Source organism: Harpia harpyja, chromosome 4 (assembly GCF_026419915.1).
Source record: "Harpia harpyja isolate bHarHar1 chromosome 4, bHarHar1 primary haplotype, whole genome shotgun sequence".
In the NCBI taxonomy this organism is placed as follows: domain Eukaryota; kingdom Metazoa; phylum Chordata; class Aves; order Accipitriformes; family Accipitridae; genus Harpia; species Harpia harpyja.
Genome location: NC_068943.1, coordinates 65,751,511 through 65,895,689, shown reverse-complemented (window position 1 = coordinate 65,895,689; position 144,179 = coordinate 65,751,511). Strand labels below are relative to the sequence as shown.

The 144,179-nt window shown below is 39.4% G+C and overlaps 3 protein-coding genes and 1 long non-coding RNA gene across 20 annotated transcripts; 2 read left to right on the top strand and 2 right to left on the bottom strand.

The window, feature by feature from the left end:
- Window positions 1-19,107: 19,107 nt before the first annotated feature.
- Window positions 19,108-23,501, bottom strand: ABRACL (ABRA C-terminal like). 2 transcript variants are annotated; one of them, XM_052784529.1, is made up of 3 exons: window positions 23,377-23,501; window positions 20,820-20,886; window positions 19,108-19,664 (listed from the first exon to the last, which is right to left on the bottom strand). In XM_052784529.1, the coding sequence occupies exons 2-3, from the start codon at window positions 20,878-20,880 to the stop codon at window positions 19,480-19,482; spliced, it is 246 nt and encodes an 81-aa protein (XP_052640489.1). In that variant the 5' UTR covers window positions 20,881-20,886; window positions 23,377-23,501; the 3' UTR covers window positions 19,108-19,479. The 2 variants fall into 2 exon arrangements, with proteins under 2 accessions (XP_052640489.1, XP_052640490.1); XM_052784530.1 differs by lacking the exon at window positions 23,377-23,501 and adding an exon at window positions 23,075-23,320.
- A 26,342-nt stretch (window positions 23,502-49,843) lies between these two features.
- Window positions 49,844-119,464, top strand: REPS1 (RALBP1 associated Eps domain containing 1). 14 transcript variants are annotated; one of them, XM_052784522.1, is made up of 20 exons: window positions 49,844-50,311; window positions 66,881-67,004; window positions 71,336-71,532; window positions 80,902-81,055; window positions 87,070-87,197; window positions 87,682-87,844; window positions 88,153-88,216; window positions 89,086-89,240; window positions 94,327-94,466; window positions 99,106-99,186; window positions 102,287-102,374; window positions 103,281-103,382; window positions 107,459-107,531; window positions 109,826-109,944; window positions 110,702-110,766; window positions 111,813-111,998; window positions 113,443-113,538; window positions 114,069-114,174; window positions 114,847-114,952; window positions 116,052-119,464. In XM_052784522.1, the coding sequence occupies exons 1-19, from the start codon at window positions 50,159-50,161 to the stop codon at window positions 114,924-114,926; spliced, it is 2,274 nt and encodes a 757-aa protein (XP_052640482.1). In that variant the 5' UTR covers window positions 49,844-50,158; the 3' UTR covers window positions 114,927-114,952; window positions 116,052-119,464. The 14 variants fall into 14 exon arrangements, with proteins under 14 accessions (XP_052640482.1, XP_052640471.1, XP_052640478.1 ...); XM_052784511.1 differs by having other exon boundaries at window positions 49,845-50,311; window positions 107,462-107,531; window positions 114,069-114,217; XM_052784515.1 differs by having other exon boundaries at window positions 49,846-50,311; window positions 94,345-94,466; window positions 107,462-107,531; window positions 114,069-114,217.
- Window positions 119,465-131,608: 12,144 nt separating this feature from the next.
- Window positions 131,609-134,477, top strand: LOC128140554 (uncharacterized). The gene is made up of 2 exons (XR_008234774.1): window positions 131,609-131,682; window positions 133,419-134,477. It is a non-coding gene; the product is annotated as an uncharacterized LOC128140554 (long non-coding RNA).
- On the bottom strand, window positions 133,834-141,637 carry CCDC28A (coiled-coil domain containing 28A). Of its 3 annotated transcripts, none has more exons than XM_052784526.1 (6): window positions 141,522-141,637; window positions 140,356-140,550; window positions 137,465-137,628; window positions 136,316-136,470; window positions 135,661-135,683; window positions 133,834-134,612 (listed from the first exon to the last, which is right to left on the bottom strand). In XM_052784526.1, exons 2-6 carry the CDS (start codon window positions 140,511-140,513, stop codon window positions 134,558-134,560), a joined length of 555 nt encoding a protein of 184 aa, XP_052640486.1. In that variant the 5' UTR covers window positions 140,514-140,550; window positions 141,522-141,637; the 3' UTR covers window positions 133,834-134,557. The 3 variants fall into 3 exon arrangements, with proteins under 3 accessions (XP_052640486.1, XP_052640487.1, XP_052640488.1); XM_052784527.1 differs by having other exon boundaries at window positions 141,455-141,540; XM_052784528.1 differs by lacking the exon at window positions 141,522-141,637 and adding an exon at window positions 141,373-141,450.
- Between the last annotated feature and the right edge of the window lie 2,542 nt (window positions 141,638-144,179).

Below are 144,179 nucleotides of genomic sequence, written 5' to 3'. Positions count from 1 at the left end.
ATATTATCAGTCAAAATTCCCCACCGAAGAATGTACTTCTGCCTTTAAGATTTCTGCTTGCTTCCCTCCAGCTGGGAGGAGGAATTTGCCAGTACTTTGACCTTTCTCTCTCTGCTAATCTAACTTGAGTCAGTAGATGCCAAAGGTAGCCTAGTTATTTCACATTTTTCCAGTTTTATCTGCTGATAGTCTGTCATTCTTTGTGTAGACTCAGGTGTCTGCAGAATAGTACATTCTGTTCTTCTACAGGCCAACAAAACGAGACAAATGGGATGCCGTAAATACAGTAATAAAACCCCGGAATAAATGAAACTTTGAGAGAGGTCACTCAGAAATATCTTCAATTCCAATAGACCTTGTATTAGTGACTCAAAATCATGTACATAGACAATTAAACCGGTAGTTCATGCTGAGATACAGAGATGGGGACTGCTGGCTATTTTTTATGAATATTGACTTTCCTTCCAGGAGATCTGCCTTCTCTTCCCAGCCATTCCACATGTTTACAGTGTGATGTTGAGCACATCATCCTCTCTCTTTAGTTTAAAATTTCCCATTCATCAGAATAAGGACCATGATATGGCCGTCCTTTGTAAAATGCCTTGAAATCCATGGGTGAAGTCAAGCCTTACACTGAAAAATCACCAGCTGTATGCATTTACAGAGCAACTTCTAAGACCCTCAGAATGCTATCCTGAAATTATACAAAAATGCATGCATTAATTCAGGAGTATTCTAGTTAAAGTTGTCTGAAAAGGCTGTATTCCTGGTTCATGGACAATTAGCCCATTATTAATCAGAAATGATTAATATTTCCTGCAAATGGGAAGTTCCAAGGGAAAAAAAAAAGATAATCAGAAATACCAAGGAAGGGTGGCTTCCAAAAGAAATTACATTCCCGAGTGAATCCTGCATTATAGACAATGGGTGCCTCAGATGGGGGGTAAGGAGGAAAAGAAAATTAGTCTTGCAGGATGCCTGAAGAGAACCAGACACACCTTGTGTATTTAAATTCCTGTTCCTCTTCTTTTTGTGTTTTAACCTTAATGCTTAGCCAAAATCCAAGGTTCTGTAGTCATTTTCTGTTAGAAAGAGAAATTAACGATGAGAGAGGTGGGTGTCTTTGACACAGCTCCACTCGTTTACAAATAACGTACAAAATCTTGCTTCCTTGAACAAGGCAGAAACCAGCAAGCTGGAGACAGTTTCTCAGAAGGGGGTCTGACGTGGCCAGCCACCAGTGCTCAGCCCAGCAAGACCCCAGGAGATTTTCCCAACACCATCTTCCCCGTGCTTATTCATGCCATAACTTACACTTGGCTTCACCTCCTCCCTCTCGGGTACACAGGTCCTCCGGGGCAGCTTGCGTGAAGGCACTGTCCAGGCAGCGAGTGTTGCACCATGAAGTCTCTCTCAAAGCCCCTGCTGCTGGGCACAGCATCGAATTAACAGAGTCCGTCTCAGAAAATTTTGGAGAAAAGTTGAATAAAAGCTCTCAGGGCAATCTGAAAGCTCAAAAAGGAGAAGATAAGAGAACTCCCAATGTACTTTCTTCACCACCAAAAAATACCATTAATGTGAGGGCATTTATTACTCTGGGCCTGGCTGATGCTGTAAATGTCTGAGATGATAGATTGGTGATTTTCAGGAGCAGACTCCATTACGTAACAATTCAGTACACTTCTGCCACAAGAAATAGTCATGATGACATGGGCAGGATGGGGATGGGTAAAGGTGATAAATAACACAAAGGTGGTACACAGATGCCAACAGCATCTCTGCTTGGCACAGCCATCACTGCCAGACTCAACCTCCTTGCTATTCCTTGTCACAGGCTGAAAGGTCTGTCTTGCTGTAAGAAGTAGAAGTCTTTTCAACTCCCAAAGGAAAAGTGGATTGTGTTATCACAGACTCTCACAGCAGTAAATGTGTATCAACTCAGTGCAAACGATAATAATGAAATTGTAGTGTATATGTAATCTCCAGCAGCAAAAATACTGCTACCAGTCAGGAAGGAGGAACTAGAAAAAAAATTGAGAGGTCTTTTTCATTATCTAATTTGTAATCGTTCCTTGATTTCTCCAAGTGAGGCTGTGGGCTCTGGGATAGATCATTAAGGCTCCTTCCCTCTTTTCTGTAGTATAGACCTCTGCACTATAGAAAAGAGAAGCTGGCATTGGAACCTGCAGGGATACCATGAGCTCTAGCAATTCTAGTGAATCTATGGAGATTTTATGGATGATAGCCCCAGGCACATGATCAAAAGAGCTGAGTTTTTTTACTAAGTTCCCTCATCTCTAATGAGCAAGAGTACTTCTGTCAGGTATTGAGTTTAGATTTAGATTGCAGTGTTGTTCACCACTCTGTTACAAAAGTCAAATAGATTTAATGTCCAGACATGTAAATACTCTGCAGTGAAACAGGGTTAAAAATGAAGTTACAGAATGAAGTTACAGAATGAAGACCAGTTAATGGGAGCGTACGCATGAATGGCCTGTAGGGTTTCCTCATTAACTGCTGTGCTGATTTATATTGTTGTCATTGCAATCTTTTTGTATAATGTTTCATTATATTTAAAGAATATTGTTACAATTAGATTGAAATTTGTCTTCATGGGAGGCATTGCCCTCACTGAAGGACAAGTATGATATTCCTGGGCAACCTGTAATGCAATTTGCCACCTACAGCTGCCAGGTCATGTCCACCAGGTCTTCATCACCATGCACGGATCTTCATCACCATGCATAGGACCAGCCCAGAATCTGGGGAATGGATAACAAGGTGATTTCAAAACACCTACATCTACACTAAGCCTTCAGGTAAAATACAACCAACCACCTTTGTGGGGGACTGAAGAAGGAAAAATCCAGGCACCTCCTTCCCTGGTTCAGGAAGGGTTGAAAGCAGCTGCTTCTTCTGGGGTTCATGCTCACACCGCTGAGAGCAGCCCGAAGACCACCTGCCCAGGGGGACGCATGCATGCACTGCAAGTAATCGCACTCTGTACATCAGACTGTAAAAACAAAGACCAACTAATCATCATTTCACCTTGTCAAGTAAGTAAATACTACTACCCTCATCTTACAGGAAAATTGAGTCATCAAGCTATCACAGAAAGAGCTGGGGCCTGTGCCAGGACCAGGAAACAGGTATCCAAACTCTCCAGTTTGCTTTCACCCTGCTTCTCTCAGGCAACAAAACTGATTTCCTGCAGAGTCAGACTCGAGCTGGCTCCTCTGGAACAGGGGAAGGCAGCCGCCAACCTGTCCTGATGTCCCATGGACCATCATGGGCAGCAGGACCCTGCTCTTTGCCAGGATGATGTTGCCCTTCCTAACTTTTGGCTTCTCATAACTTGTTCTTTGTTTGTTGAGAGGAATTGGAGTCTCAAGAAGCCCCATGCAGTAGTTCTAGGGGCTTCTGGTTGCTTCTATAGTAGCAAAATAGCAGACACAAAAAATAACAGTGACAAGCTTTGAAAACCAGCTAATGTTTAATTTCCATTCAATTTTCAACATTTTTTATGTGTGCATACAAACATAGGTGCAGATTAAAAGCTTCTCATTAAAACATAAAACCCATAGCCTGGGTTTTCCGTAAACTCTGAGGCATCACGGTAGATGCTTCACAGGTCCCATAGCTTACTCTTTTCTTTACAAAGGCAGACCAATACAAACTTCTTGCTCCTGTTGTTATAACTCCTGTTGTTGTAACTAAGTTATAACAATAACTATAGTCTAATCCTATAGACTCACACCTTGTAGGCCCATGAGGCTGCCTGTCTTGAAATAAGCATGCAGGTATTGTTCAGCTTGCAGCCCTCTCCTCTCACAACAGAACAAAGAAAGAAGATATAATAAATAAATAAAAAAAACCCCAACATAAAACTTAGCAGAGAAAACAAAATGCTTGGCCAAACCTAGCTCTCTCGGGGAGTTGACAGTTGATTTACCCTACTAAGCCACCAGTAATTCTCTGTGCTACAAAAGAACTATGTGGTTCAGCTTGTTCACTCTCGACGTTGGTGCTGAAATCCCCTAGCCACATACTCAGGAATGGATCCTTTTATCAAAAAGCTTTGCTCTTTGCACCACAAGTGTTCTATGTAGCTGATATTGCCCTTCCATTATACCCTTGAATGGGATTGACTGTAGTGATGTGGCAGCAATGTGCTGACAGCAGAATTTAGCCCCAGTTTGATGGGATAAGGCAAACATACAGATTTTGGCACGCACTTACATTCAGGAGGGCTAATATCAAGGAGTAGGTCTCTGTGGACATTACTAGCTCAGTGGCAAAACCCTGCTGATCCAAATTCAAGAGACCAGTCTCAAGGAGGACATTGTATTAGGATGCTGGGAGAAAAGGAAAGAATTGTTCAAAGGCTGAAGTCGCTGGCCCAGCAGCAGCAATTAGAGCTCACCATAGTTCTGAGGTTACATATACCAGCGGGGACTCCAGCTGTATGGGTAAACAAAAGTGCAGTAGAGCAAAAGGAGTATGAGGAAGAGACAAGGATTTGAACCTGGCTGGAGGAGTCCATCTCCAGACAGACGCAGCCTGAGTAAAGGTGGTGTTTATGTGCGCAAGGGTAGAGGGGACAGATTTTTTGCTTGCAGCTGGTTAGGGAAGGCAATAAGCTCTGCCCTTTTCTTTCCAGAAAGTAAAAGGATAGCCTGTTCTGCACTTTAAAAAAAAGGAAAACAGGAGAATTTCCACACTGGACTGTTCTTACTCCACCTGTGCAAATACCTTTGTATCCACTGGCAACAAATCTGGAAGGTCCATCTGCTTCCAACCAACACACCAAGACTCCCTGATCCAACCTCACATGCTCTTACTCTATGTCCCCTCATTTTACCAGATCATAGAAAGGGAAGAGGAGGGAGAAATCCAGCGGATTTACTCTAATCCCTGAATGCAGCTTTGGATCTGCTTTATACAGTCTCAGAGCCACCCCCTTGTCTATATAAACAATACCCCGTGCTGAACAGGCAATTCTGTACAGCCCGTGGAGAAGAAAAAGGAGAGAAGAAAGAGTAGTGAGAAACAGAGACAGTATATAGTTTAGGGAAGCATAATATAATAGTGGCAGAGTTTGCATTTTATGCCAAAAAATTCCCACCAGTTTTTTTGGCTTTTTTACTAGAACTTGCTGAAGTTAAGAGACAGAGAGTAATTTTACAGACTCTGACATGTTCAGCCAAATGATAGAGCAAAAAGCTTGGGAAATACCTTTCACATTCAAATGTACAAAATAATACATCTTGTGGTTTGTATCAGCCTGGCTTTCTACATGCCTAGGATTTAAATGTAAATCTTTGCCAAACATAAGGAGTTTATAAGGATGTTAATCACATAGCCCTTTTTACAGTGTGCAAAGTGATTTGAAATCATTGGGGAGCATTTATACCTTACGGGGAGTGTTCCAGGTTAGAAGACTGCAGTTTGCAGCACTGCTAAGACATATAAATCACTTCAGCTATAGTGGGATGTGATGATTTGAAACCATTGGGTTTGTAAATGGAAAAAAACATGATCTTGAAATATTCAAACTGCTTTGAATATGCTGAGTCCAATCCTACAGCCCTGATTGAGACATCTTCAACAAACATCAAAGTACAAGCTGCAAGATCAAATACTTTCTGCTGGAAAACTTACAGTAAAACTTACCCTTTCTAGCCCTGCATATATTTAGAAACACTGGGCCTAATTGTACAGCAGTTTGCACTTGGTGCAGTCACCTGCTGTAGTGCAAACTGAGCACAAACACCTCTTCTGATCTAGTAATAACTGTACATCGTTTTGCTGTCGTTGTGAGGTGCAAAGCTATGGTGAATGCATGCTTTGTTCTGCAAGGAGAAAGAAGTTGGAGAGACAATTTCCTTGCTTCCACGAGATTGCCAGGCTATAATAGGCATTATAGTGGGGGGGTCTGGTACAGGCCACCCAACCAGGAAGACCGAGCAGATGAGACCCTCTATAGACAGATAGGAGCCTCTATAGACAGATAGGAGCAGCCTCACGTTCACAAGCCCTGGTCCTCATGGGGGACTTCAACCACCCCAATATCTGTTGGAGGGACAACATGGCAGGGCATAAGCAATCCAGGAAGTTCCAGGAATGCATTGTTGATAACTTCCTTCTCCAAGTGATAGAGGAGCCAACGAGGAGAGGGGCTATGCTGGACCTTGTTCTCACCAACATGGAAGAGCTGGTAGGGAATGTGAAGCTCAAGGGCAGCCTTGGCTGCAGTGACCATGAAATGGTGGAGTTCAAGATCCTTAAGGCAGCGAGGAGCGCACACAGCAAGCTCGCTACCCTGGACTTCAGGAGAACAGACTTTCGCCTCTTCAGGGATCTGCTTGGTAGAGTACCATGGGATACAGCCCTGGAGGGAAGATGGGCCCAAAAAAGCTGGTTAATATTCAAGGATCACCTCCTCCAAGCTCAGGAGCCTTGCATCTCAACAGAGGAAGTCAGGCAAAAACACCAGAAGGCCTGCGTGGATGAACAAGGAGCTCCTGGACAAACTCAAACACAAAAAGGAAGCCTACAGAAGGTGGAGGCAAGGACAGGTAGCCTGGGAGGAATACACAGAAATTGTCTGAGCAGCCAGGGATCAGGTTAGGAAAGCTAAAGCCCTGATAGAATTAAATCTGATCAGGGCCGTCAAGGGCAACAAGAAAAGCTTCTACCTGTATGTCGATGATAAAAGGAAGACTAGGCAAAATGTGGGCCCTCTCCAGAAGGAAATGGGAGACCTGGTTACCTGGGATGTGGAGAAGGCTGAGGTACTCAATGACTTTTTTGCATCAGTCTTCACCAGCAAGTGCTCCAGCCACACCACCCAGGTCACAAAAGGCAAAGGCAGGGGCTGGGAGAATGAAGAACCACCCACTGTAGGAGAAGATCAGGTTTGAGACCATCTAAGGAACCTGAAGGTGCACAAGTCCATGGGACCTGGTGAGATGCATCCGTTGGTCCTGAGGGAACTGGCAGATGAAGTGGCTAAGCCACTATGCATCATATTTGAGATGTCGTGGCAGTCCAGGGAAGTGCCCACTGACTGGAAAAGGGGAAACATAACCCCCATTTTTAAAAAGGGAAAAAAGGAAGACCTGGGGAACTACAGGCCAGTCAGTGTCACCTCTGTGCCTGGCAAGATCATAGAGCGGATCCTCCTGGAAATGATACTAAGGCATATGGAAAATAAGGAGGTGACTGGTGACAGCCAACATGGCTTCACTAAGGACAAATTGTGCCTGACAAATTTGGTGGCCTTCTGTGACGGGGTTACATTATTGGTGGATAAGGGAAGAGCAACGGACATCATCTACCTGGACTTGTACAAAGCATTTGATCCTGTCCAGCATGACATCCTTGTCTCTAAATTGGAGAGACATGGATTTGATGGATGGACCACTGGGTGGATAAGGAATTGGCTGGATGGTCACACTCAAAGAGTTGCCGTAAACAGCTCGATGACCAAGTAGAGATCAGTGATGAGTGGCATTCCTCAGGGGTTGGTATTGGGACTGGTGCTGTTTAACATCTTTGTCGGTGACATGGACAGTGGGGCTGAGCGCACCCTCAGCAAGTTTGCTGACAACACCAAGCTGTGTGGTGTGGTCAACACGCTGGAGGGATGGCATGACATCCAGAGGGACCTTGACAGGCTTGGGAGGTGGGCCCGTGCAAACCCCATGAAGTTCAACAAGGCCAAGTGTAAGGTCCTGCACATGGGTCAGGGCAATCCCAAGCACAAATACAGGCTGGGCGATGAGTGGGTTGAGAGCAGCAGGAGAAGGACTTGGGGGTGTTGGTTGACGAGAAGCTCAACGTGACCCCCACAACGTGCGCTCACAGCCCAGAAAGCCAACCGTATCCTAGGCCGCATCAAGAGAAGCGTGACCAGCAGGTTGAGGGAGGTGATTCTGCCCCTCTACTCTGCTCTCGTGAGACCCCACCTGGAGTACTGCGTTCAGCTCTGAGGCCCCCAACATAAGAAGGACATGGACCTGTTGGATGGAGTCCAGAGGAGGGCCACAAAGACGTTCAGAGGGCTGGAACACCTCTCCTATGAAGACAGGCTGAGAGAGTTGGGGTCGTTCAGCCTGGAGAAGAGAAGGCTCCGGGGAGACCTTGCAGCAGCCTTCCAGTACCTAAAGGGGGCCTACAAGAAAGCTGGAGAGGGACTTTTTACAAGGGCATGTAGTGATGGGACAAGGGATAATGGCTTTAAACTGAAAGAGGGTAGGTTTAGATTAGATGTAAGGAAGAAATTCTTCACTATGAGGGTGATGAGGCACTGGAACAGGTTGCCCCGAGAGGCTGTGGATGCCCCATCCCTGGGAGTGTTCAAGGCCAGGTTGGATGGGACTTTGAGCAATCTGGTCTAGTGGAAGGTGGCCCTGCCCATGGCAGGGGGCTTGGAACTAGATGATATTTAAGGCCCCTTCCAACCGACACCATTCTATGATTCTATAATAAGCAGAAAAAGATAGAAAGATGAAGAACACCCACAAAATTGTAGCAGTTACATAAAATGGAAGTAGAAAAAGAATGGAAGTGCAGCAGCTTCATTGCTACAAGCAACATCAGCCAGAGAGTAGGAAAACATTATCCTCTCTACCATCTTGCCCTCTAACCTTGGTCACAGGCAGTCTTGAGGACTGGAGGGAAAACAGAGCTTGAATCCATTTTATGTATTATTTATGCTGGACCTGCACTGCCTGAGACCTAGTACTGTGCTAATAGGAAATGTTAAGAAAGGAAAGCTCTAAAAAAGATTTAGGAACAAACAGCTGCCAATTGGTGATGCTCAATAAGATGTATTTAGTGACACTGGATCAGATGGGATGTGTTTAAATATTACACTTGCTTCTAAAAGCTATTGTGTATCCACAGAGAAAAGAATAAAACACATTTCTAAGTTTACCCAATTTCTAAGCATACCAAAATCGTTCTTCTGAAGAAGAAGTTTCCCTGCCTTTTGCCATGACTTAGTTCAGCAGTAAGGGTGACATGAGAGAGCAAACCGGACTTGTATGTGCAGGTTGTGAGGAGTTACATATTTAGCTTGATTAATATTTGCTATTGCAAAAGATACCTGACCTTTTTTGGAGGAACTCAGTTGCTACCTCTGTCTCATAGCAAGCCTTTGCAAGTCTGGAGGGGAGTGGTGACAAGTGCTGCGCCTGCCTTCCATGGAGCTCCATTCAAGCTTGGACGACAAACAGCGTTTTTCAGGTTGCTGCGGTCCTTCTGCCATCTGCATTTGCACCGCCAAGAACCTGCCAAAATAGAGCACGAGCCCTTCCAAAGGGGGAGGACAGAGTGTGCTACCAGGAACAACTTATACATGGATCCAGAGTGAGACCCTGCTTACCCATCTTCCTCACAGAGGACTTGTATGTATAAATTCTTATCGATGTGGAGATAATGCTTATCAATATGTATATATGCTTGTACATACAGCACTTAAATAATATGCTCTAGACTGAGGTTAAACACTCCAGAATTATAAATGACACCTTCCATGCAGCCTTAATTTGGTTCCTCGTGTATATGCAATGGAAGATAACCTTTAATTAAATGTTGTTCTTTTTTTTTTTTTTTTTCCCACAGGGATCTTGTCATATGGTGAGAACAGTGATAAGATTGGGAATTAGTGAGGCCCTTGCTTCATTTGCTCCACCATGCAGGAAATGAAACTTCTGCAAAGAGCAAAGGCAGGAGACTGCAGGAGAGAGCATGTCTTTTGGAATAAAGCAAGTGAATATTACAAAATAAAACTCAGTCATGTCCCTGCCGCTGCTACAGACTTCCTCCCTGACCATAATCACAGTTCTCTCATCTGCTTCACGGACAGTGAATCGACAATTTAGACACGGCAGGGCGGAAAAGAAGTTTGTGGGTCGATATAATGTGGGCCGACGTTAGAGTGCCTGGCAGCTTTGAAAATCAGAAAACACCGAGTCTTTGTAAGAATAGGAAGGCACAGAAACAGGACATGACACCCAGTAGGATTAGGTACCTATTAATATCCTAACTCTATGTGATGTGATATGATACAGTTCTTACATAACAGAAAATTTGCATTTGGCAAAATTCCCCTTGGGACAGTTTCTAAGCTCCATTCCAACATGTGAATCACCCAAGTTTCCTGAAAGACCAGTTACTCTACTTGAAAACAACAACAGAAAGTACTTCCCCAATTTTTCTTCCCGTTACCACCAGTATGTTAAATGACTTCATTTCGGAGGTGAGCCAAGGAGTAGCTTAGCAGCTTGTTAGAAGGAATAAACTGAAGATTTGAAAGCATCCACATAGTGATCCTGACCAGGAAACCGCTGCGCATCGAGGAGTCCATCATCCACATCACAGCGAACCTGAGCAATCCCAGGTCTGTGCTGTGCTGTGCCGTGCCGCACATCCAGCGTGGCCTTCAGCCTGTGTTGTGCTGCCCACATCCCTTGGCCATGGGACAAACTTGGCCACCTCGTTATAAGAGAGGAGCCTGCGGGCAGCTCCCACTTGGTACCAGTGATTATGCCACCCGCCTGGCCTTGCCTTTACCTGCAAGCACAGCAAGAAGTTCTCCTGCAAACATCCTTTACGAATAGAGTTGTTTTCTTGTAAGGAAATTATTTAGCGGCTCTAAGGACCGAAAAGGAGGAACGTGTCCTCAGAGGGATCTGCCATGGGAAAATCCATCTGGGCACTCTCTGACGCTATGCAAATGCAGGGTGCCCAGCATCGGACGGGACATGAGAATTACTCGCTATCTGTGTTCCTCTCTTACTTCTATCCTATTAAAAGAGCTATTTTACTAATCTGTTTGGTTTTGGGCCTTTCTTACTGAGATCCAGAAAGAGCCCTGTACCATCTTTCTCTCTCTCTCCATCTCTCTCTCACCTCACCACCATCCCTGGTGCAAAACAATGTCTTATATGGATATTTTTAAAACTTTTTGCTGTATTTGTGGGAAACAAACTCTGACAAGAAAAAATTATTTGGAGAGCTACTAAATGTAAGTTTAGATGATACTATCATTTGCACCATTACATCAGTAAAGCAGATGTTCCACTCAGGACTAGGTCAGTGGTGCATAACATGCATGGACAAATTCAAAGAAACCATACTTACTCTGGAGAGTTTCCACCAAAAAACCCTGGTGCTCTGGGAAAAGCCACAGGGATGGGCTCTGTGACCAGATGCCTTTACAAGAGTTTTTCCTAGGATTTTTTTTCTAGGATGGGCTAAAAGACATCTCAAAAGGTTATTTTGTCTACCCGTTATGCAAAGATGGAGATATTTTGCAGTGTAACAGGTAGGGTTATGCTGCTTGGGCTTTAGGGGATGGAAGAGAGCAAGGAGGGATATAATTCTGTTTAATTTACATGTTTAACCTATATATATAAACTAAAACAAAAAAAGACAGACCTGTAAAATGGACTGCTGTCGTTAGAGACACAAACTCACATTTTCTCCGAGGGCAAAGATACTCAGCCTTTTTGGATAGTCACCCAAAGAGCCACATCTCAGAGGGGCTGGAGGTGGAGGCAGCATGCCCACCCCTCATAGCACGGACCACCGAGTGAGGAGGAGCTGTGTGGGTGTTTCCCAGGCAGAGACAGCAGAGTCCCCGGCGTGGAGCCCCATCTCACAAGCAAGGGCAGGACTGGGCTGAGCACCCAGCAGGACCTCAGGCTTACTCAGGAGTTTCAGCCTGGGCTTCTTCCCCAGGATTGCTGCCTTCCCGCAGCTGGGGGACCAGGTTCGCCCAGCAGCCTTCACACCTGTACTACTCCAGTGAACCTTTAAACCTGAAACACATCTCATGCCAGGTGTATTTTTTTAAACAGTAACGCTAATGGGTTAAAATGATAATATAAACCTCTCTCGTGAGACAAATGTATCTAGAATATGATTGTACGTCCAAGCTGTGGCCTTGGTACCATCTAGTCAATGGCATGGTATCACTAACTACTGCAGTCATGAAGCCACAAGATCATGACGTTATGTCTGAATAGCTCACAAACTACCTGTGCTGGGGACGGGAACGTGCATAAATAGTGAGTGCAGTGATGAGACGTGTGATTTTCACACCGATTGCCCCCTTGCTTCTATAGCCACAGCCATATACATGGCTTGACTGTATGTGAACTGCCCCATTGAGTCCTAAACATTTGCAAAAATAAAAGTCCTATGAAATGCAGAAACATTCTTAGAAATTTGATGCAAAAAAATGTATTTGTCTTGTGGCCTCACCTTAACCATAGAATACCCTCAGATTTTAAACTTAATAAAAACCTTGCCCTTGTACTGCAGACAGTGGCTTGGAAATACGACCCATTCACAGCCAGAAAAAAAGGCAGGCAAAGAAAAAGCACCTCAAGCATTTTTTACAAAAGAACTTTCCAAAACCTCATCTTTACATCAGCCTCTCGATATTTTTGCAGCCTGACTCATAAAATGCTGAGTGTGTGTGGGAGAGGTAGAGTGGGAGTGAAGGGATGGCGCTGCCATTTTAAAAAAGATTATAAATAGATAAAATGCCAACTGTCTGCATTTTACCCTCAAGACATCATTAACTGGCCAAGATTATTGCCATCATCTATAACTAATAATGCAAAGATGATTAGTTTTGTTTCTTAAATTTGAAGAAGAGTGTCATAAGACTTGACAGCAATACATGCAGCTTGCAAGGTACAGCTCAAGTCAGGATTTTTCTAGACAGTTTCAGTGAAGTTTCTTTTTTTGTTTAAAATGGAGATTATCAACATAGCAATTTAAAAGATGTGCTTGCATGATCACTAGCAGTCTGGATTGCAATAAAACAAAAATTTGCAGTATCATTTACTTTGCACTATTTATACCACTTACTTCCTCTTGCTTCTGCTGAAGGGAATTGGTTTCGTTTTCCCTTCTGCAGAAGCCCAGGGCGCATTTCAGCCCTGGCTGTCACCCACCACCATCCTGCCAGCGCTCGGGCTGTGGAAGGTTTGACTTTTACATCCAAATGCAAAGCTTGCTGTCTTTGGCTGTTTTAAAGATGTAAGGGAAGCATGTTGGGCACAGGCCTAAACTTAGTGATGACAGCGGGACCGTGGTATTGCAATTTTTTTTAACCGTTCATTTTCTGGGCCGCATGTTGTTTATACTTTTAAGATGAGATGTGTTCAGTAATGTCAACAAAGCTGACAGGACCCTTACTAGGGTGCACGTCTATGAATGGGAGCTCCCCAAGCATGATTGGGAGCTCTTTTTCTCACTGTGCAAGGTATTTGAGAGGGAAACAAGCTAAGGTGCACTACAAACTTATGGGTCCCTTCCAACTTGAGATATTCTATGATTCTACAAACTGCCAAATGTGTTTATAGAGAAGAAAACAATTCTGAGAAGTCCCTCTATGGCAGTTCCCCGCCATCGGGCCAGCTGGCTGGGCTTGCTTGAATGTAATACAACACAAACGTAAGCACGCAAAGTAGCATTGTTTCCCACAACACAGAGTAAGACACAGGTTAGGGAATCCCACTCTCGGCTCTGAGCAAACCGTTTAGCCTCAGTGTTGCTAACACAGAAGCGCAGACCAACTTCCCAAGGAGCCCGAGGCACAGTGTTTTACACAGCGGTTTCTCTTCACCTGCTGACATGTTTTTCAGCACACCATGTGCCATGCAGGGGGTAAGCATGCAGGGCCTTAGCAGCAACCTGTGCCCACCTGCTGCCGGTGCTCCCAACCCCTTCGAGCCGGAACCGTTCGCCAAGATAATGAAAGGTCTCTTAGTGGACCCTTAAGAAGAAAATTACAAGACACTTCTGTACAGGGCTGAGGACTACTCAGTGTCCATGCTTCTCAGCACAGGTCCTGGGGGAGTTTAGGCATGAGTGTGTACTGATCCCCCGTGGACATAAGTCTGAGACATGCAATTTGGTGTTCAGTGCTGGCAATGACAAGCTGGCAATGCCTCTGGGTATATGGAGGCTCACGTGATTTTAAGTTCCCAGCAAAGTTTTCCAGTCAAACCTTAGGTGCCTGGACTCGGAACTACCGGAGTACCTTGCAAATATCACATACTCGAATTTAAGTAAGTACTCCAATGCCCCTGAAGGTACCTATAATGCAATTACTTCCATGTTTGGATCTTGACTTCTGTGTCAGCTGCTACATAGTGCTGAACTGCTGAATGGTGGCGAGTGTCTTCAACTGCTGTTGCCTTTATGCCTTTTTTTTTTCCTAAGAAAACTGAAAGCAGATTTCCAAGAAAATCATAGTGTGCTCCAAAATACAACTTTATAAAGGAAGCTTTTTAGAACATTAGCTGCAGAGACAGACCAAGGCTTCTTGACTAATAAAGACCTGGCAATAATATGTCTTCTATCACCAAAGCTTCACAAAAGACCTAATTCTGCAAGATACAAACTCTCAATTATTCTAATGTGATCTTCTGTGGCGTTTAGCAGACTTAGCAAAGACCAGAAAATGCACCTTACTATATTCCCATTCAAACATAATTGTCATTTACTGAGCGTTTCCCCACTGGGAAAAAATAGTCAGGTTTTGAGTACATGTTGTACCAATACATATGCATAATATGCATATATAAAGACATGGTACCTACTATTGTCCTTTCTGGAGAACAGCTTTAAGCATGGCACGGTGGCCGCAAGACTGTTAGTGTCACTCAGCTTGTAGTGGTTGTACAGGAATAAGCTCCAAAAAGGAGCAAGGTAACGGACATAATGCTGCTATATTTGTGAAAATGCTGTACTGGAAAATGCTCGGGTCTGACTCTAAGCATTTCTCTGAAAAGAGGTTTGATCTGGATCTGATCTGACAAGAGTCTAGAGCATGTTTGTGTATCACACTACTCCCTCCCCAGGTTACCAGCCTGGTATTTAACCTCCCCAAGTCGCTCAGGAGCTCTGGCGGAGATAAGCATAATCTGCGATGACATCTAGGCTACACCACGAGATAATGCATCTTCTATTCAAAATACCTGCCAGGAGACTCACTTCGGCTGCTTAAATATGCATCTACAGTGCATTTGTAGCTAAAGCTGTACTCAGAGTAGCAGAACTAAACTGAACTGCCACCCTCAGGAAAACTTTATTAGAACAACTTCACATTAAGCAGTTTACGTAACTAGATCTTAAATACACTGGCTTTCTAGAAACACTGTCAAGCACTTACACTTACCTAACCCATTCAGTCTTTTTTTTAAAAAAAGGAGTACCTGGAGATATTGACCATAAAGATTCCTTGAAATCATTGGACCGGAGCAACTCTTCAACCTGCTATTGATTTTCTTTGAGAATGCCATTTCAGATCAAAACACTGAAGATACCTTACCATGAAAATCAAATCCTTCAGAGACTGAAGTTGGTATGGGTGCTGGACCTTTGAGCATAGGCAGACCATTGTTTTTTAGCATCACCTGTAACATTAACAGTCTTGACTTGGATCCTGTCTGCATGTATTGGGGAGCACTAAGCAGTTCTTTTGTCCACGTCATTTTCTCTGGTACGTAATAAATGCACCAAAAGGGACAGTTTGGGTCTTTTTCATAAGTTTAATGGACAGTTTCCAAAGTACAAATTGACAGGTCTGTAGGGAAGCAAAAAGAAACCCAGAGTATTTTGGCATAAATCATCATCTTTTGGGTTGCAAAACAAAGTATGTCACACAGACTTTTGTCCTGAAAGGTATTCAGGCTTAAATATGTCACTGGGTCACCAAACTCATATTCTTCAACCTAGCCAGATCACCTGTTCCAAATCGCTGTCAAAGCACTGAAACATATTGCTTGGTCTAAGGGTTCGTTTCCCTTCAAATTGCTTCATTCATATTTAGTTCTACCCTTCATGGCTGGCTTTGGAATCAATCGCTTACAAATCAGAAAAAAAGATCCATTACAGACCAAACATCCCATATTTGCTTGAGAAGGACATGAACAAGAACATGAATTGTGCAAAATTATTGACTTCACCAGCTTCCAAAAGAAATGTACATTGGGCTTTTTTTCCTTTTGTAAGTCCCCGAAACCACAATTCCCATCATACAATTACCAGACAGAGGATTTTCAGGCAATACCGAACATGAGTTGTGCTGCAGGGTGTAGACCAAACCTTTAGGACTGTACTTTTATACTAAGTGGAGGTGATACAAAGATATTAATGGTGAGTGTTTTGATATGGAACCATAAGGCCAGTCCTGTGGCATTCATTGGTTCACACTGCGTCATCTTAGCAAAGGCTCTGCAACTACTTAAACATGCTTAATAGTCACTTTGTGCTGCTGGAGTAGAAGAGAATCTCAGCCTATTTATGAAACATCCAACTATTTTTAAATAAAACTGCTAAGTATCAGTGGCAATATAATCAGTTTTCAGCATGTAAGAACTTCCTGCTCTTACTCTTGTTCTTTCCTTCAAGTGTTTTTTGTGACAAAGAAACTAAGTAAAGAAAACCAACTTTACACAGATATGAAAGGCAAAAGCGACACTGCTGTCACTGACAGAAATCCCTTGAAGTGGAAAGAACACCTCCAGCAAAGCTTTGGAAGGGAGATGAGAAGCGAGCAAAACACAACATGCAGTTTCAAAATTCATTCCAACATAAGAGAGGCATGTAAAAGATAATATTGCATACATTTCAACCCTTCCTTTGCTCAAGTTTCCAGCAAAAACCTATGCTCACAAGAGAAACAGCTGTGAAGTTTAAGATGTTACCACCCCTCACCAGAGGTTACGCAAACCTGCACCTCAGCACCTTCACCGCTTAGTCAAAACCACTTTGAAAAGCACATTTATCTCAGTCACTGGATTTTGCATGGAAACAGCTGAAGTGAGGTGAGGTGAGTGCGTACACTCCACTCCATCAGTTACTCTAACAATCCCTGCTGAAGACATAGTGTTAACATCTTAAATTGTACCAGCTAGATTTGCCCTGGAGCTCACCTAACCTCTCTTCAAGGTTCTACCATGCTCTCGGATCTTATGCAGATGGAGACTGAATTTGCTAAGCTACTCTTTCACTAATTTCCCAGCGTTATCACAGGCAGGTAACAGCCCTGCTGACAATTCTTTTCTGCTGTTGTCAAAGATCTCTGTACCTTCCTACTTCCCAGCAGTCGGGAGAATGACTTGATATTTTGGAATCACTGGTGCTCCTGGCTGACCTACAAACTTCCTTCAGACCCATCGCTGGCAAGGTCGTGAACCCATCACAGGGGACTGCTGATTGTCCTACTGTTTACAAGAACAGGTAATGCCTTCCCCATAGTTAGCTCTTCTATTATTGTGTCAAGTGCTCCAGGAACTACATCTTGTGTCCACGCCATTTGCTGCAGTAATTATTTCCTTAACAGAGGTGTGGTCCCACATATGTGAAGCAATGTTAGTATTTGATTTTCTCTGAAAAAAAGTATTTAGAAATAAAGTCAACAGTGCTTGTATATAACCTGAAGTGAAGAAAGCCTACACGATTCTGGGGCCAGTAGACACATTAAGCATTTCACTGAGGGCAAGCTCTTGGATATACATCCTTGTTCCTATTGTTCCTGTTCTGCTTTCAGAAACAGAGGGAAAACGAATCTCAACTCCCCTGGGCAGTCACATTCTCCTCTGGTTGTTACAAATTTGTTTTAGTGCCAAGTTCCTCTGTCTCTTTCTACACTGTGTTCCCAGAAGCCCTGAATACATTTATTAGCATTGTTAAGAGAATAAGTCCAAAACAAGACAGACATAAAGGTCTCTTCACAGTCCCATCTCAGCTCTAACTCAGCACTGAGCCTTAAATTTACCAGGGTTTTTTGGGTTTTTTTACTAAATTTTCAAGACTGAGGCCCCTTCAGTGCTTAAAACTGTCGTGAACATGCACAGAGAACTATATCCTGGCTGGGGCAGGCTGGTGCTCTCCCATACCAAAACCAGCATCTCAGACAATCACAAAGCACTTGGTATCTGTCAGCATACTCAGGCTATCCTGAGAACCCAGACAATGCCTCAGGCTTTCGACAAAATAGAGAGGGAAAAAAACCTGTGGTTATTGGTTAATGCAGAGCTGTCTAGTCTCACCCTTAAGGCAGAAGGCTTGGCCTTGGTCCTTCTTTCCACCTGTGGGGTGCAGGGGGTGCAGGCACTTGTCAGCTCAGGTCTGGAAGCAGAATAGCTGCATTGGAGTAACAGGGCACTGGAGCCAGTAAGCTGCGCTGAGCTCCTGCTCTGCTTCTCCGCTCCAGCTGGCTTGGACCCAGACAGCTCAAGTTTCTTTGCATATCACTTCCCTGCTCTCCAGATTCTGGGGCCAGCACAGGCAGAGGCAGCCCAGATCTGTTTGCACACAGGATTTAAGTTGTTCTCCTGTTGTGCGAAGCAGAGCAAACAAAGATGAAAGGGGCAGCAGCTGGAATTACACAGCTTTGTAGAGATTCCATAACCATGTGTGCATTTCCTGTATCTGGAAATAAGGAGACACTTTTCAAGCTTTTTGCACTTGTAAAAAGCTGCTAAGTAAAGGGAAATTCACCCATCCTGCAACTTTAAGAGCTGCAGCTGCAGAGTGGAAGCACAGAGCAGTAAGCAGTTCGCTTACCCACTGCTGCTTTCCTCATACGGCAACTCCTTCTCCCTACTGGAAGGAGCATTTTTACCTGCTAAGAAGAATTAGAGTAAGCTAGAACACAATCAAAAGGGCTTTTTTTTCCTCCCCTCCCACTTTCTGCCTGGAGTGATACAGAGAAAGTATGATTTCTGTGAGGAAAATAATCACAACCTGAAGCTGCTGTACCATCTTCTGGTTAACACTGCCTGAAAGCATTCAGGGATGTCCTCACCCACTTCCTTCAAAAGTCTAGATGACAAAAAAATGAAAGCACATTACACTACCAGAGATGAATGAGGTACATCCATCATTCATGGCTTTTTGTGCACAATCTGGTCACTCCGAAGGAAGGTCATTCTTCAATTGAATCATGCTGCAAAATTATTTGTCTCACTGTCATGCTTTCTGTACAGTTACTTAACTATGTTCCTTACAGGAATTCAGTTTGCTTTCATTTCAGATTGCAAATAAAAACAGAAACAGCAGCACTAAGAATTACATAAATTTAAGTATGTGCTTTTATTTTATACTTTTATGGCACATTTTGATTTGTAAACATTAAATTACCAGTCCCCTTCTTCATATGTTGAAAATAACCACCAGACATTCAAGAGCATTACCTGAGATTTAAAAAAAAAAAAAAAAAAAGAAAGAGAGAGAGAGATCTGGCATCTTTTACCTTACTCACATACAGTACCATTTTAGGAAGAATTACAAAAGGGAATGTTTTCCAAAAAGGACAGTTTCATTTTGACTATAAAGATATAGAAAATACATCAAACCACCTTAGAATGATCAGTCTTATTCAGAGGATGTTCCAAGTCACTGTCTCAAATAATTCCATTAATGCATAGCTGAAACACTGCATCAGTCCTGCAGAAGCATGATATCAACGTTGTCATGAACACCTTGTAGAAGTAGCTCCCCTTGATAAGTGACAATCTTCCGTCGTTTTGCAGCCTTAAGAGTTCCCACTAGGGCTTCAAAGAGGTTGGCACACTTCTCATCAGCAAAGAGCACACCAAATTTCACGCTCACTTGTCCATCAGCATCTAAATCAAAGATACAACATGAAAACACATGTAGATTTTCTTTCAGTTAGGAGATTACTGGGGAAACAAAGTGACACGCAGTCAGAACGTTGAAAGTAAACCCCATGGTGATTCCCAATTTATTGGGGGACATATTATGAATGCTGACAATAAATAGTAGGCAGAACACCTGCCTGGTACGAATTTCCCTTTTTTCCAGAGACTCATATCAAGGACCACATATCTGATATGTTTATTTTTACTGATGACTTTCTGAAACCTATGACCAGCACGGGCTATTGAACCTCTTCAAAGCACAAGGAGGAAATTAGTTTTAAATAATTAAAATGTTAAAATATTTTTTTCAAATAATTTCTTTTCACTTATTAATATTTAAGGTTCACATTGAAAAAGCTGCAACATAAATTCATTTCTCACACAAAGCAAGAATTTTAAAATATATGTTAAGGTTAGCTAGCTTATTCCTAAAAGGCAGATGCAGTCATACAAAACTCAACAAATACATATCCGTTTAGGTTTTGAAAAACAAATGGAACTGAATGAAATTGCATCAGAACTGAAGTATATGAGCAGGCAGCACATCCACAGATTGCACAAATATTTGTAACGAAAGAGGAGTTTTAACAATTAAAAACAATCTTAAGAGAAAAGGCTACCTTCTAAGCAAGTTTGGGACTACACCTACAACTCCTGGATTAGTTTTAGGCATACAGATCAATTCCTTCCAAATAATACTATGATGAACAGAATTGAAGTGTATGAATTCTTAAGTTCAGAAGTTACCTAGGAAGGAGGTGGAAGGAAAAGGTGCAACTTTCTTCTTTGATGGCTGTAGCAAGTATTGGAAGTCTAAAGAAAAGGGTTATTTTGCAGTTGATTTTAGTGGGAGCAGGATTTCAGGCCTACAACCTCTGTGCTGCACAGGCTTAAAGCTTTAACCTCATAACAGAACTACTTTAAAGGATGGGACACAGGGAGTACTATACAGTCCAACATTAAGTATATATGCAAATTTTCAGGTTACCTGAGCTTGCTTAATTATATGTGCCAAGTTCATAGGTTGATATAACATGACTACATCTGTATGACATGCATGTCATACATGTATGTATAACATGACTACATTTGTATGGTCAGAGGTATTACAATACTTACTTTTGGTTCCCAACCGCCGAATCTCCTCAACTAAGAGGCTAATTTCATGTTCCACATTCATTGTGATCTAAAAAGTAAAATAAATTTTGACAAAGTTATCGGGAGGCCTGTAAATCCTTTGCGCCATCTTGGCCTGTTCTCAGTTCATCAGGAATGTCACAGCACTTTGTAAATCCCAGTAGCCTGGAGACACACAGCTCCAAGATAATCTGCAATTTCAGTCTTGAACGGATAAAGAGCCACCACACCTCCACTTTTGAGAGGAAGTGAACAGAAACTACAACCTCGGTACATTCTAAACACAAATATAAGGAGCTAATCTCAAAACATGAAAAAAGTGGGAAGGTCAGGGCCAGGGGCTGGGGGCCAGGGGAGTTTTTTGTTTCAAAGAATGAGCCTAGGCTGCCACAGAATCAGAGCATCCTGGTACCGTGACAGGTCTTCAGGGGCTTTGCACTTTATATCAATGCCCTCAATAAAAATGGAACATCTTCCTTCAAATTCCTCTCTGGGATATGCAGTAGATTTGTTTTTTTAAACCACACCACAGCTTTCCACTTGTCCTGGCAAGATACCGCAGACATCCAGCTGGTTACAGGAGGTCTACGCACACAGAGCCTGACAGGACAGCAGCTACTGCACGCCTGCTACTGAGCGTGGGATTGAACCAGAGACAAACTATGCAAGTGTCCTAAGAAGGCCAACATTTATTTCCATTCATAGTGATCCCAAGGAACTACAACACTGCCAAACATATCCCTTGCACCTCTTTGCTGTGAAACATGGCAATTTTCACCAATGCACACCAATGTCTTGTAACGGTTTAGCCATACGCAACTGAGTAGATGGCAACACTACAGTCACAGAAAACACTATTTGGCTACAAAGCGTCTATGGTTAATTACTGCAGGCACTTCCGAAAGGTGTTTTGGGACCTATGCTCTGCAAAGCAGCATCAACACAATTAAACCTTAAGACACAGAACTCCTTAAGCAAAAACTGGCATCACAAGGCAAGCACAAGAAACTGGGCCCCACAGACAAAGCAAAGCATCAAATGCAGCTTCCACAGGTGCTAACAATGCAGTCTAGAACAAAAGCCATAGACAGAGCTTCTGGAGCTGAGCACTGTCCGAAAGGGGCTCAGTGAGCTCTGAGACCCTCTCTGTTGTGCAAGAAACCAGGATTTCTGCACAGATCCGGTAAGTAAGCAGAGTTAAAAAATCGACATCTGGATGCATCACAAACTCTTCCTAGGAGAAAAGCTTCCCCTCCTTTCTTTTTTTTATTAAGTTAAAATAGGTGAGAGTGACATAGTTCCACCTCCTGACCCCTCATGATTTATCCAAGAGACAAAAAACCTTTGTAACAGAGTCTGATTTTCAGATCCCAAATTCACTTGCAAAAATCTGTCTTTTCAACATGCAAAACTGAGCAAGCGTAGTATCAGCACAGTTTTCAGGCAAAGCCCCATCCAAACCACAGTTTCATCCCTAACGCGTGGTAACAACAAACACTCAAGTGGATATTAACAGACTAACGCGTAACATTGCAACCGGATGCGCTGCGGTGGTAGCACCACTGCAAAGCTGCCTTAAAAGGGCATGGCAGCAGGGCTGCACAATTTTAATTGCCTTAGATAAACTCTGCAAACTTTCAGATTTTGTTTAACTGAGCACTAAATATATTGTTACCAGTCACCGAGGAAAATATGACCCATCTACCAAAAAGCTTACACTATCACCATTAATTCGTCAAACTGCCAGTTTTAATATTGGTCATTACAATGGCATAATTAGCTTCTTTTAACTTTAAAGACTTTTTTACTTTAACTTTTAACTCTTTAAATTCACGTTAATTTAAAATTATTTTCCCTCATACACGTACACTGCCAGTTTAAATAGAGACATTTAGAATTAAAAGAAGTACATTTTTATGCAACACTTTTGAAACCAGAGAACCGCGGCTGTGTAAGGAGTAAGGAAGAAAGGATTCTAGGTATTTTAAGCAGACTTAAATATTTACTTTATATTGTCATATACTCGGCACACCAACTGTCAAAAGTGCACGCCAACTATTAAACTCTTAGTACTTCTGAAGCCGATACACCGCGGAACGCCAGCATGATTTTTCAGTACGTAGTACGAAAACTAAACTTCTCTTTATTTGCTGGACATTCCCCCGACCGTCATTTAGCACAAATACGTCTTTGTAATCAACCGCACCGACCTCTCCCGTTGCAGATGCTGCAAATACCTGAGAAGATGGCTCCTCGGCGGGCCCGCGTTTGGAGGCAGCGCGCCGTCCCCTCCCCACCGAGGACACCCCCCGACCCGCGGCTCCCCGGGCTCCCACGGCACGGCACGGCACGGCACGGCCGGGGCTCCCGCCGCCGCCTGCGCAGGGCGCACCGGGAAACGGGCCCCGCCCGGGCGAGGGGCAGCCGTAGCCGCCCGCCGCTGCCGGCGGCTGCCCGGGCAGCGCCTCTCTCCCCCCGGCGCGGAGGGAAGGACGGAAGGACGGAAGGACGCCTCCCGCTCCCTGCCGCCGCCACTTACCTGCTGCCGTCGCCGGTCGCGCCGCAAGGCAGCGCGGGGGCGGCGGGCCAAGGGGCGGAAGGCGGGGACAGGGCGAGGGGCGGGCGGCGATTACCCGGTTACTCCGCCGGGACCTCGCCTCGCCCCGCCCGGCCGCCGCGGGGGGGCCGAGCCCCGCCCGACGCCGAGATCCCCGCCGCGCCGGTGCGACTCCCTCGGCCGTTTTGGGTTGAGCCGTTGCTCGCGGTAGCGGGGGTCGCGCTGCCCTGCCGGGGTCCCTCTCCCCGTGACGTGCGAGGGCTGCCGGGCGGCAGCGTCAGCCGGCACCCCGCCTCTGGCGCCGGGCCCGGCTCTCCCTCGGCGCCTCGCAGGAGGCGAGCGAGCAGGCCAAGCGCTGGCCCTGCCTTGCCAGTTGAAGGGCTCTGTCGTTCGGTAAAAGGCCTTCCAAGGCCAGCCCTTCAGTAACTCCCTCTCTTCCAGTAGGTCTGCTCTCAGCGTAATACATGGTGTTGCTGTGATAATAGATAAGCGTTTGTTAATCAAATCTTGCTTATGTTAGTAGAAAAACCAGGTGTCGGCCTTAAAACAGGAAGGAGGGAGTCTTGCATTAGCTACAGATAACTGGTAATGTAAACAATGTTGTGCAAGCCTTGTGTTTATACAAAAGGTAATAAAACATGTATGTGTCAAGTGAGGGGCCCAGGGTGGTCACAGGAGGAAGACTTGGGGCCTGTAAAAGGTAATAAAACACGCATGTGTCAAGTGAGTGGCACAGGGCAGTCGCAGGAGGAAGACTTGGGAGCCTTCATCCCAGCAATCACCAGGAGGCAGAAAAAGACCCCCCTAGCAACAGATCGGCGCAGATGCGGAGTACACCAAGGAAGCCAGAAGGCAGAAAAAGACCCCCCTAGCAACAGATCGGCGCAGACGCGGAGTACACTAAGGAAGATACGTATACCGAAAATGACACATATACCGGAAATAGAGGACTATAAGAACTGTGGCTACGGGAAGGGGAGTTGCGAGCCGTTGGTGGAGCAGTGGCTCCCCGGCCGCCCAGCGCTGTTTTGCCTATTTACCGCTTGCTTAATAAATTACTTCTAATTATTCACCACAGTCGGCTCCTGGACCTTTGTCCAAACTTATAACAATTTTGGTGCCGTGACTCGGATCCAGGCAACTGCGACTCGGGACTCGCACGCTGGGGAGGCGCCCCATCTCCGGATGGCCCCAGAGTGAGAATCTCCCGTGTCGAGACCTGGATGCCTGAACCCCTCCAAATTCGGTAAATAGGCAAAAGAAACTGCAGAACCCCATAATTTTTGTGCACGAAGACCAAGTGAAGACTCTGGAGTGAGTAAGTATTTTCGTATTTTGCGGTAATCCACTTGGTTGGGGTTGGGTATCCCGGAGTGTAACGGCTGAGAGGTCTCGGGGAGACCAAGTGAGTGCGGACCCTCCAGTAGTGCAGTTCTCGTAGCCCGCGAGGGAGCGAGTCACGACCGAGGGGAGCGGTGTGTGTGTGTGTGAGTAGACACTCCGGAAGATGGGACAGAGGAAGAGCAAGCCCTCTAATCCCATGGGTGGCAGCCAGAAGAAACTGCCGGATATTCCCCCGGATAGTCCGCTGGGGTTAATGCTTGAATATTGGAATGATTCCCCACAAAGGCAAAATAAAAGTAAGGAGAAAATGGTATACTATTGTATAGAAGTTTGGGGAGGGAAATCCCTTAAGGATCCCCATATAATATGGCCAGTCTTTGGGTCTTCTGAGGATTGGGTATGTCAGCAACTGAACTTATGGGTAAATGATAAAGGACCCCCTAACCCTGAGGAAAGAAGATATGCCGCTTTATGGGTACCGCAAGGGGATGAGAGGGTATCTGTACTTGTCTTAAAGGAAAAGAAGCGAGGGAGGTCATGCCCTGAAAATGATGCTTACGGGTGGCCCCCTCCTTATGCTCCTCAGCCGCCTGATTCACCCCCCAACCCTCCCGCTGCCGAGGGTCAGGATGACCCAGGGGATTCCGATTCGGACATGGGGAGCGGAAATTCTTCCCATACCCCTCAGACTCCTCAGGCCCCTTCCACAAGGATCACAAGGAGTAAAGCTAGGGAAGAAAAGTTATTTCCCCTCCGAGAAGTCCTTGTCCCTGGGGGTGGGGGTCAGGCTGGAATACCGGGAGCCGGCTACGTTTCAGTCCCACTAAACACCGGAGATGTCCGGGAATTTAAGAAAGAGATGGGAAATCTGTTAGAAGATCCCCTCGGAGTAGCTGAAAGATTAGACCAATTTTTGGGGCCCAACATTTATACCTGGGATGAAATACAGGCAATTTTAGGAATATTATTCACATTAGAAGAGCGGGACATGATTCGGAGAGCTGGGATGAGAATATAGGACCAGCAACATCAGGCGGGCCCGGCAGAAGACCAAAAGTGGCCTAATCAAAGACCCAATTGGGATAATCAGAATCCTGAGCACCGAGCTAATATGGCTGATCTCCGTGCAATTATTATTCAAGGAATTAAAGAATCGATCCCTAAAGGTCAGAATATCAATAAAGCCTTTAGTGAACAACAAAAGAAGGATGAGACTCCTACTGATTGGCTAGAGCGATTAAGAAGGAGTCTCCAGTTATATTCAGGAGTGGACCCTGCAACTCCTGTGGGTCAAGCATTATTAAAGACCCAGTTTGTGGCAAAATCTTGGATGGATATTAGAAAGAAATTAGAAAAGATGGAAGATTGGCAAGAGAGGGGATTAGATGAGCTGCTCTGAGAAGCTCAGAAGGTTTATGTAAGAAGGGAGGAAGAAGCACAAAAGAGACAAACAAGGATTTTGGTAGCAGCAGTGAGGGAAGGGCAAAAGGGAGCTTTTGCAGCCATGAGAAGCCAGGGGGGAGGTCCAAGAGATAGATCTAAAAGGACCCCTGTGCAACTATCTGAAAGAAAGACCGTGAAAGACACAAGGGACGTGGAATGTTTCTATTGTAAAAAGAGAGGACACATGAAGCGAGATTGTAGAAGGAGGATAGAGGATGAAAAGATGTTTAATGAGGATTAGCGGGGTCAGGGGCTCTATGTGCTGAGGACCCCAAAAGAAACAGAGCCCTTGATAACTTTAAAAGTGGGACCTCAGCAACAAGAAGTGGAGTTCCTAGTGGATTCCAGAGCTGAAAGATCTACGGTACAAACTTTACCTAGAGGATGTAAAATATCTCCCGAAAGAGTTAATGTGATAGGAACAAAAGGTGAACCCTTCAAGGTTCCCGTCATACAAGATGTAATGATTGAATAAAAATGCAAATATGGGGTTGGATCATTTTTGTTAGTTCCCAAAGCAGAATATAATCTATTGGGGAGGGATATGATTGTGGAATTGGGAATTAACCTAGAAGTAAAAGATAAAGAAATAAAAATAAGATTGTGCCCCCTTACTGTGACCGATGAAGAAAAGATTAACCCCGAAGTCTGGTACACTCCAGAGACGGTGGAAAAATTAGATATTGAACCCTTCGAGGTCACTATTCGGAACCCTGAAGTACCTGTGAGAATAAAACAGTACCCATTGTCGCAAGAAGGGAAAAGGGGACTTAAATCTGAAATAGAGAGATTAATCAGTAAAGGATTACTAGAACCTTGTATGTCTCCTTTTAATACCCCAATTCTCCCTGTAAAGAAGCCTGATGGGAGCTACAGGTTGGTCCACAACTTACGGGAGATAAATAAAAGAACAGTCACCAGATTTCCCCGTGGTAGCAAACCCCCACACCCTGCTTAGTCAACTGAATTCTGAAAATCAATGGTACAGTGTAATAGACCTTAAGGAGGCCTTTTGGGCCTGTCCTCTTAAGGAGGAATGATTTAAAAATCACCCTGAGAAAAGGACACGAATGAACCAGAACGTAACTGCTGTATGGGTAAACAATATAAGTGAGGCTGTGGGTCGGTCTGGACTACACATGCACTGATGATATAGTTATTACTTGTATAAACCCTGACTGTAACCGTTACCCTTTTGTATGCTATGCTTGCAAAGTGTGTCGGGAACAGTGGTGGACCCATTGCCATAAAGGGGAGCCCCCGAGAGAGGTGTATAGAGAGTGCTGGGAAAGGAGAGGAATTTAACTGAATTGGCCTTACAAGTAAAAGTCTCAACAGGACAACTAAAAGAGTGATCCAGAGAGTGGTGGGAAATCTTTAGCTTAAGTATAAATCCCGAAAAATATTGTTACTATCACAATGAACCCATTCCTTATATAGTTGAAATTACTCAAGTGTGTTGCCGTGAAGCCTTAAAGGGAATACGTGCGACTCACCAGGAGTTAAAAAAAAAAAAAAAAAAAAAAAAAAAATCGGTACAAGAACCCCTGAAGAATACCCCTGCTGCCGAGAAGATGGCACACCCCGTTGCTCGAAGCAACTGAGTAGACGGGCGAGGCAGAGGAGTAAAAAGGTGGGGAAGAGAAACCGAGAGCCCAAAGAATGGGATGGTACAAGAGCATTGGATGAATTGCCTCGAAGTTAACCCAGACTCTCAGGCTAAAAGCTTAACATCCCCTGGTGATTACAGTCGTTATTCCGACCCAAATAGCAACAACACGGCATACACTTCACCACAGATATCAAATCCATTGAATACAATTGGCCAAAAGCATACTCCACAATCCCGACGCATTTTGGTATTTTTATTGCTGCTATTGTATCTGGGAAATTCTCAAGGGGAACACAAATATGCACATCAACCCTATAAATGGACTCTAAGCGGGTGGGAGGACCAACAAAATATCCAAATCATAACTACGCCAGGAGCCCCAAGTTTTACTCCCACTCTCTGTCAATTAGTCCCCAGAAAACCATGCCACCCCAGCCTGGGATTTTATTTTTTTCCCAATTCAAACCCTGGGAAAGGATACTGTAACTATCCGAATGAATATTACTGTGCTTATTGGGGATGTGAAACTGTCGCCTCAGATTGGCAACCAGGGGGAGGCAAGGATCCTCATATAACAGTAGGTTGGGGGCCCCCTGGATGCACGCCACCTCAACGCGACTCTGCTGGTGCGACAATCGGCTATTGGCTTGGGAGTTGTGAATACATATATATAAATGTATCCAACCCTTCAGATCCTGGGTGGATAGTAGGTAGAACCTGGGGAATGCAATATTGGGAACCAGGAACTGATAAAGGGGGTCTGATCTTGATCAGGAAAGAAGTTTTACCAAATGATCCCATAGGAGTCGGCCCCAACTCAGTACTTGCAGGAGAAAAGGAGACAAAAGAATTAAAGGAATTAAAGGATAATGCTGCCACAGGGGTAATTAATGTCGCCTCTATTCCGGAGAATGAGCCGCAAGAGAAAATTGAAGATAATTCATTGTGGAAGCTTGTTCAAGCAAGCTACCAAGTGCTCAATGCCACTAGTCCAAACCTAACTGAACATTGCTGGCTCTGCTATGGCATCAAACCCCCGTTTTATGAAGCCATGGGAGTGACCTTTAAATTTAAAAGAATCAATGGTTCAAACCCTGCCCAATGCCTATGGGGAAAAGAAATGGGACAAAAGCAGGGAATAACTTTATCCCAAGTCTCCGGAAAGGGTAGATGCCTGGGAAAAATCCCATTAGAAAAAGATCACTTATGTGGAGTAAAAACCTCACTAAAAGGGAAACCTCCAGCAGACTGGCTGATACCCGCAAGAAATACTAAATGGATTTGTTCTAAAACTGGAATTACCCCTTGTTTATCTCTAAAAGTGTTTAATGAAAGAGATGAGTACTGCATACAAGTGATAATCGTCCCCAAGATAATTTACCATCCAGAGAGCTTTGTATACGATTACCACACTGTACGGGAACATCACTTACAAAAAAGAGAGCCTTTTACGGCGTTAACTATAGGCCTGTTAATGGCTGCAGGGGCAGCTGGAGCAGGAACTGGTATTGCCTCACTGATCCAACAAGATCAGAAATTCCGAGCCTTGAGGGTAGCTGTAGACGAAGACTTAGTAAAGATTGAAAAATCTATTAGTGCTCTAGAGTCCTCATTAAGGTCATTATCTGAAGTGGACCTACAAAATAGACGAGGACTAGACCTAATGTTTTTACAACAAGGGGGGTTGTGTGCTGCTCTTCGAGAAGAATGTTGTGTGTATGCAGATCACACAGGGGTGGTTCGCGACACCATGACTAAACTCCGGGAGGGATTAGAAAAAAAAGAAAAAAAAAAAGAAAGAGAAATGCAGCAAAGTTGGTACGAATCGTGGTTTAATCACTCCCCTTGGCTCACCACCTTATTATCAACGATAGCTGGGCCACTCATTTTGTTAGTTTTAGGACTTACTTTTGGACCATGCATTTTTAATAGATTAATCACCATAGTTAAGGGGAGGTTGGAAGCAGCACAGTTGATGCTAATTAGAAGTCAATATGAACAACTTAGAGAGGGCGAATTGGAAATCGAAGAAGCCCCTATCTTAGAAAGAGCAAAAGAAGCAGTGAGACGATTTGATGAACAAAATGGGAAAAAGAAAGAGGGGGGATTGTGATAATAGATAAGCGTTTGTTAATCAAATCTTGCTTATGTTAGTAGAAAAACCAGATGTCGGCCTTAAAACAGGAAGGAGGGAGTCTTGCATTAGCTACAGATAACTGGTAATGTAAACAATGTTGTGCAAGCCTTGTGTTTATACAAAAGGTAATAAAACATGTATGTGTCAAGTGAGGGGCCCAGGGTGGTCACAGGAGGAAGACTTGGGGCCTGTAAAAGGTAATAAAACACGCATGTGTCAAGTGAGTGGCACAGGGCAGTCGCAGGAGGAAGACTTGGGGGCCTTCATCCCAGCAATCACCAGGAGGCAGAAAAAGACCCCCCTAGCAACAGATCGGCGCAGATGCGGAGTACACCAAGGAAGCCAGAAGGCAGAAAAAGACCCCCCTAGCAACAGATCGGCGCAGACGCGGAGTACACTAAGGAAGATACGTATACCGAAAATGACACATATACCGGAAATAGAGGACTATAAGAACTGTGGCTACGGGAAGGGGAGTTGCGAGCCGTTGGTGGAGCAGTGGCTCCCCGGCCGCCCAGCGCTGTTTTGCCTATTTACCGCTTGCTTAATAAATTACTTCTAATTATTCACCACAGTCGGCTCCTGGACCTTTGTCCAAACTTATAACATTGCTGTGGTCACTTTCTGTCACCGTACCGTGCCTCGTACTCTCCATCTCCATTGGCCTCCCCGGTGACATTATGCTATATTTCTTATGCCCCCCACATTTGTTTTCTCCTGGAAAACACAGTTCTCTTTCTAGTGAAAGGGAATGAGCTAGGTCAACACAGTTTACCTTCAGTAAAGTCATGTTGTGGTTTATCTAATTTCTCATTCAGCACCACGTCCTTGCACTGTACGCTGCGGAGGGAAGGCAATTTAATTTCTTCCATCTTGTACCTTGGTATTCGCTACTGCTCTTGTCTCTCTTGCTTCCTCTTCACTTCACAGAAATGTTTACATCTTCTCTCAAGGACACAGGCACTAAACCCAAGAGCTGCATTTAACTCCTACAAAGCAATGAGGCTGCCGCCAACCCACTAGTCAGAGGCAAGGCTCACACCAAACGTCTCCGGAAAATTCTCACCGGCACAGCTCAAGGCGTTGCTGTTCCCGGCTGTCTCTCCCACCTCCTTCTCAGGTGTGACTGCCCCTAAAGCAGTTGGTATGCAAAGCTATTTCCATCCCTTGCAATTCACGTTTTCATCCATTAGCTTCTGAGGGTGAGGCTAAGATACTTTCTCAGACTGTGAGCTGTGCCAGTTAGGTCTGGTCCCTTATTACATTCTCCCATCCCTGGTGTAAGGATGAATAAATAGCTAACGGCACCTTAAACCACTACAGCAAGCTCTGCTAGGGCTCATTTGGCAGAACCTGCAGCTAGATAAATCGATTTGCGCAGTGGAAATGATGCCAAGAAGATCACATTTTTATCACTCCAGGGACATAGAACTGGAGTCCAAGCCATTTCCTTTTCTGAGGGGCTTTTTTGATGTTAGTGTTTTTATTAAAAGGTTAACTTTTCCTTAGAATAATCACTATTTATTAGTAACAGAATCTTTGCTTAGTCAAAAAAACCCCATGCTGCTTTCTGCTCAAGGAGCTATCTATTCAGCAGGTGATAGCATATCAAAACATTTTCCCAAACACATTAGCTGTATTTAACATCAGTAAGGGGTACTCTTTTCAAAAAACAAACCCTGATAGGTAGGAAAACAAGTTAAAATTGAAAGGGCTACCTTCCTAAGTTGACAAGGAAATTAATGACATTGAAATCTGTCTGAATTCAATCGAAAGACAGTGGAGAATTCTCAGAAAAGTGCAGTATCTGAAGAGCATTGATGGTCTGTGCATGTGATGGCATATGTGCTTATATTAAGGCATACTGCTTTCCTAAGATCTTTGTTTTGTTGGCCAACACAATGCTAAATACTACAGTAAAAAGGATAGACTTTTAAGGAAAATCTGAGATAAACCTTTTAAAAGAGAATCTAATTAGTATGTTAGCAAATGTGGCAAATATTCCAATTATTTAGCAGTATAGAATGAAAATGTTTATTTTCTGGTTTTATTGTTAAGAACATGCTTGCAGTTGTATCACACACGTACTCTAGATTTCTTAATCATTGGAACACCATTACTTTTGCACAAATAATGTAGGCCTTTGCTCTGCATAATGTGATTGTTATTATGGATAATTTATGTTTGATTGAGTAATAGTTCGGGAATTTTCAGACCAAAGGTATTATTATGATGATGAAATCTATGTTAGAAATTCTTTTCTAAGTCTGTTTTGAATCATAACCCCTAATTTATAAGCAGCAGATCAACTATACATCTGAGAAAGATGAACAAAAATCTGTAATTCCTTATCTTATTTTCTTTTAACCCTTTTTTTGAGGAAGTACCTTTTTTTTTTTTTTCTGTCTTTTGAAAAGAAAGTGTCATGCACCCAAGTATTGGTCCCCAGGAACACATCAGAAGGTTATCAAAATACAGTACGCTTTCATTTCTCTTTCTTTCATGGCCCTTCCTTGTCACGCAATGTTAAAATAATTCTAGGTAAATCAGTACTCAAACCCATCTGTTACCATGACAATTAAGGGAAGTGATGCTGTCAAAGTATGAAAATGAGCTGGGCACCATCAGGACTAAGTGACTGATTATGTCCTTACAGGGGCAGCAGCAGAGAGCAGGAAATGTGAAAATTATGGAGATGGTGATTTTTGGTCATTCTGCTTCCAAAAAATGATACTTTAAAAAAAAAAAAAGAAGCGCAAAATAGTCCTTTACAAGCACAGAGGACAGACATGGAAATATTGCTCATGCATATTTCCTATCACTGGTTAAGGTCATCATTAGACTCACAATTCAGATTCTCCTTTCTGCATTTACTAAGAGTGCTCACCAAAAGTCATGAGATTCTGCCTTAAAACAGACTATTCTAATTTGACCTTCCTTGCCATCTCCCTGTACTGTTACTGTCCCCACAGATGCACAGTTTTACATCGAGGCAGCCAAAGAGGAATTATGCAACACAAGAATTAAAAAAACATATCTTGAGAACACCACAGTAGACGTACTGGATCTGATCAAGCAATCAGTTTAACCCAACATTTTGCATTCAGCAGTGACCAAAAGCAGGCGTTTGGAAAACAGTATAATCAACGAAAACTATGGGTTGATCCCCTGGTTTCTCTCCTGGCTTCTGGCACATATTGGAGCAAGTAATTATTCCATCTTCTCTTTCTCCATCACGTGCATGCCTGTAGCTCTCCCATTGCTCATCTTATTTTCAAGCTGAAGAGCCCTAGTTTTATTTAATCTCATGTAGAATGAATGCCTTTTCATGTTGCTGATCCTTCTTGTCATTCTTTACAATTTTTCAAATAATTCCACATTCTTTTGGGGGGATTGAATTAGTAGAACTGTCAGCATTATTCAACACATGGGTATAGTATATACAATGACATAATGATGTTTTCTGTTTTGTTCTCACTCCTAATAATTCCCAACATTTTACTTCCCTTTCTGAAAAGTGCTGAGCACTATCCACACTGCTTTCAAAAACTATTTCCAAAGTGGTAGTAATTAATTGTTCTGTTACAGTTAATTAGGATTATATCCCCCCCAGTATATTACTTGGTATTTTTCAGTACTATTGGCTGTCTTACTGTGTGATTTGAAATAGGATCACACAAACTTTGTCCCCTCTTTTCCTGTGTCGTCAATGACAGCTTTGAATAACACAGGTCCAAACAGAGATGGTACTAAGAGCACACTAGTAACCTCTCTCCCTCATGGAAGCTGACCATCAGCTCTACCTCTTTGTCTCCTCCTCCCTTTCAGCTCTTTATTGATTCTGAATGGAGCTTGTCTTCCTACCCCATGAAAAATTAGTTTTGTAAAAGTATTTAATGTTTACAGTAAACATGTTGTAAACATATCTGTTGTAACAGGTTTCTCCAGAGACAGGTGTGTAGCAGCACAGGCCAAGCCTGAAAAATGTAGGAGAAAGTTACAAGGTCATTTGCTAGGTAATGGCCATTTTTCTCTGTTTTCCAGCTTATGTTAACTAAATATTCTCACTTTACTAGTATTTCTTGACAACCCATGCTGTTCTTGTTTTGTACAATACCGTTCTCTTGAATTTTTGTTGCATTATATGTGCTTGTGAATAGGCAGATATATGCACCACATGTGCATACACAGTTTTCTGTTGAGATCCTCCCCAGCTAAAGACCATTAGAACTGCTAGAAGAGATCATCTTGTCCATCTTCTTACACAGTCTGGGTCTTACGTTGTTCTTTGAACACATTTTTGTTTGATTTGTTGATTTAGTAGAGACATGAGTTCCTGCCGCATGTGCCTGTGTCCCATCCCTTTGCTTTAACACCAGCAACTTCTAACTGTGCGAAGTGCCAGAGATTCTCCTTACTGTCTCCAAACCTGGACAGAAACTACAGTGCTGTGATTCAACCAGGAGTGTGCGTATGTGTCTTGTCTTAGCCCAGTCCCATCATGTATCTGTGCTGTTGGCCTGCCATGGGTCACTTCTCAACACGGGTGTGCCATATTATGCAACTCACTGTAGGGTTATGACTCAACACGAAGTTGTAAAGCCACTTCAGCCCAGGCTAAAACAGGTCTTTAAAAATATGTCTTCGCATGATTTAAAGAATTCAAGTGGTAGAGGATCTACTACATTCCTTATTCCTGTGGACTTTGTGACACCGCAGAAAAAGTAAGATATCTTTTCCTAGAACAAGACAGTGTCCTTGGCTGCAATGAGAAATTAAAAACCACAGCAAGTCAATGCTGTTATAGGAATCTGAGGGGAGTAAGCAATATGCAGAGAGTATGGTTGTTAGAGATAGTCAGAAGAACAACTATATTGTTTGAGACAAGCCAATCAACCAGGAAAATAGCACTCTATTCTTTTACGAACTCCATAATCAAAGCATCTCCATCATTTTTGGTCCAATCATTAGTCTTACGTGGCCGCTCTCTCTGTGTTAAGTCAGCAGTTGTTTCAAGGGAGAAAATTATTTTACCAAAATGAAAAGCATAGTGATGCTCTGGAAAACTTTCCAAGAATTTTCCTGTAAAGCCTTGTTTTAAAATATTAATTGTATGGTTTCTTAGCTTTACTTTTCCTATAATGACCAAAAAAGCCCAAACAAAAACCAAAACAGAACAACAAAACCCCCTACTTTCTCTTTTTTCTCTTTCAGTGAGTTGAAAAAGTAACCTAGCAAAACATAAGCAGTTCTTTTAATGTAAAAGCAAGCATGACGGACCAGCCTCAGAACAAGAGAGACTATAAATACAAACACAGTGACTGCTGACAGTCTTGGCACTGGAACGAGCACTTCCATTGAGGTAAATGGAATGATTCACTTGATGCTGTTACTCACCTGTGTCTGTCCAGGAGAGGGGACTTATTTCAGAAATGGCCTCGGGGCATTACACCCTTCTTGTTATCTACTAGGTGCCTCAAACAATGTAATGCTCCCTCTTCCTAAATCAAGCATGTAAATCTTAACTACAGTTGAACAGAGAAGAGGAGTACTTAAAATCTTGATGTAAATCACTGAAATTACTTGCTCTACCCCTAACCTAAGAGTAAACCTCTGTAGGGAATGACAGAAAGATGCTGTATCAGTACAGGCTAAAAGACTGGGCCCGTAATGTCAGTTATATAGCACACACTGTAAAAACAATTATGAGATGACCCTAATCGCATGTCTGAGAGTAGTCACTTGAAAACTGTAAGACTGAACTCAAAACCTCCCTAAATATGCACAGTCAGAATTAATAGGTGGTTTATTTTGAGCTTTGGTGATGCTTTTCTGCACAAGAGGATGTGAAGTAAAGACGATGTGCAGTAATGTCTTGAGGGAGCAGAGTATCAAAAAGTGTTTGGAGACAGTTTACAAAGAGAAAAATAAATACATAAATAGCTGATTGTATTTAATGTGTTTTATGGTGTTCTTTGCTATAACAGCTGAATATTTGAGAGAGAGGAACATGAAGACTAATTTATTTCTCAGATTCCTGGTATCAAAACATCTCTTGTAGCAAGGAAACAGCAGTACATCTCCGGATCTCCAGACAGCATAGTAACAGCTGAATCATCCAGTCCCTCTGTCCTCTTGTTTGGTATGCATCATGAAAAAAAAATACCTCCCCTTTTCCCTTTCCCTCTACACATATACATACACATACTGACATTCTGGGGACTTTTCCAGAAAACGAAAAATACTGGCTTTGCATAAAGATGTCAAAAAATGGTAGCAGAGATGACAGTTACATTAATATAGAATTACTATTCACATCCACATCAAATACAGCTCTAGGTGTAATATCTTTATTTATTAGTTTCATATACATTTCATTCCTAAAGCTCAGGCATTTATAATGACTCATGACAGAAGTACATCAAATCTTTTCCTGAAGGAAATCTTATTGAACTGTGGATTGACATTTGTCAGAATGCATTTACTTAACATATGAAATCTTGTCATGGCAAAAGTCATTACATGAAATTTTTTTTTAGTGAAATGTCAAGACCTCCTGCTGGCCATGCAAGCATGGTTCACAGAAGTTTATAGTTGGCTAAAGACACATAAGAAAACTTTATCACTGAATTAATGACAGTTAATAAACATTTAATGCAAAAATCCTGTTTATAAGCATTTTTAGGGGTAAATCTGTAATTTTGCTATTCTACATTCCAGGTTCTTAGCTCAAAACCTGTGCTTAAGGTGTACATTGGATCATTTGAATCTGATAATCTTTGCAATTACACTGAATTTATACTATATTTTGAAGTCAAGTACAGGAGCACTTTATTAGTTCCTGCATATGGGGAAGTGTATTTTTAGGGTCAAATTTATATATCAACTGCCTTTTAAGAATTCTTTTCTGGTTTCAAGATACAGTGCCAGCTCTGAAATCCAAATGAGGTTCAAATTCATAGCTGATCAAACTTTATAATTTCACTGGCACTGCAGCCACAAGTCTTTTGATCCTAAATAATTTGATTTCATGCTGTTTGAAACTGCAAAACAGAACAACAATCAGACCCCCAATGCAGCTTCCCATAGAGCACTGTTAATGGTCTCACCTATTGACCTAACAGCCTAGGAGGAATTTCTGTCACAGTGTAGTAGGTCAAACTGTATGCTGATTTCAAATAGTAGACAAACATTTACCAGGGAAGTACTACGAGAACATCAAATTAATTTATGCTTTTAAACATACCACATGGCTTGATTACAAATGATGTGCCAGTTCTCCTTTATCTAACACTGAAGTTTTGTGAACTTTCATGAATTTTACATCTGCAAAGATAATTGTAATTGTGAATCCCAAACTTCTGGGATAAGTCTTACCCTTTTTTATTTTTCCTCAAGGAAATTTTTTCCAAGCATCTCTGATGTGTTGGAGAAACTTAGATTTAAAAACATAGTTAAGCAAATTAAGTATAACCATCTTCTTGTTCGGTTCTAGTTATCCTATGTAATTGTGTTACATGTAAATAAACAATATTTGCTTCTCAAGGCATTGTGACATAATATTTTGAAGCAAATATTTGTTCTCTGTCACACAAATAGCACAAATGAATCTCACTTCCATTATGTTTACTGAAGGAAGCACAAAAGGTGTCTTGCACACAGACAAGTGTTCTCTTTGTGAACTGTTACAGAAACTTCCCAATGCACTTCCTCTGAATCCAAGTCTTCCTTACGTAAATTTAGACGAGCTTCAACTTCCTTCCACTATTAGGAACCAGCATATTACTCCATTTTAAAAAGTTCATCTCCATTTTGAATTTAATGGAAGCTTATAAAATAATATTACATGACATGAAAGTATGCTTCTGATGGTCCGCAAATTTGGCAGAAACAATGGGTGGGGTGGGGCTTATGATTCCAGAATTTATATATGTATTTCTGCTCTAAATAATTGTAATTACAGTGCTAACAGGAAACAGAAATGGGAGGGGTAGTTTTATTTTTTCTTTAGACAATCAGTTGCATCATAGACTAAGCAAAGTAAGTCAGTGTAGGATGAGGAACTTCCCAGCTACATAAACAAGGTATGCATGTCCATCAGAGGGAAAGGGTACATGTGGGCACAGGTACAGTATTAGGGATAAGTACATTCAGGAGAGGTGGTGTCTTAAAATGGAAATAAAAAACAGAACAGGGACTTATTCTCAGTTATTTTACAGAGTCACATAGCTGGAGCTGTAAGAGGACAGTTGACAGAAGTCCTCTGGGTGGAGGAAAACTGGAGAGACAGTCTCTAAAACAGAGGCAACTGATCATTAGGTCAATCAGTGGATCAGGTCTGTCTAGTACTACGGAGGCATGCAAAGCCAAAGACTCCAGCCAGCCAACTTTCCCTCTTTCCTCCTATTGAATTACTTCACTTGCGAGTGGAAGCAAAGGAGAAAAGAGATCTGATGGGAAAATGTAGTGAGCGACTAACCTCTTGGTTTTTCTAACTGGGCGGGTTCTGGCCTTTCATGCTCTAATCCTTTAGAAGACTTCCCTTGACCTCAGCTGGCATTTTCTTAGTGCACCTCTCAGAAAAAAGACTGACCATGATGCACACTGTTTAAAATGGCTGGTGTTGCACTAGGATGTACATCAGCCATGGAAAACTGTTTATCTGCAGATGCTAGCAATGTAGGACTGCTGTGAACTGCATAGAGAACAATTAACAATCTCCCTGAAAAGTCAGCAGGCATTTAAGAAATCATTAGGTAAATGCAGTGGCTAAGATTTTGGGTAGGAGTAGAAAGATCCCTAATTTTCAGTCAGGCTTTTAAATTGTATTACCTGTGCATATATCTTACATCAGTATTCATCTCACCAGACTTTAGCTACCTGAAAGTTAGGTGTCTATTTTAAGTTACTTCACTAACTCTCTCCATGTATATATAGTTATGTCTCTGTAGTAAAGAAGAGAGATAAATACCTTGCCTTCAAAAAACCACCACTGTAGAGAGAGCTTCAGTAAGTAGGTCAGAGATCAAACTTTTAGATGGCTAAAGACACATTGAACAAATAATAGTTCTTTGGTCACAGCTGTAGGCTGAGAGACATATAAACTAAAGTACCAAGGCTGTACTGTTGACCCCATTCTATCAATTAACCAAAGATTCTCTAAGCAAACACACAAATTATCCTTGGTATTAAAAGCTTCTCACAATAGCAAATAGTCATCAATAAAGACTTGGTACGTCGGTTAAGTGGTTACTACAGATCAGAATGTTTCCATCACAGAGGCAAACAGAAGGTGGAAAGACTAGTATCTCACACCAGAAGAAATGCAGGCATTTTTTCGTTCACTTACTTTCTAAGGAATACACATCCTTTATTTCATTACTGGGAAATAGAGTTTGTATGTGTTCCCAAGCTAAAAACTGACTGCAAGGCTATTTTTCTCACAGGTCAGATGTGAGGAAACAGAGCCATTTCACTTCCTTCAAAATCTCTATATAAAGAGAAGAGGAAAATCGGACCAGACCTATTGTTCTTACAGTTTCCTGCCTCCTTTTTCACTATGCCTTATTCAAAAAAGCAAGGGTCTGCCACTTTGAGTGCATCATCTCTATTTAGTGTATTTGGATATCTAACAATATATAAATGGCTCTTGTAGTACGCAGACAATATCAGAAAAGCCTTTATTGATAAAAAGGTTGTACATCAAAGATAGCTGCTGCCTCGGTTTTTCCTTCATATAAAATACAGTAGCTCTTAATTCAAAGTGTTCTCTCTCTTCCAAGATAGTAAGATCAAATTATACAAATAAATAACCTGCCCACAAAATCTCACTAAACTATTTTTGGGTTTCTTTTTGTCAGCTGTTTTTCCTAAGTCTTCAGTCATTTGAATGGCTGGAGTATGATGATCAAATATAAACAGGAGAAAGGTTTGAGTTATGAAGTACATTTGGCCCAATCTTGGCTACCCTAGTCCCAGGCTTTTTGCCAGGGTTGCAACAGTTCTCATTGGAATGAAGTGGGAAGTGGTACAAGAAGTTTCTTCTCTCACTCGGTGATGAGCTGTAACTGGAGACCTGGGGAAGCAAGCATGAGCCCACTGTACACTCCCAGCAAGCCCTGCTTTGCTGTCCGGTGCCATTTCTTCTATCCATATGAGATCCTTCGCAAAGGAATTGCAGGGATCGTGCCTGAGGCTTGTCCTCTCTGTCTCTCAGCCATTTGTAAATACCTATAAAAACAAGCACTACCCAGGCATCTCCCAAAGCTGGCCATGAAGAAACCTACTAGTACGTCTCTTTCTGGGTCGGAAGAGGAAGATGAGATAGATAGCCTGCTACTTCCTAGCACCTGTTCAAGCTAGGATATCTAAGCTGCCACCTTAGCCAGGTAACAGCAGCGCTTGGATTCCTGCAAAGAATCAGCATTGCCTTTTATCATAACTGTCGTTTGATCTGTTGGGGAGTACAGAAGAGATACCAATTCGGGACACAACCTTTCAATCAGAGGGGCGACTATACATTCTAATCCCCTTGTAATGAAATTATCTTCTCTATAAAAGAGCCAAACTATTCTTAGCCTGAAAGAAAAGGCACATGGGAAGAGTAATGATGCAAAGAGCTGCTTTTCTTCACCTTTTATTTCACCCTCCAGTAAAAGAGAGATATGCGCCTCACGCCCTCAGAGTATTCTCTCTCCTGTCACAGACGCAAATCCTGGCAAAGGACTTTGGTGGGAAGAACACACAAGGGCACACACAAGTCAACAGTTAACATGAAAAAATGTGTGGATAGCAGAAGATGCAACTGTCTCTCTGTATTTATGCACTTATATTCATTCCATCCTGACAGTTTCTAATACACTCATTTTATGATTAATTTAAAGAACTGTAAGATCTGAACCTTTTTCTAGAAGGAACAGGGAGAAATAAAGTACTTGGCAATGATTCCACTTAAATTCAGAGCTGTAGCAGTATGTAGGCTTAGCCCCAATTCTACCAAATATAGTGCCTCTGAAATGACTGGAACAGAACATGATGTTTCAAAAATAAAGAAATGTGATTTCTTTAGAACATTTGAATGTGTGCTAATTAAGTATATTTCCACTCTGCTCGAATAATAGGTTTAGTTCAAATAACATTTATTGATTTTACATTACAGGACTGTCATTAGCATTTGCTAACTGAGTCAAGTTTAGCAGGAAGTTATGATGGTAAGAGCTTTGCTTCAGGAATTATTTATACACTAACAGGAAAACTACATCTTTCTTCTCTGACATCTTGAGTCTCTTAATGCGAATAGAAGATGTTTCAGTTCTGTGTATGTTGTACATATCTTACTGTCAAACTCAAAAAATGGGGTTTCTGTGAGTAGGAATGGTAGTGCAATGAAAATGCTACCATATTTCAAAATCAATTTCTGCTCCCAAGTACACAAGTGTAAATGCAAAGTTATACCCCTCAATGTGATGGAATTATTCTAGCTTTTACAACAATATATGTAAGTTGGGGACATGGAGGTGAGGTCAATGGCCCAAAAGTAAGTGGGGGTTTGGCTGTGGGGGTCAGGGCCAGCTGCGAGCCAGCTGCCGGAGGGGCAGCCACAGCCAGGGCCGACCTCGTCCCATGGGAGCTGCCTTCATCTGCGGCTCTGCCACGGGGCCTGGCCAGCGCTGTGGCCCCACCGCATCGCAGCCCTGTCCCTGGCCACGGGCTGCTGGTCCAGACCTCCCGGCCCTGCCTGGTGCCCTGGCTGGGGGTGGCGGGATGGGACTTTTGTCGGCAAAGATAGCCACTGCCTGTCTTGTCATTACGCTTGGCTCCTGGCTTCCCTTGCTAATCTCTGACAGTCAATGTGGATAAAGAGATGTATTTAGAAATAGATCTTCAAAATTAGTCAAGATGTTTGGAAGAAAAAAAAAAGGAAAAGATAAGACAGGGGACAGAAAAAAATAACATAAAAATTAGAAAGTGTGAAGAAATGAGAGTCTGTGAAACATTAAAGCAAAGCTAGAGAGAGAGAGTCCTTTAATTATTAGACTCCTTCCTACAGCCACCACAGATGGAGCATACAGCATTCTTAATATCCCTCCTATACCTGACTCAAACATCAGAGAAATTTCGTAACAGTGTTGTTTTTAACAAAAGAAGCAGATTTGAAAGCACGCTGGGGTGTTTTTGATCTAGAGGACTTTAAGAAAAAGAAATAAACTAGATTGCTATCTTAAACAAGTATAAGACACAGAGGGAGTTTTACATTTTACTTATCTTAACATATCAAGAGCAGCCCACATCACCATGGAGAAAAAGGAAGGGATTAAAATCCTTGGGAAACTGATCTTAATGGCAAGTCCAGGATAAGAGGGGGATCGGGCCCCATCAGCATGGGTTTACGAAAGGCAGGTCCTGCTTGACCAACCTGATCTCCTTCTATGACCAGGTGACCCGCCTAGTGGATGAGGGAAAGGCTGTGGGTGTTACCTACCTCGACTTCAGCAAGGCCTTTGACACTGTCTCTCGTGGCATACTCCTTGAGAAGCTGGTGTCTCGTGGCCTGGATAAGTGCACTCTTCACTGGGTGAAAAACTGGCTGGATGGCCGAGCCCAGAGGGTAGTGGTGAATGGGGTGAAATCCAGTTGGCGGCGGGTCACAAGTGGTGTTCCCCAGGGCTCGGTGTTGGGGCCGGTTCTGTTTAATATCTTTATTGATGATTTGGATGAGGGGATCGAGTGCACCCTCAGCAAGTTTGCAGACGACACCAAGTTGGGAGGCAGGGTCGATCTGCTTGAGGGTAGGAAGGCTCTACAGAGGGATCTGGACAGGCTGGATCGATGGGCTGAGGCCAACTGTATGAGGTTCAACAAGGCCAAGTGCCGGGTCCTGCACTTCGGTCACAACAACCCCATGCAGCGCTACAGGCTTGGGGAAGAGTGGCTGGAAAGCTGCCTGGCAGAGAAAGACCTGGGGGTGCTGGTTGACAGCTGGCTGAATATGAGCCAGCAGTGTGCCCAGGTGGCCAAGAAGGCCAATGGCATCCTGGCTTGTATCAGGAACAGTGTGGCCAGCAGGAACAGGGAGGTGGTTGTTCCCCTGTACTCGGCACTGGTGAGGCCGCACCTCGAGTACTGTGTTCAGTTTTGGGCCCCTCACTAGAGGAAAGACATTGAGGTGCTGGAGCGTGTCCAGAGAGGGGCAACCAAGTTGGTGAGGGGCCTTGAGCACAAGTCTTATGAGGAGCGGCTGAGGGAGCTGGGGCTGTTCAGTCTAGAAAAGAGGAGGCTGAGGGGAGACCTTATCGCTCTCTACAACTACCTGAAAGGGGGTTGTAGTGAGGTGGGTGCTGGTCTCTTCTGTCAGGTGGTTGGAGATAGGACAAGAGGAAATGGCCTCAAGTTGAGGCAAGGGAGATTTAGGTTAGATATCAGGAAAAATTTTTTTACTGAGAGGGTTGTCAAACATTGGAATGGGCTGCCCAGGGAAGTGGTTGAGTCACCATCCCTGGAGATATTCAAAAAGCGAGTGGACAGGGTACTCCAGGGCATGGTTTAGGGGGCATGGTTAATGGTTGGACTTGATGATCTTGAAGGTCTTTTCCAACCAAAATGATTCTATGATTCTATGAAAACAGCTAAAAGAACAGGCTGAGTCAAATTCTGACCAATAGGCACAATCACACCATGAAATAACAAACTGGTGAATGCAGAATATAGAAGATACCAAAGCACAAGGAAAAGGTGAGTTGGAGTACGAATCCTAAGACTACCAATATTGTGGAGGGTTGTATTGCTAGTGTGAGGAAGAAATATGTAGAAAGAAAGGTTAAAGGGGGGAATTAAAATCCTTGAGTAACTGATTATAACTGAGAATTGTTAAGGAAAAAATAGTAAGATGGAAACTAAAATACAAGTGAAACGGAAAAGGAAAGATACAATTACACATACAGCTAAAAGCAAAGAGTAGGAAAAGGAAGGAGGGGTGAGTATGTGTGTAATATGGGAAACAGAGAAGTGAAATTTTGCTTTCAGGACTTCTTCCCACCTCATAACCAATTTCTGACAAATTCAGTAATGTGCCAGAAGTTTCCTGAAGTAGCCATTAACCCTCCCAGATGGAAATCATTATTCAGTGGAATAATGATCCATTAGGAAGGGATAACATCCTCTTCCATCAGCAAGTTACAGTGCACTTCCACATTCAGGGAGCAAGAGGAAAGAGTAAAAACTACAAGCACAATGAGAACTGCTCAAGAATCCAGGGAGACAGGAGCTAAGTAAATAAAGGTAGTGAAGGAGGTATAAGACTGTTTTCAGACTAGCTGGGGCTTCAGTAATGTAAATTTTAGGGCTTCAAAACAGAAAGATATTGAGGGACTACAAAGATAACCCAAATCATTAAGAAAAAGTAATTTGAATATAACCTTATCATACTTCAAGGAAGTTGTTATCAATCTATAAATAATTTTATGAAGAATTATGTATTTTAGTGCCAAAAAGTACATGGAAATGTTAAACTATTTTACTCCTCCTGACTCTACAAAATTATAGAGAATATATTTGTAAAAGAGGATGTAGACACTGTCATGAATAATCTGTAAATAAATAATGGCAGCAAGACCAGATGGATTTGCAGTTAAATGTTGAAAGGCTCTAAAAGGAGTTTTAATTTCTATAAGAAGAGACTTATTTGTTAGTATCATGCAAGCAGGAGACATCCTCTCCTTTTGGAAGAAACTAGGATAGTTTTAAACTCTAAAGAGTAGTGGGATTTGACCAACTTTTGAGGTGCTGAGGTGAATATGAAAAGTCACTCTCCCTTCAATTCATTCTATAAAGGAATTCCTCTCTGGAACCTACCAAACACAGAGCTATGCTGGAGTGAGGGTAGGTGCCTCCCACCTTTTGAGATGAGGAGATGAAATCTCCTGTAGAAATCTGCCAAAATCACAAAGGAGTAAAGGTTTCTCTTTTCCAGTATCTTCCACTTTGATTTTTTTAATCAAAAAAGTTTTCCTTTAGAGGCTTTCATTTGACTGCTTACTCCTTTCAATCAATTGATGTATTTGGATGAAAGAGAAAAGGGGGCAGTTTTTGAAATATGTGCAACTTTTACAAGGACCATGATAGATACATACAAATTAAAGGAGAGACTGGGGAAAACTGAGCAGGCACAATGGTGAATGATATGGAAAAGGTATTATTCATTCTCCACTGAGGAAATTTACACAGAGAAATATTATTAAATACTCCACAGATAGTAGATGTCTCCAGCTAGGTTCCCATACATATTTCAGTGGTGACACAACACGCTAGGGAGGCTGCTGAGAAAGAAGTTATTCTTTTCCCTTACAGGATGTGCCTGCACAGAGGTGCAGGAGGGACCAGAATGACCACATTGTGGTGAGTAACAACATCGTTTTAGATCCACCGTTTGCCTGCTGAATGCTCCTTGCAAAGGCGCTCTCCTTGTACAGAAAGAAAAAACAATACCCCCCCCCCCCCCCCCCGTTGTTACTGCTTGGTACATGTCTCTGTGTGGAAAGGATTTTTTCATCCACCATGGAAAATCTCATAGCCTTAAATGTGGGACGCCCTTCTGATGGAGAAACAATCCCAGCAGTACTGGTAGAACAGAGGGTAGGTTCTTTGAAATATGGATGCCATTTTGTAGAACGTAAAATCAGCAGCAGGTGAAACCTGACCATATGACAAAACTGGTGTTTTATGAAATTGGAAGAATGTAAACATCAAGGTTGGAAAGAGGTTGTAAACTGTAACACACAGAACATACATGCAGAAATTTACAAAAGTATCGGTACAAGCATCTGTAAAGTGGCTATATTTGCATTAAAAGGTTGCTTCTATACAAAGGAGATAAGGATGCTTTTAGAAAAGCAGAACAGCGACTTCTTTCATTTGTAAGTGTTAACACCATTCTAAACATATTCTTCTCTCGGGGAATAAAGTACCCTACCTCCAAAAGTATCTTCTTTTTTGAAAAGATCAGGCAGTAACAATAAAACAGCTCTGAAGTCTGAGACAGAAGGTTTTTTTAAACATCTCCCATTCGTTTCTAGCCTTACTCTACTTGTCTTTCCACTAAAGAATCAGGATAGAACCAGTTCCTGTAACTCCTCATGAGCTGCAAGTAAATGAGTATATTGACAGAGATTGTAAAACCTGCTCCACAGCATTATCTATGCAGAAGAATTTAGAAAGGCAATGACAAATAACCTCAGGGCCATTTTTCTAAACTTGGGGAACAAGGCGCAAGATGGAAAGTGGACCCAAATACATACTTAATAAGGTTGAAAGTTATTTGAAGGTGTTTTAATACAAAAAATAAAAATCCAAGCATATAGCTTACTTTAGTACAAATAAGGTAGTACGTAAGACCCACTAACTGTAGTAAGAACTCCAGAGATCCAGAGGCCCATCAAAAGCAGGTAGACCCTAGACATGGCACTCCCACTACACTTGCTGAAGAATAGACCCTGCATATGTGTATGAGTTATGTTTATTTTTAGAAATGAGTCTCAGCATGTTTAAAAACTAGTTTTTAGAAACCAATAGTAATTTCACAGCTGATAAAAGATACTGAAACCTGAGCAGTGTTTTAACTGGCATGTCCCTTAAATGAATAAAACATTATTTTTCTTTTTTTTTTTAGTAGCAATAGACATACATATTTCTGGTCACATATCAAGTTGTAAAAGTATTTGTTTTCTAAAAAAAGTAATGTTTTATTGATGTATAATTTGTCTCTGATTCTAAGAGTTGTTATGGGCAGCAAAACAACCTCGCACTTCCTTCCATCTGGGTCATTAGACTTGGCCTTACTATGACAATGATGATTTTCTCTGACTTTGATCTCGTAATAGGATAACTGCTTTGATATCAGTATGTCATCTAAGAGTTGCTTCACAGAAAATAAAATACAGTAAAATTAGGCACCATGTGGAGAATAGCTTAACTCTTAGCTATTCAGAGCTCTAAATTCTAAGATACATTAAGAAGAGAGAATAAAAGGTACAATACCCCAAAATCCAAGAAAAGTTCTTCTTCTTGCTCTGTTTAAATCATAATTCAAGGCAGATAAATCAAGTTTTTCATGTACCAAAGGCCAAATCTACCATATAAAAAATGTATCACTAATGATACATTTTGGTGGGTATTTTGCCATAAATCTTCTTCTTTGCGTATCTAATATGAGCTCTGGGAAATGCCATGATACAGATCTTTCCAAACCAAAAGAAATAAAAAAAGAAATATGGTTTCATTGTTTGGGTCAGTTGCACTGAAAAGTGCAAATACGGAGAAGTTAATTTATCTTACAAACATGCAGGAATACTGTTTTCCTCAGTTCATCCTGTAGCAAACAGCATATTCTCCAGCCAAATAAAACAAATCCTCATTGAGAATCCGCTGAAAAGGGTTTTTTTTTTTTTCTTTATCTCAGTGGATGCTAAGTTTGGCCTGATGGGAATAGGTAATATTCTGAACAGCAGATCCCTCCTTGGCCCAGAGGTTTGCAAGGAGCCTGTTGGAGGGGAAGGGAGATCCTGTAGCCAAACACAGAAACATTGTACTGGAACTCTCTGAGGCAAAGGTGCTTCCCCCACATGTAGATCTCGGGAATTAGAAATGAATTTGCTACACATCATGTCATTCCTATTCTTTCTGCTCAGTCTTTCAACTAGCACAAAGCAAGAAGGTAAGTTTATGGTACAGGAGTTGGAAATGAGACTCAACGACCTGTTTTCCAAAATAGCTACCTAAACCACTTCAGAGTGGTGCTATACACAGTGAAAAGCCCAGCATATTCCCCCAAAGCATACAACTCTTCAGTAAGCAATGACGTGAGATTTTCATATGACACATCACAGTTTTAGTGAAATATACAGTTATTAAACTTACTTCAGAATTGTTTGGCATTTGGACATGTGGGAATAGTCCCTTCTAGGGAACCTCTTCCCTGTATTATTTTTCGTGTTTTGCACAAACTGTTGCAGCCAAGTGATCCCCATTAATTTCAAAAGAGTGCACCCACTGCAAAAATGCAAATAATAAAATAGCAACTCAAATAAAATAATAAGATGTTCAGATTACTTTTAGACATAAAACCACTTTGACAATAAAAGTATTTTGGGGTCCTTACACTAATTTATGAAGAACATTATAGTTACAGGTATATACATATATTAATCTTTCAAACTTCAGTGCCCCAACTAGCATACCATCACTGAACCTGGAAGAAGCAAAGGCACGTGAACCCAATCATCTGCTAGTAAGTGATTTAAAATCCTCTTCTACAAATGGCTCTGTATAACTAATAGAATTGCAGTATGCAATTTATCTGTGGAGGAAAGGTTACATTTGTTTTACTTGAAGAGATACTGGTGTGACAATAGCTCCAATTAAGTGACCTATGATGCTAAGTTGGCCTTATCTAAGTCTGTAAAATCATAACTAGACATAATATTAAAAAGTTAATTATTTCTTCAGTATAGCCCATTTTGAGGAATTTTAACTAACTTAGAAATGTGATCAATCTGTGTGGTTTCATCATTACTATCATTTGGGGTTGAAACACTTGATAATGGTACATTTCTGGGAAGCTCCTTTTGTCTATTATTTTAACTTTAAGCTAACGTAACAGTGGTTTCCAGAAACTTTAGTTAGCAGCAAAAGGATATACTGTGTATTTCAGATGGCAAGGAAAATGAATCTCTGCTTTAAGTTCAGAACATAACTTAAGAGGCAGAAAGGATGAGGTGCTTAAGGGAAGTAGAGCAGTTGGCAACAGCAATCTGGAAAGAGAAAAACTGGAAGAGTTGTGAATGAAGGTGAAGTGGAAAAAGGGGAGAAGAATAGTTAAAAACGAGAGGATGCCTCTAAGTATGAGGTACTGGACTGCCACCTTAGCGGGATTTAACTCACATCAGGTAGTCAAAAGGGTCTAGTGGGAAGAGACCATGGCATTCTGCATAGGCCCTTTACTCTGTCAGGGCTGACAGACTCCCTCCAGAAACCAAAGTAGCCTGGAGGGAACTAACTTTGTTAGCGTGCTGCAGCGAGAGCACAGAGTCACCCAGAGAAACGCACAAAATCCAAGAAAACACAGCCAAGGCATGTGCAGAGCGAGAGCTCTGGTTGCAGAGGTTAAGTGAGCTCTCGTCTATTCTTCCTCGGCAGATGGATGTACGGAGTTATTATCCAGGCCACTTCTCCTCGTGTGTTACGTGGTGTTGGTGCACGAGGTGCCGATGGTGGAGAGAGACAGCATACTGAGGAAAGTAATCATTTACAGCAGGATGGGTAACTCCTCACCAGTCACCGGGAGGATCGCCTGTACTCGGGATGGCTCTGGGTGCCCGAGCCCCTCGGGAGGCAGGCTCGGGAAGCCGCGCAACTCCGCCTCAGCCCCTCAGGCTGCTGCTGCTGAGGCCGGTGGCTTGCTCTCGCCTGCTTCCCACGCTGCTCCGCAAGAGGCGAGCGTTGTGGAGCTTGCCAGCAAGGCCGGTGACCCGCAGAGCCCCGCGGGACCGGGAGGGCTGGGCGGGCAGCGCTGCCGCGCACCCCCACCGCGGTCACCGGGCAGCGGTCACCGGGCAGCTGCCCCGCGGGCCGCCCCGCCCCGCCACACCCATAGGGGGCGCTGCCGCGCACGGCCGGGCCGCACCGCACCGCACATCCGGGCCCAGGGGCGGCCCCCCGCTCCTTCTCCCGGGGGGGCGCCGCCGATGGCGTCGGCACGGCGACGCGGGGGAAGGGGCGGGCCCCCAGGCGGCGGAGGAACGCCGTTGGCCCTTGTCGCTGCTGCCCCCGCCCCCCCGGGCCTGGCGCTTCCGCCGCCGCTCGCGCGGTGGGGCCGGCGGCGCTGCGGCCGGTGGGCGCTCTGACCCCGCCTCCCTTTCCGGGGCGCGCGCTGGCTGGGCGGTCGGCGCAGGCGCGGGGGAAGGCGCGCAGGCGCGCCGCCGTGTGGGCGGGCGGTGGGGGGAAGGTGTGAGCTCAGCCGCTCGCGCGCGGCGGTTGGCTGAGGCGCGCGGCGGCCGGCGGCGTCCCCCACCCCCCCCCCCACCCCCCCCCCCGCGACGGGCCGGGCGGCGACGGGCAGCCCCGCGCGCGCTCCGCCGACCCCCCCCCGCCCCCCTCCCGCCCCTCCGCCGGCCGGGCCGCCGCCGTTGGATGCGGGGCGGCGGCAGGAGCAGCGCCGCGCGGAGCCGGGGTGTAAGATGGAGGGCCTGACGCTGAGCGAGGCGGAGCAGCGCTACTACTGCGACCTCTTCTCCTACTGCGACACCGAGAGCACCAAGAAGGTGGCGTCCAACGGGCGGGTCCTGGAGCTCTTCCGCGCCGCGCAGCTGCCCAACGACGTGGTCATGCAGGTAGCTGTGGCGGGCCCCCCCGGGGGGGGGGGGGGGGCGACGGGCTCGGGCACCGCCCCGCCGTGACCGCCCGCGGGGAGAGCAGCCCCGTCCGGCGCAGCCGCCCCGCCCCTCCCCTCCGCCGCGCTCGGCTCGGCCCTCGCGTCCCCCTCGTGCCCGCCCGGCCGCCCTTTGGCGGGGGTCGTCCCGCCGGCGGCGGTGGCGGGCCAGGGCGGGGAGGCCGGGGCGGCAGCCGCCGGGAGACTCGGGAGCTGTTGTCCGGGCCAGCAGCCGGCCACCTGAGCCCGGGCAGGAGGGGGAAGGCTGAGCCTCTCCGGCGGAGAGGGAGGGGCGGGGGGCGCAGCGAGTTGCTGCGCCGAGCGTGCCTGCAGCAGGCCCCCGCTTAGGTACTCGTGGGGCCTCCGACTACGAGGCGGGGAAGGGGCTGTTGATCGTCTCTGCTGGCGACGTCCAGCAACTGGTAGGAGAGTGCCTGGTTTGCTTTGTGTCGGCAGAGGCCGTCCAAAGCGTGAGAACCCCAAAGCGTTTGGGGGATGCGGGGGAGATTCATCCCACGGTCAGCTGATGAAGAGCGACACAGAGGGAAAGCTGGGTTTGTATCGTCGGGCGCTGCTGACGCTGATCCACTTCACCTAAGGCATGCAGTCTTTTTTGGACATCGGTTCCCGGCAGGTATTACCTTACCTGTAGTCATCAAGACATTTCTAACAATGAAAAACGCAGCGCTAAGAATGACACGGGCCCCTACTTGCAATATGTATTTGCCCGGTTTTAGCACTTGCTTCCTTGGCCAGGTTACATCTCAAAAGGTGTAGCAGCATTGCAGAGCTACCGACATTAAAAAGGGAAGGTCTGCTCTGATGTGCCCTGTGTAATTATTTGAGGAAAGTATTCCCAGCGAACCATTCTTATGAACAGCTGTTTGTAATAATTTGCTGCTTCTGCAGTTCCCTCTGTCATTGTTCAGTGCTTTAAAGTTTATGTAGTGTTTGGAGCTGCTGTGGGTAGAACTGTATCTAAAAAGCCATGCTGCTTTTTGTGCAGTTTCATCCTCAGCCTAGTGAGATAAGCAGACCTTTTAACAAAACATTAAAGCTACTGCAGCTGGAAATACAGTACACAATTTTCAGTGTTCTGCAATTTAGTACCAGATTTCAGGAGAATACTTAGGCTTAACTAGGGTTACTGTTGATGTGTTCTGGGCTCCTAAGAGCAATGTGGTTAGTTAAAATGAGTTTAAGATGCAAAAATGTGGAAGAGGGCTGAATAAGAAATGCTTCTTACTGGTAAAACTAGTAATCCCTTATTTGATGACTTGTTAGACTGGACTTAATAGTAAGAGAGTCTGCATGCTCAGTATTGTGAGTGAGGTTTCTCAAGGGCCACCTGCTGCTGCTTTTTGTGTGTGGCCAACCAATTTCAGAAAAATCATCCAGGAAAGTGAATGTTTACATGTTTGTTGTATTTAAAATCTATTTTCTGTAAAACTTGTCTGGACCACTGTATAGATAAAGTAGGCTTGTGCTAGAGATTTTGTTTCATGCAGGGATTTAGTGCAAGAACCTGGAAAGGCTTGGAAGTACTTGGCATTTGGAATACACATGGTCACAGGTTATATCCTTGTCTGTTGCAGAGGAGGTCGGATGTTTTCTTGCAAAGTAGGTTGCGTCTGAAGAAGAGAAACTACTCGGGCATCATGCCATGGGTTCTACGTAAATTAACTCAAGAAGTAGACCTGTCTTATCACTGTAGTGATCTCAAGGAAAACCTTGCAGTTAAAATGGCAAACAAGTATTAGATTGCCTGAGGAATGAGACTGTAAATAATAGAAAGAAAGTCAAAATGGCCGTAGCAGTTTGACCTGTTACGAATGTCTTGTGCAATCACTGTTGGTCACCTGTAAAGTACCTTGTACTTGTGAGGGACAGAATCTAGTTGTCTAGTTATTTTGTGTTTTTCTTGAAGTATGGCTGTAACTCAAATTAACACAGGCATGAATACATGGTATGGGAGTTCTTCGAAGGGAAATTACATTTGATGCTTTGGAAGCTGTGACTATGTTACTAAAACCTCAAGGTGATATAGCTTAAGGAATAGGGAAACCCTGTGAAAGAGATGGAATTTTCTTTTGACCACATGGTACTGTGTTCTTACCTGCTCATCTGAAGCACCTGATGCTTGTGGGGAAAGGAACTTGATTCAGTTACCCAATCCTTACGTAATCCTGCAATGCAAGTGTAGTACTAGTCACGTGAATGCTAAGTACCTTCATAGGTGTGCAAAACATAGTACAAAATCACCGCTCTTCAAACTCACGGGGACCAAGTAGTCCTGAGGAATTACCTGAAAGTTTTTCCTCTTCAGTAGTGGAGGTCTGCAGATACCTTTGAATAATTCAGAATTGATTCTGTTGGAAACGAAAATGTCTGACAGTTGCATTTTTAGACCCATAACTTGTTTTGCTTGCAAATCTGTTGTTTAAAGGCTGGATACACATGCAAGCTTTCCTGCAAAGAGTTATGTTTGAGATACGTCTTGCAGCAGGAAAAGTTAACGCCTGTGGCCAATTGTTCCTAATCATTCTCATTTCTGCCTCTAAGGTACACTGTCAGCTGCCTATTAAATGGGAATAAATGAGCATATAGAAGACTCAAATAGTTATGGTTGTTGTATACAAATCACATGCTCACAAAGCAACAAAACCCTGGAAAAGAAAAGCTGTATGTCCAGTTAGTACATGTCTGCAAAAGGACAGCCCTATTACCAGAACGAAAATACCACACCTAAGGTGTTACAACTTTAACTGCACATGTGAGAACACCAGCCTTTATTAACCCATATTTCTGCCTTTTTGTGCACATCCTTGAAATCAGCATTAAGGTAGAAGATTTGCATAAAACAGTGAATAAAAGTGTGTGTGTGTTAGGATAACAAGTCCAGCTACTTCCCAACAGTTACATGAGTCTTTAAATTGCTCTCAGGGTGTGGTTTCACGTTGCAGCTAAAGCAATCTAAGGGTGAGTTGCCACTGAAGGAGGTGGTTCAGTCTTCCCCCAGCCATGTGCTCCTGCTGCTGCTTCTCCTTGCAAAGATGCTAGTGCCTGTCGGATGCTGTTGTATGCTGGCATCAGGGACTATGCAGGCAGAAAGTTAATCACAATTTTTTGTTGATTTTAACTCTGTATCAGCCAATGGGTTGAATGAATGTCAGTGCTGGTACAAGGAAGGAGGCAGGAAAACCATTTGCTGATGGAGGGGAAGAGGAGAACTTTCATTTTTCTAGAGCGGTTGGGTTTTTCAGTTGTGACCTAGCATGGGTTTCATGGTATCTTAAACCACTAGGAGCTGGAGCTACTCGATGCTGGCACTGACATTCATTTGAACAGATAGTGAGCTGGTTCAGGGACCTTGTTCAGCCAAAAGTTAGGGGTTTTTTGACAAGTTATTTTTCACTTGACTCAGCTGCCTGAGCTCATGGCTCAGTTGCATTTGTATCGGTGATTGTATTAGCAAGTAGTATGACACAACACAAGTGCTGCTGAGGAGCTGCCATCCACCCTGTATACATATTTCAGAAGCTTGCCTTTGATAAAGTTCTGGCCTGGTCCCGTAGACTGAGTGTTAGCTGGGATTCATTAGGTGAACTCCTAGAGTGTATCTTCTAGGTTAGCTTCATACAAAAGAAATCTAGTTGTCTATTCTGGAGCTGCTGCACAGTATGAACCAGAGCAGTGAGGGTGATCAGGAAATTGGCTTCAAAAGTACATTTCACATCTGACCTAAAATGCTAATATAGGTATGCTATTAAAGTCAGTTCTTGGTGCCTCTGGTGTTGGAGTTGCTTGTAAAAGCTGCAGTCATGCAAAAAATGTATTGTGAAGTTCATTACTTGTGCATGGGATTCCATATAATAGCTGTCCCATTTGTTCAATTCATAGAGTTCTTATTTAGGTGATTTAATCACAGAATGTTTTACAAACTTGCGCTCTTCTCTTTGATTATGAATTGTAGAAACTTCACAAGACGAAGCAAATCAATTGTGCATATGATACTCATCTGAAATTAATGAGTCAAGGCATCTTGCTTTAAAATACAATATTACTATGAAACAACAAATATGCCAGTATTTGCATGTACTTTCTCTAAAACGAATGAATTGTCATCTTCAGTGTTGGCGTTGTATGGCAATGTTACCTGACTGCTAATTTGGTGTTAGAAAGTCTTTGAAATGACAGATGAATCATACAATTACACCCAGTTTCTTCAATTACAATATGATTGCATTAGCCTGTTAAAAACCTAGTGTAAAGCGTATTTTTGGCTCTCATTAGCCAATTTCAAGCTTTTTTTTTTTTTTCATTTCTAAGGAGTCTTTACAGACAGATTAGTTTTGATTGTTCTTGTCATTGATGAAAAAAATTACTGTCTCTGGTTGTCTACCTCAACTCTATGTCAGAGTTTGTTGCCTTCACATCAGAAGTTGTAAGAAAGTGCATACCTGTGATGCAGCTGCTTCATTGCAAAGTCCAGACTCTTAGGGTAAAGCCTCATTCATCAGCTACAATTTCGGCACTGTGCAGAAAAACAGCTAAGGTGCAGGCATATGCTGCCGTCTGTTGTTCTTGGGGTGATAGCTTTTGGCAAACACAGGGAACAGAGGACACGGAATGGTAGCCTCCTCAGATGCGAGAGGTCATCTGCTAGCATGTAGTGCCATTATAACTGGAATTATAAGCCATAGGCAAAACATGGGAAAACAAAATTGCAGATTCTTGGTTTAAAATGTAGGCCACTTTGTTGGAGAATGGATGTAAAGAGAAAGGGATCCAAGAAGAATAAAAACTTGTTCACAGTGATTATATTGTTTCAGTTGGTGTTTCAGTGAATTTTCCTGCACGAAGACTACCTGTTTATGAAATCAGTAGAGTTTACTAAATGCTAACTGCAAATGGAAGCTGAGTCAGGGCATGCTTAGGGTTACCTGTGTGGTCGAGACATGCAGAAGACTCAACCCTGTTCTGGTTAATTTTCTGGATTTATTATCTCTTCAGAGCTGGTGGGGTAAGAAGTTAGAACTCCTTATATGCAGCAAATCCCATGCCTTCCTTTCAGCAATTTGGATTTGGAGTAGATTTAAAAATACACAGAACTTTCAGATCTTTTTAAAAAAAGAAAAGTATGCTGTGTAAAAAGCTTTCCTCTCCTAATACTGACCTTTACCTAATCTGCAAACAAGCCCAAATTCTAAAAAGAAATCACTTAATTGAATCCAACCCCTACATTTTGGGTTTATATTTTTTATTTTAAAGCTTACAGCTTTTCTATGTGACATTTTAAAATAAAATTAGTTTAGATTTCTTCTGAGGCAATATACACAACCGGTCATTATTAAGGCATTTTTCCAGTGCAGAAACATATAACTGTAGCATTTTTCTTACTTATAATATTTTGTTAGTCTGAGCACCATAAAGTTGACGAGTCTGTAGCCTTTTATGATTATAATCATACGCAATTTATATATAAAATTTATATATAATATTTAAAGGATGTTTGTACATACATTATGCTGTATCTCAGTTCTCATTTAAGGAATGACTTGTTAGAAATTTGTTGTAAATACAGTGCCTGGATCCGCAGTTTAGAATATCCAGTTTGTGAATTATGGAGGTTTTTTCCCCTCAAATGTTAATGTAATAGAGTATTTTCCTTTCCTCTCAGCTGAGCAGTAGGTTAGTTTTGTTCCTCTGTAATGATGAGATGTATAAGCAGTCTACTTTCTGTTAGTGCCAGAAATGGCTCTTAGTCTGCTCTAACCTGTGAATTGTGCTTTGAGTTTTCTGCAGTATTCTGGTAAAAATGTTTACTTTAATGATGTTACCTTCACAGAGGCTATAGTGAGCTGCAAATTGTTTACAGTTTTTTAGTTTGAGTAGTCTCATATCTCAGCAGAATTTAGTCAGAGAATAATCATTGGTTTCGAAGTGAAAGACAGGAAGTTAATAGCAAAACTTTAGGAGTATAGATTAAGTCTATTAGACTTACATTTGTTTTCAGCTGATTTCTCAGTGTAATTGTTTTTGAGCCTTTGAAATTGACTGGCATTCATACCGTATAGTCACTTATATAGTAAATAATTCCTTCATAATTCTGAATGCCAGCACAGCACTCAGCTAATTTCAAGTATCACAGCTCAGCTTTGTTTGAAAACAGTATATTTTTTTCTTTTTAAATATGCTGTCGGATAACAGCAGGGATGATTAGTACCCATTCTGGCATGGCTGGATAGAATTCTAAAATCTATTCAGAAATATCAGGGCCTTTGGCAAACACAGCTGTCTTAGAATCAAGTTAGCTGTACAAAATTATGGATTGTAAACTTGATCTCTTTCCTGTAAAGGTGATTCTTTTGTATTAGAAGTTTTGAGCACTTCACCCACTGTCTGTGAAAAATGGCAAGCGTGTCTTCATCTCAGTCTGATCTTCAATAAATATTACTGCAGATACTGTGAAATTATAGGACTTTGCTGGCAGTCTCTATGACTTTTAAATTATATTTGCTAACTTTCAAAATATTAGTCCTTACAGACAAGATTCACACCTATTGGGTCATAAATATTTGCCGTTTAGATCAGCCCTTCTCATAGAATTCCTAGACTTCAAATTGGAGTTCTGCTCTGTGCTTAAATGAGTTTGAAGTTAGAAGTGAGTGCAGGAGCAATATGTTGACTATCAAATTTTTCTCACTGGAGTTCCAGTAATGATTAGTGGAAGAATGTATTTCCCACTTATTCTTTTTCCTTTAGCATTTCTTTAGACCATAGCGCTATTATTAAGCCAGTGGTGTCATTCTTTCTGAACTAACTTACTGAGTTGGTGATAATGTTTGTGACTTGCTTGTTTTTCCAATTGGGTTTGGTGTCTAAAGAGTTAAATCATCCCCTGCACTTCTTATACAAAAAAATACATTATGACTTAGGCGTGCCTGTCTGTGTATAGGAACTGTGTTTTGATAGGTTAAAGGACTTGGAAAAGATGACAGTCTGACCTGAATTTCTGAAATGATTGACTTCTGACATCTAAAATGCTCCTGAAGTATGGTAACAGCGATGAGTAGGCTCAGTTTCAAACATATTTTTCAACTTCAGTAATCTCAGAAAAGGGTGACCAGGACTGAGCTGTGTAAAATTTAGCATTAGGTGCTGACTTATTCCTGCTTCAGACTATTAGTTGCGAATTTTGTAGAAAAGTCTGTTCTTACCGCAATAGTGCGTATGACTTCGTTTTTTCTGAATTAAAATGTCTTAAATCATTTAAGACCTAGTGTTAGCAGCTCTGTTCTGAGTCTCAAATGTAGCTCTGTGAAGCTGCAGTTTTTAGAACTTTAAACTGAGGTGTGTTTAAACTTTGATAGACACATTGTTAAGACTTGTTAAAACAGATGAAAATGGGAAAGCAGCATAAAGTAATGGGCACAGTAGCTTCAGGTAAACTTGTATGGAAGTGCTCGGGAATAACAAGACCAGATCTGAGCAGTCCTATTTGGCCAGGCCGCAGCACAACCACTAAATCTCGGATCAGAGAATGCCTTAATCTTCATTTTACATTAGCAAAAAGCCAGAAGCTTGTGTTCATTCTTTGAGGCTTTTGTGTCTTACGTTTGTTCTGGCATAGTGATGAAAGGTGATGTGTGGAGAAAATATTGAAATCAAAAAAGTAAGAAAATGAGTGTTAACAAGGAACATCAATCACTGGCATGCTTCCATTACAAAGGAGGTCTGAAAGGAATCAAAATGTCTATATAAATGCTGCTCTCTTCAGCATTTAGCACTTAAGTAGAAATTTTGCAGGAAAAATACTCAACTTAGTGCTGCATGGCAGGAGCATCCACAATTAGAACATCCATGTGACCTCCCTCGCACTATTTGTTATTGGAGTAATAATTTGAAATACTAAATATATTATTGCTGTAAGATACTTCTCCAATGCCTGCTGAAGCTAGATGCTGTCTTGGTGCTTGTGTGTATACTTCGGCTGCTACTGTTTGTTCCAGAAGAGACAATCACTTGAAAGTTATAGAATCATCCTGGAGTCTCAAATTGTCACAGACTGACTCAGGCATTGAGAGTTCATGCTAAAGTGTGTTTTTTCATCTCCTATTGCTTGAACTCTTCATGGCACCATCAGGAAAAAGGAGACACCCTTGTTTTGAGGGCAGTTCTTGGCAGCCTGGTATGTGAATATGTCTTTCCCTTCTAAGGAGGGTTTCTTTGGGCAAGGCGAAGAAGTTGGAGTTGCAAGTGCTCTTAATGCAACATTCTGTTCAGTTGCTCCATCTCTACCTTTTCTGCCCCTCTTAAATGCAAAGCACGCAACTTTCTTGAGGCTGCAGCCTTACAAGAACTTTAGAGTCAAATGAACAAACTATTGCTATCAGCCACATATTCCCATGTGCCTTGTAGCTGCTGAGGTGTTTGTTGGTTGTACAGTAGACAGATTCAGTTTAATAAAAGAGTAGCACAGTAACTTTTTGCTGGCTTACTGAGCAGAGTAATCATACTGTGTGATCAGATAGATGAGCAACAAACAGTTAGTGCTCAGGAATGGGGAACTGTGCAGCTGAGAGCAGAGGCGGGAGGAGCTATTTAGGTTAAGTACTAATGTGAAATTGCATAGGAAGAAGAGACAGGTATGTGGAATATCTCCTTTTAAAAGAACCTCTCTTTGTGCATCAAGAATTAGAAATGGTTCTTGTAGGTCCCCAGGCTGTCTTTTGCTGCTTCATATTTTTTTTTATTTCCAGTTCTTCTTGCTGCTTTATTACCATTACTGCTTGTAAGGTACCTTTCTCATGAGCACCTTCTCTGCCAGAACAGCAGTAGAGAGAATCTTAATGCAAGCAAAGAGCAACTCTGCCTTGAGGTCTTCCAGCTATGACTTTTTACTTGAGAGGCTAGTAGTTGCTTTCTAAGTGAGTCTTGATCTGGCTGTTTGGATTTTCCTTTGTTGGTGCTATTGAATGTGTCAGAAAGGAATGTGGTTCTTTATGCTGTCCTTTTTTTGAGAGTATTTGGCAATAATTTGTTTGAGTTATAGTCAAGTAGGGCAGTCTATGGCTCTAGATTTTTGGAGAAGTGGCTGCTTTAAATCAGTATCTTGAACTTTTTGTAGTTGCTGTGCAGCTGCCTCATCTTTGTGGATTGACTCATGGTGGTTACCATGTACTACCAAATCAAGAAGGGAACTACTGACCTCTAGAGAGCTGTGGAGCTCTGCATGAGAGCTGTGGAGCTCTGCATAAGAGCCTCTGCAGGTAAGATTCATGTGCATGGCTTGTAACAGCTTTTGCAGGAGCTGTTAGCAAGACCACAGACTTTGGTTGAAAAATCAAAGCTACTGCATTAGGAAGTGTCTTTGATAAGTGAGGCTAATCCACCATAAACATATGTGCTAGCAGGAACAACAGGAGATGCTGCAGACTGCTTTTGGAATAGGTCGAAGTCAGGAATGACCTAAAATACAACTGGTTCAAAAAGTACTACAGTAGGTGAAAATTCTATGGGTGGGGGTTTTTTTTGTGTGTGTGGTGTTCAATATATTCGCTTGTTAAGATACATATTTATTATGTGCATCTGTCATAAATATGAGTTTGAAATTTTCCGTGCTTTTTGTTTGTTGCTTTTCTATTAACAGAGTGAAAGCATGACTCCAAATTTGCCAATCCCTGCCAACTCAGGGAATGGACACTTGTAAAACATCCCAAAGTACAGGGGCAGAATGATTCCTCTGAGGCTTAAAATACTGGGTCATTTTTTTGAACAGCTAATTCTTTATTTCTGATGTGATTAATTCTGAAATTTCACTTGATTGAAACATATGTATGTTTGGACCTGAAATGACCTGTGGAATGGGAAAGTTTAATTCTAAGTATCTATAGAGAATTAATTGTCAGAGCTGATGAGTAGCTTTTTCTTCCTGTTGGTATTCTAGCAGTCTGCTTCCACTGTGGATACGTGTGGTGTGAAAATCAAGGGCGGAGAAGTATTAGGAGAGGCTCAGACAGTAGGAGACTCTAAGTAGTTCATTGCCAGAGAGCGTGTGTCATCTTGGAAGTCCTCCAATACTATTGGTTTTATTTCTTTAAAGGCCTGTGTTCTCAAGCCAGGTTTGTGGCATTGACTGAGATCCATCTTCATGGAACAGTCAGTAAGACTTAAAAGGAAGACCTTACTAGTTCTTATGCAACAAAGTACAACAATGTCCCAAATATACCCTGTGCCTGGGAATTCTTAGTATCAACTAATTAACTATTATTTACTACTATGCTTCTTAAGTACCTAATAAGATAAATGTATGTATTAGAGGTAAGGTTATACTTGCTGTTCAGCACATACACATTTCCTACTTCACGCTTATTGAATTAAATATAGCAGTTCTTGATATCCTTCATAAATGCATTTTGCAAATGATCTTCAGATAGGCGTAAGACTGTTTAAATGTTTATCGTGTACTGCTATTAATGCTGAAACATAGAATTCAGAGCAATACTTGGACTGTTTCTTTTAGTGGCATTTTTTTGTCCTGTCTCCAATTTTTTTTTTCTTATGTGCCACCATGTGCCAAGGTTTGTGGAGCCTAGCAGAGAACTGGGTCAGAGACTTGACTTGGTTAAAAATAACTCATCAAAAGAAGGATCTTTGTCAGTTCTCCTGTCTTGTTCCTGCTACGCAGTGCTGTCAACAACTGTTGCATCTGAGAAGCTACATGTCAAGTGAGATTTTTCTGAAGAAAAGTTAAAAATTCTAGATGAATAACTAATCAGTATTGCTTTGTCCAGTTGATGATAGGTGAAAGACTGTAGTTAGAAAACTGTGTCAGGCTGTGGTCTGCAATTAGTGAGACAGATTGAGATAAATGAAGTGACAGGAATTGATGCATTGAACAGTGGTTGCAGAATAACAAGATTACAGTGTAATGAGTTGTGAGGAAAGAAAGTTATTCAACCTGGGAAAAAGGCACGAAGGAGTTTTTCATAGGTTTTTGGTATGTAGTGACGATCAGGTTTTTTTTCTGCTACAATAGCAATGATTAGGAAATATTTTTTCTCAGCTTCCCTTATACGTCCCCAGATTACACTGCACTGTAGAGATATGGTTAATTTTTGTTGTAGCTGAGGTGAGTGGATTACATGACTTCAGAAGAGCACCTTTGTAGGACAGCATATTCTAGTACACAATTTGAGGCTGTATTGCAATAAACTTTTAATTTGGAAAACATCCTGTCGTATCTGTTTAATGCTTAAGTTTGCAAAGGGCTTTAGAATTCTTATCAGTGAATTGCTGCATATGAGATACAGAAATAACATTTTTGACATGATAACTTTTTTAATTTTAGACTGTGAAACAAAATCAGTCTGTATTCAGTTATGTTTTCATTAAATAACCTAAAACTGAATACAGGTTATTCTTTTTAAAATTTTAGCTTTTTTAAATCTGAGGTAAACCATTAGGTTTTTTTTTTAATGCATTGCTTGCTTTTCATTAAAAGGTTATTGTCAATATGCACAGTAAAACTCAAAAATCGTGTACTAAATACTGAAGCACAAGTATATTCATATGTTCTGTTTTAACTCAAGCTTGTATCATATATTGTAAAATGAATGTGAAAACTTGTTTTGCACCTCTGGTGCATGGTTCATATTATATTGTTCATGGTGATTGTTTCATTTAAACATAAGAGAAGGCTTTTGTACTGTAAGGGTGATCAAACACTGAAAGAGGTTGCTCAGAGAGGTTGTAGTCTCCCTCCTTGGATATATTCAAAATCCAACTGGACATGGTCCTAAGTAACCTGCTGTAGCTGAACCTGCTTTGAGCAGCGGGAGTGGAGTGGGTGATCTCCAGAGGACCTTTCCTAGCTCAATTATACTGTGATTCTACATAGGGTTTCTTTGTGTTTATTAATTAAAAAAAAAAAAAGTCTTACACCAACAATGCAAACATGAAAATTCCTGCCAAGTCACAGTAGGACTACTAGAATACCTCAAATTAAGAATGTGTTAATAAAATCAGGACCAAAATGTATATTCTGAATCGCAGTTCTTCTTTCTTGCTTTGTATCAATATGTGATTTTTTTTTTTTTTTTTTTAGTGGGTAGGTCTGTGTTTATGTCCTAGTTTGGATGAGGTGATACAAAAGGTCCTCCTTTGAGCTTGTTCACTCCTCCCTCCCATTAGCATATACCATGTGTGTTGTAGGTTCCAGCCTTTGAAAGGTGCCTTAAAGTCTTGCCTCTTACCACCCTCTGGTATGGAACAGTAGGTACTTTAGTAAGTCTCTCCAAGTAGATGAAAATATTTTTATCTTTACTATGTAGGTGGCATGCATGTTGCTTCATTTATTGTTTTACCATTGAAGTCATCCCTGTTTAAACACTGTTGTACTTTTGTGTGAATAATGTTTACAGATAATGGGCTTGATTTGCCTTGCAGAAGAACCTGGGGGCAGGTGGACTGTGATATTCTGGAAGACTCTCCCAGAGAGGTTTTCTGAGTTCTGGAAAGTGTGTTTCATTTGATACAGATGTGATTTGTTCCACTTCACCTGGAATTTTTAAAGGTTCTCAAGTCTTAGTTTTTTTGGTTCACAAACATTTCCAAGTTCAAGGACCTCTTATTCGAAACCTTGAAGAGTTCTAGAAGGTGTGTGCTTGAAACGGTGCCCTTTGTCAACATACTGCTTCCTGTGCATGTCCAATCTGCGCCAATCCTGATATTGTTGATTTTGCTGTTACTTCTTTGCAGTATGATGACTGAGTGTGCAATTTCATAATTTACAGTTGCCGTGCTGAGGTTGTTTTTTGTATCGACAGGTTCCAGCAGTTCTGGAGCTTCAAAAAGTTGTTGGCCTTAATCTGGTTAATTGCAGTAGTGTGACCCCAGGATCTTCATATTTAAGGAGATGAAAACAGTCATGGAGCATTTTGTCTTGAAGATGGCTCTGCATTCCTTGAAGAGTTTAAGGAATTCCTTATCCTCTCTCTTCCTAAGAAGATGAAAGCCCTAACCATAAATCTTGGAAGCTATCCCTTGATTATTTTGTTATTATCCACCCCCCACTCCCCCCCCCCCCCCCCTTGGTCAGTATAGCTTATTACCTGTTGAATATTTAAATCCTCTTTCAAGGAGATTATAGCTAGGCAGTTTTGAGTGTGTTCAAGCATGCTGTCAGTCCACAGAGGAGTTTCCACTAGATGTTTGCATTTAATGATTTTACTCCACCTTCAGTCATGTTTCTGATTGGGTTATATTCTGTGTTTGAAATAGAGGACTCCTTTAGCTGTCTGTGGGTGGATTTGACAGCTACTTGTTCAGCAGCATAAGGGCATTCTTTTCTGTTGGTTATTTTGTGGTTGGGTTTTTTTGTATCCTTTTTCCTTTTTGTGATACACTAGATGTAAGTATTTTCTACATTTATATCTATTTACTTTGAATCCATGCTTGTCTTTCCTTTCTTATACTTACCTGCCATGGTAGCTTAATTATTAATTCAGTTTTTAACTGGAACTTTTTTCAATCTGGCAGTACTGACTAGCTCCAAACAAGATAATTTCTAGTCCAGCACTGGCTTTGAAATTGCCCAAAGCCATTACTGCCTAATGATTCCATAGCCTCCAAATACCTGCATCATTGCTTCCTTTCATAAGAAGCTTTTCCAGAGTCTGCTCGGTTATTCATCTGTCAATGCTAGGCCATTGGATCCACAAGCTTTTTCTGTGTTGGGTGTAGTCAAGTACGTGGATGTTCATCAGTCTTCCGGGATACAGTGCTTTAAAAAAGGAATTGTTCTTGCTGTTGCACTTGTTTTGATTGCTACCTGTCTCTTGAATCTCCACTGCTTTAGTTCTGCCAGTTATTTAAACTTAGTGTAATTATTTTAGGTTGGCTACAGGCAATTTATTTTAGATGTTGATGCCTCAAAGTTTTTATTGTTTGAGTTGTTGTTACCTGTCAATTTACACTGTCGCTTCTTTCCTCATGGCACTTTCTCTAGTCCAACCAACCTATTGAAACTAATGTATTGTAGTCAACTGAATTGAATTATTTCCTTTTAGTTACTGAACTTTAGAAAATGCCCTGTTATCCCCTGACTTCTGTCCAGACATCATGCTGCAGAAATACGATAATGGGAAAATACAAATGGCAGGTGCTGTAGGACAATGTGGGAAGTATAATGCAGACATAGTCGAGTGATTTAATGCAGCTAGCTTCTCTCCAGCAGGATCTGAGCTGCATGCACAGCCCTAGACCTGCTGATCCTCTTGGGTCTTGCTGATCCTCTTGGGTTGTCTTTGGGACTAAGTGTTTGTCAACTTCCCACACCTTCCTGTGACAGGTTTTACAACAGCTTATTTTCAAGAGGTCCTAGAATCCTGGTGCATGGTAAGGAAATACCCAAGCAGCTTTTTGGTGAGCTGTATCTAGCTCAGCTGTAGTTAACAAACCCATCCGTTTGATTGTACAGAGTTACCGAAGTCTATTTCCTGTTTCAGCAGTGCTGAAGCATACAGACTAACTCTTTGTGGATCATGTGGTTCAGTTGCTCCTGTGTGAAAATGTAGCTGGCTTTTTCCACTTGGAACTTGCCTGCAGGCAGGGCTCCTCTGCCCTTCAGAACTGTGTTCTCTGAAAGCTGGGAAATCTTTCAGGATGGCTTTCTCTAAGCCCAGTAACAGTCCATCCCAGTAGTTAGAAAAATGAGCAGATGTGTCAAGAGCCCAGATTTGCCAAACAGGGAACTTATGACTGAGCTCTGGTGGGAATGGTGAGGAGAGAAATTAGCGCCCATGAATGTAGATGAGGTTGAGATTCTCAGTGCCTTCTCTGCATTGATCTTCACAGACAAGGTCTCATGGGCCTTTGTGCCTGGAGATGGGATTGAAGGAGGAGAGAAACTAGTAGTACTACAGGAAGATTGATGGATCTCTTGAGAAATCTCAAGTTCATGGGATTAGATGGGATGCTTCTGAGGGTGCTGAGAGCGCTAGCTAATGTCATTGCAAGCTGGCTTTCTCTCTGAATAGTTGTGGAGATCAGGGGTGGGCCTCAATGACTGGAGAAAGACATGTTGCAGCCATCTTCAGGAAGGGCAGAAAGGTTGATTTGGGGAACTGCAGGCTGGTCAGCTGCACTTTGGTCCCTGAGAAATGGTGGAGCAGGTCTGCTTGGAAGCCATTTCTGGGCATATGAAGGTGAAAACAGTAATTAGGATTAGCAAGCATGGATTTACCAAGGGTACTTGTCAACCACATCGTCTGCTGTGATGGAAAGACTAGAACTGTGGTCGAGGAGAGAAAAGCAGTGATGTCATCTACCTTGACTTCAACAAGTCTTTCACCATGGTGTCCAAGAGCATCCTTGTGTCTCATTTGGAACATTACAGTCTAGATGAGACTGCTAGATAGATAAAAAGTCTGGATCATGGAGCTCAGGGAGTCTGATTTGGGATGTCATGCTTCATATCTTACCAGTGACCTGGCACAAGCAGGAATGCACCCTCAAGTTTGCAGATCTTCAGCGTGGAGGGGTGTGCAGTCAGTATGTTTGTATACATGGCTGCTGTCTGGAGGGACCAGAATTCATAACAAAAGACAAAACCATCTTTCTGTTATATAGAATACCAGGGGAAGAAAAGGGAATAAGATAACACCACTTCTTTGTTGTATTTCTTAAATGAAATGGCATCTGTTGGCATTGTTTGGAGAACCTGAAGTTCTGCATTCTCCTTCAGTGCTGAAATCCATGCATATGTGTGGATACTTCTTTGTGCTCTGAATGAATGCTTTATAGGTTTGTTTTATAAGTTAAAAGTTGAGCTATAGCAAGCCTGTATCGGAAAAGGCTGGAAGGTATTATTTGCTATTGTCTAGCTTTTTCACTTTTTATAAATTCTAACCTTGTTACTGAAATTCTTCAGGGAGAAATCTGGGTGCAGACCATTCCTCTAACTTGATCAGTAACACACTATTCAGTTTTGTCTGAGAATTATTTGAAAGTCTTCATTTTGTGTTTCTGGATTACATCTGAATATAATACTAAAAATGTTGAATGCTATTCCTTTTCTGTTGCAGCTACTGAAGATGGACAATATAGCTGTTAATGGAATAGCTAATAATGGCATGGGATGTTTATTATGTGCTTTCTTGTTATTTGGGGGGGGTGGTTTGGTTGGTTTTTTTTAAACAGGAACATGACCCCAGTTACTCTCTCTTACTCTGTCTCACATCAACTCTGTAGAACCTCTAAAACCTAGGTGAAAGAAAAGGTGGATAATTGGGAAAAACTTAAGTTTTAGACTTGTTGCTTTTACTGGTTGTGAGGAATCACATACTCTGACTCATGTCACGTAATATTTAAGAGATTGCACATGAAGTTGTTACTGAAAGGTTGTACATAGGAAGTTGTTATGAGCATTTAATGCAAGGCGTGCTGCTCTTAAATGTATGAAATTGCCTCTGTAGAGCAGTTTGCGTTTTAAGTTTCTTTGTACAAGTAACTATGTGTTTTGTTTCAGATTATGGAGCTCTGTGGTGCAACAAGACTTGGCTATTTTGGAAGAAGTCAATTTTACATTGCTTTGAAACTTGTTGCTGTGGCCCAATCTGGTCTCCCTCTAAGAGTGGAAAGCTTAAATACAGGTAAATCGCAGGACTGGGGGGGGGGTGGAATTGAGTTGTTAAGCAGGATTATTGTCCTTGGTTCACAGATTCTTGTAGAGTGACCTTGTAAATTAGTGTGGTATGCCTTTTTATACATGTTGCTAACTTAAAAAAAAATGTGGAGAAACTGTGAGGGGGTGTATTCTTACTATGCAATAAATAGGAGGTGAAATACCTTACTCTTATTGAATAAGTATTGTGTTCATCACAGGGTAAATGAACAACTACTACTGACTTGTGTAGGTTCAAGTTCATTATATAGATTACTAATGTGAGAACTTGTGTGCTATATCCTCTGAATAAAGTACTAAAAGGACTAATGTGAATTGGAACAAAAAGAAGAATGCAACATTTGCAGGCTTTTGTAGTTGCTGAGTTTATGAAGCCTTGATTGCAACAAATGAAAGGTCATCTTTTCTAAAGTCACATTCCTTTGCATTTGGCTTGGCAGTTTTCTCCCTTCTTAGCGCAAATATGAAGATTAGTGGTTTAAGGTTTTTCTAGTGAAAAACCTGACCTGTAAAAGATCTTTGAAGTCTGTTATCAGCCAAAACACCCGTTATCCTACTTTTCAAAGGTCAGCTGTGGTGTGGGTAGTGAAATAGGAACAGGAGAAAGACTCTCTCTGGGAAGATGGTTCAGAACAGCAAACAGCAGAAAGAGTTTTGATATGAGGCTTTACTGTAGCCTTCTGAGTGACATAAGTGGATCCATGTCAGTGTTGCTCTGTAAGATAAAAAGAGACCTAGGAAGATGAAGTAGTGAGTTTTAAGCCACTGTAGCCCTTTGCAGTGTAGTACATGACTTGCAACTTAAAAATATCTGGAGCACAGCTTTGCATTAAGGCGACTTCCCTAGTAGATTTTATGTGTAGAATACATGTTATGATATAATATATATGCGTTAGTAGTTAAAAGAAAGCTCTAGGAGTTTTTTGTGTCTAAATGATACAGATTAAACACAGTAGTTAAGAAGACTATATTAAAAACAATCTGATAGGGCTGAAGTATTTGACAAAGCTATAAAAGAGAAAGGAATAATCTTGTATACTTTTACAGTTATGTTTATTCTAGGCTCGTACAAACAGTATATACTGCTTTCATGGTTTTTTGTAACTTTTTGGAAAAGTACATCGTTTCAGTTAACTTTTTGCTACTATACAAGTTCCTTTCTGCTGACGAGCCACCCTATGTTTATAAACCATTTCCCTAGTTTTCCTGATGAGTGTTCCCAAATCTAAAGCTTCAGCAAGAATGCCCTAGAATCAGAAAGTTGGAAAAGGGACCTTTGACTCTTAATATCTGATAGAACTGGAACTTGATGTAACAATTGTGGGATTTCTATCGAATGCCCGTTGAAGAAGGCAAAGACTAAAATCTGTGTATGTAGCTTTTTCCAGGGTTTTCATATGCTTGGTTTTATTTTAATGCAAGATACCTTAACTGGAAGGAGCTTTTCTAATAAAAAAAAAAGTCAGAAGAAATTTTAAGGAAGGAATTGAAATTAAGGTGCAGGATTCATTCCAAAATATCAAATGTTGCTGTAAAATTAGCAGCCATTGGAACTTCTATAATGGAGTACATCTCCTTGATTCATGACAATACTAGAGATACTTGTAATGGTTTCTAGACTTCTAGGAATAATTTTCTGTAACTGGTTCCAAACCTACTAAATACAACAAGTACAATTGACAGAACATTTATTTTTACCCTAACTGTTTTTAGCTTTGGTTGTCCGTTGCCTTGGTTGCAGTGGTTCCAGTCCTGTCTATGAAGTTCCTGCTCCTAGGATGATTCAAGTGTTGTTGTAGCAGCTAACTAAACAGCTAAAATACAGCAGGCTGAAGACTTACAAAATGATTCTGAGCTTGGGTTACCTTCCTTTGAAAACTGGGGTTCAGCAGCCTGGCCAGCTGTGTTCTGCCCACAGTCCATCTCCCAAGAGGTCTTGAAAAGGAACTGTGAGCCATCCCTAACTAAACAATATACTTTTTCTCTCTTCAAAGTAAAACATCTAAAATTAGTTAAAGCTTATATTTTAGGATGTCTACTTTTTAGTTCTGCATTCTATGCATGTTTTAATCAGTGATTTTTCTTAATGTTATTCACTCTTTCATCATGGTATTTTCTCCCCCCCTTCTTGGTTCTTTTGTTCTTTGGTTCACTGTGTGTCTCTTCGGTAGACAGGAAGCTTGCTTTATGTGAGTTGCTGAGTGGAGACTACAGTCAAATTTTGAGTACTAAGTCCGTCCAACACGAGTGCCATCCAATTGATTCTTAGTTAACAAAGTGCTTTTTTGATTACTCAGATGTCCAGTGTAGTAAAAATACTGGCTTTAGTTATTAACACTACAAACCTCTAAATCTGTTGTTCCTTTGCTGTCCCAGAAAATTTTCCTTCCAGGAAGCTAAAAGTTGAGAAATTAATGAGCAGCGTCTCTGTCAAAGTAATGTTTATTTTCTAAGTAGGGAATACAGTTTTTGGTGAAGAAAATGCTAACAAGGATGTGGGCCTAAAAAGTACAGAGAACTTTCTAATTTATTCACTATCAAGATTTAATTCCATTCAGAACAGCTATCACATTTATAATTGAGGGATTTCTGAATGGTAACAAATGTTGTAGTGTAGACAGACAGGACAGAAGTAAAAATGACAGATTTCAATTTGCCATGTAGTAAATTAGTACAGCAAAACAAACCTATATTTATCTAGTCTTATTTTTAAAGAAGACAATAGAGTATTTTGTGTTCCTTCTGAGCCCTCTATATTATTTTGTGAAATAGTGCTAGATATCTCATGCCAAAGCCTCGTGTTGGAACAACTGGTTGCATAGACTTCCCCTCTGTCAGTTGGCTGTTCTAGTGTCTGTGTAATCCCCTGTTTTGCAAGCATACAAATTTTCACTTGTATGCAATGACTTTCTCACTTTTTGGCTGGCTGTAGTTCACTGTTTAGCTATGTGAAAACTTTGCTAGTGCAACATGGGATACAATGCTAATGTGAAAATTGGCATCTAGGAACGAGGAAGGCATCAGGAATTGCTTTAACAGTGTTTCCACATGATGGGTAACCACAAATTTAGCAAAGAGGCTGTGTTGCATGCTCTTTCCCTGTGATGAAAGCTGTTTGGCATGTTGAATTGTGCTCAGTGACAGAGGCTTAAATCAAGAATTTATGTTCTTAGTGGAGTGTTGTTGTTTAGTACTGGATACATAAAGATGTCTATGGATACATAGTTGTTGAATACTATGGATTCAAATGACACTCTTCAGATACAAATCAGTTTAATGTTTAATTTTTTATGTAATAAACTGTATGCAATTTCATCTCATATTTTAATACAGTTGGTAGTACCACTGACTCATTTTCAGTACCAAAAGGAATTGATGTAAGCATTCAGCAAGAGAAATTAGATTTGAGCCATACTTGTAAATTTGTTTTGTGTTGGAAAAATAATTTCCAAGTAAGCTGTACAGCAAATTTGCAATTTATTTTTATTCACAGTGAACCAGTAAGAAAGTTGTGGTTGGGATTCAGAAGAATGTTAGAAATCTTGCAGTGAAAAACTGAAGACTTACATAGCCTCATTTTTGTATCAGACTACTCTGAACTATGGTACATAAAGCTAAGGACTTCCTAGCATTTTGTAGAAACTTCGCTTTATAGGTGCTCGTAACAAGGGGAGGTGATACTGGAATTTTCCCAGTTGTATCCCAGCAAAACAGTTAACTTATCTTCTATTTTAGAAAGATGTACACAGCTGTGTTTAAGCAATAGTTGCAATTTTTGCAAGAAGACTAGATTATATTATCTGTTGTAAATATAAACATGACATCAGCTCACTAAAAGATGTTAAACATACTGCTGTATTTTAGTATTTGTTTTGCTGATGAACCATTCTGTATGAAGAATCTAATTTTATATATGTGCTAGAAATGGTGGATAAATTTTGAAAATCACACTTCAGTAATTAAATGTTGGCAAAACAAAAAAAAAAGAGCTAAATCCAGATTATCTGATTGCTACTGCATTTAATGCAGAGTTGTAGTGCAGAACTGTTATGAAGCTCTGTGAAGTCCTCTTCGTATACCAAAAGCAGAACTTGGGTAGCAGAATTGTGAAGTATAATGCAGAAAGGGTATTTGCTTTTTTTCCAGCTGGCAGATGTTGGCTTGACTATAGCAGCAATCTCAGTGTTTCAGTAATTGAGGAACATGTGAAATTTTAACTACAAAATAGAAGTGCATTTTTATTTTTAAGCATTGTACTTCTGTATAGTAAATGACCTGCTCAATTTTTTTTTTTAACAGTAAAGGACCTCCCTCTTCCCAGATTTGTTGTTTCAAAGAATGAACAAGAGTCAAGACACACAGCCTTGTATTCTTCAGATGCTGATAACCCAGCTTCATATTCAGGTGTGATTCCTCCTCCACCTGGCAGGATACAAGTCAAAAAAGGCTCTGTGAGCCATGATGCAGTTCAGCAACGTACATCAACTGATCAACAGGTAAGTTAACTTAAAAGATTAAATGGAACTCTTAACAACTACTTTGCTCCATAAGTGTCAGTTTGATAGGACTTCTAAGCTTTGTTGCTTTCAATATAGTTTCTTTAAAAAAAAAATCATACTGATATATATTATACATGAAGACCACATATGCTTCTGAAATACTTGCATTTAGGATACTTTTTTTATGAAGTTTTATAATCTGTGTTTAAAATATTGATGGTAATGGACAAAGAATTGAGACAGAAAAGAAAATCAATGTTTAAGATATGATAGCAAATGCCCAGTTGTAATCATTATGATATTAATACCTTGTTTATTAGATAGTTCACATCGGCTTCCTGGTCATTGGAACAGTGGTACTGAATGCCATGGAAGACTGGATTTCTAGTCCTTCAACATGCTCCCATACCTTTAAATCTGAAATACTTTATTTAGAAAGCTTTTTTTTAAAATCTCACATTTACTTTTCTCTGTCTTACATTTTATTGTTCAGCTATTTAATTGTTAAGTAGAGACAAGAAGAACCAGAAATAATAGACAGAAGTTTTCACATAGCTTTTTATTGTGTTCTAATAATGAGAAAACTGATTTCTTTTTGCTCACTGGTTCTTTCATCTTCAGCTACAGGATATCTGAATAAATGAAAACTGTAAAGGCTTACAACTCTGTGCTTCCATAATTCCTTGTTTTTCATAGTCTTTACATTCTCTTTCCATGGGGAAGTCTTTTCTGATTCTTTTCTACAAGCAAGAACACCGAGTAGAAATACTAAATTTTGCTGGGTGTATCCGTGTCGGTGCATAACTGTTGAATGACCTGTTTTATTCCCCATGGTATGCTCTTTTTGGGGCATGTTTTGTAAGGAATCAAGGAACTTGCAAACATCCCTTAATCTCTCTGGGAATCAAGGAATCGCTCATAAACATTTATTAATCTCTCTGGGAATAGCCCAGACTGATCCAATGTAAAGAAAAAGCAAATTAGCAGAGGCCATCCATAATCAATGTTTGGCTGCCACTTCCTTTCTCCCAAACTGAAGATGGGGACTGTAATGAAAGGAGGGCCGGCAGCAGATCTGAAGATAGCTTGTCGTTGTCTAGTTTTGCGTAGGTGTGTTTGAGAGAGTCCTAAGCGCTTCATGACAAAATCAACAATTGCAGATCTCCTTGATCTGATGATGGGGTTTTAGTTTGGTTGAAATAGTGTTTTGTAGGCTTCCATCATGGTGTTGAGTTTTAGTGAACAGCTATAATCTGATACAGGAATATGTACTGGTGTAACTTTAACAAAAAAAACCCCTGGTGTTTGAGGTCTTCAAGTTCTGGATAAAGAAGCCATGTATTCACAAAGATGTATAAGCATCCAAATTTCATTTCTTCATCTTGGCTGATAGAAGCAGCTTGGTATCTCTCTTTTGCACAAGTCTGTATGGGATCATCAGAATAAAATCTGTGCATAAGTCCTTTGAGAGATCTGGCCCAGAAAACAGACTTGGAGCAAATGTAACAGACAACACAGCAGTGAGTCCAGCAGTTTTAAGCTGTATTCATGGTCTAGAACATCAGGGAAGTACTGTCTGATTTTGCACCCTATTGTAAAATTGCATTTTCTGTGGCTGATTCTCCATTTCTGACTCTACAGTGAATCCATTCAAGCAGCCTTCTTGTCCCAGTCTAATATTTATTGGTATGGACACCATGTTAGAAACAATTTGAGAGAGGGGCTTGAGCCCAGGTTTCTCGCTTAACCACATAAATACTCTAATTGGGTTATTTTCCAAAAGGCGGATACAGCTTTTATCCATGTTTTTGTAGAAATCACTGATCCAGTTGTCTTTACCTGGAGATATCACTCAGATTTATAAAACATAGAAGGAGGTTCAGACTGTGAATTCTCATTATGTGCCACCTCTTTCGGTGATGAGGATAAGAAGAGCTGAAGTCTGAGAAGTAAATTACAGCATGTCATTTTCCTAGGGATCATTGTTCTTTCTGGAGGAATTTAAGTGTCAAAGTTAAGCTTGGATATTTCACTCTCAGAGCTTGTCATGTAGCTGTTACCAAACTCAGTAATGGAGTATCTGTTGGGGTTTTTTTGGGGTTTGGGTTTGTTTGGTTTATTTTTTTTCTTAAACTGTTGACTGGCTTTGATAATATGCCTGGCACTTCAAAATACATTGATTTCATAAAATACTCTGGCTGAAATATCTTATGATTTCATACCAATAATATCTTAATTGTCATCTTTAAAAACTGGGTTCATTCCTGTGCAGCTTTCCGTATTGGTGAGATTTGTCATGCATAGGTTAATATCTTATAATTACAAATAATTTATGTAAAAGAATTTCACTTAGAGTATTGTCTACTGAAATGTCCTAGCTAAAACTATTTCTTTATCCATGCATTATTGTGGCACTTCCCCTCAATGAGCTTCACTTGGAGGCAGGGCATCAGGAAATGGCAATCAGGTTGTGTTTCCAAAGAGTAGCTGTAAATGAGGTCGTCTTTTAAAGTAAGCTTGAGCTAAGTTCAGCAATAACCTTTTTCTATCTCTAGCCATTTTTGTGGTCGCATTTTTAGTTTATAATGGCTAAGTGTTATGTAAATACAGCATTGGCCAGAAATTTATATCTTTTTAATATTAGTGTTAATAGAAGGTGACTGAAGTCACACCTAGCTGTCATGGAAGCTGCAGAACTGATTCTAGGAGTCAAGCCAAATAATAAAAGATGCCTTTACTCACTAGATGGTATGTTGACCGCACATCCTAGTAGAGATAAAACACTGGGGGAAAATACTTCTTTTTTTTTTCTGCTGGCATAATTTCTTCTTCCTGAATAATAGAGGCCGAGCAGATTTGAACACTTCTGCTGATAATGTGACATATACAAGCACTTTTGTTGACATAGGTATGTTAACCACGGTGTATATACATACCTCTTTACCTTGGTAGTAGCAGCTATGCTACCAAAAAATATTAATTTAGGCCAATCTTGAGAATCTAGATTCTGTTGAGTTCTTGTGCTTTTTTTAAAAGAAATCCACCTAGTAGAATTAGGAGCTGTCATTGTAGATGGAATTTTTTTTGGCTTTACTTTTTTTTTTAAAGGAGTAAGACAAATGTACTGAAAACAACTTCTTAGAAGCAGCAGCAGTGTTGAGGTTAGGAAGTATTTTCTATCTTCTGAAAGTAGCTTACAGGTGACTAAATGTTCTCAATATCAGTCTGTTATATATTGCCTTTGGATGTTTTGTGTTTTGTTGTTAAAGCCAAAAAGCAAATACTTTTTCCAATGTCTTTAAGTGTGATCCAGGTGTTGATCAGGTATTGCTTTATGATACTTCCATCTGGCTTGCCACCTTTTTCAGGAAAGGGTGGTAGCTAGATTCAATAGATGTTGAGGATCTAACAGCTGAAAAACATGCATCTGGCAAATGCTCATAGGCTGAACCTTGCAATATCCAGGTGAAAATAAAAGATAAAACTGAAGGTACTTACCTACTTAGGTGTGCATTAAGCATAATACTGGCACTCTAGATTATATTGATTTATTGCCATATCAGTGCAGCTTTCGGAGGGGACAGTTCAAATTTGGCACCTGTAGCAGTCAAAATTTGATCATTTCAACTTTTTTTTAACTATGTGAAAAGTTGTGTGACTTTCTCTTAAGGTTTTGCCAGCAGTCCATTTCTGTTTGCTTCTGTTTTGTAGATTGAACAGGTAATTCCAGGTAAAATATATCTGGTATTAAATAAATTGTTTAGGAGCACAGAAAAGACCTCTTGTGTCATTGAGTCTTAACCCTCTGTTACCATGAGAAATTGTATTAGATAATGCGTTTTTAAAAAATAACCAGTGTTGTGTCTTGAAATCGCAACCCTTTATCCACACTGGCCATGCTGGGGAAAACTATTCCAGAGCCTTTGTAGGAATGTAATGGAATATTTGTGGAAATATGGTGGGAATTCCCACTTAACTTTACTCAGATCAGGTAATACCTGTTCTTCTAACAGCTTTGTCCTTAGTATTTGCTGCAGAACGCTGCAAATATTTACTAGAAAACCATTGTATCCCCCCTTAGCTTTGTTTTGCTTGACAAAACAATCAGTAGTCTCAGTTTCATCTCATGAAGTAGTTATCAGTAATCCTCATAAACCTTCTCTGCCTTTGATCCAATTTGAATTTGTTTTTATTGAAAATATTTTACTAGATTTGTATTTCTTCTTCCAAATGAGATCTCACCAGTATTAATACTATTTTGTAGTAGGGTACTCCCCTACTTCTGCTTGATATATCTCATCTCATATACCTTAGCAGCTGTGAATAAAGCAAATCTGTCATATTTTACATATTGTAGTGGTCTGATAGTTGACCTGTGCATCCAGTCTTCTGTTTTCAGCTGATTGGTTCTCATTATGCACTTTGGTATTAATTTCCACTATGCAAGAAACTGTATTTTATATTTTAAAACTTGATAGTTTACTGTTACCTATGTCCTGAAAGGAATCCATCTGTCTGCCTCTTTACATTTGTTGTCAGAAATCATCAGCATGCTGTTTAGTGTGGATAATCAGTTACCTAAAGTATCAAATTAGGTTATTGCCAAATCGGTCATTCCAGGAGCATTATTAGAAACTTCCCTTCAATCCCATAGTTCCCATTCTAACACAGTCCAGGTTTGCTCCTTCTGTAGCCTGTTCTTTTGTACCTTAGATTCTATTAATCTCCACGTTGTTGGAATTATCTTATATGGCACCCCAGTGAAGTATGCTGAGGTTCAGACTAAATGTAGTGCAGTTCCTTTGTTCAGAAAATCACAAAAATAATATCAGCCAACTTAAGTAAAATTTCCCATGCTGATTGACCCCCTTTCCATTTGTCTCTGTTTTTAATTATTATTTTCTTCGAAACCTAGTCTAAAACCTTTCAAACTGTTGAGGTTAGACTAACAAGTTTGTAATTGGCTGAACTACACACCCCCTCTCTAAAAAAAGTCTAGTGCTGCATGTGGAGAAGTTCCCATTGAACCTTGAACTATTTTATTCTTCAGTATGAATGCTAGTTGATTACAAAAACATGGGTTCTGCAATGCAATTACCATCTCTAGTATAATCTTTCTTCATGATGGATCTGTTCCCTGACTCTTATGCAGGCTGTGTGGTATCAGGACCTGGATCACAACACCCTTAGAGCTACCCTTCGGATACCATGTCTGGCTTCATTGTCTCTGGAATTCTCCTTAGGAGGCTTTCTTCTGGCCTGAGGTGTGAGATCCAGGAAAAGGTTTATAATCTCATTTGACTCGTGTATGCTTGCAATGCCCTTTTGAGGTTGAGATCCCTCCAGGGTTGCTTTAGCACAGTATTGTGTTGCCTAACGCCAGTTTGTTTGACTTATCTTCACTAAGGTTCTTCTTTTAGAGCCATATATTATATCACCTTTTTTTAATTAACATGCTATTTTTAGTAACTGCTTGTCAGTCCTGAAAAAGTCCAAGTTCCGAGTCCTTCATAGTGTCTTGGTTTTGTAATTACAGTTTGACAAACATCATGCTTTTTTACAGCTTTTTTTAATGTGATTTTTTTAAAATTAAGGTGGATTACTTAATTTTTGCCTGTTAGCTATAACCTTATTTTTTATTAGTTATTGAGAAGAATGTTCTCAACAGTTTGATTTAACATGAAAATGTTAAATAGTTGTTAGCTATTTATGTCAACATGCTTTTATTTAGATCTGTTTTCTGGAATAATGTTAAGAAGAAAAATAAATGTCTTAAGATAGTAAAAACCAGAACGTTGTAATTGCTATGATTTTTATTGAGGTTTTTTTGGAGAGAATTTAAAAGCTAGTGTTTTAAATGTTTAAATATAATTGCATTGAAAGTGCTAAAACAGTTTGTCAAAATAAGTTTTTAACAGTAGCTGATCTAATAAATGATACATCAACTACAGTATGCAGATGATGAGTAAAATTGTCAAAGCTCCCAAAGAGATTAGGTGGGTAAAGTCTGTTCAAATTGGAGAAATTCAAAATCGCTGTTTGGCTAATTGCCAAATTAGGCAAACTGTTGTAGTTGTTGCATGTTAAGATTTTGAAGACCAGTTAAGTTAGGTTCTGTACGCTAATACTCTCAGAAAAATCTGATCCTGGATATTTCAGGCTTTCAAAATTAGTTTCTTTTATTAATAGATTGGACAGATGAAAGTGAACAACCCTACTTCCTCAGCTGCAACATACACTCTTATAAACTGAGAGTATTTTGAGAGTTTATGAGAGTGTATGTTGTTGTTGAGGAACAGATGTGGTTCTAATGAATATACTGCCTCCGTTTACTAAAGGGTGAAGCTTAATGCAAAATTGAAGTGGAAACTTTGGACAACAAACCATGTTTTCTAGGCATGAGTACATGAAAATGACAATTTCTAACTCACTGCTAAGGCAGATACATGGTTGATGTTAACTTATCTATAAGGGGTAAATAAGCCTGTATGTAATTGCAGTTTCAGTAAATCCCTACTCACTGTGTTTTCCTATGACTACTTTTGTATGAGGGTCAATGTTTATACAGTCCTGCCTCCTCCCTAGTCTTTCTGGCTTACATCTTCCTTTACACTTGCATCGAGCCATCAGTATTTTGGCTGAGCCATTTTACACACACACGCGCGCACACACACACACTATAAATATATATATACATACTTAAAAAAAAATCAGGGAGTTTAGCTCTCATAAGCTTCTAGTAAGCTAGATCAATGAATGCCATGAATGGTACATGCGAGTGACAGGGATTGCACAAGGGAAAGATGGTGCCACAGTAAAGCCATCTAAATTTGGTTTAAACTGTTTTGAGAATATGATTCTTGTAATGATAGTAAAGCTGAAGATGTGGCTTGTCCCTCTTTCAGAAGCTTTTTGACATCAGAGTTGGTGATGTGCTTTTGCTGTTTAATAATTTTGGAGTGTGTAAGCTGAAGCTTCAAATCAATTGTAGGAAATCTGTAAATGTTTAGCATTCTGATATAACGTTGACTGAAACATTGAGAACAAAGTTATTTATTGTGCTTGTACTTCTGATGATCTGATTCCCATTATTACACGCTTTACAGAATCACATGAACCGCATGCAAAGTAAACATTTGAAGAATTGAAGTTGAGGATCATATTTACAATCTTTTCCTATACCTTGAGCATAAGGCCAAATGTTAGATGGAGGCTTACTGAATAGTTACAGTTGTCAGCTTCATTAGGGCAAGGCTGCTTCATGAGGACTATGTGTCAAGAGTTTTAATGTTCACATGCGGTTACTAGAAGTAGTGAGTGGTTTCGTTTAGGTAGACTATTATACATTTGTCTGCCTCAGGTTTTCTTCTGTGTCTTTCTGGACCATCTGACTTACCAGAGCAAGAGTACTGGAGTAAATGAATAGTGTCTGTGACCAAGCATAGCTTTCTGTAGGTTTACTCATGGTATTTTGTGTAAAAACTCAAATATCCTTCAATTCTTTTGATAAAAGATGACTTGCATAAAAGCCAATAGAAGAGGAAGCTTTTCATTGATTTCAGTGATGCATCATCATGGTTCTCCTGTTGCATTATGCTAAGCAGACTAACCATTCAACCTCGGTTCTAGCTTCCAGCCTGCAAGTGGCACTCTGGATACCCTGACTCCTTCCCCTCTTGCCCCCATGTACTTGTAAGGGTAAGAATGTATTGTCATCTAAAATAAATTTCTTGTCAAGTAAGATGCTAAGAGGAGGAATCTTCAGGCAAATTTCAGAAAGGCATGTAACTGCAACAAAAAAAATCTTGAGCTGGTGGAGGTACTGTGGAAAAACAGTGACTTTGACTGTGCAGTCAGCTGGTCCCTGAATTAAAACTTGAAGTGAATTGGTACTGCTCCCAGCCACTTTGTAATACTCTTTGCCAATACATATGGGCATCGTTTAAATGCTTTGAATGGAAAGTTCAAAATCTTGTGGCCTAGGAACTTACTTAAGGAAATCTGACTCAATGGTCAGAACTTTCAGAAAACATCTCAGTTGCAGAATCAACCAGGCTGGCCCTGTATACTGGGAAGTAGGAAATTCAGACTGGAAAAAAAGGTGGAAGTTTACATCAATACATTAAAAAGTAACCAGTCATCATGGCCATAAAACTTTTTTGTTGGGATGCATGTAGTTTTAGTATGTACCTTGCTTGGAGAAAAGCTTGTTTATGGTACTTCCTCACTGACTTTTAGACTTTTGCAGATGTATTATTGATTAAAAAGCATAATGATCTTTGAATATTTGGCAAAGTAAACCAGTTCAGTTTTGGGAATCCTGTGGAAGCCTACAGTCAGTCTGGTTGTTGGTACTTGATAGTATGTTAAGTTATTAACATAGAGTACCAAACTTCTGGGGTTTTTTGTCTATTGCTGAAACAGATTTTGAGATTTTTAGCTTTGTTTTTACTTTTCAGGAAACTTGGAGGTCAAGCTTTGCTTTCTTGTACTTGTTTTCACTAATACAGTTTAGTTCAAATTGGGAGATCTGGCAAACAGGAATTTCAAAAGATCTAGATATAGGGAGGAAATTACTTTCTACTGTATAAATACTTCACTTTGTACCGTATAAATGATTTTTCCTTTGTATTTTATTTGAAATGGAATGAATCTGTCCATCTGAATGTCTCATGAGAACTGATTCCAGGTGGAAATTGCACGTGTGATCCTCTGTTTTCCTACCTGTTCAGGGAGAACATAGTACAATATAGGATTAGAGAGAAGCTTGATCCCATACATCAGGGCAAAACTACCTTGTAATTTGTACAGCAGAGAAGTATATTCTAGATGGCGTCATTCTTTGAAAAAATTACATCTATGTTTTTGCATATTAAAAAAAAAAAAGTGGCCTGTCTAGTGATTTTTTTTTTTTCCCAATGTTTATTTCTGGTTTGTTTTTTTTAAATGAAAGTAACTGATTGTGAATCACTTGATGAAAATTAGGTATGATAATAAGTTGTACAGTAAGTAATCTTTTTTTTCTTGAGACCTGGGTTCAAATGTAACTTTTATCACAAGTGAAAGTGAGTCTTATAATCTAGTTTCCTTTGTAGCTAAGTCGTTTAACTTGGCATTGCTGTTGTCCTAAGAATGCCGAGTTAAAAATATATTAGATGACGTTGTTTGAAGTGAACGTGTCCAGTCGCAGTCATACTGTATCTGAGTTCTCCTGTTCCCTCATTTTAATAAGTACTAAAATTTTCACTCTCTAAAATGAGACTTGTAACTGCAGTGATGGTTGTTCTTAGAAATAATGGTTTTAGATAGGCTTTTGTGTATTTAGTCATTTAGTAAAAAACTTAAAAGGTTCCTTTGTTTTATTAGGAGTCCACATCTCCAGTTGTTTCACCACAGCAATCCCCACCAACCTCTCCACATACATGGAGGAAGCACAACCGCCATCCCAGCGGAGGGAATAATGAACGACCTCTTGCTGGACCTGGGCCTTTTTGGGCTCCATTTAGTGAAGCACAACCAGGTATAAATATCTTATGTTATGCTTCAGCTGTAATTCAAAGTTGTGGAATTCTTAAGTATATTAAATGAGTTTAGGGCAGCTTATCTTTGTATTTTCCAGTCCTGGAAACTTCCTTGCAGATTCAAATGTTCATGTTGATGGCAGCACTGTGGAATCTGTGGTCTTGCATATGGCGGATCCATTTCTTAGTGTGGTATGGGAAATGCTTAGAGTTTGGAGGGAGGGAAAGAGTATGAAAGTTTCCCAGTGGAAGGTTTTCTAATACAAAACTCACATCCTGTGAAAATTATGCAGGAACTGTCAGTATACCCCAAAATGTGGGGAGCTCAAGGGAAAGCAGCAGACAATATATTGTTTGTTTGAATTATGTTTCTGATAGATTAGATGAATTGTCAGAACAACTAATTCTCTTAACATTTTTTTCGCTTTCTTTAAATTTTATGTAAACGTAACTGAAGCTACTGTATCTCCAATCTGTCAAGGTAGAACCACCTGTTTCAGTAAAGCTTTTCATCCTTTATTGATCTTCATTTAAAATGAAGACTCTCCCTGTTGTCGTATCGCTGTGCTCAGATTTAAAAAGCCAATGCCCTTAATATCTCATATTTCAAAAAGTTCTGTTTTCTGATGTCTGATAGACTTAATAAATTTGGGAACAGCGGAGCAATTCTAATTCAGGTTCTGTTTTTGATGATACTGGTAAATAATATGTTGCATTTTGTAGGCTGTAGTTTCAGATTGAACTGTGGTTGGCTTATTTCAGTTTTGATATTCCAAAATTGATCTGTTACCTTTCAATTTATTGTCATTCTGTAGTTATAAGCATCCATGGAGGACCAGGGGTTCTGTTGATAGAATTGGTTGGATAAGGAAATAAGTTTTATTTTAGAAGTGAAATGGGTTGTATGCAGAGGATTATGCCAGTGTCATGAACGTTGTTTGCTAGTAAGTGCCAGTCAGTTCAGAATAAAAAAATAAAGATTATTAGTCTGCTCATTGTATATATAATCACTTCTAAGGGTTCAGTCCAGGCATTGTGATTTTTCAGCAGTCAATTTCTTGACTTTTTCTTGCATAGTTTAGTTGATTTGCTTTTCTTGCAAGCTGAAATACAAGTTTGTCTGGTAGCTGATTTCTAACTTGGGAAGTTTTTCTAACTTAGGAAGTCAAGGACTGCAGGAAAGTATGCAAGCTATTCCTACTGTTGAGGAGTTCAATATTGTCCTCTTAAAGTTGTAATACCATGTTAATATTTCAGTTTGGCAATGCTTTCCTGGTGATGTCCATGGATAAATTTTTCAGTAGTAGTCTTAAAATATTTCTGAACTAGCTCAGTATTCACCAGTTTTATGTTCCATACTGAAACGCATTCATAGTGTGTTTAAAGTAATTTGGAGATACTGTTACAGAAGGATTGTCTGTTCTGCCAATGCTAAGAATAGAATGGATTTTCGTATGTTTAACAAAAATTGTCATTCTGATTCACTGGGTGATTCTTTTGCACTGCAGATGATTAATTATTCCTTTGAATTTCAGCTGTTGTAGACAGTTTGTCATTCTTTTTCCCTCTCTTGAGCCTACTTTTTAAGGACAGTATTTTGTAGAGAAATGATGTTCTACTGACATTTAGGTAGAACCAGATAGACTGTTGGTTACCTTTCTTAAACTCAGCTCTGCAAGCTCATCTTGATTCCAATGCAAGATGTTTTTGAGAAATTTGCAAGTAATTTGCAAGTATGTGATACTATTTCAGTAGGATTTAAGGCAGGACTATGCCATTTCACTTGTGATCCAAGAAAAATAAGAACCCAGGTCTCTGCTTGTATTTCACATAATGTGAAACATTGTTTGAAGGTAATGGGGCTGTCAACTGAAAGCATGCAACCTCAACTGTAAAAATGTTTCTGATGGGTCTAATAATAAACAGCATGTTGCCTTAAACCAGAAGGACAAAAATCAAACCATAATTTTTTTGTTTGGAGAAAGATGTGTTTAAACAAGAAGATTCTGACTTATGCATAGTAAAGACACTCCATTGCATCATCATACTCCCACCATGAACAAAATTAAATAGTGCTTTCTGCATTGAATTGGGCTACAGAATGATTATTAGATGATGACTCAATTGGTTTTTGTAAAAATCTTACACCTTGTCTTGTATCAGAAGTCTTAAGCATAATGTATAGCTGTAGTTTTCAGTTTCTTGAGGAAGAAAACCTGTTGTCATCTCAACAAACCAAAAGAATTTGGATTTTACAAGTTTTTTGCCACTGTGTTGTCCAGTAATTCAGTTAGGATAGTAGTGATGCTTCGTAAGTAGCTGGACTCTGAGGCACTGTCAAGACTAGCTCAGTGTGCTTACACGTATGAAATCAGAAGCCAAGTCTTGTTACCATCTTTCTTCAAGCCTTTTTGTAAAGGGAGACCCAAAGGGTGCATGTATTTTACTTTAATATCGGGAACTAAAAGTTCAGTGACAGACATTGATCACCTGTGTAGAATGAAGTTTGTAGTTAGTTCAGGTCTCATCCTTAAATGTTGGAGTCAATTCTATTAAAACTTGAGTCTCTCAAGTCTTCCAGGTGTCCTTGATTTAACAGCTTAAGATAAAGCTGTTCAAAAATCATGTTGTTATGTCCCAGTTCTGGTTTGCATCTCTGATCTGGATCAGTCTTCACAGAATAATACAGTGGATGACAGAACCCCTTGTAGGAAACAGGATTGTATATGAGATGAGAGCCTCCTATTCTTACAGTTACAAGGGGGGGGGTACCTTCATACTTTTACTTTTTCAGCTGGTTTTGCACTACAGCTTCAGCTGCTAGAAGGATGCTGATGGTGACAAACTTGGGAGAAAGAACCCCTTCCCCACTTCAAATGATAGTTGAGTGGCATGTCAGAATAAGGTCTAGAAATTATTTTTTATTACCTTTAGTCTGTTTGGACTGGAAGCAAAGCAGTGCATTTATGTTGGTAGTATCCAAATAATGATTTCAAACTAGTAAAAAAATCTGAGGTCTTCTGTTCAGTCGTAGGACCTTTGTTAGCTTGCGTTGGCATTACATCAAAGTTCTGTTTTGATGTCTGAATACGTATAAGAACTTGCAGCCCTAAGCCACACTTCTTTCTTTTCCTTGGGAGAGATTTTGCTGCAGTTCGTGAAATCAAGAACAAGAAAATTCATGGACAGAAGTGGAACATGTCTACTGTGCTAACAGTTCACTTGCATTTTTAGAGTCCTAAGATATTTACTGTGCTTGCAGGGGACTGAAGAGTCCTTTGTCTCCTACTTACTGCTTCAATAACTGTTGATGATTGGCCTTGTTACAAGTTAAGGATTATTCTTACCTGGACATGATTATTCAGGGAGGAAAGAGCTCTACAGCATTTTATCTTATTGCCAAAATTCTACTCAACCTTCTGGTTTTGTTTCATCACAAATTGGTGGTAAGGAAAGCTTTTGCTAGTTTACAAAGTTAGTTGAAAATTTAGTTCTCTGTGAGTAAACCCACATTTGTATAGTTATTGAAAAGTACAAGCTACTCAGATGTTATCTAAATAAACCATTTCTTACATTTGTAGCTTCAAGTGAGGGGGTAACTTTTCTCCCACAGGAAACGAGATCATTTTCCACAAGTTATCAATGTGTTGTTAAGATATTCAAGCTTGAGCAGAAGGATATAAACAGCCACAGGAATTCAAGTTAGGTCTTCATACTAAACATAGTGCATTAGACTTCACCAGCTAGTTCAAATTTGATAATTGGTCTTAGGCCTACTCTCTATTCAAAGTGCTGTTAATGGTGTCTCCCTGATGAAAATACACAGAGACCATTGAAGGTTGTTTCTTCATTGGGTTACAAATCATAAAATAAAAATACAATGATTGTTTCAAGTCTTCTCTGTGACCCAGTTTTCTTCCACCTTCCCTTCTACTTCAGTGTTCCCAGTCTGGTTTTGTAGATTGAGAAGAAAGTAAGGGGTGACTATTTCTAATTCAAATGTCAAATAGATGTAGTTTTATTGATTGAGTTACTGGTTGGTGGCAATCCATGAGTATGTGCGTAGATCCAGGTGTCCACAATAATCTTTCTCCAGTGTTCTCCAGCTTTCCCATCCTGTGTCCTAAAACATTGTGTTGCAGAGTAAATAACAGGAACAGTAAAGCAAGGGTATTCTTGTTGGGATTATTTGAACAGGGGAGAAAGGAAACAGTTCTTGTAATACTTGTAAAGAACTCGGAAGGTATGACAATTTGGTGCTACTGGCATCTCCATCACTGTCAAGCTACTGCTTTGGAAGAGGTGGTGTGCTAAGTGGGGTACAAATTGAACTGTACTAAGACAAATTGTTGGGAGAAGTAAAGGTGGAGTAAACATATGTAAGGTTAGTGGTAATAATGTCAGTGTCTGAGGGGCAGAGAGCCATTGTATCAAAAGTAAAATTTGAGTGGCATATCCATAGGAGAGATGGGAAGGACTTGTCTGAATCTGTACTGTACGTAAGAGTATAGCAAAGATAAACCAGTTGTAAGCATTTATCTCATTACTTTCTCCTAGGAAAAAGGTCATTTATGGAATTAAAGAGTAATTGCATATGGCCAGATAGTAAATAGCAAATGCTAACAATGTTACTGTAACTTTAGATGTTAGCCCTCTGTGTGCCTCACTGATTCTCAGATTTCCTTCACTCTGTTTACTGCAGATTGTGTATTAGTAGTGTCATCGGTCTCCAAGAACCCCAAATTGTTGATATTTGTCCGTTTCATAAATGGATTACCTATACATGAATGGACTTCTCATAGCAATATTTTTTTAGTCAGCATCTTGACAATAAATTCTTGGGTTTTAGTGCTTCAATTTAGATCTTGGTGGCAGAATTAAAATTATGACAGTGATGTTGTATTTCTTGTTGGTGGGTTGTGTGGAGGGCTTACAGAAACTCACAAGTTGACCTGCCTTTTGAAAGGAAATCTGTTTCTACATATGGGGCAGAAATTCCTATCTAAGTATGACTTTAACATATTTCAAGAGAAAGCATTTAGTTGTGCAAGAAGAATAGATTAATCATTTTCACAACTGCTCTTCAGATTTAAGGAGTTCAGCATTTCTTTTAGAAGGCAAGGAGTAGAATGGAGTCCTGGGATTCTTCTAGACTTGTTCTAGACGGTTTGTTTTCCCTCTGCTCTAAGTTCCTTAAATTTTTAATTTGCAACTACAATTTAAGAAAATTTTGAGAGTTTTGTGCATAGAGCAGTGGGTGGCCAAATCTTTCTATAGTTGCTTCATCGTTATTTTAATATTAAGACATTGAACATCGGCAGTACTTCAGAAGTAGATTATAAAAAGGCACTGGGTGAATCTCAATTATTGTGTTCCAGATAGTTAGTATATAGCAGATGTCAGCATTCTATATGGATGCCTTTTATTATTCTTGGCCTGTTTTTAAGTGAGTGAGTTAAGTTAGTCTAGAAATAATTCAGAAATATATTTGTGCCAAAAAGCCTGATTCTTAAGAGGAATTTCCAAGGCTTTGTTCTTTGAATGGCAAACTACAACCTAAAAAAGAAAAAAGTTTAATAATAATGGTAATAAAGTTGCATGCTAATATTGTATGCCACTTTTAAATAGCTGTTTGTCCATACAAGTGTTGCTCATTTCAATTAAGCGAAAGTGTGGAGTATTAATTAACTCATTCAAAATCCTTTTAATGGGTAAAACCCTATTTACATTTTAAACATGTTGCAATAAGCTAGTCCATCACTTCTGTCTTTTTAGTGCAGATTTAAGCTGGCCTAACATAAAAATCTACAGGAGTTGTCAGGAGGTGAACTTTGTCACCTTGGTGCAATTTGGTTTTCTTTTTCTTCACCGTTCGACAAGTGTGTATCTCCCTGACAGGACCATGTGTTTCAGGATTTTTTAAAAATTTTTTTTTGACCACTTTCCACATCCATAGTTCTTGCTCAATTTTCAAGGTTGTCTTCTGAAAAGGAAATGTTTCTTCTACTTTCAGGCTCATCTACTTCTAGTGATCCCATATGGTCTGGCCATTCACCACCACCCCATCAAGAAAATTGGGTCAGTTTTGCAGATACCCCACCAACCAGTGCTCTTTTAGCCATGCATCCTGCTTCTGTCCAGGTGTGACACTTTATTGACATTTGATTTGCTTCATTCAGATTAATGTTGCAAGCCTTTTTTTTTTTTTTTTTAAATAAATTTCATTGCAGATGTTTACTGTGTATCTGTGCTGTAGTCTGTTCAGTGCTATTTACCCAACAGATAACTTGTTTCATTGGGTTGACTTCATTTGGAATGATTAACTGAAAGCTACTAATTTAAAAATGTCAACAATTATGACTTTAAAACATTTGTGTTTAGCTTTTTTGCATATGTGCCATACTTTTTTTTTTTCCTGCTTACATACCTGCAGTCATTCCTATCCATATGTATCAGTGTGCAAAAATACCCTGTCACTATCCTGTAGATGCAATCTGCTGATGGTTTCCTGCAGTTTTTAAACTACTGCGAGATTTAACTATGCTTTATTTTTTGAAGGGAAGAAGTTGAGAATTCATAGAAGCATTTTAGGTAGATAATACTGAGGAAAAATATTTCATTTCAGGACCAGACAACAGTACGAACTGTAGCATCAGCTACAACAACAAATGAAATTCGTAGGCAATCAAGTAGTTATGATGACCCCTGGAAAATAACTGATGAACAAAGGCAGTATTATGTTAATCAGTTTAAAACCATTCAACCCGATCTAAATGGATTTATACCAGGTAAGTTACTCTTTAAAAAATATAATTGTGGGTGCAGCAGTTCTGTTACAAAGACTTTGTTGTGCGCTTAGGTTTGCATACCATTTTGAAGAAAGTTCTGCATTTTACCAATAATGTTCTAGTAAACTCCAGTATAATTCAAGAAAGGACTTGAAACTAATTTGCCTTTTTCCTTTGTTTAACCGTAGTAATTAGTGCCATTTTTCCCAAAACCTTTGCTAAAGAGCTCTTCTCCTTTACCATAACTCTAATTCTTCTAGTGATTTAACTTGCTTTATATATTAAAAATGGTTGTTGTAATTTTTCAGGATCTGCAGCTAAAGAATTTTTCACTAAGTCAAAACTACCTATTCTTGAACTTTCTCATATTTGGTAAGTGTGATGTGTCTGTATTCCGGATAGTTATTTAGAAAGATGACAGATATCTGGTGGTCATCTAACAATCTACTTACTAGGAGGTGTTATGAAGTGAAATTTCACTAGTAATCTAGTATGTTCAGTTCTACTCATATTTATGCCAATATTACTTTTGTGGGCTTTAATGGGTCTAGGCTGGCACTATTTACAAGGTATTTTGAGCTTTTGAAGAAATTTCAAACATTTCAGAGTAGAAGTAATTTATTTGAGGTTTTTATTGTTAAAAATGCATTTATATTTAAATAATTAATTCCTTATCTATATATATTTATTCAAGTCTAAGTTTAAATGAAATGTACAGAATCAAATATTTTTAAATGCACTTAGTGGGACTTGATGACAAATTTAGCTTTGACTTGGTGCAGAGCTTATATTTCATTGTATTCTGGAATTTGTACTGCATCACTGCATGCTGTCATTGAATGTCTTACCTTGGCAGATTTGATCCTTCTTTCAGTGTAATGATTTCTAATTCAGGTATTTTCCCCTTTAAAATAAATCATATTGCCTCAGCACTATTGCTTCTTTAGTATACTTTGCAAAAAATCTGAGGCCAATAATGTTGTGTAGTGCTGTCTTAAATGAGTTAAAAACCTGGAGAGATAAAAGTGGGTTTCAATGATCTTTAAGCTCTAGGAAATGTTACTAATGAAGGCTCATCTTCTTTGAAGAGTAACGCATGTAGCACTCATACGAAGTGCTTAATAGGGTAAAATGAACTATAAACTGCATTCTTTGATCTTCCAAGTAGCACAACAGAAGTATGTCTTTTGGAAATAAAATAACCTTAAGAAATTTTATTTATACCAAGTTTTCCTTTTTAGGGAACTGTCAGATTTTGATAAAGATGGTGCACTGACATTGGACGAGTTCTGTGCTGCATTTCATCTGGTAGTTGCTAGAAAGAATGGGTATGATTTGCCAGAAAAGTTACCTGAAAGTTTAATGCCCAAACTGATTGATTTGGAAGACTCAACGGGTAAGACATGCTTCAACACAAATTTCACTATTTTCAAATGATGGTATAGTTGTTACAGTATATCAGCAGATATTTACAGGTTTGTATGAGCATAACACATTAGTCATTGTGAAGTAAAGCGGTGTGCAATTTTTAGAAACTTAATCAGTGCTCAGAGCTAATCTGAACACATGTATTTCTGTACAGGGAGATGTTTAGGAACAATACACATATTGACTATTACATTTGGAAATACTGCCTGTGTCCTTTAATGGTTAGGGAATACAAAATTGTCACAATATGGATTTTATTCATGATCAACTATTGTATTCCAAATTCCTAATCCAGCTATACTTCAAACTTGCTTTCAAATAAATATGCTTTCTGTTCACCCTCATTTCTGAAAATATGGCATGAGTTTCTAAGTCTTGAAGGTACTTAGAAAATACTCCCAGATTCAGTGCTAGAGGTAGGACTGTGTATTTTAAAAGTACAGGATTAGTAGCACAGATTTTTTTTTTTTTTTTTTTTTTAATTCTACTCCTGACTTGACAGCAGGATTTATCCTCCATTGCTTTGGCACCTAGTCTTTCTGTGCATAGTCCTTTACCTTTGGATGCTCCCAGATAAACCATTGAATGTATGAGTTCTGCTTGTTAATGTGTGCCAAAAACTCAGTCCCATAACTGAAAAGCAAAGTACTGTTCCTTGTAAAAGTGTTGTTTAAAAACAGGATCTTTGTGGCCGTCTTGCGTTTTTTTATTTTAAAACAGATAAAGGAAACTGAATATTTTAGAACTTTAGATTTAGATTACTCTTTAACAAGCAGTCTTTGCTTGGAAAGTCAGGTTATACTGTGGGTGCACAGGTACTATGATTTCCTAGAATTTTATTTCTTTTTACTAAATACTTCAAAGGAGGTCTCTTCATACTGTGTTTGTAGGATGTCAAAGACTTTCTTCTGACAATTATTGATGAGTTCTTAAACTAGGTACTGTGGCTCTTACTACCTCTGATTTAATAAATAAACCATTTTTTGCGGGAGTAGCTTGGCTCCTCAAAGAACATTTCCAAAAGCAGTCAGCCACAGCTGAAGTGTTTTCAGTATGAGTGAGCATTTTGCTATGATGAAGACATTCATAAGAAATAGCTACAATTAATCGGGCGAATACCTAGAAAGTGTCTAAAACCTACCCATTCTATCTTTTTGTGGTAAGGTGGTGGCCAAGCAAAAATCTTGATAGGAAATGGAGTAACATTTATTTGTGTAAACCATTGTTATTTAAAAAAACCCAACAACTACTTTTAAAAGTAGTTTTAAAAAAAAAATTTTTTTCCCTCTGGTATTACAGAGAAGTTACCCTGTTCTAGTGAATGTTAAAAGGTTACCATGCTGTATAAGCTGTACTTAAAAAAAACCCCAAAGTTCTGATTGATACTTGATTCTGCTGTTATTAATAGCTACAATGAAAAGTGACAGTTCTTGCAAACTTGTTGAATTTTATCCCGTTAACTAGAATTTGATTTTTTTTAATTTGGGCCACCAGTATTGGAAATGGCTAATCTTTTCTAGCACCTAACATGATTTATCACCAAAACTTGTATGTTGAATCAAAGATTTTAGGAGAAGTTATTGGCATGGCTATAGTTTTACTTGTAGTTACAGCAGTCCAAATCTCCAGTATACATTTACTATTTTAATCTAAATTAAAAGACTCATTAGTCTGTGTGCAGACTAATGTGCATGTTAAATTACATGGGTTCAACTTAAGGACTGTAAATCAGCCTAGAAAGATCAACCAGTTAAATTTCTGCAATAATTTTTCCTTTTTAGTTCCCATAAATGCTGTATTTCAGTAAAGCTTGCTTCCAGCAGCCTTCTCAGAAATAAGAACTGTAAAGTATGGCACCGGAGTGTCTTTTTGAGTGCACTTTTTTCATGGGATACAACTTTCTCAGAGAAAGAAATTGTTAATGACCTTCTGCTGACTGAAGCCTCAGTGTGAATAACACACTATCAAACTGTTCAAGAAGGTGAATTACTTGAATGTCTTTTTAAACCAATGTGCAAGGTGGTAAACTTTTATTTCAGAAGTGTTAACGATACCATTATTAATTCTGTCCTTTTGTTAGAAACTTTCCACTTGATCTTCCATGCTTCTGCTCTGCGCTTGAAACTTGAAGTCGCTTTCCATTTTGACTTTTGAACTAGCGGACAGCAGAAAGAAAAGTAACAGAGGGCTCCCTGCACCCTATGACTCTGTTCAGACAGAGGGAGGGAAGAACTCTTGTGGTCTACTCTGGCAGCCTCTTCCTTATCAGCCCCTGTGAATCTGTTATGTGACCAACTGCAGGTGTCCCAAACCTGTTAACGTGTTGGTCTTCTCACATGTGATTTCATGACCAGGGATACATGTTTCTCTCACATGATGTAGACCTCATGTATAATAAAGCATTTATATAGTTGGTCATTTTTGTGGTGTAGCATTATGCCTTTACAGAATTTTAATAGGAAAAAATGTTAAATGAGGTGCTAATGTCTTTCTGCTGACTAGAGAGAGAAATGAGGTGTTTTAAGTTCTTAGAATAATGTAGTAATTTTACAATACATTTGAATAGGCTTAGTATTTTGAATTGGATCTTATACTGCAAAGAATTATTTGGGTTGCAGCAGTTCTGCTTAAGATTTAACATTGTGTTGTGGTATTTGTAGACAGATAATGTCAGCTCTTCAGAATGAGCAAGATCTGTCTGCGTAAGAACAGCCTGTAGAAGAAAACTGCAGTGAATAAAAATGGGAGCATGAAGTCAGGCAGTTGTACAAATACTCCTCTAAGTGCTTATACATTTATTTTATGAATTGAATACTGTTGATAGCATCTGCATCTGTCTTGGCAGGATTTATGATCTGCAGCTGAAAAGACTACTCATCTCATTTCCTGTTATGTAAATAAATGTGAATATTTTCCTTTAAACTCAATTTTATCTCAGTTAGTAAAAGCTACCAACCCTTTACAAAACTCAAAGCAAGTTTTGCTTTTCTGTGAATTTGGTTTTTGTTTGTGCTGCTGCAACAATGCCATTTCTTTGTAAGAAAAAGAATCTGCTGTGCTTTGTGTCTTACACAACTTCATTACTTTAACCCCTGAAGTTTTCCATAGGTGTCTTATGCATGTTTCATGTAGATATTTGCAAAATTCCTTGAATTACAGGTAGCTGTGTGGTCTATCCACAGCGGTTTTCAACCTTGTCATTTTGACCTTGTGTTTAACACTAGTAGTTAGTTCAGTTATCTAGTGTACCACCATTGAAATGAGAATTTTGAGTGTTTTTTTAACTCATTAGAATTTTTTATTCATATGACACTTAAGAGCAATTGAGATGCAACATACATTCCCAAAACATTACCACTGGCATATTTTGAACTTAGTATATTATTTTGTGTGCAATGACCATAGCATGTCATCTTGACTACTTGGTGACATCATTGCGCCTGTAAATATCAGTTTGATGTAGCCTATTTTTTATTGCCAGATGCTTTTTGCCTGAAGCAGGTATTTGGTGCAGTTTCTGTCTGGAATCATTTGTAAAGCCATTTTCCCTAAAGGACAGTAGTACAAGGTGCTAGGTGCTGGGCACAATTTTGGGAACATTGAGTCTCAACCTGATGTCTGGCTATTTGCAGGAAGTTTACAAGACCTTTGAAATTTTGGTGAGTTACTGTTTTCTGTGTGTGGCTTGTTTCATATCAGTAGCACCTCAGTCTCCCCTGGCCTCAAGATGGGCCAATTAATTTCTTTCTGGACTTCAGTGTTTTGGCTGTTCTTTTTAGGTTGTGCCTCTTGCTGTCCCCAGCAGCACTTGGAAGACAGTAATGGGTTGTTGTTGGTTTTCAAAGGTGCAGTTGGTCACTGTTGACTATTGAAGTGTTTCCAGTTCAATTTGACACTGCATTTGTTACAAGTTTCTTCGGATTCAAAGACAGCAGACAGAATATTGAGCTGTCATAGCAGAACAGCAGGCTGCGGAGTTCAGCACTTCAGGAGCCTGAAACCGATCGTTTTTATAAATTTTAATCAATTTTTGGTACAGTGTGTCACATTCTTGTGGCAGTAGTCTTCGATCACGTATCTATCAAGCAGTCCTTTAAAATGGTAATTTAATTAATCCATCTTTTGTGCACTATTTTGTCTTCAGAGTTTTAATTCTTTGGACTACAAACATCTTGTTAATATGTCTAGCTACTTATCAGTCACTCTTTCAACTGTTTCTGTTGCTTACATTATACAGTTGTAATCTGACCCTCAGTTTTTTTGAGGCTTTCAATGCATTGCTTTAGCTTCTATTGAGGTATCTAGCAAAATAGAAGACACTGTAAGCAGGATTTTACTGTGTTACGCAGAATGCTTAATCTGTTGTTCAGATTTACCCAATTCTCTTATAGTTTGAACAGAACAAAAATAAGTGTGCTGCATCATGAAAATTTGTACAACTCTGAAGGAGTGTATCTGCAAGGGACTGTACTTGCTGAAAGCTCAGAGAAAACTGAAATAACAGTAACAATGTACAGTTGCAATGTGACAGCTGCTAGGCTTGTTCAATTTGCATAGTTAATAAGGAGGCTTAAAATTATTATTTGGGGAATAATCAAAGGGAATGGTTTTCTTCATCTCTGGCTTCGTATTTTTGGTTTGTGTTTGCATTGATACACTGGTTTTGCTTTAACCTTTCATATAAGGAAGTATTCTGTAAGATAAACTTCTCAGTGCTGGATTTGATGTAATAAACATTAGCGTGAAGTTATTTTCTTGTTGTTTAAGAAAGAATTATATTTATTTCTACATGTAATCAAAATCTAAAAACGCTATTTAAAAGCCAAAGTACAGGGAGATAGTATGGTACAGAGCAATCTTCAAAGTCCAATTTTCAGAAAGATCCTCAAAATAAGAGTAACACCTGATAAATAGTATATTTGACTTGAATGAGTGGGGGTTTTTTGTCTGCTGCTAAGTATTTACTTGAAAAAGATGAAACTGAAGGGTACTTTGCACTTTCTGTGAGATGTGAGCAGCTCAAACTGAATGCAATTCATGATTTTGGTTTATAGTGATTCCTGTCATTTCAGAAGTTGGGGAACAGACTGGTGAGGTAGGTTACTCCAGCTCTCCAGCAGAAGCACCTCCAAGCAAGTCTCCATCAATGCCATCCCTAAACCAGACCTGGCCAGAATTGAATCAGAGCAGTGAGGTTAGCACTTTTATTTAAGAGTTATTTCATTGCCAGTCAATAACTAAATTGTATATGCATCCGTAATTCATCATAAGTGGATTGTTGATCACAAATTGTGGAAAAACTTAGCAGGACAATAGACACAGGAAGGTTCTACACATGTTAAATTGTAAAAAAGGTAATGTTTTCCTTCTGATTTTTCTGTCTCATTGTGAGATGACCTACTAGTTAAAATGTTGTCATTAATGGTAATTAAGCTTTCTATTAATCACAAAATGATCTCATAGCATTTATTGGAAAAGTTGAAATAATTCCTGATTTTTTCATTTAGGGCAGGTTTTTCGTTGAGTTTTTTGTTACCTCTGAAGGGCTTTTATAGCCAACACTTTTGCAAAACTTCAAAATAAATTTCTGACAGATCTGGACATTGAGACTTATTTCTGGAGGTGATTTTACACTGAAATATATAATATCTCACCAGCAATGTAGAGAAGTCATAGCTCTGGGCTTGTTTCAGAAGCAAAGACTCAAAGTTGAATCTGAAGCCAACTGTTGGCCAAATTTATTTAAATATTAAATTTTTACTGTTGTGTGTTGCTGCTTTATCATTCTTTACCATACATATTTGCTATAAGCAGTCTTACATAGTAAAGCTGTATTTTGTCAGAATTTGAAACTGAAGTTAGCAAACAGTATTTTTTTATATGTTTTTTTTTTTTTCTCCCACAAATGTCCATTGTTTAAAAATCCTGTAAGGGATTGATTCCTGGAGTTTTTCTTGTTGCTCTGTTTTAACATTTTTGCTTTTGACTTAGAATAGACCGATGTTTTATTCTAAGAGCTACTTCAAGACTCAAGTGAGTTCCTGACCACAACCATACTACAAAGATGATGTAGGCTTATTTTTCATGAGGGCAAGAAAAGGGAAAAGTATTGAAATTATTTTTGGAAAACTCTTTTTAATAATCTGAGATTCTCAAGAATAATCTAAAACTTGTTTTAACATCTAAGATAGTTCTGTCAGTAGCTGAGTATTATCTTACCTGCTTCTCTTATTGAAAGAGCTTTTGTGGCTTGCTTCTTTCTTTGTTAAACTTCAAGTGAATAGAAGATTGGCAGTAAAAGGTTTAGACAAACCGAAGGAGAGTCAGTATGAAACAGCAAATAAGCAAATTTTTAGGATTAAAGTTAGGAGCAGAGGAAATCTTCTTCCTCTCCTAGGAGGAAGGACTTTGTAAAGTTTGCTGTTTCTCTTAAGGGCAAATGCTAGCTTCACAGTGATGTCCTTACCAAATGAAAAATATAGGAAATTATTTAGTGATTTTTAGTTGTTCTATTTGACAGAGTGACTCTTAGACTGCTGGTAGGAAGCTGTGTTTCAGGAGGGAGGTGAGCAGATATTCAGTTGCTAAAAAGCTGCAAACGTCTGCAGCTGTGTCAAAATTTGCATTGATACATTCCCTCATGTTTGCAATAAAGATTTAATAAGCTAATCATTTGGTAAGCTGCATCGTAATTGAACGGATTCCTTCAGTGTCCAATGCAACTCAAACCAATTGAATAGGGTAATTGCACTAGTGGAACAAAGTTAATGACAACTCTCATCAGCCAAAATCTTGTCTTACAAAACTGACTTTGTCCATTCAGATAGATAATGTGGTATTTTCTTTCTGAAAAATCTACTAAAGCTTTAAGAGGTTTGCAGAAGTTCTCATGCTAAATATACTACCAGATACTAACTATACTAAAATAACAGTTGAACATTTATTAAATGTTAAGAGTTTTTTGTCTTAACACAAAGGAATTTCTGATTTTTCAGCTATATTTCTGTGCATGCTTCTTGCTCCTCAGCATTTTCTTTTCAGCATAACTCAGGTCAAAGTCCTCAAGGTTTTAATGCCATGAAAAAAATTTCTGGTATTACTGCAGGCACCAGTCTAATTGTTTCCGCTTTGAACCTCTTACAACTGTCATCAACAAATGAATTGCTTGAGAAAACTATGCATCTCTGGATCATCTGCCTTTCCATGCGGTTTCATCCCCGTCAGTTTCAAAACTGTTGGTTACACTGTTCTTTCTAGCTCATAGTTGATTTTTAGACTCCTGTTGCCAGGCTCAGTTACTGTAAGTTCACAAGTATGGACCAAGGCATCAGTCTCAAACTTCAGGATAAAGAGCACCATAAAAATCCACCTAACTGGATACTACATGCTTCACATTCTCATCTCTTCACTGATTACTTCTTTCTCACTTCAGACATCTTTTCCATCAAGTGTCAAGGCTGAGCACTTAGCTCTGAGAGCTTAAAAAAAATTGAAAAGCCTACTAAATCTTTGTTGAAAACAGTCTAGTGTCATATGGTCATATTAGCCTTGACACAGGTGTGGAGATTTGCTTTTGAGTTCACAACTGTTACACCTTGTTTGAAATGTCTTGGTGTTCTTTTAGTAACGGTTCAGGTTGCTGTGAGTTTTAGTTTCTAGTAATTAACCTTTTGAAAGTATTTGTGAGACATTTTTGCAAGTCTGGAAGACAAGTATTTTAGTTTCAGCTAGGAAGAGTTTTATCCTAGCAAATAAGTTGTATTGTCAGTGCTCTTAAACCTTGCACAGAGTTTGAGATGCAGTCCAGTAGATCCTTAATATATGTAGCTTTCTATTAACCAGGGAATTAGCAGTAACTAGCTTCTGGCAGTATTTCAGGATGGAGCACAATAGCATATTCCCCAGAGCAGTCAGGAGGTGTTGGTGTTCATTTGTCTATGCCTGGCTAGGGAGCCTGAGGACAAGTAATAAATGTCCTGCATTTTGGCTTCAGAGGAGTAGAATAAGAGGTAAATTCAGCATCCATCTCTAAGAAATAATATTTTAGCATTGATCTTAATTGTAACATAGATGCTGTATGCCTTTATGGAAGTTTTGAAAAATTAAGAAACAATATTTCTGTAATCAAATGGTCTGTTTGCCAGTCTCACTGGTAACTTTGAAGCCACTGTCCAAATCAAGTTTAAAAGAGTAGTGGTAGTCCTAAAATAAATATTAATGTATGTTTCATGAAAATGAGCAGCTGTGTAAATGCAAGAGGCCAAATCGGGAAAGGCTGGCAGAACTTGGCCATTAAGTTTCTGACTTAGTCGAAACCGGCTCACTCAACAGGTTTGTATAGCTCCAAACTACTTGCAGTGCTGCCTCTTCATAAAGGAGTAGAGTGACACAGAGATGAACTGTTTAATACAGGTAGCGGGACAGAGCAGTTAAGAAGGGAAACCTTGCATCCTTACTAAAAAGGTTTTGTTAGATTCTGTCCATGAAGGGGGTAGTTTTGTGTGTTTAAAAAAAAAAAAACAGCAACAAAACCAGAAAAAAAAAACCACCCCCAAAAAGCCTTATGAACAGTATTCCATAATCCTTGCTTTAATTTAAAGTTTGAAATGAGGAGATAAGGCTCTGTCTCTACAAGGAGCGGCACCACATATGAAAGCACTTACAAATTTAGTTAATCTTTTTCTGAATTTAATTTCAGCTGATTGAAAACAGTTATTTAGGAATTTCCGTAAAGAGTTATTTCTGAAATAACTGTTTTAAACTAGGTTCACATACAGGCCATTCACTGAATATAGTTTGGTGTAGAAGAGCACATGAGATTAGGTTACTAACACCATATAGTTTGTCCTGTATCTTCTGCCATAATTTACATAGATCTGCCTATAGAGATGGGAGAAGAATATTGATTTGTTTTCACAGCTATACTAACATCATTTTTGTCAGATTTTCTGAGCACTAAAAGTTTTGTATTTGTAATTTTTGTTGTAGTGTTTGAAACTTGGTTAATACTTACTTGTCATTTTACCAAAATATAACAAGTTTAGCATTCCTATTGTGATTTGTACTCTGGTTTTTGGATCACAGACTAATTTTAGGTACTTTGGTACTTTGTTGATCCAGTTGTGGCTGTAGCTTGACTTACTAAGCATGAGGACTCTTGACAACCAATTATTGATACAGCATGCCTATGTCTTATAAAATTGTTCAGAGATTGACTTATTTGCTTTTAGCAATCAACAGTATTTTTGAATTTAATTCTTTGCCTTGTCAGTGATTTAGACTTGTAAAAATGCTCTTTTACAGCATAGAATCACTTCTCAGGGGTTGCACTGGCAAGCTGAACTGGTTAATTGGAGTACTCTGCTCAGTGTTCATTTGTCTGGGATTTTGTAAGAAAATCAGCATTTATGAAATATGTTTGAAACTTGGCAGCTACAAAGCTGAGGAACCTTTCTGTGGATTTTATAATTACAAATACACACAGTGTCACTGATATTATCTTTACAGTATTTGAATGGCTTAACCAGTTTTTTTACTTGTATGATTTTCATTGGCAAACATGAGCTCTGAAGGTACTTCCATGTTGACTGTGTACCTGTATCTTCATTATAAAATGTGAATGTAAAGATTAATATTGACAGATAACAAACTTGGTTGCACAACAGTCTCAGACTGACATAGAAATACTTAATATGTATTAGTGTGCTTTCCAAGTCAAGTACTGTCCAGTGCAAATATCCAGTGCAACCTCCGAACTACTATGCTAAATCTCCTCAGTGATCTTTTACTCCCATCTTTCTCATCATGCTGACTTCTCTCCTCTGTCTGTTCAGCAGTGGGAGACATTTAGCGAACGCTCTTCAAGCTCACAAACTCTGACCCAATTTGATTCTAACATTGCACCAGCTGATCCTGTAAGTCAATCACTTAGCTTGCTTGTTTGAAATTAATTTTATTAACACTGAATTTCCATTCATTGTATTTAGCTGTTATGCATGATTCTGTGGACTGCTTTTTGGGGAATGGTGGCAGGCTTCTTAATTTTTTTTCTTATTTTAGGAATATAAATTTTCTAGCACTGCTCATGTTTAATATCTGAGTGCAAAGAATGCTTTTTTCCCTTGATTTTGATGTAATACAACACTGCTATCAAAACCTGTATTACACAAAATATTTAAACAAAATGTTTTTTTAAAAATATTTATAAGTCAATGCAAGGGCCACTCCCAGTGATAAACCAGTCCTGTTTTAGGTTTTGTCTTTGGTATTTTGTTTTTTTCAAGTTGCAGAGCTTGATTTGCACAAACTCTTAGGAGTTGACAATGCCAACTTCACTGAAAAAACTACTGGGCTTTCATGGGTGTAGTACTTCATATTCCTAACGTTTTCACCAAGTTACTTGTATTAATACAGCTTTTAGTATTTCTCCAGCTAAACCTGTGCTGTTCTAATGCTTTACTCAGTGAGGAGTGCTCTGAAGGATTATGTAGTTAAATTTCTTGCCAAGTTTGGGAGCCAGAAATTCACTACAGAGTTTCAAGTTCTACTAGTTTTAAACTTCACAGCATGTGACATTGAAGCAGTTCTGAAATGCGTTAAAATTACTTAAGTATTTAGCTGCTGCTTTCATCCTGCTTTTCTTACAGATTTAATTACAACTGTTAGTGTCCCTTTTAATTTAATTAATTATGGTGTTAGTGTCCATTTGATTATATAACAAAATATAGTATATGTACATAATATGCATTTAACTGCTTTTAATCTTAAACAGGTGACTTCTGAAAAGATATAATACATAAATATACATATATTTTAAATATATCAGTGCTCAACTCTCAGAATTAACACTGATATTTGTGTGGAAATAGTATTTCTAGATGCTGGAAGCTAGAATTCAAACTGCGCTGTTCCCTGTACTCAGAATGGCCCTTAGTAAACATTCAAAACAAGTGAAAATGTCATACTCAAAGTGAAAACCAGCCCTTTTTCATCTAAGAGAGATTTTTTTTGGTTAAATGTACTGTGTTTTTATGTTTTAATGAAGTAAACATGATGGAAATCAGTTTATAGTTGTTTCTTACTGTATATAATTGCTTGACAGTAAAGAGCTATCACTGTCTTGTTTCTACAACAAGACAGTAATTTTTTTTTACACATAATTAGTAAATGACAAAAATCAGAAGTTTGAAATTTTTTCCCATGCGTTGATAATCTAAAAAGTAGAACAGTGATGATACATGGAAAACTCATATGTAGCCATATATATGTGTGTGTGTATATGCATGGGTTTATAAAAAGAAATTCAATAGAAATACAAAAGTATACTGGGAGATCACACTCTTGAGTCATCTTCTTACAATGCTTGTGGTTGAGAAAAATTTAAAGAATGGTGAGCATCTTTGATGCTTGCTAAGGTGACAGGCTTTAGGAATAGATACTTCAGAATCTTTATTTTCATATGAAAGTAAGAACAAATGACAGCAAATTTTCAGTAGCAGTGTGCAGACTTCTTATTTTAGCAGTTTCAACAGTGATGCTTAGGACTGATTTACTGAACAACAACTGCTTTCCCAAAGGAGAGAATCAGCTTTCTTGAGCAGTTGTTAATAACTAACTAAAGAGTAAATTCGTAGACCAGTTCTCTTCTCGTTCTGTTGGAAAAGCAGCTGCTTTGAAGGTAAAAGATTAAGTGGAAAGGGTAAAACAGTACATTCAACCCCCAGTATGGGAACATAATTTGCCTATTGTGAGTGAAAGTTGGTAACATGTTAAGTTGTTTTGTGTAAAATTAGATTCATTATCTGAATTAATACATTATATAAAAATCCATTTAACTATTGGAGACATGATTTTTGTAGTAGCTGCACATTGGATTACAGGAGAGAACCGAAGCAGCTACAGCAAAAGTGATCTTTGCATGATAAACCCATTCCAGGGGAAAAAGAAAAGCAATATATTTTAAAGTACTAACTATTCCTAAAAGCCTGGTGCAACAAGAGTGTTTGAGCTGTGACTAGAAAGTGGTTTTAAAAGTTTGCAAGAGTACTGCAAGTCAGTTTAAACAGTTTTAGAAAATATTAATGTAAATGTATTACGCTTGGTGAAATTGATCTACTTGAGTAGTCAGAACAGATTAAATTTCTGATACAAGGGTAGTTTTGAAACTTCTTGTTATTTCTAGGGACAGAATATAGTCTGAGATTTTTTTGTTTTGTGCTGTCATTGTCCCACTCATTCATATATTCTGAATATAGATGACAGTAAAAAAACCTCAGCCAAATATGGCCATATTTTTAGGTTACTTACGAGCAAACATAAAAGTCTTGAGACTTCTTAAGCTGTCTACACTCAGTCTCCAAACCAAATGGAAAGGGCTGTCTATGAAGTACATTAAAATGGAGTCCCGTGTCTGAACTACAAAGAAAATGCCTAAGTGTAAGGTCAACACCTAACCAGAGATATATTCCATAGGGTTTATTATCCTAAAGATTAGAAGATTTTACTAATTTAAAGATTCCTGAAACTGTTTTTCTTAAACTACTATGAAGTACCTATTTTATAGAGAATTACTCATACTATTTAAAGAGGCCATAACTTTCTGAGGCATTGCAAGTAAAGCCAAGGAGTGGGGTTTTGAAATTGTGGGGTTTGGTTTTGGGTTGGTTTTTTTTTTTGTTGAAGATGCACTTGAAGTAAGATATGCACAGATAGCTGGTATGCCAAAAATGGTGGAAAGCTGGTAAAATTCAGGTCCCACTTACAACACGGTTATCTACAGAAACATTTCTAGTGCCCTTTTAAAGTAGTATGGTAGGTGACACCTCATAAATTGTTATAGAAACTTCAGCTTATAGAGCTTTGGTTTTACGGCTATATTCAATTCCCTGGAACTGTGTAAAAAAAATTAAATTTGTGATACGTTGTTTAGAAATTACATTTCGCATTGTGTCAGAGACTCTTAATAGAACAATTTAAAACTAGGTTAACATCACTTAACTCTGATTTTCTCCACAGGACACTGCAATTGTGCACCCAGTTCCCATAAGAATGACTCCAAGCAAAATCCACATGCAGGAAATGGAGCTTAAAAGAACTGGAAGTGGTAGGGTATTTTTCTCTTGCTAATGAGGAAAGTTTCGTACAATCAGAGTTGGCTTTGCTTCCTTAAAAGTGCTGACTCTTTTTTTCTTCTCCTTTAGATGAACATATCTGGAATTGTAACCAGCATAATTAATGAGATTCTCTGAGTTAAGAATTAAGAGTACTGTTCAGATAGGTGCAGAGTTTGAATTGGCCACTTGCTACAGTGAGGATTTCACCATCTATAGGAGATCATTGCTTGGAGTAGTTCAGGAGCATCATCATGATACAGATTTGATTTGGGCCTCCAGGAGCATGTCTGGGTTTCCTTATTAAATACAAAGGAGACTAGGAAGATGGAGAACATAACCTGCCTTGATAAAGCTTGTTCTACTGGGGTCAGAAATACTAAGTTCATTATTTTGAAACCTGAGAGCATTTGGGAGTATTGGCAGGCCTTTTTTTTTTTTTTTTTTTTTTTTTTTTTAATACTCTGATCAATAATAAGCAAGGTGGTTTGATAATTTTCCTTGAGGAACAGTGGAGTCTCAATTTATATATGTGTCCCAATATGCCAGTATTTCCTGAAGTCATGTAACTTTTGCACAGTCTTCAGCATATGAGAATAAACAAGTATACACAACACTAGGAGAATAAACAAGTATACACAACACATTTCTTTTAAAATTTCCTTAGCCTTATAAAGAGGTAAAGATTCCTGACTCTTAACAGTGAAAAATAGAAATAAAATTATTACAATGTCAAACTTCAAAGTTAAACTAATTCATACACCAGAAGTGTTAAAATACAATTTTAGTCTTGAGTGCAGCACTTCAGATAAGGGCAGAAAACTAATGTAAAGCTTTGGCATCAGAAGTAAAGGCTAGTTTGAATATATTTGTTTATTTAGACTTGTTTTTCCATCTAGATCATGCTAACCCTACTAGCCCACTACTTGTGAAACCACCTGATCTCCCAGAAGAAAACAAAATGAGTTCATCTGTAAAATTTACAGCTGGAAATACAGTTAGTAAGTATCAGAGTACTTTCTGATCTCATTTTTTACATTATGCAAAATGTAGATCTGATATATTCTTCAGGGAATGAAAACTTGCTAGATAGCAGAAGCTCTAAATTGAGATAAACTTACCCTAAGAATAGAGACATTTCTGATACAAAATATATATTAGAAGTAGTAATTAAGAAAGTTCTACTGAAGTCACTGGAGATGTTTTCCTGCCATATGTGTTCAAAAAAGTTCATTTTTGTTAGCCCTTTTCCATCTTCCTATTTTCTCTTTTAATCTCAGGATGACAAATTGAAATGTATGGAAAGTGGAATTGACTAAGTAGCATTTGATTGTACTTCCTCAGAACCATGTAACAACATGTTTTCTGAAGAGTGAAAGCCTGTTGACCACAAAATTTTCAGACAATTCTCATCTTGTTTAGCTACTAAGAAAATGTGATAGACTTCTAGATTTTTCTTTTTAGGTACAGCTTTTCAACTGTTTGTTTGCTCCTAATAGCTTTTTTGATTTTCAGTATCTCCTGTGTCCAAAATGTTTTGCATTATTTTGATTTGATTAGTCCACTTGTCTAATATTGAGACTGGTCCCAGATTATATGTAGCCTGAATGAATTTCTAGAGTCTGTTTCTGAGATTTTTTTTTTCCTTAAGCTGGGAACTTTTCTTCAGTAAAAATAAGGTTTGAAGAACTCATTACTTTGAGTCTTTTGCATTATTAAGACAGAAGTATTTTGGTTGGTTTGTAATACAGGAGTAATTTAGAAAGAGCCTTTTTGCAACATGTCTTGCTTTCCTCGTGAACTCTGTTTCAGTTGCACTCTTCGTTCTGAGCAACGTCTTGAGCCTGTTGTGTCTTTTTCTTCTCAAGCAGAGTTCTGTTTTTACTAGGTAGTCTTCTGATGCAAAAAAAGAATGAGCAAACATGGTCTTTTAGTGGGGAAACTACTACTATATGCAGGGTCTAAGTTCTGAGAGCCCTTCTGTACTCCCTTTTCCTTATCCAAGTGTAGCTTAACCTTTGATAAAGGGCCTGTAACTGTAATTATACCAAGAAATGCTCTTCCCTCAGAGGAAAGATATAGTGAAATAAAACAAACCTCATTGCAGCATAACATAAAGCCATCCTGTAGTACCTCAAACTGTAGTTATCATGGGATGCCCATCCTTTTTCTGAAGAAATGGCTCTTGTCAATATTGTAAGTAATTTGAATGGTTAACACCTTCCAGGTGAATCCTGAAGAAATCATTTAATACAAGCTAATTCTAGAAAATGAATTTCTGATGCTTAAAAAACCACTATAAATCTAACAGGTTTTTTTTGTTCAGACTTGCTGTCTAGGTAATTACATTTCTTAATGTTCTTTACTGTCATACTTTCAATAGTCTTATCTGAGCACTTTCTATGCTAAATCAGTGACAGTGTCTATAGTGCACTTCCTTGAGCTGTTGGGCTGGAGTAATTTTTCAGTGTTTGCTTTAGTTGCTTGGTTTTGTTTAGCTGTGCCAGAATTCATTTGAGAATAGGGAGTCTCAATCTTAGTTTAAGCAAGTCCTTTTCTAAGTGGGTTTTGTTGTTTGTTTAGCTTTTTTATATATTGCTGTTTTAGAAGCGTTGTTTCATAAATGGACATTCTTAAAGAACCTTTCTTCTAGACTATTTTGTTCATAGGTTCACATGCTTTTTTCTGCATTGTACAGAAGAGTACAGATTTCTTAGTGTTTTATCAATCAAAATTTAGATGCAGGTTAATTATTTTACTTCTCATAGTGTACTGTTCATGGATCAATATATTAAAATAGTATTTGAGCTGAGAACCAATGGAGATTTATAAGCATCATCATGATGTTGAGAAATTAGCATTTTATCTTTGTTTTCCATGCTTTACATCAGCAGTAATTCAGCTTGGAAGTTATGAATTTGTAAGTAGCAGCTCGGACCTAAGCCAGGAAGCAAGGACAAACTTTTCCATTGCATGAGATAAGAAAGAAGTCAGTAGGCATAGGCACTGCGCAATTGTCTTTCTGTTCAAGCCGTGTGATTTGGAACAAAGGAGGAGAGGATCTATAACCTCAGAAAGAGATAACTGGAGAAGTTCATCAATAATTCTTCGGATTGCTGGACACCCACAGTATTGAAACTGTTATTATGCCAGTAAAAATAAAAGGAGCAAAAATAACTGCTGTTTTCCGAAATTGTAACTTTAAAGCAACGTACTACTTCAATATGTCATTAAGGAAAATTTTGTGAATATGTTATTTTAAACTCCTGCTAAATGATATGAACAAGATCATGAATACTGCATTCAGAACGGAAGGATAATCTAAATAATCTTCCTTCATAATGAATTACAAAGCTGGAGATGTAACTTGTATTACTAACATTGAAAAGTAGAAACCTCCCTTGAGGACAAAAATAATGTTGCAAAAGTCTATATCCTTCATAATAGGAACTTCACCTATCATGCTTACATTACTGGAAATACTGAAAAAGGATCCTATTAGATTCAAGATTGTGTTCAAACTCATGAGTTTGGATTAGCCAATATTGGTGCAGTACGAAGATTACATTTGCTAAGTGACCATCCTTTGCCTTATATAGCCATTACAATTGTTTACTATCCAAATGTCTTTGAAATTGGTTTAGAAATACTTCTTCTATTATCAGTGTAAAACCAGTAGTTTTGTACTGAAATGATGTAAAACTTTTTGGTCCAGAAGGGCTTGCTTTTTCTTTTTAGAAGTGTGATTACATGAATTCTTGTTTCTCACTTGATCCTTGAAAACTTAAATGTCATCTTGTGGTAGACATTTCTGTTTCTTTTTTTTTTAAAGAATGTGTATATAGATACCATCTTTTAATTCTCTGTAGTCCTCATTAGAGACACACCTGTAAACCTGCAGAGAATAACTTCTCATCTGAAATGGACTTGAAATAGGGTATTCCTCAGCTAACTGTGTATGGTAAAGGTTTCAAGCCAAGTTCACTAGATTAATGTACCTGCAGTTTTAAGGGGTGGGGGAGTTAACAAGTAAGAATGTGCCTTGCTGAACAGGAAAGTCATCTCTGCAGGATTCTTGTTTCTGAGTCCTGGTTGACATGTCTTAACACTTTTGAAGACTTTAGTGTCCTAGGAGGTTAAAGTAATCCTTTGAGACTGGGTAATTCAGAAAAATCTTGATGTTCTTGAGTAGAATTTTCTTCTTTACTGATAACTAATCAGGTGAGTCTCATTGGTCCAGTGACTTTCCACCTTGGATTATGCTTTACCATGTGCTCTGGAATCATCCCTTGTGATAAATTATTCTGATATCCATTTTTCTGTCTACATTCATTCCACACAAATCTTGTGATTTTAGCGAGACTCCTCATTTCTGGGGAAAAAACCTCAAGCTTTGCACAGCTTTTAAGGGTAAGGGTGTCCTTAAGGAAACTGTCTTATGTGATGCTGTAATAGCATCTTTCATTTTTATAGGTTGCCTTAAGCAAAAGCGGAAAGGTTTTAAAAAGATTTAGTCCAAAATGGAGCTGAGTACTAGCCTTGAAGGTACAGAAGTTACAGTAGTAGCAAAGCTACTGAGTTCATCTGTGTACTGTAGATATCTTTTCCTTCTTCTGACTTCTAAGGCTGGTGACAATACTTTAAGACTTCTAAAATCGAGCATGTCCTACTCCTTGCTTTTTTTTTTTTTTTTTTTTTTCTTGGATGTCCCTTACTCTTGTTGGCTAGATTGTTGAAGTGATAAAATGCCAAGTGTTTAAAAATTATTGCTTATGAAACTTGCATTTTGTATTTTAAATACAACACTATTGTCATTGTTTATTCTTAAGTACATCCCAATAGTAACCAACAACTCATAGTATTGGATGAGGGGAGTTGGTTTGTATTGGATCCTTCAGTTACTCAAACTCAAGGATTTTGAATCATGCCCAGATGATACCTTACAGGGAAGCAGTACAAGGATATAAACCTTTTTTAAAAATAAAAATGGGATATTTGAAGTTATATATTACCTATATCTGTTAGGGTATATTAATGTTGCGAAACACATATGAAACTTTGTACTTTCTTTTACCAGCAGATGGTTACAGCAGTTCGGACTCCTATGCTTCAGATCCAGAGCAAATTGGAAGTACTGTAACACGGCAACGGTCAGTAAAGTAGCAATTGAAGAAAATAAATAAAAGGTGTTTAAAGCAGCCTGTTCTGAGCTTCTGGTTTTTTGACAGCTAGCTGGTAAAATGATGGCTAAATAGATTCTTAACACTCAGGAATCTGGAGGCAGTGTGTTTTCTAATGCATTAACAATGTATGCTGGTCCTGTTAATGTATAAAGTGAAAATTTGAAAAGTAATGTAGTCTAAAAAGTTTGGGATTGGCCAGTCAAATGAAACTCCACGTTCATTCAGAAATCCTGATAAAGACTTTCTCCTTAAACACAAGGGAATGTAAGCTTATAGGAGATCATGATGTTACTTGAAAACAATTTTTTGTATTTTTAAACAAATCCATTAGGCATTAATGGAGAAGTACCTTGTGACTTTGTAGCATAAAAGAAGAATAAAACATAAATTAGAAATATCACAGCAGTAACTCAATCTCTTTTAATAATGGGCTTTTGTATAATGAAGGACAGTCATAGCCCCAATGTAAATTAAGGCATTGGAGGAAGCTATGCAAGCACATAACCAACAACTGCATTGTTTGACATAAGAGAATGTGCTGTACTAGGTGGTGCTAATTGTTCCCATTAAATGTGCCTGAGTAGGATTAAACATCAGCTATGCCATTAACCATCTTACAGTCAGTTTCAGAGGTAAGTTTCAAACCAAAAATAATTAGGGTGACTTCAATAGCAAAGAAAGATTTGCAGTTGCCATTCAGTACAGCAGCTTGAAAACTTCTTTCCTCCATTGTTACTTAATGGCAAATTTGATTGTCTGTCCTGCTTCTATGTATGTTTTTGTACTATCAACATGATGGTTTCAACATTTTCTTTTCATCTCTGATTTTGGGTTGGGTTCTCTTGCTGAACTTGTGTGGATGTGTGAAGCTTTCTGATGAGTTGCCACTTTATGGCACAGGTAGCTTCTGTCCAGAGCTGGCAGTTCTGGCAGTGTCCATCCAGGAAATTTTTCTCCCACTTCCTCTTTTACTTCCTTCCGCTGATACCTCTTCTACCAATTGCAATCTTATCTATAGAGATGACATTGTCCTTAACCCTACCATCAGTCCAGAGTACTTTTTCTGTTTTCAGAAAGCAAAAACTGACAAGGCTATGTCAGATAATGATATTTCAGGAGTGTCCTTAAACCACTTTCTCCCTTTTTTAATCCTACTTGTGCCTTTTATGCTAGACTAGCTAGAGGGATGACCCTAAGTGTTGGTGTAATTATATTTGTATTTCATCAGCTGGAGGGTTACACAGTGTTACAGAAGCATTGTCCTGGAGAGTATATTAAGAAAGCAAATTTTTCTGTTGTGATAACTCAGTTTTCTGTCTGGACTTACACATTCAGGAATGTCAGGTTTTCTGTGAAATTTAGGTACTTCTTACCTCTCCTAGTTTTATATCTTATGACAGTTATAGAAGAATGTTACAGAAGTCAGTCGTAGAAAAGTTTTTATCACTTATTTATGAGTTGAATAAGAGTAGCTGCGTTCACGTCAGTGATTCAGTAACTCTGTCTTGCTCAGATTGGACTAGTTAGGAAGTTTCTACAAGCTGTTTTTAAATGGAAGTTGTACAAAAATTCTGTATGCAATAAATCCCACTTAAATGGCACTTGGTGCAGTACTTCATCCTTCTATCCTTTCTGCATGTGTGGTCGATGAACTTACAACAGGTATCCACTAGATGGTGATCCTACCTAAGACTGAGTTAAAATTTCTGAAGATGCTACCAAGCATATAGATTTGAAAAATTTCAGGCAGAGAATTAAATAGCTATCTCGTACACTGAGATACTTCTTAAGCTCAGTATACATGGAGGCAGGTCCAACAGAAACTTAATATTTTTCTTCAATGACATTGAACTTAAACTATTTAAAACCTAATCAGGATGTTTGACTACATCTTACATACTTTGCAAATTATAGTGACTACCATCTGGATAGAATTACTGTATTTAGGATTCTCTGTTTATGAACTATCATTCACATGGGATGTGTGTCAAGCTATTGGTTACTCAAAGGTAAATTACTTGTGGTAATATAAGAATAATTTGGATAATGGAGATTTAAGTAAATAGAAATATAAAAACAATTGTGAAATCAAAGAATACCAGAAGTTTAAAACTGATTTTGCAATCTTCAAAATCAATGGCAATCAGGCTCTTTTCCATCTGTCAAACTTTATTTTTTTAATTGCATACTTTGAAGAACTTTTGAATTTTAGTTCTGTTGTAGCTGCCTAAAATCTCTACAGAAGCTTATATGTTTTGCAGATCACATTCAGGAACATCTCCAGATAACACTGCGCCGCCACCACCCCCTCCAAGGCCTCATCCTTCTCATTCTCGATCATCATCTTTAGATATGAACAGATCCTTTTCAGCTACCCCAGGTAGATATACTGTGTTCCTAGTGTATATTAGTTTTCAGTACGTATATTCCTGAAGCAAACAATTTTTTTTTCCTCTGAAGAAAGATTTAGAGTGTGTTTTTTAAAACACTGCTTCTGAATGAAAAAGCTGAAAATGTTGTCACTCTTCCTGTATTAAAATTTGTACTCCACTTTGCTTAAACAGATAATATAGGAAGTAAATTTTCGATGTTGGCATTGTAGTCCTTTGGGTGAATGTGGGCAGCAAAGTCAGGAAATAACATTTTGGTAGTGTACCCACATGCAATGAATTGCATCTGCCAGTAAATTTTCAAGAGGAGTTCTTTCATTATCAGATGTATTAGATGGGTGTTAAGTATTTCACTTCAGAGGAAATTATTAAAGGTCACTTCTGATGCTTTGCTGCTTAAAGGTTTTTATTGTACTTCTGGCTTGTCAGTATTATGCAATTCAGAATCACGAAGTATGAGAAAATGTTAAGAGTGTATAATGAGGGTAAAAGAAAAACAGGACTAAGATCAGAAAAGTATGACCATGTCTGTACTTTGAGCTGGAACAAAGGACAAGATCCATGTTCTGATTCCTTGTTTTGTGTGTTTAGAAATTTGAAAGGAGATGACATTACAATTATGGTCCTCAATATGACAGGTTGATATGTAGGCAAAATGCAGGACTTCTTTATGCTGACAAGTCAAAATTGATAGCACTGTAATGTGAAGAGTAACAACGTCGGCCAACCACGATGCCTTTTTTACAGGACAGCAACAGGCTGGAGTTGTTGCCTATCCCCCTGCAGTGCCTCCAAGACCACAGCCTTCACAGGTGATGTTGTTACTTTCGAAAAATCATACTCTAACTCGGTGCATCGTTTTTATCTAACTCTGAATTTTAACTTATCTCTAAAATGAGTAGCATTGCTTGGTATTTTTTGAAACCACCAGGATGTGAATGATGGCAAAACCTAGACTATAGCCAAATGTTAGCCTTTCCTGAGTAAAGAATTGCTTCTGGTGGAACCATGGGAAGGGATTAAAGTAGAGATTGAGGAGGGAGGAGTGAATGGCTCTGGAGCTCTGAGCTGTAGGAAAGAGAGGAAAGTTATACTTTCACATTTCTTTATCTGTCCCTGCATAGCTAATAGACCATAACACAGACTGTGAGAGCATTCTTTCAAAGTTTTGCAAAATAAGTGTTTGTCTTCCATCTGTCTCGAACAGGGTATCGTTTTACATAACATGCCTGCTCCGAAAAGGAGTGATCCCACTTCTTCCTTTGTTATAGACTTGGTCATCTTTGCAGGCCTGGTCTGAGTCAGTTCAGTTAGCTGATTTGGTAGAAAACAAATACTGAAAAAGTTTGTTTTTCTTTGTCTCAACCAGCTGAATCCTTCAACTGCTGTGCAGATCTGACATGGGACAGATAAAATTGCTTTTCAGTTTTTTTCAGCAGCAGCTACTTGTTAAGAATCTGAGTTACCAGCAGTTGAAGTCAGTCAATGGATTCAGAAATAATCTGCAAGGAAAGAGGGTACAATGACACACATATGCCATACAGTGTGATCACATAAGCATGTTTCCCTGTGGAACTAGACTAAAAATCAGTCCAGCTTGGCTCTATCAGGCTTGATACAGTTGCAACAGAAACATCTACTGTCCAATGAATCTAGCTAGTCCTACAGTGCATTTGTCTTTGGTCTTGTTCTCTGGATAATAGCACATCTGATTGAACTTTCTTTTCTCTTAAGTATTTCTCTAAAAAGGCAAATAATCTTTAACGTTCTGTCACAAACTGTTGTTTGGCAAGATTCTTTGCATCAGATAACTATGTTAAGAACAATGTCACTAAATATTTTTGTTGTTTTATTGCAGGGTGCAGGTCCTCATGTGCATCGCCCAGTAGATGCTGAAGGCCTAATAGCTCATACCAGTACCTCACCTCAGCAAATACCAGAACAGCCAAATTTTGCAGACTTCAGCCAGTTTGAGGCATTTGCTGTTTCAGGTGTAAACAAAGAGGAAGAAGATGAAATTGAAACACACTCAGAAGTCTTGCAGGTGAACAGAAGTGAAGATCTTGTCAATCGCTTAATACCACCAACAGTTAGGAGACTTTGTTAAAACCTACTTCTGTTTGAACTCTGGTATTTTTATGGCATCCCAATCCATTGCTAGAAATCAATTACATTACACACTGCTACGCTTATGTAGTAATTGCTAAACACCTAGGCAGAAGAAATTCCTTTCTTCTCAGTTCTTGATTGTAATTCAAAAGACTTTGTACTTATTAGCATGTGTGTGCACAAACATAATTGTATTGGTGCATTTAAGACTTAGTACAGGCAAAACTTTTCTTCTGCTCACTCTTGCCAGACTTCCAAAACTGGCAAGTTTTGAAGTAGTCTGTCTTAATAAATGAGATGACTGTCAAGTATTGTAAGCATCTGCTAGAATTCCATTAATTTGGTTCTGTTCAAAGCCATTGGACAGACAGATAAAGTGAATAGAGCTCTGGCATCCTTCTATAATACAGAGAGAGATGTTTACAAAACCTTGTTTCCTACTACAGAAACAGGACTTAAAAAGTTTGCAAGCCTCAGAGTTTATTCTTACTAATGTCATAATAGCTTACTGCTATTACATTAATTACTTCATGTTTTCCTTTCATAATTTGTAGCCGTCATCCAGATTTTAAGTTCTCTGGGGCACTTCTGCATCCTCAGTTGCAAAAGTACCTGTGGTGCTTTAAAGTCCTCCCAACTATTAGCAACTTGTTCTTGTTTCCCTTAATCAGGAAGGTAAATGACGTAGAGCCATTTGAGCATTCTCCATTGTACCTCATTGCAAAATCAGCTACGTTAGCTTAAGCTGCCACTGAAAACTGCTTAAGTTAAGCCTGCTGATTGTTTTGCATTGAAGTGGATGGAGAACAGTCACATTGTGTTCCATTGGAGGGATTAACCTTTGGCAGTAATAAATAGATAATGGTGGTAATGTAATAGCAGAAACAGCTGTAGCAGTTTATCGTCTGGCCACAGCCTCTTTTGTACTATACAGTGCCTCATAATATTGGGGATTTGACTTTATTCAGAGGTCTTCCAACATCCGGAGTACAATGCTTGAGAGCAGAGTACTTTCAAGTAACTATTTAATCTTTTTTTCATAATTATTTTAGATTCTGTGTTGAATCTTAATTTCTGTATCAAAATACAGGTCTGACTATTGATTCTGGAAGTAGAGCTTTTTACTTATATGCCTCTTCTGTAAGCTGCTCCCAGGCCAAAACAGTGTTTGTGACCAAGATAGTTTTAGGTGGTTTTACTCCAAAGCAGGTATTGCTGCTGTATTCCAGCTTGTGCTTCTAAAGACGACTTGAACCAGAATTTAGTTGTGAACTGTATTCATGTATCAGAAACGCGGCATACTTGTATTTATTCTAACTGTTGCCAAATGAAATACTTGTTAAGAAGTAGTTTTCTAAATGTAGTTTATATCCCTTTAGGTTGAAAAGCCCTCTGATTCTGCAAGTTCTCATAGAGTTGCCAAAGCAGATGGAAGAGTTGAAGACAAAGCACCTGCTAATGTCCCCACTAGTGCGGTATGCAAAGTACACTTGGAAGGAGAGCGCAGTTGTCTGATACATATGAAATTATGTGTTTGCTTTGATTTGCAACAGCAACTTCATATGCTTCCACTTGAACCCAGTTTTCTTAGGTCTTAGCTTGAAGTAGGCACAATTTTTAAAACAGAGCAAAACTTTCAGTGCAGAGCTTGGTTAACAGTAGCTTTTTTTTGTTACAGACACATAATTACTGAGGTGAAAGCGTGCTCTGAGATGTTGTGTATTTCCAGTTGTCAGTTGTACCATGGTGTTTCTGCTTGCACAGTTCTTTGTCAGTGTGTAGCAACCTCCTGCCCTTTCACCAGGGGGTAGGATTTAGTACTTCAGGTTTTTTTCCAGACCATATGAGAATGCAGCTAGATGTCTGTCAGAAAATATCTGATGGGTTGTAAATTCAGTTAGCTCAGTAGCTGGTTTTGAGAATATGTAATACAAACAAGTTACCAGGTTATAATCCCAGTAAAATGGAGTTCGTGAGAATTAATAGGCTGTGTTTTCCTCTTCAGGGTAAAGGCACTACCCCACTTGCTCCACCACCAAAGCCTATTCGCAGAAGATTAAAATCAGAAGATGAGCTAAGACCTGAAGCTGAGGAACATACACAGAAAACAGGTGTCATAGCTGCTGTTCTTGCTTCACAGCCATCTATTCCTAGGTAACCCAAGAAGTGTATCAATACATCTGTTACTGGAAAATTTACATTTAAACAGCATACACACTTTCTGTTCCAGGAGTTGCGAAAAATTTCAGTGTGCTTAAACTAAATTAATTTAACAGTTTAAAGGGTTTTGGTTTTTAAACAAGATCATCCCAAAGCCTCTACCACAAGAGATCTTGAATTTTGGAGTGTGAACTCTTTTTTTAACTTCTGCAAGTATGTTGGAAATAAGTGGTGGTAGTATTAAGATGTAGTGTTTAATTTGAAATAATGGTTGCTATGAACAGTCCAAAATGTGCAGTCTTTGTGTCCTAGCGTGAAAGTAGACTATTACATTAATAACTTTGAGGTAAATGAATGTGGTACGGTGTGTTGGGACTTAAGAAAATTGATTGTGACAAGTTTTTAAAATGTGCTGCTTGATGTTTTGTTGAAACCAAGTATATGTGGCTTCCATGCAAACATACAAGGTTAATCGAGCCAGGCAGAAGAGGGAAAATTAACAGTGTAACAAGTTAAAAAAATTTGAAAAGAGGATTCTGCTCATTTAAAAAAGAGGGACTGTAAATGAGATACTCAGCTAAGCAATGAAATGACTTATTACAGTACTTCTAATATATTCTCAGATCAGTGGGGAAAGACAAGAAGGCAATTCAGGCATCAATCAGACGTAACAAGGAAACCAACACTGTTTTGGCCAGATTGAATAGTGAACTACAGCAGCAACTAAAGGTAATTCTGTAGTCTTTGTCTGTTTAAGAGAAGAGCCTGAGAGGGCAAGATGTTAGTGAGGCACAGTAACAGGCATCTCTGCAAACCAATGATATACATAGTAGAGGATGTTGATACAAAATATTTAGTTGTTTTTGTAGATCACAGAACGTACCTAATTGTGACAAGCTTTGTGAAATTACAAAGGACACTTTTACTACTACAAAACACGTTTTTCAATGTATTGATTTGCTTTCAGCTACACTAAAAATAAAAAATCAGAAATCTTAACTTAGTATTAATGACTAGAGGTAGCTGTTGTGGTCATCAGATACTTTAAAAGCAGTATTGAGAACAGCAGCTGAAGGGGTTTGCTTTCTTCTGAAGGAAAAAGCAAACCTTAAAGTCTTAATAAAATCATAAATATTTTTAAACAAATACAATAATCTGGAATGCAAAACTTGCAGCTTAATAAGAACAATAGTCATCTGTTTATTTAGGTCAGCTATTACTGTTTTGGATTTATCTGTAGGCACCATCTTAACATCTTTCTTTTGGCATCTTTCTTACCTTAAGATACCTACTTTAATTATCAAGTTAATATAAAAAAACCCAAAACTTAAATGTAAACATGAATTAATGTGATACTGTCTAGACTGGAAGATAGGCCATTTTAAAAACTTATCAAGCCTGAATTTCACTTGTTACTATTTATGAGAATCAAGGTGCATAAAATTCACGTAAGAGGAAAAACTGGGGAAAAAACCCTGAGTTTCCAATCTTTTAACTGAGATGAGAGCTTACCCCCTTAACATTTTAGACTTCATTTGAAAATATTATAGTTGGGTTTGCAGCTGGTTACAACTTTGTGGTTTTGGGTGATTTGAAAGAAATGAAAAAATACTAAATGGCTTCACCTTTGAGCAAAGTATTGATTTTCATTTATGAGTAATTACTAGCTAGCCAATCTTCCATTCAGATTACCAGAAGAGTTCTCCACGTTCTAGAAAAGACGTTAGTTCTCAAAACTGAAGCTGACATTTAACAGTTTTGATCACATGAGGAAATTTTTAATATTCATTCTCTGTGGACAGTCACTAGAAAAATCTTTCTTTTGTAGGATGTTCTTGAAGAGAGAATCTCCCTGGAAGTCCAACTGGAACAACTTCGACCCTTCTCTCACCTCTAAGCCTACTGCCGTTAACTGTGAATTTACTAATTTTGAAAGGGGTATTGGTTTCAAAGCCTATTTAAAGATCCATGCATCTAGCTCAGTGCACTCTATTCTACATTAAATGTTGTGGTTCTGTTTTGTCAATTTGTCCACTTTTGTATTTAAGTATTTTAATTTCAGTACAGAGAAAACAAAAACTTTTTCCTTGAATGTGACACTGCCTCTCAATTTTCTGTGGGCATCCGTGATCTTTGTTGGACTTGAGTTTGCAGAGTTTGTCACCAAAATTTCCAACTGGAATTTTTTAGTGGTTTCTTTTTTCCCGTTGAAACATCTTTGCAGAAGAGGATTGCTAATCAGTTGACTTTAAGCATATAAAATCTTCTTTCACTATGGCATTTATTTTACTGTGCCAGAAAAGAGAAAAACTAGTAATCTGTCATCAGCCAATGTTACTTCCCAAGCTGCCTTTCACAATTGGAAAGTTGTTCACAATTCTAGAAAGCCTGCCTCTTTGCAATAAACCAACTTATTCAGGTTGACAGAGTTTTTGCAGGCTGCTTGCCATATCAACTGGATTTGATTTTGTTTTTGTTGCATACATTATAGAGTATGTAACCACAGATTGCCAGGTGTTCACATTTTATCCATTCATGATCCCAGTTCAGCCGCATGCATATAAAGATTTATGGTACAATTGGTAGTCTGTCAAACAGACCTTTTTCAGTCCTCTCTTGTGAAAAGAGTTGGGTGTAAATCCCTAACATATTAATTACACATTACCTAAGCACCACCTGTAATTGCATGTTTCACACATTACCTTTTAATAACAGATCACATCCACCAGTCTTCACTGTAACAAATTGTATTGTCAAGTAATGTGTCAATACCTCTATGAACTTCTAATTCCCAGAAAAAAAAAAACAAAACAAAAAATGAACAGTTTGCTTCTTAGGAATTTTGGGGTACCTTCTGTCATCTTGTTTCCAGGCCTTATTTCTCTGGCATATAGACACGCTTCACTATTAACAGAGTTCCCTGAGTGTATCCTGCTATTCAGGTTGATGTACTGTATTAGGATTTGTTGTATATTGTACGATACACACCTTTTGATCTCATATGTAAATTTGCATTAATTGCTGACTAACAGCAGATATTCTATTTAATGGCTTCTTCTGGCTGTGGGATCATAGATGTTTAACTGCATGGATGTATCTCTGCAGAATCAGAACTAGCAATTGTGTGATTTTTACACCAATAAAACAGCACAATATTTTAATTTTGTTGATTCATCTTTACCTGGGAATTGAAACTCATTCAGATGGGGGGAGGGGTTTATTACAGGTCTGCAGGGAATTTTTTGTAATTTTGTGGCATGTATGAGAAATAGTTGATCATAATCCCTTGACCATTTCCTTCCCTCATTTTTTTAGCTGTTGGTCAGAAGTGATCAAATTCTCTTGGTAATCTGTGGCTATACTCCTTTTGTATCCTCCTATAAGCAAATTTAATACAGTTGTAACTTCTAAAATGTAAACACTAGTACTGACTTGGGTCGAAGAAATACATAGTTCTTTAGTTTTCATTTCTGGTTTGATTTCCTTGAGAATACCTTTCAAAATTAAAACTAAATGGATCGCCTGTTAGCAGTCCTTATCCTCACAGTGTCACTTCTGTGCTTAAATGAAATTCTCTTAACATCTGCTTCCTTTCCAAAAGGATAGCTCAAGTCAGATTTTTCTGCTGGATATGCTGTTTGTTACAGTGAAAAAGAAGTATTTCTCTTTTTGGTTATCATATACAGACTGGATAATTATGGTTAATTTTTATTACTATAACTATTCCAACATTTTTTCAAATGTCATGGAAGTGTTGCAGATGGCTTATGTATATAATCCAAAGCAAGATTCCCTGGTGTGAAAGACACAAATGTCACAGTTGCATGAAAGGTGGTACTTTCTATTTGCATGTAAAGGGATTAAGAAATGATAGCTAAATGGGCACAAAGGTTACATATGAATTACGTATCAAGTATGTCTTGCCAATTAGTAGATAAAGTACAAGACTTTGACTTCAAAAAATAAGATATAACTAAGGAAATGAAAGAAAAAAAAAAACCAAACAAACAAAAACCAAACCAAAACCCAAAACAAAACTAAAAAACTTTAAAGTAGATGGACTAATCACTTCTGTTATAACTGCCAAGTAGCAAGAACAGTGTTTAGAAAAGTGGGTCACTTACTGTAGTTAAAGAATGTTGATTTCAAACCAGTAGGATCTTGTCCATAGTTTATTTTAAATTTAAAAATACTTTTTAAAAATAGTACTATTTTCATATTAATATTTAAGTATTAAGCCTATGTTTATAGCAGCAGGATTCATAAATCAGAATTTAACATTTTAAGCTTAAACGTGAAAAGCCTTTTACATTCAGATGTGACGTGTACGTATGATTTTCTGTAACATCAATGTTTTTCTAGTAGAATGACAAGTTAGTGTCTCAAGTGAAGAACTTGGACAATCTGAACATTTTTGTGTCTTGCCAACAAGTCTATTTTTAAGGATTTTTGTGGATTACTTTTAATGCATCATTCAGTATGTTTTAAACCAGTTTTTCATGATCAGAAGAGCTTCTAACTGAAAAATTACTTATGTCTTAAGAACATCACTGCCAATGATGTTCAGAAGTTACCTCACTTAGTAATGTAACCCAACTTTAATCCCTCAAAAAATTATTTCCCTGTCTTCGCCATTTGTTTGATCTTGATCCAGCTGCTTGATACGTTCTTTTTTATGAACTTAGATTGTAAGCTCTTTGGGGCAAGGAATTATGTACCATACAAGAGATGCTCTCTATATTGCAAGCATAAATGTAGACTACTAAATAGTATGGAGTGTGATTCATGTACCCAGCTAGGATGGATGGACAGCAGCATGCATTTCTGAAACACCTGCAAAATGTTTTTCTTTGGAATTTGTGATTGGAGGAGTGTCTCTCTTCTTGTTTGATTTGTGTTTCCTTTGTTTCTCCTACTAATGTGCCTCTTTCTTCATTCCACCTGCTTTGGAGTTGCTTTTTTCTCCATTCATTGCCTATCTTTGGACTGCAGAGAAGATTTCCAAAATGCAAAGGTAAAGAGCTGAAAAGCCACTTTTTTTGAGCAGTATTTTAAGTCTACCCAATGTAAGCTAGTATTTTCAATTTTTTTGTACTTCACATGCCCCTCATTTTACTTGCAATTGTATAGTACATGAACTAGAGGATCTCTTATTACTGAAAATGTCATATGTGGGATAAACAAAGTTGAGGTTATAAAAACTCAAAGCTAAAGAAAATAAATTTGCAGCATTGTTTCTTGTGTGAGATGTCTCTGTCCCTTATGGATGGGGTGTGCTGTGTTTCCGCTCTACATTTAGGGCAAAGTTGAGTTACTCTCCTGGGTTCAGCTATGTACAGAGTTTGTCTCTAAATGCAACTTTATGGATGACCTAGTCTGAATCACTTTTTCCTAAAAGAAAAAAAAAATTGGAAAAAAAAACCGCACTGTCTCTTGACTCATTCTACTCTTAGTTTCTAGTAGAATGTAGTTTCATGAAATGGTAATGTCTTACAAAAACATGTTACTCCCAAGTTAGTAATAACAATGCAATTCTTACTCTGTGTAGAAGATTAAAAAATAACTTGTGTATTTTAAACATGCTTGCATGCTTTAGTTTCTTAAATACTTTACAAAGCAGTCCATGTGCAGTTGAGTATTCATTTATACTCCTCAAAGTTCTGTTTTTTGAGACATACAACTTAATTTCACAAGCAGAATTCCAGCTTGTTTTGCCATGCATATTGATGTACTAATCATTTATAATACAGCTCTCTAGAAGAAAACACATGAAAACCAAGGACTTTGTTCTCTAACAGCAAAAAAATTTTAAATAGACCTAATGGTCTTTGAAAACAACTAACTAGCAGTTGTATAGGAACAATGTTAATGTCTGTATACTAATAACCAAATGAGACTATGCAGTGTTGTCCTGATAATTAGTACCCAAGCAAAATAGAAACCTTTTTTTTCCACAGGAGTCTTTAAATTAATTGCTTTTCAAAATTCAATTACATGTTTGGGGGGAGGGTTTAATACTGTGTAATTTACTTTCAGTAATGCTTCTTTAAATTGGCCAAATAGGTTTTAAATGTGCAATTCCTGCTTTAAAGCTAGATTGTACGCTAATTGTACCTGATTGTACACTATTAGTGTATTCCAAAGTGATTTTACAGTACTTTTTTCCAGCTTACTGATATATAGGTATTCAATGTCTTGCATTTAAGTTATTGTCAGAAACAGCCCTTGTTTCATTATAATACTCAAAAATTCAGAATTGTAACTCTATGAAATACTAAGTTTGTGATCTCGCAGCTTATATCTGAAATTTTAAGACGACTTTTAGTACTATTTATCACACTGACAGCATACTGCAACACAGAAAGCTACATGAATTCTCTTCTATCTCTGGTAGAATATGTTCTTGACACTTTCACTCTTACAGATATTAAGAATGCATCTAATCTGGAAGCAGTTGAAATTACTCTGTTGTTTTGAGTGGTCTTGATTATGAGCAACCTAGGAAGTGAACAAAACATCATAAATAGCGAAAGCAATTTAAACTGACATTTAGTGATATATTAATGAAAAAAGAAATTCTAGCAATACTGCTGTGGAACCTTATGTGACTGGAGTGTTTTTTTCCCAGTCTACTGAGGAACTCATAGAGAGATACATCCTATTCTACAATGCATGTAAACTCTTTGATATATCCCATGTAACAGCAATGGTGGCTTTTGCTTTCTGTCATCTAACTTCAGAGTTCTAACTGTATTTCTCTCTCTGGCTCAAATAAGACTGCATTTAAACTGACAGAAGAGGGTATGGTCCATGGAGTGAAACAAGTTAAATGTACGAAACAGCACTTTGAATCGGGAATGTCTTCTGCAAGGAGCCTGTTGTCTTTGGTGTCCATTCAAAAGGCAAAAAAGAAAGACTAGCATTTGAAAGAACAGATGCATATTGAGCAAGGAGGCACTAAAATCAATTATTTGCCCTAACATGCAGTTGGGGGAGCAGGTGGTGGACTGAGCATTACAGCAGTTGCTATAAACTGTAAACACTTGTGTATGTGAACACTTGTTAAGGGCTTCTGAAGGTCTAGCATACATGATGGGCTATGTCAGACTTAGCAAAAAGGTATGTACAGTAGGTAGATTCAGCAATATATGATTTCTCAGCAGAAGTCAAAGGAAATACTTTGGGAACCCTTATGGTATCTTAGGAGTGTGTTTCATTAAACTGCCATAGAATTCAGCACTCTACTAAGTGCTGTTGTGCCTTATTTTGCAGATCATCTTGAACCGATAAAAAGCTTGACTTCAGTCTAAGTATGAAAATACAGTATGTATTTCAAGAAAAAGTTCATGAAAGGAATTTATAGGAAGTTGTAATTCAATGTGTTATATCAGAAAATGCAGAAGTGATGTGCCTCCAACTTTAACTTGTTTTTTCTGTTATGTATCCCTGCCTGTGGAAGAAGAGTGCTGCAGTTTACAACAAACCCTTCTCTAGAGCTTCAATCCCATTGTCTTTCACTGCCCTCATGAAGGAACTTAGTTACCTGCTTTCTGATCTGAAGGAACCAAGAGGTCACAGAAGAATCAAGAGGTCCTTTTGCTGTAGAAGGGTACTTGAATATATTCCTTGGTTTGCTCCGCACTTTGTCTTTGAGGATAAAGTAGTGTTGAAGCAAGAAAATTCCTGTGGAAAAGCAGTATTAATTCACATGTCATTTTATCAAAATTAAGAGGCTGGTCATTTTGATGGATTTTATGGTTTCTGCCAAGTTGCTTCCATAGGTGGACTCACTAACCAAGAAACATGCTAAAATTGATAATCTCTTAGAACTTTTCATGCCAAAAGTATCGAATGTTTTGTGAATGGTTTTTCCTGTAGCCTTTTCAGGCAATGGAATCCTTTGAAGTTTTAAAACTTCCTTTTTGCAAACAGCTGTGCATGTGGAATAGTAGGAAAATTTTTGTTCCACTTGTGGAAAAAAATTTTATCCATTGATTTCAGTGGGGTTGCATTTCAACTGTCACAACTCAAGACTGTCCTGATCAGAATTAATACAAAGTGAGTACTGCCAGAAATTGAACTGAAAATGGATACGATGTTGATTCCAAGCTAGAATTTTAGGTTTAAAATTTTGATAAAGATGGCATTATGATGTATTATTTTACATATTATTTTATATTCGTGTCCTCATATTTTAACAGTAAGGATAAGAGAAAAATGGGGGCAAATAGATTGAATGCTGGATCCAAAGGAAGGTTGCAACTATGTGTAGTAGTATCTATAGTTTAGTGCTATTGTCCAACTCAGGTACTTGATACTATGTGCTTAATTATAAGTCTGAATACATATTTTCCTATCTGCCTGTTTATGCTAGGTAGGAATAGGGTTGAGATTCGCAATTTTTATGCTGCATCTACATGTTTGGATGATTAAGCTGGAAACTTCAAAACAAACTTACTGAGACTTTTGGTGAATTATGTGGATTTCTGCATACACCTCACTTGGGCTTATAAATTTACCAACAGATGTGAAATTGTGCATGCATGCAGCTTTCTTTGAGGAAGTCTGTATTTTAAGTGCATTCCTGAAACCTTAAGGTGAAAGTACAGCCTGATGCAAACTCGTAGTAGTACAGTGCATCTAGTTGCTGTGAAGTTGCGTAAAGTTAATAGTCTTAATACAAAGTTCATTCTTGTTTCATGTGGATTTACAATCTGCTTGTAGTTGTCTTCAGAAAATTTCAGTCCTGACATGGGATCTTGTGGAATCAAACCTTCATTCAAACTAACTCTTCTGTCAAATAAGCTGTGAGAAGTTCATTTTCATTTCTAGCACGATAAATGTGGGCTTCTGTTGTTGATCTCAACTTTACCCTGCAAACTACTGAGTCTGCAGGATAAAGCATGTTGCTGAAGAAGTTTGTACATGTTTGAAGGGGTAGACTGAACGTAATAATTTGCTTAAGGTCTGGGCTGACTTTACTCTGGAAATGTTTCTGTCAGAATATCTAAGATCTGCCTAGGTTTCACATGAGAACAAAAGAAATTGTTATCCTGTAAAATACAAGCCAAGATAGTTGGGCTTTTTAAACTTTTAAAAACCAATTTTACAATATAAAAACATTTCCAGCCTGCTTTCTGTTTCTAGACTGGTGCTTAGCATATGTTTGTAGTATTAAGACTAATTATTCTTTTTCATTCTTGAGTTTGGGAGGTAACCCAGTGAGATGTTCCTGGGTTTGCGGTTAAGATCCTCAGGATCTCTATGAATTCAAGACACCTTATAAATGTACAGCTTTGATCTCAGACCTTGTTTGATTTGGTAGCCTATTCAGCCCCTTACTGCTGCTCTGAAAATGTTAAGATGCTTATAACTTCTAGCCTGTAGAAAGTAAGAAAAAGACTTTCTCTCAACTAGGCTGCATAGGCTTTCTTGTAAACCATTGAAAGTTGAAGTAAGTCTGCCAAGGTTACATTTTGAATCAGCTGAATTGCCAACTTTTAGAACTAAAATAAGAAATGCTTGCTTTTTTCTTGTTGTTTCTGTGGTTTTTATTTTACATTAGATTGAAAATCCTGACACAGAAGTTGAAACCATTTTTATTTGTTGCAATGGTAGTCTGAATGGCTTTAACCTGGAATACTGGTTTTCATTTTCTTCTAACATACCCCTATTTTCTTTCACAGGTGCATTGCAGTTTTTAGGGTTCCACATAAATGTTTCTTGTATTGGCACATGCTTAACTGTTAGACTGTATTTGTTCTAGTATTTTGAAATGTTCAGTCTTTTCAGTATTTTGGCCTTTGGCTTAGTGCTGCAATATTGCATTGATCAGGGTGGTCAGATTATTTGCAAACTACTCTTTCATTTGCTCTGGTCCCAGTCTTCCAGTTTGCAGGACAAATTAGTTTGTTCTCGGTTGTTTCATGTTCTGTTTTTTGTTGTTTTAATACTGTTAAAGACCTATATGTTGGAGGTCTCATACTAATCTTGGTATTTCTAAATAGGAGGGGGGAAGGTTATGATCTATTACAATGATTAACTTTTTGAGATTCACAATTTAGATCTAGCGTCAGCCATTAGAAACATCCTGTGGAGTTGGTTTTTTACTTAGAATAAAGAGATTTACAGCTCTCATGGAAGTGTGCCACAAGTCTCTGTGTAAAGCCTTGTTTCAGCAAAGTTAAGTGCTAATATGGAAGTGTGTCATGTCAGGTCTCATTGCAGAATCAGAGCCGCAGTCACTTCTGATATATTAGAGCTCTTGACTTGTGTTATCTTTTGCTGCTACAGATTGTCATTAAAGAAAAAGAACAACCTTCCAGGGGTAGGGGTGTGAAAAGCCAGCAGTACCAGCAAAATGGGAGTAACGGCTCCCAGCTCAGTCCAGTGCCCCAGGCAGTGCGTCCAGTCACTTGAGATAATGGATACTATCTCAGCAGCTATTTTGAGAGATTCTTGCTTACCTGTCCTAGTTGCTGGGGCACACTCAGTTGTAAGATTGTGGTATCAGAGAAGATCACTTGGACATTAACACAACTTCGGATGCTGCTTTCCATGGAATAAAATAAACTTCTTCACAATTTCCAGTGTTTGCACATAGCTCTTCTCACTTGTGAGCAGCTCCCTGGCAAGCTTGGTTCACCTGTCTGCTGTGTCTTCACCCTGAAATCCAAGTTAGTTGTTTCAGACAGTAACTTCAAAATACAAGGTCTGTGACTGCTGGAAGCTTAGAACAATACACTAAGGGGATAAAACAGAGAATTGCTTTATATGGCTTGAGAAGAAAAAGATTTTTTTTTTTAATACTTCCATAATTGTAAAACAGAAGGGTGATGGCTGCATAACTGAAAAGTCCTGCAGTTATTGAGATACAATTATCCCTTTAATGAAGAGATCCTGAAAAAAGCTTGTGTTCTTCACTAAGTAAATACAGGGCAACCTGTCAGATCAACAACCTAAACTTGAGTTTGAAACTATCAGCAGCCCTGGCCATCAGTGAATTTTTTTATTAAAAAATGTTAAGTTTTGTTCTAGGATAGATCAGAAGCTGTAGTAAAAAATGTCATGATAATGGTGTTTGAAGAAAGATGTATTTTCTGTATTCCTGCATGGAGCAGGATTTTTCACTCTGAGGTTGAACAAAATTTTGGTGCTGTTAACTCAGCAGTGTTAAATTTCTGTAGTGTTAAGGACTAAGAGCTGAAATGCAGCACCACCTTAAGTTTTACTTTGTTCTGATGATGGTTTAAACAACAAAATGATTTAAAAAACATCTTTTTTTTTTCTTCTGCTCTATAGTATCTATAGATGCTTTTCTTTTGATCAGAGGACAAGAGCAACAGAGAATTGAAGTCATGGCAAGGATTGTTGTTAAAAGTACACAAATCAAAATTATTTATAACTTGAGGCATTCGGCTCTGAATTCTGCTTAAAAATTCCAAAATAAAAATGGTCTCTAGGCACCTGCTTAGCAAAAAGTAGCACTTGCTATAGGAATACTGGTATGTGCATTTCTCTGTCTATTTTCCTGGTAGTTTTCATCTTCTAGCATTTATAGCAAGATGTAGCTTAAAAATATACAGAAAACAATGTAAAATAATTTCACTGCTTATAGACTATATCGGGTGATTTACATGTTCTTACTCATCCTGCGGTTAGTCCTGTGATTCAGAGATATCTTAATTTCTGTGATATGTTTGAGAATTAAATAGAAACCTTTTTGCATTTGAGTAGGAAATACATTGTTTAAAGTATTTACTTGCATTAAGCTTTTAAAATTTTTCATTGGTCTAGCTACTATAGTTTCTGTCAACTTTTTTGACTGGCAGAAATCTTAAATATGTAAGTGTTACAATGATTATGATTATAATGATGCCGGTAAAAGCTTTTAAAGTAAGTATTAGCAATGCAATCAAACTTACTGCAGTAACAAACTCCTGAGAAAATGCTTTTAAAGGCTCTGCATCCCCAGCTGTAAGCGTCTGAATTCATCCTGCATGACAGACTTTAGTTACGAGAAGCAAACTTGGCTCATGTATCTTCATGCCTCCTTTTCTTGCAAGAGCCGAATGACAATCTGTTTCTCTTTGGCACTGCTCCAGTCTGAGCAGTGTTTATCTGACAGAGGTGTGAATGTCCTTTAAGAACATACGGTGAGCCATGAAACATTGATTTGACTGAAACCAGATGTTGAAGCTAAACCCCAGGAACTGGCAGGTAAGTGGACTAACTGACCAGCTGGCCTCTGAGTACATATTATACTGAAGAGAGCGGTACCCCTGAAGGCACGCACCAAGGCACGCTCCACGCAGGGATAATTACTGAGCTCTGTGTACATAATTGTGTAGTGGGGAAAAAAGCAAATACTAATTGGTTGTCTTTATTAGCCCACAGTAAGGTGACCGCTTTGTCCACTAACGAGTCAATGTGGTACTTAGTTGGATTAGGACTGGATGCAGTCCTTGTCCCAGTACTGTACATAGAGACTCCATGTTGTTTATGTCGAAGAGTTCATGAAAGTGAGCTGTGCTCATCTACTTTCTTCATCTATTTGCATGTGTTAAAAGTGGTTGATGAGGCTTTAACAGCTTGCAAATTCCTAGTCAAAAACTGAAAGGAAATGAGCGAAGTTGTAAGAAAGCTAAGCTACCAACACTATTCTTTTCAAAAAAAAATGTTCCATGTTAATAGTTGGACTCTGTTCACTTTGGGACTTTGAAAACTAAAGCATTTCAAGCAAATGTTTGACTAGTCAAAAACAGACAATGCAAGAACTGTTTTATAAACTGTGTTTTGGGTCAAAATTAAAAATCAAGCTAAAAATTACCAAAACTAAACTGACTCTTTAGGGAACCAAAGAGCATTATAGGCATCTGCAGTTATTCCAGAATCTGAAACTTGCTTAAACAAATTGTAAAGTACACTGTTATTACAGGAAATTAATATTTATTGTATTAAATGTGGTTGGCCGTAAGTCACTGTTTTTCAAAACCTAGCTGAGAAGGATTGTTAGGAACAGTATTAATTTAAAACTGATTTTCTTGGCTCTAGGTCATGAACTGCAGCTTTCATTTTTATTGTTCTCAGGATCCAGACATCATGCACTTAGTCTGAGAACAAGACCATCGATCAAAGGATACGTCTGGAGTATGCTATTCATTGGGGAGCAGACAGATGCCTTTTTGAATGTTTAATCATGTTGGTAGTTTTAAAAGGAAAAAAAAAATCTGAGTTTGCTTGCACAGAGGAGTTCAGGCTCAGTTTTACTTAAGGCCTTTTGTATAGAAAAATGGTGGGAATTGCCAGTTGAGAATCCCTTGCTTGCTTGTCTCCCAACGTGGCAATATAAGTTCCAGTGCTGCTCTGGCTGGAGTGTTGATTTTTGTACTTGGTCAGTCTTTTATAGACTGACCTGACCAGCAGAAAAAACTTTGTAAGCAACAGCAGGCAGTCTCTGCAAGTTGTTTCTGTATTCAGCAGCTACTTATCACAAGATCCTGCTAATAAGGGTTCCAGTCTAGGGGGAAGAAGAGAGGAATGCCTTGGTATCAGAGCCAGGGACAATCATCTAACTAAACACTGTGTAAATATATATAGCACAACAAAGTTGTTAATACGAGAACAGATACTGAAATAACTAAGCTATTGTTTCCTCCAGGTATTAAGAAATACTGTTTTACTTGCATCAATTTTATCTGACCAAGTTCAATTGACCCCTCACCTAAAGTCTGTTCCAGCTCTTGCTCAGTGTTGTTCACGACCTCCCATCAGCAGACAGGTGTTTAGCCATTTCCAGGAAAGCAGGTACTTGGCACACACAGCAGTTACTTGGGAAGACAAATGCCGTAACCACAAACATCCCCCCCTTCCTCCTCCTTTCCCTAAGCTTTTATTGCTCAGGTTGGGAATATCCCTTCGGTCAGATGGGGTCAGCTCTCCTGGCTGTGTCCTGTCCCAACCTTTTGCCCAACCCCAGCCTACTCGGGTGGGGGGACCCTTTGTCACCTACTCTAGATTTTCCATTGCATCGCTGGAGTGCGATGGCAGCGATGTGAAGTGGTGCCACTACAGCGATGCGATGACAAAATCTAGAGTAGGTGACACCAAAGCATGTACAGGCTCTGCAAGGGACTCTAGCAGTGGCACTGTTGGGTTCCCTCCTTCTGGCATATTCATGCTGTTGCAAAAGCATTTATTTTACAGAGCTAAATCTGAAATGAGCTGGAGATTGGAGACAAAAAATAATTTCCCTGATACTGTCCTGCTAGAGAGGGAGCTGCTTTAAAGTTTGCATCTTTTTAATATTTTTCAAACTGTGTAAAGTGGTGTGATGGTCATGTTGGTGTGTTGGATAGTAACGAACAACTTACTTCTACTCTGTACTCTCTTTGAGGGTGTCCCATTTTTACACACCTTTCAAAATGACAGTATAAATTCCTAAGTTACTAGAGAAACTTGAAAAAAAAACCTCACGATTTTGAAAATGCATGCTGTAGTGTTGTTTTCTGAGACCCAGCATAATTCATGCTCTAAAAATCTCCTACTGTCACACCCTGCTGCTATTTGTTAGACTTTTTCACTAGGGAGAGTGAGTGAAAAGTCAGTAGCACCCTAATGTGCAAGGTTACAGCCCTGCTAGGCTGGATTTTTTTCCAGCACACCCAGTTTGGGAGGCTTGACAGTGTTTCTGAAACCCTACCCAAAAAGAGCCTTTGGAGCGGTGGTTCTACTCCTGACCCAGCTCACCAGTGGTTCTTTGGCTAAATATGTTTACAGAAGTAATACTGTGCTCTATTGCAACATGTTTTTCATTTGCTATTGAAGACCCAAATTTTCTGGGAGAAAACCCAACTTCATTACCTAATAATGTGGGATTGCAGATTTGTAAGCTTAGGCAGTTCAGCCACTCTGTTTATTTTTAAAACATGTCTTAGTGGGTTTGATGGCAGAGAAGGCCTTTTCCAGTGCTATTGTCATATGGGGAGTGGGGAATTTAAAGACATGCTTTTGATGTTCGTAAACTACAGATTACTGGTAATCATTTTCCTTGTAAATCCACAGTTGGCACACTTTTATCTTCTCCCAAGGTAGGTTTAGCCCAAGGGGCTACAGCTTTCAAATGTGTGTGACAAAAATTATGAAATAGCTATCAAGTTTTCCATTTCAGACTAGCAACTTCTTGAGTGCTAGGCTGCTTCGAAGGGACCACTGGTTTTCGTTTGTATGCCCTTCTGAATCCATGGCTGTAGGTTTAAATTAGATCTGCTGAGGTAGTTTCATGAGCTTCTGAGTCAGGACAATTGCTTCAGGCCAGTCGAACTTAAAAGACATTGCCTTGCCTTAGAAACCAAGTCTGCTGCCAACTTTGAATTTCAGTCACATTCTTAGGATAAAACCCTCATGGCTTCCACTAAATTAAAGAGGTTGAATTTACAGTACATCTACTGCAAGTGCTTCTGGCACAGGAGGCAACAACCACTGCTGCATCAGAAGGCAAAGATGTGTCAGCTAGTTAATTAGGATGAAGAGAGAAGTTGAGCTCCTCCATCGAGGTGTTTGTGCACCAAAAGCCAAATCATGTGAGCACAGATATTTGCATTTTTGATGCTGTTGCTTTTGTGCAGTATACTCTGTTACCCTTACCAACCGTTGCATTCCAGGAGTTGCTTTATATTTTGTGTTGAAATTATCTCCAGTAGCTTGAACATTTAGAGCACTGTTTTTTAAAGAGTGATACTATCAGCTTCTCTGCTGCCAGATTAAAAAATATACATCCTGTGTTTCTTCAAAAGCAAAGTTGAAAGGGGTGATTTGGAGCAGTATTTTTTCTTTCCTGCAAGCTTTTAACAATTTTAAAGAAGTTATAAAGTATGATATAGCAATAGTAGCGCATTATCAAGAGCAAAGAAGCAAACATGCAACTAGCATGAAGTCTTTCTAGGTTGGCACCTATAAATTAAAACACACCAGCTGATCTGCAGCTGTAACAATTGGTAGTCTGTCACAACTCCTTGCTATGAGCCAACTGAAGCCTAGAACTCTGTTTAGATTGTTCTGCTTTATTGATGCAGGTCTAATAAAAATATCTTCTCTCCATTTATAGTGCAGTTGCTATGTGGGGCCTGCTCTGATGTCTTGTTCCTGCTATCAAATGTTTTACACTGCATGCTGGTTGGTACTTCTGGGCAGTCAATTGAGGATTTGGTATGTACTCATTCGTATTAGATATTCTACCTATTTTTTTTATAGTGAGTGAAGAGGGCTGTGATAAAGCCCATGTTTTGTGATGACGATAGTGAGATGCACAAGGCAGAGATCGCTGACAGTGAATTTAATTATTTGTAATTAAAAAGGAGTGAATTTCCAGTATTGCTGGCTAAAACATGTTCTGTGTTAGTAATCCTAAACTGTCTCTGAACTCAGTGTTTGCATATGGACAGAACTGATTCATGTATGTGACATTTGACATGAAGTGCCAGATTCAATCACATGAGTGATGAAATGCAAGTGCATTTAGAAGAAACAACTCTTAACACATAGTAAGCCTGCTTGCATCCTCATGTGCTTTGGGATAGTCTATGCCAAATTTGGCTGCCATCTTCATTTTTAAGAAGTGAGCTCTGTGCCCAGCTTCCCTGTGGTAGATAAGCTCCCTTCTAGAAAACAGTACCCTCAAAGCGCCTGTTACACCTACAGTAATTGGCATTTACAGAAGGGAATAGCTGGGGAAATTACCCACATGAAAACAGGGGGTTTGATGTCTTGTAAGAAGCCTGAGACTTTATGCGGGCAAAGCATTCCCACATCTGCTCCTGTCCTAGGGCGAGAGTTGGGTTTTATTGCCTTTTATGGGAAATATGTAATCTCCTTCATTTTTGTATGTGAAAGATTAGAGTATAACTCATGCAAAAATCATTAACCTGTGTTTGAAGAAATAAAAAAATTAGCGAATTGAGTGTGTCTATCTGCTTTGGGAAGCTGAGGAGAGTGAGGTAGCATTTTTAAATTTCTGTAACAAATAGAACTAAAAATACATAATGTTTCAAGAGTTGAAGCATATGAAAAATGTTAAGCATCATACACTGATGCTTCAGAATCCCTGTATACACTGTGTTAAAGGTGAAATACTTTGAATTGCAACGTAACCATGATGAATTGGGATCAATGGGGACACTGAATAGGCATTAACAATCAATATCCAATATAAAATAAGAAGAATATGACATAGTTGTGAAGCCTCAGTATGTTGTGTGTGGTTTATAAGGCTCTAACATGCCATTGAACTCCACAGTAAATACTCCCAATTTCTTACTGATTGAACTAAATTTACAGGTCATGATCCAAATTTAACCAGGCTTTTTTTTTTTTTTTTAAACTTTGCTCTTAGGCCTTTGCTCCTTGCACTGTTGTGTTGCTGTAGTTGTAAAACACAACCTGCTGAACACTAACAGAATCAGGTCAGTACGCCTTGATAAATTTATGTTTCTGTTCCTTTACACAAATGAGAATTTCAAGATGCAACTCAGCATGGGTGTGTTAGTGTTTGTATACATCTGTCACTTTAACAAACTTACTGGAAAAAAAAAATCAGTCTTTACCTATTTATGTTGAAACTTGTTTTTAAAGTTCAGTACATTTTCTAAATAAGATGTCTGCCTTAATATTGTCTTGCTGTTTTCAAAGAAAGAGGCAGTTAATTTAATACTACTGACTCTCATCTCTTCCAAATCCTCTTTTCTTAGGAAAGTATCTATTAGCTTTTCTTCTTGATTTTTATTTTCTTTTTTAGTTCATTGAGGTTCCACAGATGTCTCTTGGAGTGAGGTAATCTTACATCAGTGACCCAGGAAAAAACATCTTCTTTCAAACACCGTACCTGTTTTCCTTGCCTAAACTCACACTGATAACATTCAATGTTAATACACTTTTATCTCTATGAACAACTCTTCAGGAAACAAGCTAACAGAAAATGAGCTCATTTTCTGCAGCCACTTACGTACTTCTATAATTACAAGACTGTCCACAAATATGTTACAGTAGATTTTTTTTTTTCTTTTCCTGCAAGAGCCTAGAAACGTGATTATTACCACATAGAGAAGCTCAGTTTCTCCAAGATCTTGCTACAAAATTTTCTTGTAGGAATCCAAAAGCTAATGAGCATACACCATTAATGGATTGTGTAAAAGATGCAAATTTGTATCCAGGAGATAAGAGAATTTTAATTTCTTAATTATTTGCAATTAATGCATTCTTTGTGACTTGTGATTGCCTCTGGGGTTAAGGTGGTTGAAGAAAAAGGTGCCAATTCTTGTATAATTCTAAACAGCTGCTTGAGAAAGGTATTTGTTTATGTCCCTATCTTGAATTATACCTATGCATTATGTACTTGCATGAACTGCTACAGAAATTTAGAGATCAAGACATCCAACAGGCCACACATTTGTAAGTTACTTGAAATGTGTTTGAAGTCACAAGCCTAAGCAGTTAGATGACAGAACCCAAAAAGGAGTAAGAATTATCTCTATTGTAGAATAGCTTAAACTATGACAACTACTGATGCTGCAATGTATAGCACTGGCAGTACATTGCTAGTGAGGGTACAGCTCTCCTCCTGAATCAAAATGAGCTGCAAGAATTGTCATTTTGCTAGTATAAATGCAGCTCTGCTAGTGACTTTCACCATCCCAACTAGCCTTGCACCTTTACACACCTTGAGGCACGAGGCTAAAACATGCTGCTTTTTTGCTTGATGTTCAGAAGTCTGCACAAAAACAAGGCCATAGTGCTGACAGTGAGAAGTTACTGTGCAGAAAAGGATAACTGCCCAATTATTGGTTAAAGAGTGGGAAAAGACCCCCACAACCTTGGGTTCATTTTGTGAGAAGCATGTTGTATTCTAGTTCTCCCAAGCTGTCTTTGGATTTCACAACATCACAGGTACATACCCAGCAGCTGGCTGGGACTTTGGATACTTTTACCAGTATGCACAACTCCTAGAAAATCTCAACAACAAAGGAGGTAAATAATGTAAAGAACAAGAACATCCTAAAGGAAAAGCCCAACTTGGCTCCTTATTGGTCTGTTAATCATTGAGATTTGCCTGATAAGTAAGTGAGGCAGGGACTAAAAGTGTTTGAGGCTGAATTTGTAGCCAGAGTACAATGTGGTGTTTAAATGATCTTTCTGTCCCCAGCTGCAGAGTGCAGACTTGGCCCTACATGTGATTCAGAAAGGAGCTGGAGCTAATGGAATCCACTACTACATCTTGCAGCTGAAGCAGCACCTTCTCCAAAGATGCCAAACAAAAGGCATGTGGCCAGGGAACAAGAGATGCTCACTTTGGGCGGATGAAAGCTTCACTCTCAAGTAGAAGGATAAAGATTTCACTCCTTGTGCAGTTAAGTTTACACACTATAGAACCTGAATGTATTACCTAAAAACCAAGCATAAAATAAATCTAGAACTAAAAGCACAATTTGATGGACCAGGATAGAAATTTTGGATCTAAAACCAGCCTCATTTTACACCGATACAGAATTTCTTTCTCTGACTGTGAACACAAAGATGATACCAATTAATACCAGACTAACACAGGAATGACTACAAAATTACATATATTGGATTTATTGAACAGTAACTCTTTACCCAGTTTTGGAATTTCACAATACTTAATCAAATTGTGTGGACTGCTAGCATGCATGCTGCTAGTTCTTATTTAGTGACATTTTATAATTATTCATGGTAATGAAAAAAAGTAAACTCTGCAAACATTCAGACCATGCAAGAACTCATATCTTAACACAGCTGAAGAGATAGCAACTTCTCTAAATGAAACATCATATATTTAAAATGTTTCACTTTATTAACAATAAATTAATCTGTGGCATCACTGATCAACAAAACACTAAAAGATAAAGTGTACATATTGTCTACATACTGATCAGAAAGGCAACATCATTGCTACCTTCATAAAAACCAGAGCAATGCTAATGAGCTTATATACATATTTCATTTTCAACCATATGAACAACACTGTGAGAGAAGAAATACAATTCCACATTTCCCCAATTTTTCTATTAAATAAGGCAATAATAAAAAGCATAGCATCACAATAACCTACTTAAAACTCTAGATACTGAGTCCTGACATAATACAGTGCTCAGAGGAATGTGCAAAAATAAACATTTGGATTTGCACTTTGATTCTTCATTGTGTAAAATTAAAAAAAACCAAACAAAACACAACCACAAAACCACAACTGTTCCAGATTCCGCTGTCAGGAAAAACAAAAGAAAAGCTTCTGGGAGAATCCAAACTGACAAAGCTGTTCTTTCAGCCCGTGGCACTATTTGGAATATCTTGAGCATCTGCTAAATGTAGTTTTTGGCTGAAGCAAACCATTAAGGAATAACATTTCACATATAGATAAGGTATAGATAAGATACTATGTTACACAAAACTATGTTTAGTCCTGTGACAGGTATGCACCAGTCCAAATGACTTCAGTTCTATTAAGTCCTATGCTAGTTCTCAACCAGTAGATTCATCTTCCTTGATGAGACTTAAGCATTACATACCTCCAGAATTAGCTAGCAGATCAAGGGGGATGGTAGATTATTTTTATCACTATTGTGTGATAGTAACATCCCATTCCACTTGCATTCTTTATGAGACCTAGCCTTAAACAGCTTTCCACAGACACAGAGAATGTATATACCAGTGCAGTATCTCAAGTCCCAAACCAGAGTCCCACCTGCCTCAATGCATACAAAGTGTGTAAGATCAGAAATAAGTAGACTGCAGTATAAACTGAATGTAACACTCTTCAACTGTGTTCTCAGCTTATCAAAAGCATAAAAGCATAAAAGACAAGCCAAGACATTCAGCTATCTTCTGGGTGGGCTAAGAGCACACATTTGTTCAATTACCAAAGCTCTGCTGAAGTATTTGACTCAACCGTAGTCTGACCCTAGAAACAAAAAATTAGGTCAGTCCACTATTCAGAGTAGTATCAGTGATAAACAGCTGCACATATTTCTAGAAAAAAATAAAAGATAATAGGATTCACTTATCAATGGGACAGAACACTTTTCTGAATACTATAAAAGGAATATTACTATGTATGTTTGTTCTAGAGTGTCTCAGCAGGATGCATGAAGAAAGACCCTGCTTCTGAGGGGCTTTGCCATCATCTGTCAACATGCTGTCTGAAGTGGTACACGCTAGCTAAATAAATCGCTGTATTAAAAAAAGGCCTGTTATTAAAAGTCTTAAGATCCAGTCATTTATGTAATGGAAGAACCTAAAATCCATGCTGTATGTTATTGAAGCAATTTGACTCCTCTAAAGACACCAGTTACTGGGGAAATATACTGTAATTTGATTACAGTTTACAATAATTATAATACAAAATAGACATTTAAGGAAAAGGATACATAGATGAATTCAGTTCTTCTAGCTGCAACATAAATGTAGAAAGTATCAGAAATGGCATTTCAGTTAGTCAAATAAATGCAACAATTATGCTGACACAATGAAATAAATACATTAAGACAGTGAAGGAAATCACTAATAGTGTGGGCTGAAATATATGGTTTTATTACAAAAAACAAAGCAAACCTGCACTGAGCTAAATCCCAAATTAAGCTTACATCTTCTGATCTCAGGAAATGTAAAGAGATTTTAACAGTTTTGGTTTTTATGGAAATACACTAGAGAAAGGAGAAACTGAAAGTGTAGAATATACAGATCTAAATTCCTTGTTGTGTGTGGTCTTCCCCAGATGCAGGAGGATGGACCACAGGGAAAATGGTCATAGTTCCCTGGTACATTGGCTGTCTCTAAACAGGCCTACATCCTCAGACAGTTTACAGCTAGAGTGCTCCACTCGCCAAAACAAGCAGCAGCCTATAAAAAAAAGAAAACAAGGTACTGTGTTTTCTAAAACCAAAATGAGGGCAGGGCTTATGTCTTGGGTGACTACAGAACTATTTCTCCTCAACTGTAAATCACTGCCCACCCAGTAGTGTTGTTTTCCTGAGCTGAGTGCTGTGGGCAAAGTTCCATATTTTCTGCCTTCCTAGTACTTACATCTGACAGCAGCCTATCCAGGTTGGAGTCACTGGCTAGTTTTCTTTTATCTTCAGGGAGTTCTTCCAACTCCCCGTAGAGCTCCAGATTGAGGCGAGCAAGTTTCTCCTGCATACTCCGCACGTGCTCCATCTGCTCTATGGAACATTCATTTCCTAAAAGGATGAGCAACAGCTTTAGATAAAGAAACCTGACAGAGCAAATGAAGGTGTGAAGATGCAGCTTTTTACATCAGAGAAGAAGAATTTAAACATCAAATTTACAAGTTAATTTTCTTTCTCAATGATTTTTCCCTGTTTCACTACTGAAATTTCTGTCACCCTGTCTGGTGTTACATTGTGCTGAACTTAACAATAACCACCGAATGTACTAACCTGGTTTTTAGCATATATGTGTTTTTTCTATACTCTGAATTTCTCTCTGATTTAGGAAGGCCCAGTATTTTTAACTTTAAATATGATCACAATAAATCTTCTTTCTAATTTTGATAAATCTTGAGGGTTTCTTTCTTGTAACTGATGCTTTATATAATACAGACTTTTCAGGTTCTCTTGCAAAATTGGTGTGGAATTAACATCACATGCTGACCTAACACTAAACTTGCCAAAGCATATATGCATCTTGCTACACAGTACAGAGAAAAAATGGAAGCAGAAGTGTGTCATGGTTTTTTTTTTTTTTGAAACCTCCATCAATTGTGAAGTAGCAAGAAGAGTAAGATGCTAAGACAGAAGAGTAAGCTGGGTAAACTGCAACTTGCATTGGATTCCATAAAAGTTGTTACCAACAGTCTAAAGAGTTAATATGCAAAATCAGGTGCTAAATACAGTTACTTCTTATTATTCCTATACTGTCATAAGTGACTTTAAACTTGGTATCTTAAATCCATAAGCCAAGGTACTGCCTTTGGTATGCCCTGCTGGAAGCAACAATGAAATGGCATTTGAATCATCTCACACCAAAGACAACATTACAATAGGACTACCATTTAAAAATGCAGTAAGATCTCTTAAGTTATGTTAAACATTTCATATAGCAGAGACCAATATGACAAACTGGCAGTCTGTCTGTACAGCACATTTCTTTGCAAATGTTACCATCGTATAGCTATAAAAACAATTACTGTATACAGACAATTCGTGCACTTACCAAATGCTTGAAGTTTGCCAGAGTGAAAGTCATTCAGGAGACTCAGAAGTCCCCTTTCCATTTCCTGGACATCTGATACATCTGTGAGAAAAGAATGTTGGATTGGTGCTGCCTGCGCCCCTTTTGCTTCACCTCCTGGAGGTTTGGCTTTCTCTTTTATTACACTGAAAAAAAATAAACAAACAAACCAAAAAGATTACTGCCTGCTTTCACTTTCACTGAGAATCTGAAATGCAAGATAAGTGTACATCTGGGCTTTGAAAATGAAATGGAAAATATATAATACATATTTCAATCACTTCTTTTAAGTTTAAAAATGGATCACCAGTTTGTCTTAAGAATAAAGAACAACATCACTGTCTTGACAGTTTAATACTGCAAACTGGATTCCAACAATCTGCTTTCCTACTAATAGTGGGAAACATCAATGGAGCACATGTATGTTGTAATGGCCATCTTAATAATCTAAAGAGGACCATTACCCAACAATGGCACATGGGGCATTACCTGTGTAAAATCACCCAACAAGCATCTGCAAATTCTCTTTAAGCCAGGGAGAAAAATCCTCAACAATCGTATGGTCCTATTGTTGCAAACACCTATAGACTACAACCACTGTGGAAAACTATTCATTACAACCTATACAGGAAAGTGACCTTGCCTCCAGATAAATTTTCCTAGAGCTCCTTATTCCCACCATCAAATAACATCCCAATTTTGTAAAACTCACCATCAAAAGCAGTCTCCCAGTATTCCAACACATACCAAACGGTACTAGTCCATGCCCAAACAAATGTTAAATGTGCTAAAAATTATCTACAGCCCCCTCTGCAATAAAACCATCAAAATTCCTGGATGCCATATATTTTTCTCTAGACATAAAATTTACTCAGAGCACCATGTGCCCATAGAAACTACATGAATGAAAATGAATAACCATTATAAATCCAAATGAATACACAATAGATATGGAAGCTAAACAAACAATTACCAGTGAGAAGCAGTATATTCCATCTCTGACCCAGAGACAGACGGACAGACAGACAGACAGACTGCATCCTAACCTAGTACAATTCAGGTAAGGGGCTGTTTTCTTCCCTGATTTGCCCACCCACGTGTGCACACAGCCTTTCTCTCACATTGGCATGGCTGCTTCTGCAGCCTTACAGTGAGTTTGTTCAGAATCTGATTCAGTGAAAGATTTGGAGCCTAAAAATTAAAATTTAGAATACTGTGGGATATTAAAAAAGAAAAAAAAAATCACAGGCTTAGTAAAGGCTTTATTTAATTAGGGAAGATAACAGGGTTTACAGCATAGTAAGCCCCACCCTTCCCTTGAATACTCCCATGTTCTGCAAGTCATAAATTCTCTCTTTCCTATGGGAAATAATAATTTTTTTTCCAACCTAACAGCTTCTGTAGTCTATCATATAGACTACATAATAAATATGCTGGAACAACTAATGGTCCAGCAATTATCATATCCAGTTCAACTCAGAGCAACACGTCTCAATTTAACTTGGGCTATTTCTGCTTCAATTTCAGACTTAAAGAAAGGTTTGTATGCCAGAAAGGTCACAGATTTTTTCCACCTGTATCTGAAGTTTAATACAATGTATTACTGTTCCTGGAAAACTTATTTCATGAGATTATTGCAGATGAAGTGAAAAAATGAGTTAACTACTCCTACTCCACTATCGTAACAGCAGTTCATCCTTACATTGTTATGTCAATTACCACTCCTGCTGGGAAAGTTTCAGAAATTGTCTGTATTACCACTGCTTGGTAAGCTTGACTTAACAATTGAGCAAGAATGTCCTTTTCCAAAACTTAAAGCAAAAAGGACATTTTCTTCTCTAGCCAATATTGTGGGCTACAAGAAATGAATTCCTAGTACAGTCCAGAATAGTGTTGAGACTTAAGTAAACTGTACAGTCAGCTGCAGAAACCACCAATTTATAGCACGTTAGTATTTATTACTATTATTTCCCTCAAAATAGTAACACATTTTTCGTGAAAAATAATGAATAATGAATTTCTGCAATGTGAAGTCTATACATCAGGTCAATACTGGATCCTTCAAACAGACTATCTGTGCTAAAGACAACAGTTCAGTATTTAAACTTCTGCTCATACTTACAAGTCAATAAACTCATCTGCCTTTCCCTAGCTAACGTTTCACTTTAAAAATCCCTCTTCACTCATTTATCTACTGTATCTGCCATGGCCAAGAAATCTCTTTTGTAACATGCAGGAAAATTAACATTCTCAAACTGAAATAGATGTATCATCAATAACACACAAACTATTCCAAAATGGTACTTTCTGAAGAGCTGAATGCCTCTGCACATGAGTATGGCCTGGGAGCTACCATGGCCCCCACTCATAGGCCCCCAAACAAAAGACACCCAGAAATTCCAGTTCTAGCTCATCCTGTTCAATATACATCCTTCCTTTCCTGCCTTCCTTGTCAGTTCCAACCTTGCAGTCAGGTAATATTTTATTTGTTCCTCACAGCTGTACATCTGGGGCTCTGCTATCTCCCATATGACACCCACATTTGCCATATTTGATCACCCGACTCTTGTCTTTCACCCGTCATGTCAGGCTATCATCTCTTCAGCTAAACTGTAATGAGTCTACAGCATTGTGTAACATTTTATAAAGCTTATAAAAGAGTATTGAGCACCTTCCTTTTCTGTAAAACCATTACACTGCATTAAACACAAACTGCTTTGCTAAAAAAGACACATCATCAAAAATTTTCACAAGTCTGAAGCTCGCTCTTTTCATTCTGTCCCAGTCAGTCTAAACACCCTTCAGACTGTCTGAGCATTGGCAGGTTTCTGGCTCTCACTTCCACTAAGCTTTCAAGACGCTCCCAAGCTTACCGTTTTAACTTTGGTTTTTGTACTGCAGGCTGTGGTGCGGGATTTGAAAAGGCTGTACTTTTGCTGACCGGCACTGAGTTTTTCTTGGAGTTAGCAACCTGAGCAGGGTGACTGGTAGATGATTTGGGGCTCCTTCTCTTGGTTTTCCTTTCTTCCATTTCTTCCAATTTACTGCATCTAGACTAATTTCTTGCCCTCCAAAGGGAAGGAAAAAAAGTAAGAAATATCCATTAAAACTGGCATGTACAATAAGAGCAAGGGAAAAGACAGGTCACAGTGCATGGAAATACAGCTTTATAGTTTCTTCAAAAAGATGAGCAGTCACTCATTTCTTCAAACAAGACAATCCAGTTTTCAGGAGAAGCTGCCCAGGCCTGCCTGATCAGCAAAACAGGCAGGAATTAAAATCTTCTGCATCAGCTTCAGCCGACAGGTACCTCAAAATTATCTCAAGCTTTGCGTCCCGTGGATTACTGCTAGAAAACACCGTGACTGCTCAAGTCCACGCCAATCAAAATACCGAGAAACGACGGTGGCATGAGGATGTTGTGATTCATCCTTGCCAAATAACTTCCTCTAAAGGGAGGGGCAATGCCCTTGTCAAAGCTCAGCCGATGCCGAGTTATTATTGCTATTATAGATGCTACTGATGGGTGCTACCCAGTGATACATACGCTAGATGGCTGCTATTATCGGGTGCTACCTAATAACCTCCTGGCCTGGGGAAACGCCTCCTCTGCAATCCACCACCCCGCTGGGGCGGCAGAGGGTGCAGCGCGCACAGCGAGGCGAACCCCGGGACGCCATCGCCGACCCACCGAGGGCCGCTTCCCCGCTCCGGACCCGCTGGCGCCGCCGCCGCCGCCGCCACCTCCCGGAGCAACCACCCCTGCCCCTTGCGACAGACGGCCCCGACCGCAGGCCGCCATTTTATCAGCACGCAGACCGAGGACGCCGCCTATCACTCCGGAAGGAGGAAGGTGGGGGCGGACGACCACCCTCCCCCCGACCCCCCACCAGCCGCCCTGACGGCGCACGTTAAACGGCCGCCGAAGCGCAGGCCCCGCCCCGCGGCCCCGCCCCCCCGGCCGCCCGCTACCTGTGGGGAGGCCGAGGCCCCGCCCCCGGAGCCGCGCGCGGACCCCCCCGGCCTCCCCGGCTCTCACCCCTCCCCCGGCGAAGCGGAAAGCTCAGCCCGGCGCGCGGGTCACATGACTGCGCTTGGGGGCGGAGCGGCCCGGCTGCCCTGCGAGATGCATTGTGGGAGTCCCGCCCCCTGCCGGCGGCCGTACTCCCTCGGCGGGCAGGGTGACTACCGCTCCCAGAATCCCCCGCGGCAAGAGGCGGCTGGCTCGGAACGCGCGCAGGCCACCTAAGTCGGCGCCGGGCGGGGCCGAGCCCTTCCCTGCGCATGCGTGAGAGCCGAGCGTCTGCCCGCCCCTCCCGCCCCTCCCCCCCCGCGTGCGGGGGTGGGGTTGCCGGGCGGAGCCGGAGCAGCCGTTAACGGCTGAAAGGGGTGGTGCCACCGGCCGCCTCCTGCCGCGCTCCGAGGGGCGGGCGAGCGGGCGTCTTCGCCGGCACAGCTGCTTCCCGTGACGGACAGCTGTCTGCGGCCCCGGTGTTTCCACGGCAGCGGGAGTCCTCCACCGCGGGCCGCACCGCCGCCCGCTGCCCCGGGGCCCTCCGATTTGCGCATGCGTGTCAGGCTCGTCACGGAGGCGCCGCTGGCCGTGCTAGAAATGCTGGCGAAACGACAAATTCCCTAGCTCTCAAACGTGAAAAACGTCAGGGGAGCTGAACGGTTTGAAAAGGGCTTGTCGCTGCCTCGGGAGCCCTGCATTTCGCGCCCCGTGGGACCTGCGGAGCTGTATCACCTGCACAGACACAGACGCTGGAACGTGAATGGGTTTTGTAGGTTTGAGGCGTTGGTTTGGTGCGTGACGGGGTCTCGTCAGTGACGGGCCCTGTACTCCAGAGGGCAGCGTCACTTCGCGCTCTGGAGCTCTTTAAGCCTACGCTCTTTACCTTTCCGTTCCCGGCGGCTGAGCTCTCTACTCCGAAGTAGCAAGGGTAGGAAACAGGTCTGGTAGACAAGGAGGACCCACCCTTCTGTCATAGGTTATCGATCCAAGTTAAATGAGGAGGACCCTGCTGCCACGTTTAGTTTGATGCAGCTCTCTGTCTTTTCCGACCTCAATTCCAGTCCTGAGTACTTGGCTTGCAGGAGCTTCATTTTCAAGGCAGGCAGTATTAGCAGGGCGTGCCTACCTAGCCTTAGTAATTAATAAATTCAGCCCCCCCCCTCCCCCCCCCCCCTTTTCCCCGGTGCCGTTGCTATTGTAGAGGAACTCAAACGATTGCATTTCTGGTCATCACTTGTCTCTTCAGTGGTCCCTGTCACTGATGGCTTGGCACATCTTTCCTAGCTATGGCTGGTAGCTTGAGGCATTTTTCCCCCATGTGACAGTAGTTTGTCGCCTAGACAGATGAACTTACCAACTACCTCCACAATTTGTCCATCAACTTGAATTTTTTCTACTTGTGATGAGATCCTAGTTTTTAACTGAGAAACATGTTCATAACTGTGTGTTTTCTGATGAAAATTCTCAGACATTATTCACACAACAGCTGTGAAGGGTGGGTATAATCTGCATCACCCAGAGTGAAAACATCAGCCCAAAGCTTTACCAGTCTTTGCAAGGATGTGTGTCGATATAAAGTTATCTCATGGCTTAAGAGGTGCAGCTGGGATGCATCCTTACCTCTGCCTAGACCTTATATGATACCAAAAAATGGGTTCTCCAATTGTACCCTGATCCTGAACTTTCTCATGGATCTTGAATTAGACCCAAGGAGGTCTAGATAGGTAGATATAATAGTGCCTCATCAAGACTTCTGTGGGACATTGCAGTTGTGAGACTCAGTGGCCACTTTGAGTCTGAAAAGGGAGATGGCATTTGCAATGACTCTCAGGTGAAGGACAGGGACCGAATGTCCACTGCAGGTCACTCTGCAGTGAACGTAATTCCTTGCAGCAGGACACAGCTTGGGTCTGAGGAACTGGATCAGTTCTGATACATTACAAAGAGTTTTGTTGCAAGAAAGCCGTACCAGGGATTGACTGACAGTTCACTTATGGGAATAAACAATCTAGGGGTGTTTACATATAAGCTACAAGTGTCACAGGAAAAAAGGCGCAAGTGAGAAGAAAGAAAAACTCTGTAACATCAGAGATACGTTAAACAAAAAGGTGGTGGTACAAGACTTAAGGGACAGTTAGAGAAGTAGAAACAGTTGTTTATCATCTTTTTGATTCTTTAATACAAAAGGCTTCTGATACCTAGTTTGGCATGCATTACAGGGAAACAAGAGCTAGCAAAATTCACACAGGCTGTAAGCCAGTCACAAATTCTCAGCCATAGGGCTGCCCAAGTAGAATCCTCATTCACACACATACATATACGTGTGTGTATATATATATATTGGGGGGGGGGGCTACAAAAACTGGAAAAAGCAAGATTTACAGACAGGTTTGGGAGATTTGTATAAGATAAATACTGTTTCTGCAGGGTAACTTCGGAAATGTTTGTTTTGTGTGCATTCTGCTCACTTCTCACACTCTATATAAGCAAGTAAATGTACCCACCTTGCAGTTTGTATATAGAGGTGTGGTTTGGTTTTTCCCCTGTGATTAATGGTGTTCCGTGCATGCAGAACAAAGCAGAGAGGTTTGACAGGACGGAAGGTGACTAGGTATCCTTTGTTTCTACCAAAGCAGTTGAAATAGAATGTCTTATGGGCTGTTTTTAAATAAAGGGAAAATC

Excerpts from the sequence above, each read along its gene's own strand:
- ABRACL (XM_052784529.1), bottom strand. The coding sequence starts at position 20,880 with ATGAATGTGGAACATGAAATTAGCCTCTTAGTTGAGGAGATTCGGCGG. Across the intron at positions 19,665-20,819 it reads TCGGCGGTTGGGAACCAAAA|ATGCTGATGGACAAGTGAGC; the intron begins GTAAGTATTGTA and ends TCTTTGATTTAG.
- REPS1 (XM_052784509.1), top strand. The coding sequence starts at position 50,159 with ATGGAGGGCCTGACGCTGAGCGAGGCGGAGCAGCGCTACTACTGCGAC. Across the intron at positions 94,467-99,105 it reads AATTGAATCAGAGCAGTGAG|CAGTGGGAGACATTTAGCGA; the intron begins GTTAGCACTTTT and ends CTGTCTGTTCAG. Across the intron at positions 99,187-102,286 it reads ACATTGCACCAGCTGATCCT|GACACTGCAATTGTGCACCC; the intron begins GTAAGTCAATCA and ends TTTTCTCCACAG.
- CCDC28A (XM_052784526.1), bottom strand. The coding sequence starts at position 140,513 with ATGGAAGAAAGGAAAACCAAGAGAAGGAGCCCCAAATCATCTACCAGT. Across the intron at positions 136,471-137,464 it reads TGGCAAACTTCAAGCATTTG|GAAATGAATGTTCCATAGAG; the intron begins GTAAGTGCACGA and ends TCATCCTTTTAG. Across the intron at positions 134,613-135,660 it reads GAAGAACTGAATTCATCTAT|CCAAAAACTACATTTAGCAG; the intron begins GTATCCTTTTCC and ends GGTTTGCTTCAG.